The sequence below is a fragment of the Sebastes fasciatus genome, chromosome 2 (assembly GCF_043250625.1).
Source record: "Sebastes fasciatus isolate fSebFas1 chromosome 2, fSebFas1.pri, whole genome shotgun sequence".
In the NCBI taxonomy this organism is placed as follows: Eukaryota; Metazoa; Chordata; class Actinopteri; order Perciformes; family Sebastidae; genus Sebastes; species Sebastes fasciatus.
In genome coordinates this window covers 33,320,992-33,465,170 of record NC_133796.1, presented here as the reverse complement: position 1 = coordinate 33,465,170, position 144,179 = coordinate 33,320,992, and the positions used below count along the sequence as shown (strand labels likewise).

At 39.9% G+C, this 144,179-nt stretch overlaps 2 protein-coding genes across 5 annotated transcripts in view; both read right to left on the bottom strand.

The window, feature by feature from the left end:
• The window catches only part of map2k5 (mitogen-activated protein kinase kinase 5), a 76,497-nt gene extending 37,642 nt beyond the window's left edge, over positions 1-38,855 (bottom strand). For all 4 annotated transcript variants that reach the window (XR_012592088.1, XR_012592089.1, XR_012592090.1 and 1 more), the window contains exons 1-17: positions 38,468-38,855; positions 38,196-38,244; positions 36,079-36,146; positions 30,386-30,455; positions 29,623-29,663; positions 26,660-26,727; positions 26,478-26,526; positions 24,036-24,100; positions 14,435-14,474; positions 14,220-14,288; positions 12,717-12,798; positions 10,977-11,038; positions 7,492-7,540; positions 7,296-7,369; positions 6,179-6,229; positions 5,062-5,133; positions 3,445-3,474 (exon numbers count right to left, since the gene is read on the bottom strand). Coding sequence is in view for 1 of the 4 variants with exons in the window: in XM_074621250.1 (XP_074477351.1) it covers positions 3,445-3,474; positions 5,062-5,133; positions 6,179-6,229; positions 7,296-7,369; positions 7,492-7,540; positions 10,977-11,038; positions 12,717-12,798; positions 14,220-14,288; positions 14,435-14,474; positions 24,036-24,100; positions 26,478-26,526; positions 26,660-26,727; positions 29,623-29,663; positions 30,386-30,455; positions 36,079-36,146; positions 38,196-38,244; positions 38,468-38,599 (1,071 nt within the window). In the remaining 3 variants the exon portion in view is untranslated. The remainder of the gene's footprint in view (positions 1-3,444; positions 3,475-5,061; positions 5,134-6,178; positions 6,230-7,295; positions 7,370-7,491; positions 7,541-10,976; positions 11,039-12,716; positions 12,799-14,219; positions 14,289-14,434; positions 14,475-24,035; positions 24,101-26,477; positions 26,527-26,659; positions 26,728-29,622; positions 29,664-30,385; positions 30,456-36,078; positions 36,147-38,195; positions 38,245-38,467) is intronic.
• A 36,903-nt stretch (positions 38,856-75,758) lies between these two features.
• LOC141759091 (mothers against decapentaplegic homolog 3) lies at positions 75,759-114,222 on the bottom strand. Its single transcript, XM_074621024.1, has 8 exons — positions 113,752-114,222; positions 88,097-88,290; positions 87,582-87,716; positions 86,681-86,806; positions 85,537-85,749; positions 85,242-85,373; positions 82,797-82,947; positions 75,759-79,634 (listed from the first exon to the last, which is right to left on the bottom strand). The coding sequence occupies exons 1-8, from the start codon at positions 113,952-113,954 to the stop codon at positions 79,511-79,513; spliced, it is 1,278 nt and encodes a 425-aa protein (XP_074477125.1). The 5' UTR covers positions 113,955-114,222; the 3' UTR covers positions 75,759-79,510.
• Between the last annotated feature and the right edge of the window lie 29,957 nt (positions 114,223-144,179).

The following is a 144,179-nucleotide window of genomic DNA, read 5'->3' as shown; positions in this document are numbered from 1 at the left end:
TTAAAGGGGACATGTGACCAAGAAAAGTATAAAAGAGTTTGGAGCTGGCATAGGGTGCTGAAAAATTACTGACACAGTACAGAGCACTACGATACCATTTTCTTTCCAATTGAGAGGAAGAAAGAAAGTAAGACAGGGAAAGCGTCTGTGCTGTTTGATGGATGCAGTGATGTGTAATGGAAGCTCCTGAAACATGCGCACAAATAACTGACATGGTATTTCATCCAAATATTCATTCAAATTTGAGAAAATATGACAAAATACGGAGAAACAAAAACAACCACGGAGCAAACAAATCAATCAGAAGCAATAGCGCTGGCGGCTGTATACACATCACATCAGGTCTGGTGTCTTCAAAGACTTTCAGAGCGAGCCGTGCAAAAACTCCATTAACTCCTGACAAAGGACGCAAATGAATCCCGACATGTGGTGAAGTGGAATTAAAGAGACCATCTCTAATCATGACGAACATGAGGTGATGATTCCACTGTGCGTGCATACACAAAAGAATGAATGAGGGATAATGCATCAACCAACCACAAATGAAAAGCAACTGGCAAACACACACACTTCCTCAGAATGTAAGGCTGAATAAAAGACCCCAAACGATGCTAAAATTGGCTTAGCAAAAGTGCGAATCATGATCACCTCAGAGCCAAATTCAACTTTAACAACTCGCAACCTTCCACTAGTCTACAGTGGAAACTCACTGATTCTCTCTCTCTCTCTCAGCATCTCCAACTTCTCTCCCTCAGTATGCACTAAAATGTTCTCTGTGAAGTGTAGCAGGGGTTTCTGCACAGACAGCTGTGCCAGCGTCTGCAAAAATGACAGCTTAGGCCCGAGGACTTTGGCTGGCTGCGCCTGACGAGCTGGATCCGAGCGCTCTCGCCACACCGCTCTGCTACAGCCTGCAGGTGAACTGTCTGCAGTACCATATGGAGTTAGGGGAAAATTAACACTGAGAGGAGGAACGCTGCGTGACAGCGGAGAGCCTAAACTATAAACTGAGAGGGTGTTTCGAATATTTTGTCTACCCCGTTTCTATCGATGAGGGTAGATTAAAATGCCGTTCATTTGCAAAAATACACCAACAATTAACATGATAATGGAAGCATTAAATGAAGGAACAGCCCTCTAAAATCAGACATGCCCGAGGCTGTAGTCACACACACAATCCACACAAGTAGACACACAGATTGATCACTGTGTGACATTTACATCACTAAACAATTTAAGTGCCGTATAAACACACCTTTGCTCCCTTGCACAAAGGCTTGAATATGCTTTTCATCATGGCTCAAGAATTAATGATCAACACGGAAAACAAGTGAATAGCTGCATCACGACAGTAATCTGTCTCACAGACGGCTGTTCACTGTGGAAGTACGCAGCTACGTGCTGAATTAATCCTTGAAAAAACACATTTGGGTTTCTCTCAGCACATAATAAATAACATTTTCAAGCAGAGGTAACCGACACAAACACCCAAAACCCTTATGGCCCAAAAGAAATTTTAGTTAATTTTAATTAGGGCTGTCGATCGATTAAAATATTTAATCACGATTAATTGCAAATTAATCCCACATTTTTTAACTATTCAAAATGTACCTTAAAGGGAGATTTGTCAAGTATTTAATACTCTCATCAACATGGGAGTGGGCAAATATGCTGCTTTATGCAAATGTATGTACTGTATTTATTATTGGATATCAATTAACAACACAAAACAATGACAAATATTGTCCATAAACCCTCACAGGTACTGCATTTAGTATAAAAATATGCTTAAATCATAACATGTCAAACTGCAGCCCAACAGGCCACAACAGCTGTCAGTGTGTCAGTGTGCTGACTTGACTATGACTTGCCCCAAAGTGCATGTGATTATCACAAAGTGGACATGTCTGTAAAGGGGAGACTCGTGGGTACCCATAGAACCCATTTTCATTAACATATCTTGAGGTCAGAGGTCAAGGGACCCCTTTGAAAATGGCCATTTCAGTTTTTCCTCACCAAAACTTAGGGCAAGTTTGGAGTGTTATTTGGCCTCCTTCACGATAAGCTAGTATGACATGTTTGGTACTAATGAATTCCTCGGGTTTTCCAGTTACATATGATGTCAGTATCTTCACTCCAGCTTTAAAACTGAGCCCACTACAACCTAAAAATCACAATTTGCGTCAATGCGTTAAAGAAATTAGTGCCGTTAAAACAAATTTACGTTAACGCGTTATTAATTAAATTCAATTTAGTTCAATCTATTTTTATATAGCATCAAATCATATCATAAGTTATCTCAAGACGCTTTTCATATAGAGCAGGTCTAGACCATACTCTATTAATGCATTAACTTTGACAGCCCTAATTTTAATGCAAAGATGCTGAGATTTTAAGTTTCATATGACTTTCAACTCCTACGTTTAGTAAATTGTTTTACTCTTTCCCGGGAAGGAGAGTTGGCATAGTGAAAGGAAGCAGTCAATTAGGCAATCCCCAGGCAGATAGTGCAGTGGTGGTTACATCACACTCTGCTTCTTTAATCAACCACAATGAAGTTTCATTTGACTGACGGAGCGGTCCAAGTGTTGCATACATTAAGCCCGCAGGATGATTACACAGATAATGATCAAATGTGCCAACACGCAGAACATTGTCAAGACTTATTTTCCTTGTTAATCAAAAAAGTGAGTAAAAAAAAGTACTAGTAGTAGTAGAAAAAGTTGTAGCTAGTGTCCATATGTTAAAATAGAAATTAAAAACCACAATATTTCTGTTGTAAAAATAACATAATTTTCACACAATCAAACTGTAATTTTAAGGACAAACTCTTCATTAGATAAAACATGTCCCTTCACATTTCATGAAGGCAGGCGGCCAGGAGGTAACCATGTTTAGAGTGCTCTGCTAGGGATTAGTGAGATAAACCCATCTTAAAGGGCTAATTAAGACTTGATGGGATTGGGAAGTCACTACGGAGGTCGGCAATTACATTTGAGCAGGATTTTAACTTAGCGTAATGAGGGGGGGGGGGGGGGGGAGAACTGAACCTAAACAGTAGATTTATACATTTAAAGTCGTATATCAATACTGAACAACTAATCTAGAAATGAATATAGATCTTATTAAATCTTCTTTGAAAATCTAATAAAAAAAATAAAAAAAAGAATAATACAAAATGTGTTACAAATTCTGATCTTAAAAAAAAAGAAGCAAAATACCCCCCAAACAAACAAACAAACAAACAAACAAACAAACAAACAAACAAACAAACAAACAAACAGTAGTTTCACTACTGGGAACATTGTTACTACTGGAAACTAATAGTGATTTTCTTGCAACATGAATCCTCACAGTCAAATACCTTTTAAAAAATTTTGATATTTTTAGGTGGAGACTGATTAAAAATAATTAGCCTAAAATATAAATAAATGAATGACTCACCTGTGGATAGGGGAACATGCCAAGCGCCAACTGTGTAAAGAAGAGAGAAATAATAAGAGCTACAGGATATTCTTGGATTCTTCAAGAGACATTTGAAATAATAAAAACATACTTCAAGAGGTTCAAAATGTTGCGTAAGTTTAGAGCGTTATTTAGCCTCCTTCGCAAAAAGCTAATATGACATAGATGTACCAATGGATTCCTCGGGTTTTCTAGTTTCATATGATGTCAGTATCTTTACTCTAGCCTTAAAACCGAGCCCGCTACAACCTAAAAATCGCAAGGTAATGCATTAAAGAAATAAGTGGCGTTAAAAAACAAATTTTCTTTAACTCGTTATTATTGTATTAACTTTGACAGCCCTAAGATATATAATTATATATGGCATTAATGTATACATGCCTTTCCATTGCCAGTGTCTTAATGACATGGAATTGAAGACACAGAAGGAAAATGCTGCTAAAGCCACTGATGCGTGCAGAACTGGAGACTTTCTGTCTTTGAGGTAAGCTTAGTGCCCACCTGCTGATAACACTTCCTCATCAAACAACATCAGCTATTAGTTAATAACCCCCCCACGATTACCACCCGCAGAGAACAAGATAGAGGGATAAAGAGAAGCAGGACAGGATTGTGGGACGGTTGTATGTAATGTGCGTTATTTTGGCTGCTGGGGGGGTTGGGTGACAGCTCTCCCTGACATTTGGCAATTCACTTGGGGTGGGCATTTTTCATCTTGGTCAAGGGCGGCTTATTGGCAACATTACGTTATTAAAACGTCAAAATGCTCACGGTCTTTCCTTGAACATAAATAGACCAACTAGTAGGCTAAAGATCAATCCAAATTGAGTGGGACTGGAAGCCATTTCATTTAGCTTAATGCACACATCCACAGCTAGAGATGAAGAGAACAGGGCCAGCGGGGTCCACTGCTATTCAACTCCATCTTTATCACACAGAGATCATGTCAATAATTTTGACATGGCTCCTTCCCTCTGAGCTCATCTATTATTGTTATAATTGTAATGATATTAAACATTATTGACAAACAAAGGCGAGGCAGAAGCCCAAATCATTTGTAATGCTGCAGAGGGAGAGCTGTGGACAGAAACAGATGGAGAATCAATAGTGTCAGTGGGAGGACAAGAGACCAGGGAACGTGATGCTGAAATTAAAACGTTATCTTAAAACGAGGGGTGTCAGTCAAGCACTCAGATACTGATGCATCTTAGGCTAAATACATATAACGGTGTAATTACATAAAAATATAAATGAATAGGGCCCCCCTCTTAGTTGATTAGTTGACTAATCAGTTGTTTCGGTCTTAGTCGACTAAGATTTCTTTAGTGGATTAGTCGTTTTTTATGCCGAATGACTTATTTCCAAGAAACCTATGAGCACATCTCTGGTAAACACAAGATTTAAAGTGGTGCTTTTGTGAGATTCTTTGTGGAGAAATTCAGTTTTACAGATAAAATCAACAATCAATTTTTGTGGTCAAGGCCAGCCCTATAAATGAACCACTCTTGCTAGAATTTAGTGTCCCCTTAATAAGATTCCCACATTTCTGTGTACAAATGTCAGCTATAGTGTGAAGCCATTTATACATTGTCGCACCTCCATGAAAGAGATTCCCACACTCCAGACATCTGCGTGGATACCGTACTGTTCTCCTGATATCCTTTCTGGCTGTGGAGCAAAAACAAACATCAAAAACTGTAAAGACAAAGTTGGAGGCTAAATGTCTCTGCACACCAAGTCCATATTTTTCAAATGAGCTTTTTAAATTTGTCATCCGAAAAAAATCGGTACGCACAGAAACCTTGCACACCGAGTCCGATGCGTTTTTACTATTCTCTTCGTTATGAAAATTCGCAATACGAGACAAAACTGAATTAATTACGTGGGTGCAATGGATAGCGCTGGTCCCAAACGGGGCTAATGAATGAATGACATTAGCAAGAAGCTATCCTTTAGCTGCCTAGAGCACAATCACTACTGTCTGATCTTTCCTACATCCTTTGTTTTGCGACCATCCCCGATTCCAAGCTGTTCTGCAATCACCTGCCACAATCTATCTATAAATTCTGCATCTCTGTTCTCTTTCATTCCTTTATAGTAAAGTGCTTTGAGGTGGGAGACGATTGTTTATCATGCCACCTTGGATGATGACGTTTGGCCGAAGTTGCGGCTAACTTTGGGGCTAACGGGAACTTGGCTTGTGTCTTGAGGAGTTGTTGCATTTCTTCACTCACAGCCTAAACCGTACACACACTGCACTGCTACGCTCACAGTTATAATGTTATCTTCATACTCGCTGTCAGTCCATCACACACACATGCTCCCTCTCTCTCTCGACCGCAAACACAGACACTCGCTAAGCACACAACCTACGCTGTTATTCCTTAAAGGAGTTTGCTACTTGTACAACACATTTTAGTTTAAAAAACATCTTAAAAAGACATAATTCCGCAATGTTTAGGCCTGCTGGGGAGTCAACTTAGGCCCAGCGAGCCCCTAGGCTTGTAATACACTGGCAGAAAACCTGCTGTTCCAAAAATGAGTCAGTGTGTCAACGAGATTGAAGCAACTTGAGGTCGTATTTATTTTTAAACGTGCAACAATTTCTGACGAAAAATACAGACTTGGTGTGCAAAGGCCTTAACTCATATCTTCACTTGTTGTACATCTTTACAATTATTTAACATGAGACTGAATTTATGGGGTCACTCACCGCCATGTATGCGTTAGTTCCCACGTATGTTTTGGCGATAGAATTCACCAACTGCAAGAGAAATTAATTAACAGTGGGTAAGCAAATAATTATGCTGCATATCAACATAAATTCAGACTATTCAAATAACTGTCATAAGCTACCTTAACCCTTATAAATAACTTTTTTAGAGTAATTAATTAATTGTCCTATATTAGGGAATAAAAAAAGATAGCTGGACCTAACTTACATTATCTAAATCTATTGACATGGCAGGTTGATATGTTGGGCTGCTCTCAACCCTCGCACAAGGGAACAGGAGTAAGACAAGGAGACATTAGTGAGTCTGTGTGTGTGTGTGGATACAATGGCACATGCCATCAATGACAGGACTGTGATAATGAGTGTCTGTTCCCTTATGACTGTGTTTTTTTTGAGCATGCCCTACAGTGTGAGAGGAGGAGGGGGAGGGGGAGTGTGTATGTGTGAAAGAGAGATAAACAGAAAAATAGAGTTAAAAAAGACAGAGGACAAGTCAATGCTGCTAGGATGTAAAATTCACCTTGGAGCTTCCAAGGAAGTGGAGGTTAAAAATGAATAACAATTTGCCACAGAAAGGATGGTGTGTGTGTGTGTGTGTGTGTGTGTTGAAAAGGGAGACCGAGTCCTCAGGGTTGATGTTTTGGGGAACGTTGAAGGTCTGTCCCTGATGATTACATTGCAAACACACACACTGCCCCCCACGCACACACACAATGACGAGGCTATTGTCTGCCACCCACGCTTTCCCCACATCTACTGAATACATATCAATGAGGCTTTGGCGTTGTGTGTGCAGGTCATAATTATAACAAGTGATTTTTTTGGAGGCTGCAGAACAATGGAGGTGGGGGGGGAAAGTTAATGTGAGAGGAAGACCCTTGGGACGGAGCTGATGTTTTGAGTTGAAAATGAATGCAGTGATTGAAACGTTGACCATATGCGCACACACACACACACACACACACACACACACACACACACACACACACACACACAGATTGCACAGGACTGTGATGAAGCAGCTATAGACTATTGTTTTCCTTCTTCCATCCCCTCTCTCTCTCTCTCCCATGCTCACACAAACAAATCAGCGTACCTGTGTGCTGACACCAAAGTCACAGAGCTTGACTTGTCCTCGGGTGTTCACCAGCATATTGGAAGGCTTGACATCTGCGGAGACAAACTGCTTGATAGAACTGCAACATCAGCACTCTACAGCTTTATCAACTCTGTCCTTTTTTTTTTTTTTTTTTTTTTTTAATAACACGAAGCCCATGCACTGCCTTACTCACCTCTGTGAAGTATCTTCAGGCTCCACAGATATGTCAGGCCTTTGACTACCTACGTAGAGAGACAGACGAAACAGACGAAAGAAAAACAGATTAACATTCAACCTTTAACCGGCACATGGGGCTTAAAAAATGTCTTGGTTAATGTGGAGCGGTTACCTCCAGTTGAACTATACAAACTGAACTAATAGGTAGGGACAAAATAGGGGTGGGAATCAACAGAGGCCCCACGATACGATATTATCACAATACTTAAGACACGATACGATCTTATTGCGATTTAAACATTTTGCGATATGCTGAGTATTGCGATAAGATATATTGCGATTTATTACCTTTTTTCAACCGCAAATTATCCAAACTGTCAACATCTGTTTTATCTAATAAGATACCGTTTTCACTCTGTTCATCTCAGAGTTTTCATTCACATATCTTGAGGTCAGAGGTCAAGGAACCCATTTGAAAATGACATGACATGGTACAAATGGATTCCTTAGGTTTTCTAGGTTCATATGATACCAGTATCTTCATTTTAGCTTAAAACTGAGCCCGCTACAACCTAAAAATCGCAAGTTGTGTCAATGCGTTAAAGAAATTATGTTTCACAAAGGTAGAATTTCATGTAAGGCTGCTGGATTTGACTCCAATAGACTACACAGGAGCTCATGATAATGTATCCATCCCTTGTACATATCTACAGAATACTGTATGTGTAAAAGTTTACACTTGAACTGCAATTCTGTTATTTTTGAAGATTTTTGACCAAGTTGCTGGTGTATGATTTATTATCTTAATAATAAAGAACAATTCAGTAAATTTATATCTGTGTGTTTATTTGTTAGGAAATCAATGCTTAAGTCAAGCCTGATGTTGCCTTACACATAAAAGAATGATCCCAGTCACTTCCACACAGGGAGGCATACAGCTTATTAATTAAACTGTATCGGCCGTTACCCAAAGCCCAGGTATCGCAATCAGTATCGAGTCTGAAAAAGCGTCCGTGTATCGATACAATATTGCCACGCAAAATAACGCGATACTGTGCTGTAACGATTTTTCCCCCACCCCTAGGACAAAATGACAATGACCCAGTTTACACCTCACATCCTGGCTGTCATGACACTCATCACTGAAGAGTCAAAAGGGTTGGACAAGATTCACCCTGAAATGCTCAAAGGTTTGGATACTGCTGTGCTGTCATGGCTCACACACGTCTCTAATGTTGTATTGATGTTGCCCTTAGATTGGTAATCAGCAGCGGTGCTGCCCGTTTCACAAATGAGGACTAGAGGGTGTGTTGACACCGATTAGCCTTCCTGTGAAATCCTGTAGGCTGGAGAGGAGACAGGCCAATTTTTAAACCTCACTTTAAGGAGCAGCAGTGTGGATTTTGTCATTTTTACAGACTGGCAGACATTTGAGGATTCATAGAAATTCGCTACGTTGATGTGCTTTTTAGATCTGGAATACGGCTTAAAACTGTGTTTCCAGAGGACTTCTGAAGACGGTGCTGTGACAGACCGGGCTTTGGAGTGAGAGCTGTGGTGGTATTCTGGACAATAATGGTCAATCACATCCACTGTGGGCCTTGGATTCCAACATTGGTGCAACTTGTCTGCATTTCTGTGTCTGTCTTAGTTTTATGGACCATGGGTTCTACCCGAGTTTAGTCTTGCAACAATTGGAGATATCCGCCTACCTAAGTCTGGGGATTGGGAACTGCTTCTAACAAAGCTATGCCCCTCACATGTCCTGGATTCGGACAGGCCACTCACAATGGTTTATCTACATGTGTGTGGACGTATGAAGTGCCATGTGGGGAGCGCGCGCTGTTATTGGTCGACTCCAGACGGCTCCGGGGGAGAGAGGTGGGAGGGAGCAGGAGATTCTGGAGGAATTAAACCTACGACTGCAAGTCACATTCTGGAGCTGTTTACTGGTGGGAGGAGAGCTACGAGATTTTTTTTATTATTTAAACTTTGAACAGCAGCAACAGTGAGTGAACCATTCGTGTGTGTCTGTTAGCACACTAGCAGAGCAGCTGTAGCAACAACAGTTCTGTGCATGTGTTTCTGCTACGATCCAGTGTTTACATGCACACAACTTCTACATGTCATAGCCCGAATATTAAATGCCGACCTGAAAACTTTGGATTGTTCTGCTATGCAGGTTTTTTTTTTTTAAAACTCTAATTGTTTCCACCCAGTTATAGCAACGAAACCAGGGAGATTGTCTTCAGTCTCTAGTTGAGCAAAGCGTTACTACTCCTACTCACTCTCCCTAGGTGAGGGGGAGAATCTGCCCCAATTAGAGGAATTCAGCTATCTTTCAGTCTTAACAACAGGAATAAGGATCCTAAAATTGACTACAGTTTAGGTGTGTCAGCTGCACTACAGCAGACTTTGTATCAAACTGTGGTGGCAAAGGGAGAGCTGAGTTGCACATTCAAGCTCTCCAAAATCTTCGCTCCAGTCCTCCGGTGAGGTCACAAGCTTTGGGTAGACACTGAAGTAATAAGACTGCAGATACAAGCAACCAAGAAGATGTTTCTTCACAGGGTGATTTGCCTCTTTGGAGCTAAGCAATTAGGGAGCACCTCAGTAATGAGACATCGCTTCTTCACATTGAAAGAAATTCATTGAGTTTAGTAGAAAGGAGGCCTCCTTGCTGCCCCTCCTTGGAGGTGTAACATGCACAAATGACTTGCAGGAGACAACGAGGGTAAAACACAGAATGCAAAAAAATGTTGTAAAGAGGGTAGGAGAGGAAAGGCACTTATTTTTTTGTGCAGCCCTCGCACTCATACGACTCCACCCGCCTGGCTAGATTCATACAACAGCCTTCTAATCATTATATTTTTGTTTAAGTATTACTTGTTTCCAAATGTGTAATACTGCTTTTTGCATTTATGGGATGTGAGAGCTGATTCTAGCTTCTAGGCTCCTGTCATCCATCTCTGATGCGACAACCTCTGAGATAAATTGAGAAAGCACAAAAGCTCTCTGAAGTCCTGCTGCCTCAAAAGGTGGTGGTGTGAGTGCAACAACTGCAGCGTGCAGCTTCACTCACACCCTCTTGGGTGCTTTTCCTTCTGTGATAATTAACAACTGTGACAGTGGAAAGGAGGCAAAGCTGTGAATTAGAATTAACACTGACTAAATAGCTGTCATTGTTTGATTACGGACAAAGTTAAAGGGGGGCGGCGACAGAGAGGAGGAGGTTGAAAAAGGAGTAGGGTAATGAGTGTGGAAAAAGAGACATTTATCAACATCAAGGCCATTTCTATAGTTTTAACTGAGAGTAGAAAGGGAGGGACACAGGGAGAGAGGGGAGGATAAGAGGAAAATAACACTGACTTTGTCCATCACTTCACCAAATAGAAGCTAATTGAAAAATTCACACCTGTGGTTCACTTAAAATGCCTCTTGATTCAAATGCTTTTCGCTCAGTAATCAAACTACTAATGGGGAGATTTCATGAACACTTACTGCCACTGCGATCCTCCCCAGCACGTGCTCTGGAATTCTTTTGTACACGTCAAGAGAACCACCTGCAAAAGACAATTTATTCATTTAGGCGGTGACATAGTATGAACATATTTTGTACAATTTCTTAACCGATATCCCAATGGCCTTTTTGGCACATCACAAAGCCAAATTCATGTTGGCCATGCTGATTGCAACTGACAAAAAAGGGTTGCTTGCAATTTCATCTTGTCCAGATTTACAATAGGTCAACCAGCATTCCAAAATGTGACAACATGACAACACATTTGCTGACAGCAGAATAGCTGTCCACTGCACATAATATTTAAGATAGTTTAAATGCAGACGACACATTCCAGGTATGTTTCAAAATGTACTTGGAAATGAAAATGAGTCTACACATGCAGTTATATTAGATATATCCACTTTTGTTTTTCATAATTCCACTTCACATGACACTTTCATTGTATATGCTTAAAGGTATAATATCCAAGAATATCCAATACAATGTATAGACTGGTACAAAAATAATCCCTCTCAATCATCACCTATGACCCACTAGAAGTGCGTGCTGGTATCTGTATCTACAAAGACTCAGCCCTCTGCCTGTATTTTCTTATTATTTTGCTGTGTTCGGGACTCTTCTGGGCGTCTGCAAATAGCCTTTCGGTCCCACGTGGGGTTGTAACCCCCAGCCAATAACAGCGTGCAGGGTGTGCAGCCCGTTCAGGTCGTCATATAACGCTTCTTTGTCGTGCCCCTCGGCATCTGATACCGAGGCACAAGTCCCCTTTTAGCTCTGTCAGACAAAAAGTGGCCGTATATTGACGGATGAGAAAGGGTTGTAACATCGCTGTGAGTTTCCCCTGTTCCTCTCCTCTGCTGAGTGCAGAGTGGCTGGCATCGGTGTGCCGAGGCACACATACCAAGCATAGAGGACAAGATTCATTTATTCAAAATCCGGCAACGCGGCACCTTCCCGCAGGGTTGTGCGGAGGTGTTTGGAGTTGTGGTCGTGTTATTTGTGCTTTAGAATGAAAAAAATCTGAAAATAACTTTCTGATTCACTGCTTTGTTCTCAATAACGGCGCTCCCTCTCTTCATTCACTCTATAGCTCACTCCACCATTGTTGCTCTCTCTCTCCCTCGCTTGCACGTTGAGCCGAGGAGAAGTGGGCCAACTTTGAATGCGGCAACCGACAATGGTTACATAATATACCTTTAATATTTATTTGTCATATAAATAAAACAATTAACATGATGACAAATTCATTGATGTTTCCTTATGCAGTCAAATGTTTTCATAACACCGTAATATTTTGTTTGCAATAATCAACTGGAAATGACTGATGAAAGAAAAGTTTCATGAAGTAAAGAGTGCTGAGAGGTTAGACAGACTTTGTTGACAAGCTGGCAAATGTGTGAAACAGGGGAATCACTGCATTAACACACACTTGGACAAACACACACACCTAAAAACTGACAGTCCCCCATCTCACACCAATCTGGACACACACGTACAAACGCACCTACAAATGCACTTAAGTCAAGATTTATCACGCCCTTGTAGCTTTTAGCACACAGGCATGCTAAGCAGCTCCCAGCGATAAGACGTTCTGTTGATCTGCAGAAGTGTAAATGGATACACAGCAGAGAGACAGATCCCCAAAGTCTCTTCTACACAGCTGTGGCTAGCAGAGATAAAACACGTGATCTACTGGCTTAAGCCACCAAGAAACTCACCGTCCATAAACTCTGTGCATATGGATATCCTGTTCTCTACGAAAAAGGCACTGAAGAAAGTGATGATGTAGGGTGAATCACACTGCAATTAAGAAGAGAAAGAGACAATGTGAGCATTAAAGAGCATGCCAAAATATTTATCTGCAAGACCAATTCATTATGAAGTTGAGTGAAAAGTGATTATGTGATCAGGAATTTGAGGGCAAACGTGCAGCAGCGGCACTGAATTGTACAAAATGTACAGTTTCTAATGATCACTTATGCTTAAAGGGATACTTTGGGTGTTTTGAAGTGAGGTTGTATGAGGTACTTATCCATAGTCAGTGTATAACCTACAGTAGATGACGGTCAGCACGCCCCCAGCTTTGGAGAAGCAGACAGAAGTTACCGCACGGGAACAAAGCAATGTGCTGCTGTGGACGGGGCCGACAGCAAAACGCATTTTAGCCGTCTAAAAGAAAGACTAACCTAAAAAAAATCGATATCAGTGTACGCTATATTTAGAATATTTTCACTGCTTTACCTTGCCCTTTCGACGGGGAACTGAAGCCGTTATATCCATCTATACTCTTGCCAAAGCCACCAGACTCCATTGAAAAAAAGTTAAATTTTACCCTGCAGAACACGGGAGTTGCTGGTCTACAGCTGCCTCGATTGGTTAGTTTGTTTGTGCTATTCTGTGACTTTGGTGCATAGATAACGGCTTCAGTTCCCCCGTCGGATAGACTGTATACTTGTCTCTCGGCAAGGTAAACCGGCGAAAATATTCTAAATATAGCATACACTCAAACAGATTTTATTAGGTGGGCCTTTCTTTTACGTGGCTAAAATACATTTTGATGCCGTCCACAGCAGTACATTGCTTTACTCTTGCTGTAACTACTGTCTGCTTCTCCAAACTGGGGGCGTGCCGACCATTATCTACTGTAAGTAATACACCGGCTATGGGTAAGTACCTCATACAACCCCACTTCAAAACACCCAAACTATCCCCTTAGGTGATTGTAGTCAGTGCTCAAAACCATCACTCAACAGCATCAATTTGAAGTCCATCAACTGAAGAGAGAGAAACATCCATATACTGAGCACAGGTGAGTTGTTATTCCCTGTTTCAGGGTAAAATAAAATAACCTCCCGTGGTAGTGATAGCAGATCGCTACACCACAACTTCTTTCTTCACATTGTATGTTAATAACACACGATGCATTCATGCTCATTTTAAGTGAGTTTCCCATTTTAGGGCCAACAGAAAAAAAAACTCCTCCTATACATGGAAAGAAATCCACAGACGGTGATCAGTAAACTCACATGCCTAGTCCACGTGTATGTTGCGTGCGTTTCCATGTTTCACTGATCCCTGGCTTACATTGTAAGATCAGAGCCGATAAATGGCACTCCATTAGTTAGACTCGTGATTTATTAACAATGTAGATCTGGTAGGACAGAAACATTCAGTGGAGAAAAGAGACATTGTTTTTGTAAAGAGGAACAAGTCAAACTTACCTTGTAGAGAATTTCTAATTCTGACATGATCTGCTTCTGCAATTCCACTGTGATATCCAGGGGAATGACCTGTAATCAAACATGGGGGGAAAATAGGTACAGCTTTTAATAAACACTACATTAACAGGTTCCTTTGAGGTTCTGATGGGGTGGAATAGATTGAGGGTCACTTATTAAAGAGCAAGTACCATCATCAACATGGAAGGAGTTCTCACCTTGACAGCTAAAACCCGCTTGCCCAGAAGATGGTACGCTCTAGAGGGACAAAACAAAAGATAATATGAAACCAAACTGTAGAAAGCAGTTGCTTTAAAAGGGTGCATTTAAATGGCAAATGTTTGATTTTAGCTTTCTTCCAAGTGAGGAAGAAAGTGTCGTTCTGAAATCCGTGTTGCTGGAAGACATCCATGGTGGAAACGAGAACGCTAGTTGGGCAGAGTTTGTTGTGTTGGAGTACAGAAAGCGTAGCTTAGTGTTATCTTAAAAGATTTTCAATGTCATAGCTGAATATTTAGATGATTTTGACAATGTGGATGCCGCCCGTATTTATTTGAGCCAGAGTATACGGCTATTCAGATCTCACAACGAGACTTCTCCTTGAGCGGGACTTTGACGCAATAACAAACAGACTATTGTACTATACTATATTATACTATTATTTCTCTGTAGGGTCCTTTCCATAATGTTGTCAGACACTTCTAATAACAGTCTGAGCCTGTCAGTGGCAAAAACAAGCACTTTTAGTAGACGTAATGTTACACTGACACTGCTCACTTGCCCTGGCAGCCCGATTCAAAGCTATCAGTTACAGCGTTCTCCGTCAATACTGGACCAATTTCAAAAAGATTTCATCCCTATAAGTAGACTTGGACACAAAAACATGGCAAAATAGGGTCCAGGTTGAAAAATAGCGACGTTACCCTTTAAGGTACGGCCCCATTATACTTTGAATAAAGGATGCACTCTGCCCCCCAAGAAAAGATGTAATATTCTGATGTAGTTAATAAATTAATATTGATCAGAGTGATCACAAATTGTTAATGTAATGGACTAATAATGTACTACACATGGTGATCAAGTTCAAGTGATGGGTAATGAAATGACATGAATGACAAGGCAATAAAGACTCCACAGGTCTAGTTTCTGAGGAACAGAGAGTCTAAATTTGCATGACAAAACGACACTGTCATTTCTCCTAAAGGTCAGAGGTCACCACCCAAAACCAGATCCAGTCAGCCCTATCACTCGTTGTTCCAGACAGAGTTTTGAGTTGCAGGTAAAGCAGCAGCCACAGACCGTCCCCGTAATGATTTAATTATCAAACTCCTTAATGCCAAACATCGGCTTTAGTTACAGCCCTTGAAGGTTAGTTTACGGCACCAGCAGTGACAACACCTCAAGACCTCTCAACATACAATCCTCAAGGACACATACTGTCCAACAGCTGTCAGGTGATGTGGATGAGGTGGGGGCCGTGCACGTCACACGGGCCGGTTAGCTTACAAGCAGGCTTAGTGAATGTGATACCTGGCTACTCACCTGTCAGTGGGTATTCAGAGAGAATGTGTATGGCGCAAGGTGTGATTACTGTGTCTTAGATTGGAGTATCGCATTGCTCTTCGGCCAGACACCTAAAAACTGGCCCAGGCCTTTAATTAATGCCACCCATTAGTGCCATGTCAGGTATTTACCCACAGTTGGAACAAACACTGGTCTCCGGCTGCAGCTGTATGTGAGCTGCAGTTTACACATCTTTGATAACAGTCTCTTTGCTGCTGAAGTCAAAAACAAACTACAGACTTTTCAGGGATCGTTAAAAGAATAAAGTAGCTAGGGCCAAGAGTTTACACATAAACAATAAAAAATATGGAATAGCAAAGGATACAAATTCAGGTTTTAGTTATTAGAACAAACCACGAGCTTTCTTCTGACTCTAGTGGACAGTGTTATTTATTTTTGCCCAAAGAGTTTTAGTGACGTTTCTTTTGGAAAAGAGCTCTTTGCACATAAGGCTGACGGCCTTGTTTCCATTTTGATGTCTCCGTCTTCCTTTAAGCTACAATCAATATCAGTTAAGCATGAGTGCTGCCTCTTAATTAAGATAAAGATGTTAATTGAGGCAAGATCGCAGGGGTAGACATGTTAAATACTGGCTGGGCAGGTTGTGTGTGTGTGTGTGTGTGTGTGTGTGTGTAAGGCAGCTTGAAAAGAGATTAAACCAAGTCTTCGCCTTGCTAAACAACTTGTAGTTCTCGATGAGAAGTGTAGACATGCTGAAAGACATACCCAGCCTGTGGCTGAATGTGCTATACTACTAATTTAACACATGAGAACGTGTACGTGGGATACCATGTGCACAAGCATCATGTGGGAGTGCACGTTAATTGTTGTGTATGTACATTCATGCAAAGTATCACATCTGTTTATTAAAGCTAATGCTGTTTGTCTTTTTCTGATGTCTGCGATTCATTTTGGCCAGAGTGAGATCAAGGTAAACAGACATTAAAAAGCCATCCATATACAGCACCTTTTCACAGGGTGGTGTCTTAAATGTGCTTTACATATGACTGAAGGGAAATATAACCATAATATAATTTTAAAGGGATAGTTTGTATTTTTTTAAGTGGGGTTATATGTGGTACTTATCCAATCAGTGTATTACCTACTTGCTGTCAGACAGCCCTTTCTGACGGAGAACTGAAAGCCGCAAGACTCCTTTGACAAAAACAGTTATTTCACCTCGCAGAACGCGGGAGTTGCTGGACTACCGCTGCCTCGATTGGTTAGTTTGTTTGTGTTATTGTGTGCTTTTGCTAAATCCGATCCAACCCTTTAAAATACCGAAGTCACACAATAACAAAAACAAACTAACCGATCGAGGCAGTGGTAGACCAGCAACTCCTGTGTTCTGTGAGGTAAAATGACTGTTTTTGTCAATGGAGTCTGGTGGCTTTGAAGAGAGTATAGATGGATACAACGGCTTCAGTTCCCGCTCGGAAAGGGCTGTCTGACGGCAAGGTAAAGTGGTGAAAATATTCTAAATATAGCGTACACTTAAGCCGGATCGATTTTTTTAAGCTGGCTAAAATACGTCTTGCTGCGGCCCCCGTCCACAGCAGTACATTGCTAGCTTTCGTGCCGGAAACTCCTGCCTGCTTCTCCAAACTGGGTGTGCGTGCCAACCGCCATCTACTGTAGGTAATGCACTGACTATGAAGAAGTACCTCATACAAACCCACTTCAAAAACTCCAAACTATCCCTTTAAGAACAACAGGCCCAATATTACTGCGTGTTTACAAAGCAGCAGTTCATTTTTATACGGTAATAATGAAATGTGTGTCTAAGTTCGATATAAAAGAGTTTAGAAACCTCAAAGTTTTAACGGACGTGTTTTAAGGGCATGTTTTAGGGCTGGAGACATGGTGTGACTACTGCTTGGTTAAAGCTTTATTCTCAGACTGTCCTTGACCACCTCAGGGCCGAGCATCCCTGTATGAGTTACTGTGACAGGCTTGTGACAGCGGGAGACATGGGGACAAGGTTACATAGCCACCCCCCGCCACTTCCCCTGATCTGACCCCAGTAAACGTGCCCCATTGCCTGGATCTTATTTACACTCCAGCTTGCTCTGTAATAAAAGCTCCATCATGCAGTATTCATAGGGCCTCTCTCGATGTCTCTGAAGTTGGGGCTGTGGGTTAGAGACACTGGCCTCTTGGATCAGGGCTAACGTGGTACTTTTACACTGCCACATGGATGACGGGCCGCCTTTCTCTCTCCCTGACTCTCACCTGATACGGCTGTAATGAGTGTCCTCACTGACACGGAGAAGACAGAAACCTAAACACAGACATTCAGGCAGTAGTGCTGCCCTCGACTAAAGAAATATTCATTGTATTCGTCTAACACTCATACAATTTTGTCGACTAATAGATTAGTTGATTTAATCGAGTTTCTCCACAAAGAATCATGCAAAAGCAACACCTTAAATGTTGTGTTTACCAGAAATGTGCTCATAAGTTTCTTGGAAATAAGTCATTCAGCATGAAAAAAGCAGAAGACCAAAATGACCGATTAGTCGACTAATCGAGAGGCAGCCCTAATAGACAGACCTGCATGTACACACAAATATACACAAAAAGGCACTGGTGTTGAAAGGCTCGATAAATATCCAGCAGATTAGACGAAGCGCTGAGAAGCTCAAATAACAAAGTTTAAAGTTTTGTTTCGTTTATATCCTACCATGCTAAAAAAGTGAAAAAAACATTATTCCTTAATTCCATGAAAGGACTTTGGCATCACTTTTGACAGCAGGCCTCTTGTGTCTGACAAAGAAATTACAAAAACACAACTTTCATAAAGAAAAATATTGCTGTTGATTTTGTATTCTTTGAGGGTGTCCTAGAGCATTTGCTCTTTGTTCGACCAGTTCTACACATGCCACATTGTGCCTCCTCAAGGAAAGGAAAGTAACAGCTGCAGATGTAGACCATGTCAATGTCACCATCTACAGGCAAGGACAGTAAGAGCTGCTAAAACTGTACGTCTCGCAACACTAGTGCATTTAAATAAAACATTATAAATAAATAATAATAATTGGAACACCATTGTGTCAGACGAACTCAGTGGGCAACCTCCAGGTCTGAAAAGTGAAGCCAATACTAAAGTGCTTTAAACTTGAACTCTTCCTAACAGCCAGCAGGGGGCGACTCCTCTGGTTGCAACACGAAGTCTGATTGTATAGAAGTCTATGAGAAAATGAGCCTACTTCTCATTTGATTTATTACATCAGTAAACATTGTAAACATGAGTTTATGGTCTCAATCTCTAGTTTCAAGTCTTCTTCAATACAGCATGATGTTCATTTAGTAAATTATGGTCCCATTTAAAGTCAAATAGACCATAAAGCAGGGTATGCGTTAGGGCGTGGCTACCTTGTGACAGGTCACTACCACGGTGTTGTCCGGTCTGGGAGTTGTCCGTGTTTTCATCTTACAACTTTAACCCTTTCACAGTGTGTTATCAGTTCATCAAAGTTCATTTTCAGACCTTTTTGGTCACCTGAAAATGTCTTATTCAGCATTCAGTTGTACTTAGCTCCACCCTCTCGTGTCACTTCTGGTTGAAAAAAAACAACAATATGGCGACGGCCAAAATGCTGAACTCGAGGCTTCAAAACAGCAGTCCACAAACCCATGGGTGACGTCATGGTGACTACGTCCACTTCTTATATACAGTCTATGGACTAACCTCCAGCGGATACCAAATGCTCAAACAAACAATCATATCATAGCACAATCATTTCCTAATAAATCATTTAGCTTGAGGCTGTAAAGCACTAAATGTTGGCTTTTGATGATTTTGTCAGTGAATGTATTTGTAGATTTCACTTTGTCAGACTCTTAACCTTATATAATTTAGACTAATCAAAAAGTCTACCTAAACAAAAGATATACAAATTATTACACTCAAGTTTATAGTCTAAATATTTTGCACCAAAGACAAAACCTAGGCTGCACTGATGCGCGGTGTAAACTGTAATCCCATTCAGCTGGCTCTAGACACAATCTGAACAGATCTGCATACAATATACTAGGTTACCACCAATTAACCAAAGAGGTTTGGCCCCTCAATATACAGTCTAATCAATGAGGTGAAAAAAACTAAATCAATGGAGAAAATGGGCTGACAGTGTAAAGGAACAGCCGTGGGTGTCTAAGTAGATGTCACCACAGTCACAGTCAGGCAAATGCGCTTGTTTTAATTGCACTGCTGGATCCATGAGTCACGAAAATAGCCTGTGTGTCCTTGTTATTGTATTTATAAGCCATAGAGTAGGTGAGATTGCTGGACAAGATGGACCTCTGAGAGAGTGTGTAATAAAAAACAAAGGCCGACATTGATGGATGGCTAGGTCAACGCGTGGCTATGGAGAGCTGAGGTGTTGGTAACATCCAATTGAGTCTAAATGGCTCTGGGTCATAAATGGGCTAAGAGGTTAAAAGGTGGGGAGCCTTTGGTAGTGCTTTCACACGTGATAAGCCTAATATAAGCTGGACCAAAGGGTAGAGGCTGAAGAGGACAGAGAATTGGTTTCGAAGACAGCAGGAAACCTGTCCACGGCCTCAGTGAGTATGCATATAGTATATTTAAAAATGCCTAATTTCCTGCTTAATACGGCAACATGTGTTTGGTTTAGCTGGCCAATATAGCTAAAATACAAATTTATACATAACGCGTTTTACAAAAAGGTTTTGGCACATGTGCCCATAATATTGAAAACATAGTGTATCTGGCAACTTTTTTTAATTTCCAGCAAAATGATCATGAAAATATTGTAAATATTTGTCTGCTGAAATAAAACTGGCATATTTTATCAGCTGTTGCTATTTAACGTTAATTCTTAAAGTTGGCCAAAAGACAAAATTGAGGGTAATACACATTTGTGGAGAGCGACACGTCAAAGCAGTAAATTTTTCTCTATGCAAGCCCGCACACCGGTGGTGTTTGACAATCAATGCATCAGGATTTGACGTGGCTACAGAAACCTTATGGCTACTCCACCTTGACTACGTCTTCTGTCTGCATGGGGCGCTCGGTACATACTACAGGCATCAACTTTTAATGATGCTGCCTTGGTCCCAGATCTCAGCGATTACTTTGGCGAGTACAATGGATAAAAAACAACGGCCAGAGCTGCAGAAAATGTAACCCAAGCTGCACTAACCCGTAGTTTACTTTAAAGCATGCGTTAGCAGCTGACATTTTTGGTTTATTCAGCTGATGTTTGTAAATTAGATTGCTGTAGTGATACCCGACCAATGCATTCTTTTGATACACTCCCTCACTGCATCACCGTTTTTGACTTAAAATAAGCTAATTTACACTTGGCATTAAATATTTGAGAGAAGAGGGCTTTATATAAGTTGATTGGAATTGTTAAAGTGAAAAATCAAGCCAAACTGAATACAACACCCAGAGGTCAGCACTGACTAACAACTTGTCAATAACACATCACAGGTGACGCCAAGGGAAGAGTGGTATTAAATATTTAGAGCTTCTTCTGACTGTGACAAAAATAATTAAAATGAAAGAAACAGGGAAGCAATTAACAGTTATTGATGAACATTTCTAGGAGCTGATGTCAAGGCCACCAACACAATTAACACCAATTGTGATGTAAACTCATAATTTTGAGTTTCCTCTGGCTCTAATGACCAGTCCAGTTATATAGAGGCCTAGAACACTAGCTCATACTAGGCATTTTCTGCAACAACAGATTCTATTCATTCATTTTTCATAGGTGACGGTTCCACACAAACCTGTGGTCAAGCAGGGTGCTGCATTAAGTGCAGGTGTGTCTTCGATCTGGGCAGGCAGAGCGCAGGGTAGCCAGATCAGATCTGAACTGTGGTCTTCAATTACAGTAACTATGTTGCTGTATTAGCAAATAAATGCAGGAGACACTTGCTGGCAATACCTGAGCGGGGATTCTGAATGATTTTAACTTGTCAAGCATTGTCAAGCCAGCCTCTCCAGTGGCATGTTGGATATTTGGTATGTGGAGTCAGATTTGGACCTACTTTAAAACTATTGCAGAGGATGAAGCTGCCTCGAACACGTTGGTGCGTACTAAGTTACTGCTGACTCAGCAGAGAGGCACCGGCAGGCCAGGAAGGATGCAGCTGGGGTAGTTTGGGAAGCAAAAGCCCAGTTGTGGACTCATGAGAGGTTTGGACAATGACTTACAGATACCCTTGAAGTTTCTGAACATGCATTTTTATGCATAAAAGAAGAGGCCATCACCCTAGCTGTACTCAGCAGGGTGGGCAAATGTTGAGCTCAAGTGGGACATTACTGAACAGAAGCTTGTTGTACTGATACAAACATTGTCGATGAAACTCAATTTTGATTCATCTCAGATTTGATACAATTCATAATTTTCAAAATGTAAATACACTTAAGTGTATGAGCTTTTTATCTATTTATGTGTAATACCAAGACCAACAGAACAGAACCAGCCATCCTTATCAAAATTTGTTTCACCTGTGCTTTTCCAGCTATGACAAGTCAAAATGTCTGCAGTGAAAAAGGTCTAGTGTCCATCAATAGCACACTCAAAATCATTGTTTTTAGTATACATATTGACCGTTTTGAGTATATTTTGTCACGTTTACAGTGTGAACACACCACATACTCAAAACCTATTGAGAATTAGTGTGTGGTAGGAATTTGGAACACAACAGGCTCCTTTCCTATCTAACTAAATGAGGTATATCTTAAAGGTGCTCAATACAAAATTCAGAGCATTTCTATTGCCTCCACACAGCTCTCAACATGGTGACGGTTGAGCCGGCGGCTCGCAGCTAACGGTGCTAACAGTGCAGACTATAGCAACAGTGCTGACAGAGCTAACAGTGTTACCCTGGGGGGGGGAACCGGAGGGTGGGTGCTACGCTTCCGCAACAACGCCGTCGGTCGGGACGGCATTATCAGCTGTAACCGCCGTAGGAGCACCTAATGAGTGCAGTGCAGAGTCAGTGGGGCACACTCACATGCACTAAAAGGCACACGAAGCCGGCCCGGCTATGTCAACAAAGCACAGAGAAGATCGGATTACAACACACACAGAAGGAGAGAGACTTCTTTCTCTGCTCTGGTAGATATTACTCCTCTATATCTTTACATAGCAAACAGCTATTTGCTGTTATATTAATGCTCTGAATGTCGTATAAAATGGGCATGAAATAAAACAATCTGGATCATGAAAATAGCACAAACAACCAGGCTGGGTTGTTCTTTATCTTTATTTTTTTTTTTTATCTTCTCCTTCCAACCATAAAAATTTCAGCGCCAAAGCATATGGATTTTTTGCTGGGCTAAATTGACTGAGAAGTTGTTGGGCTTGCAATATTGGCCTTCCCCACTGCAGTGTAACCATTTTTGGTGCCAAACTGATCAGCAATCTTATTCCTCCTACAACTATGAGAGATTGGCTCTTAATGAAACTATCTCAAAGTCATAAAACAGTAAAAGGTGGTCGGAAAGAAAGGGGTGAAAATAAAAAAAAAGCTAGATAGGACATTTACTGGGTTTGCTGGGGACTGTGTGAAGCAGGCCACTCTGTCAAGTCAAGGTTAGTCTGAGCAGTGATCAATACTTCAATCTCAATAAAACAGCTCAATAGCTGAGGATTGATGGGAAGGAGAAAACAAGAGGTGGAAAAAGAACGATAGAGGGAGCGACACAAATGCCAACCTTGTCATAACGTTAGCAGGGCAGTAACACATTTGTCTGGCCAGAGAGGATGGAGCTCTCCTATCGTGGCAGGTAATGTGTGGAACTATAGACAGATTAAGTCAATTGCTGTCATACCTTACAGCCCCAAATCAATATCATATATGTTTGCAACCTTCAAACCAGAATAAATAAATGAAGGTAAAGACACAAACCAGCCTGATAGATGCCACACCAAACAGTGAGAGATAAATGGAGAGATGAAGGAACGGAGGGAGGGTGGTGAACAATGGGGAACCCTTCACAGAGCCCTATAGCAGAGTGATGCGTTTGCCATAAAAACTGAGCAGAAAAAATATGAAAAGACAAGAATCCTATCACACTCATCAGTCTAAAACTGGCCACTTATGAGACATTCTTCCTTTATATTTGCACTGTATAGAGGCTTCCACATCCCCGAATAAATCATTCAGACCATCTCACTTGCTTGGCCAACTATCTCTTCACTGTCACCATCTGTTATTGTGCTGTGGCCTTGTAATGTTGGTGCCTCAATGTGAGAGCCTGCAAAGACTTACTTGTAAACCGTGCCTCCGTTTCCATGGCCGAGCTGCTCTTGATAGTGGATATCTTGAGCATTTATCTGCAGACACAGGTATACAATAATGTCACTTAGATGTTATAACATGAGAAGACATGCAACCAGTGGATGATACGTGTAACTACACAGGTGAGGCGGAGAGGAGAGAGAGCGTAAGAGAGAGGGGATGACATTGTCACTGGAGGCTATAAACAAGACAAGCACTCAGGTCACTCCAAGTTCAGCAACATAAGGAGAGAAAACAGAGGGACAGAAGGAGCAGGAGATCAATACAACATTTGCTGTCCAATTTATAAAAGGACATTGTGCTTGGGTGAGTGGGGGAGTAACTGATGTAGAGTTTAATGATGATTTGTTTGCAGTCGTTGTTCCACTCGACGATAAAAAAGTGTCAGGTGGGTATTTAATGTCGGCCGCGCTAACATGACGGGTCTGAGCAAAACTTTCCTCCTCTCGCATATTTTGAAATTACCAGTCAAAATGTTCCTGTATGATAATGAAATTACTCTAAACTGTAGTTATGATTTAGTTATATAACAGCAACTACTAGCATTACACTGAGGAAAACATTGACTCCTCAAGTTCATCAGTTATAAAATTACACACTTTAAATCAGGGCTGGGCAATATGGCCAAAATCTTTCATCACGATATATATAGATATAGGTCATTTCATAACTTCATAATGATATATATCACAAAATAGCATGTTTCCGGTAATCCAATTATACATAGTCTACATGAAATAACCTCATGGTAAAACATGAATACATGTTTACTCCCCTGTGTGAATTAAATACTTGACAAAAGAAAAGTATTTTCTCATTTTAAGAACTTGAGTGCAAAATGAACATAACAGTTATAAGTGAAATTATTAAAAAAAAATTCAAAACACTCTTAGTGTAATAAATATATACTATAAACATTTTTATATCGAATTGATAATATATATCGTCATATTGCCCAGCCCTACTTTAAATAAAGTGTTACAGAATGTAAAAACTAAAAAACTTCCATATCATCATGTAAGTGTGGAATATTTTATAACTAATTCATGAATATATTTTGTATGTAATGTTATTCCTGGTCTGGATTTTAGAGAGAGACTTACTGTATTTCAACAGTAACAATGACCACTTTGTTTGAATCTCTTCTGTTAATACCGTAAATGGGAAAAAAAACAATCTAACATGCTAAGTGGCAAAAGCAAAATATGATCTAAATATATTTTGTTCCAAATTTAAATGCATAAAATTAAATAAATCTCATCTCTGCCAATGTTTTTACATTCACATAAACATTTTGAGTACTATGATACAAAACCGTAATTTTAAAATTGAAGAGCTATATCATTTACACTATTTTAGAGCTGCAACGATTAATCGATTAGCTTCTCTGATACCAGCTTCTTAAATGTGAATATTTTCTGTTTTCTATACTCCTCTATGACATAAAACTGAATATCGTTGAGTTGTGGACATTTTATAGACCAAACAACTAATTGATTAATCAAGAAAATAATCGACAGATTAATCAACAATGAAATTAATCATTAGTTGCAGCCCCGCAATATGTTATATGTCGTATCGATATAACAGGAAATGCAAAATTGCAAAATACTAGTGTCCTGAAAATCTAATATAAAAAATATTATAAGAAAATCACATAATTGTCTTTGCATCCAAAATGGCCAGAATTTACAATGTCTGGTGATTTTTTCTCTAACTGATTAGTCCATGCTGCATTGGAGCACTTCTTTCAACATGTGTATGGACCGTTTGTGTGTCTGGCTCTCAATGATTGATATTGATATGATGTCAATGTGGGGCGGCCAAAACTTAATTTGTACAGACAGAAAGGGGCAAGCGTCACAAAATACATGTGAGCATGCATGCACACAACACACACACACACACACACACACACACACACACACACACACACACATATATATATATATGTCCCCCCCCCCCCCCCCCCAGTCCACCTCAATTGATTTGATAAGGTGGTGAGAGGAGGGAGGTGAAGAGAATGAGACAAGATGGATGAAGGGATGGAGGAGAGGGGAGAGAACAGCTCTATTAGTTCACTGTGTTACAGCAGAAACCTGAGAGGACCCTGGCTTAATTGTCTCCCTGACATGTTAGCCACTGTGTGTGTGTGTGTGTGTGTGTGTGTGTGTGTGCGTGTATGAGAGAGTGTGTGTTTTATAAAAGAGAGAGACATGACTTTAGCAGGCTTGATCCTATATGAACCCACAGACCGCCTGCTCCCAGTGCGGTACAGTGAAGACACAATAGCCAAAAAAAGAGCCAACCACTAGAGAGAATGTGTTTCTGGTCAGTGGAAACTAGGTGCGAGAGCAGGAGCAGTGAGATAACAGCGGTCAAATTCTACTTAAACCCAAATCTCAGGCTCACCTGCCCATTTGTCAGGATCCTCTTCAGCTCAGCGGATGATTTTTTTAAGCTGGAGGAAGGAAACAGAGCACAGTTGACGCAGGTATCACAGACATCTTACTACTCATCTATCAACCAACCGACTGAAGTTTATTCCAGGTAGTGTAACATGCTCCCCGCGCCCCAGCAAGCTCACAGCTCACCTGTTGTTGGCCATGGAGTCTGGGACAACGTGAGTGCAGTCATTGGCTGGGTTAGGTCTTGTATTAACCTGAGGGTGTGCAAACACATACACAAAAATGTGAAAAGACACACACACACAGACACACACAGACACACACTTGGTGGTCAAGGCCAAAAGACAGACAGACATATGGCCAGACCCCCTAATGAACAAGAACAAAACACACGCTCTCAGTTCAGCCTGGAGGTTAATTGGCTTCAGTAGGAGAGAAGGGAGGCAGGCGAAGAAGAAAGGAAGAGGTGTCCACATCGAGAAGGGGAAAGGATGACAGACAGCAGAGGGAGGGAAAGTACAGCAACATGGCTTAAATCTGAAGGAAGTGAGACAGATAAAACAGATTTGGACAAAGACTGTAGGAAAATAAAGTTGTGTTGTTGTTTTTTTTAAGCATTTTTGCCTTTATTGGACAGATGACAGTGTAAAGGCAGACTGGAAATGGAGAGAGAGAGAGAGAAAGAGAGAGAGAGTGAGAGAGGTATGACATGCAACAAAGGTCCCACGGCTGGAATCGAACCGGGATGTTATGGTCATGTGGCATGACGCTGTAACAACGACTTGGCTACCAAAGCACTCCCAGAAAAATAAAGTTAAGACATTGAAAATGTCATGCCTCACTAGTATGGGGGGTTGGGGGGGCGGGGGGGGGGAATCACCAGAGGCCCTACGGCACAATATTATCACGATACTTTATTGCAATTTTTAAACATGTTGCGATATGCTGAGATTTAGAGATATATTGTGATACATTGTGATTTATTACCTTTTTTCAACTGCACATTATTCAGTTTGTCAATATCTGTTTCATTTAATAAGATACAGTTTTCACTCTGTTCATCTCAGAGTTTTCATTCACATATCTTGAGGTCAGAGGGCAAGGGACCCCTTTGAAAATAGCTATGCCAGTTTTTCCTCGCCAAATTTAGCGTAACTTTGGAGCTTTATTTTGCGTCCTTCCCAACAAGCTAACATGACATGTTACTGAAGCAATCAATTCCTTAGGTTTTCTAGATTCATACCAGTATCTTCAGTATCTTAAGTATCTGGAGGGCCATTGGATTATTAATAGGTTAATAGTTTATATTAGGGCTGTCAATCAATTCAAATATTTAATAGCAAATTAATCACAAATTGTGTATTTGTTCAAAATGTACCTTAAAGGGAGATTTGTCAAATAGGTAATACTATTATCAGCATGGGAGTGGGCAAATATGCTGCTTTATGTCAGTGTGCTGACTTGACTATGACTTGACCAAAAATAAATGTGATTATCATAAAGAATTGATTATCTGTAAAGGGGAGACTCGTGGGTACCCATAGAACACATTTTCAGGTCAAGGGACCCCTTTGAAAATGGCCATGCCAGTTTTTCCTCGCCAAAATTTAGCGTAGGTTTGGAGTGTTATTTAGCCTCCTTTGCGACAAGCTTGACATGGTTGATACCAATGGATTCCTTAGGTTATCTACTTATGATTTGATGCTAGTATCTTAAATCTAGCTTTAAAACTGAGCCCACTACAACCTCCAGTTGCGTTAATGCGTTAAAGAAATTAATTCTGTTAAAACGAATTTGCATAAACACATAATTATGGCGTTAATTTTGACAGCCCTAAAAAATATACACATATGTTTGCATAAAGCAGCATATTTGCCCACTCCCATGTCAGTAAGAGTATCATATACTTGACAAATCTCCCTTTAAGGTACATTTTGAACAGATAAAAAATGTGTGATTAATTTGTGATTAATCGCGATTACCTATGGACAATCATGCAATTAATTGTGATTAAATATTTGAATTTATTGACATTGATTGACAACATTGATTAATTGATTGCCCTTATAATAAAAGATCGATACTTGTGTATCGTGTTTCAATACAATATTGCCACACAAAAATATTGCGATACTTTGCTGTATCGATTTCCCCCCCCACGCCCCCTCACTAGGGACATTGCTCTTTACATTTATTCATCTGCATCTATGTTTACTCCAAAGACCTCTGTACTCAACCCAGAAGAGACAAGATCCTGTAAAGGGCATACTAAAAATAACTCATTTAATTGAGGTCAAAAGGCCGGTGTGTTGGGTCCACTAAAGCACAGGGATTCTCTCTTTAATTAGTGCCCAGGAAGACCTAATTTAAACAGACTCCCCTCAGCCAATTACTTTTGTATTAAAACAGGAGAAAAGAGGGGAAAGATTACCAAAGGACTTGAGGTTTTTGGAAAACATCATCTTATCAAAACAGACCCTTGACCTTAAAAAAACTGCCACAGTTCAGTAGTTGTTACCAAAGCTCCTCAGAGGATACATTAAATAAAGCACTTTCAGTATTTGGAGAGAGGGGGGTGATTTTATTATTGAAATGGAGATGGATATAATATGGATCATCTGGAGAGATGGAGGAGGTGTCAAGTCATTTAACCCATGGTAATTAGCAATGAGTTTCAATAGCAACATATGCGTAACATAAAATGGGAGGTCTGTGGAAGGCCATTTGTAAAAGACGGAGGGGGGCTTTGCAATGTCAATTTCATGGTTGAACAATAACATCTTCTTATTGACTTAGTTTTTGCTCTAACCAACGCTGATGCTCTTCTTATCGTATGGAATTAGAGGATCATAATACTCTGGAGGGGGTTCAGCATTGCTTTAAATGACTATCACGCCATAAGCACCAAGAATACAAAGAGACAAGAGGAGGAGAGAGGCGAGCCCCGCTGCAGCCACAGCCCGCCGTCCCCATACATAAACATAGACGAGGGGAGCAAGAGAATGAGTGAAAGAAAAGGAGAGCCTTGACTTCAATTGACATTTCAATAAGTGGAACACAGCGTTACCAATCCATTTGCCTCAACTTCCCTCCCTCCCCTCCCCTCGTTCTCCGTGTAAGGCAGCTGAAACAATTATTGAGATAGGTACCTTCAGGCCATGTATGTTCCGGATCCCTGGAGTCTTGCCGGCTGAAACAGTAATTGACTAGATTGTAGAACACATCACTGGGCCATTTACAAATGTGCTGAAAAGGAATCAGTTCTTTGTAAAAGAAAAAAAAAAAGAAAGATGAAATGAAATGAGGGTTACTCTGAAATTAGTTGTAGACAAGAGAGTGATTGAGATGTTGGGCTCTTGAGACAGCTGGTGGTAGGTGGGAAGGAAAAATAGAATCACACAGTAAGAGAAAGATAGAAAGAGAGAGACAGATATGGAGTAAAGGAGAGGGAGACAATAAATGTTGCCTTTGGGGCCTGTTAGCGATTATGTATGACTTTGAGTGGTGAGAAAACTATATAAAATATATAAAATATATATGTTAAAAAAGCAGGAAGAAACTATGCAATGCCAGAGATGTGGGCTATCCTGAACACAAGCTTTCAGTTTCAATGTCCTTGGAGAAAAAAGAAATGTAGATTTATAAATGACTGTCAACACAATAACAGAACGAGCCACTGAATTTGAATGTTTTCCAGAGGCTGCATTCTTACTTCGAGCCACCAAATGCTCCCATTTTCTTATTGTTTGAACAAGTGATTTACCCACATTTCGGTTTCCGACTAGGAAAGTGTGAATATTTTTATATATTTAAATTTTCCTTGTGATTAATTGTCAACACATTAATTACAAAGATGCATTGAGCCTTTCAGCGTTACCAATGCATGATAAACTGTAAGATGTCACTCCGTACCTCGAGGAAAAATCTGCAGAGGGTCCGGCAGCAGTCCGTTCATGCGTTGTTCATTCATCGTGTTGAAGTACTAAAGGGGAAAACAAAGTCACAAATAGTTGAGATACACAATAGTGGATTGAAGTGATTATAGTGGAACTTAAGTATACTGTGGTTCATTAATAATTAGGGCTGTCAATCGATTAAAATATTTCATTGCATGATTGTCCATAGTTAATCATGATTAATCGCAAAGTAATCACACATTTTTATCTCTTCAAAATGTACCTTAAAGGGAGATTTGACAAGTATTTAATACTCTTATCAACATGGAAGTGGGCAAATACGCTGCTTTATGCAAATGTATGTATATATATATTATTAGAAATCATTTAACACTGAACAATGACAAATATTGTCCAGAAACCCTAAAGCGTTATTTAGCCTCCTGAGCCCGCTACAACCTAAAGATCACAAGTTGTGTTAATGTCTTAAAGAAATTAGTGGCGTTAAAACAAATTTGCGTTAACGCGTTATTATCGCGTTAACTTTGACAGCCATATTAATAATGGATTACTTAAAAAAACAGATGAAGAAAAGCTTTGCACTGCACTGACAAATTTTAGAATATTCCATGTTTACACACACACAATGTTTATCTAAATGACGTCAGAATTAATCCACAGTGGTCCCAAAAATGTGAGCATGCTGTGCTGAAATCTGTTGCCGATGAGGACCAATGCCCTGTGGGCTTGTTCTGAAGGAGTGTAGCATTAACCCTTTTCTCCTCCAGGTCAACAGCTCACCAAACACTCGTATCCTACAGGACTAACATGTGCACACACACACACACACACATACACACATACACACACTGGAGCCTCTCAGACGCTTGCCAAGGCAATGCAATAATTGATGTTTCAGTTAACCAAACCATCTGTTAAACTGTGAGTGTGTGTGTGTGTGTGTTTATGCCTCCTCCTTTTTGAGGCTTCAAACCAACAAAAATGAACAGAAAGACCTTACCGAAAACACAGTTAGACACTTGTGAAGATGTCTTTATGTAGTCCACACATACATGTGTTCATTGTGTTTCATTTACAATCCAGTATGAACTACCAAGTCATCACTGCGATATGTAAATTTGCTCTCTCATTGTGGGGGAGGGAGGGAGGACGATGGGACCGGCTTGGATGGGAATGGATCAGAATGGCTACCCAAGTGGCACAGCTGTTATTAAAAGGCCTATTTATCACTGTCAGATCCCTCCTCGCTCCTAGCCCTCTGCTTTCGCCCTCCAGCGTTTTCACTAGGCCACATCTGAACAATGGGCCTAATACCAAAAAACATGTTGTGTGTGTTGAGGGTGTGCGTGCGGGAGGGGGGGGGGTCGGGCTTCACGTACCTTTAATTTTCCGCTCAGCTAGCTTATTGATTAAGGCTGCAATTACCACCTAATCTGTAGTAGGTGTGTTATTAAAAGACATTCTCCATTGTTGGCCAATAACTAAACAGTGTCCGATCCCAAATACCATCGCTCAGCCTTAAGGGACAAGTGGGAGAGCGAGAGCAGAGAGTGGGTCTCATCATCATTAGCAGACGAAGGGGAAATGGGAGTAAGAATGGTGGAATTAGAGCCACTACCTCCAGGGGGAGCTGAGCGAGGAACGGATGGGGTCACATGTTTTTTTTAGCACCTGACACAGGCCAGTCTTTAACTTTGAACAGGGGCGTCTGTCTTTCAAGGTGTCGAACAATGATTAGAGATGCCTGGAAGACTAGTGGGTCTCACAGGAGCATGTAGCAATCAATGTTCTCGGTGATGGGGGATACTTTTCACAATAAATGCCCTCTGCACACGGATGTTAATTAAGTGCTGAATTTGAGCATTAATTTTGCTCAGCAACAAGGAGCAGGAGTTTTTCGCAAGGCAATGTTAAAGCAGAGATCTTGAAGAAGAAAAAAGTGTGTAGTTTAGGTATATTTAAAAGTCTAAAATTATTAATTATCACAAACATCCGCACACACACACACACACACATGCACACACGAGGCAACCATGAGAGACTCTAATGAATTATCCCACCTTTCACCTAACATGCTGGTTTCCCTTAATTCCTATTAATTTCACATAATGGCTGTCTGCTCACCTGGAATTAACAACACTGAGGCAAAAACCCACTGGGGTCTCTACGGAGGCCAAATGGCAACCGCAGCAAACAACCACAACATGAAAAAAGGAAAATCCTCTGAATACAAATGCAAATGACTGCTGAAATGCATAACCCTTGCACAAGACATTTAAAGTACTCGGCTAGTGTAAATTATATTTTAGTGAGCCCAGTATTTTCCAGGTGATCAGCAGCTTGTCTGTCCCACGAGGAGGAGAAAGCCATTACATTCCTGGATTTGTTTGCCAAAAAAATTCATTGTGGCTTTTGAAATCTGTGGACGAAGCAGCGCAGTGTTGTGGATACTAAATATTTGTGCTGCAGGTCAGGGTCATAAATTAATATGCTGTTGTGACATGTGACATCATCTGAATAAAGAACGAAGAAGTGTTGGGACGATAAGCTGCCGTTATACATTACAAAATGAAATAATACTACATGTTTATTGTAGCCTGTTCTGCTAAATAAATGTACACATACAGGTACATAATAAAGTGATCAAGATCAAGGTCATTGATATTTTAATATAAAAATCTGACAAAATGAACTGATGTCAGCATGTCACATATAACATTTGACTACCAGGGACACTGATGGCTTCAATTCTAGCTTGTAGATCTTTTAGTTGTATTGCACATGCTTCTCTGCTATTTAAAATGCACATTTAGGTATACTGGTGACTATTGCTGATATATGGTTGATCATGTATCAAATTACTTTCAGGATAAAAGTACAATGGAATTTTCTTTTAAAACTATCTTAAATTATGCATTCATACATTTCCTGAAAGAATGGAACACTTTACCATAATGATCTAGTGTAGCAGCATATTTTACATCCAGGTTGTTACATGAATATAGAGAGGCGATGTCCCTCCCCTTCCGGTGGACCACCATGGGACAATCAAAAAAAGAAGCCGTTGACTACCGTTCATATTTTTTCCAAAATAAGGTCCCATGGTGGTCCACCGGAAGGAGAGGGACTTCGCCTCTCTATTAAAATGCAATTTTAGCCATTGATTTTAGCATAGAATACACACAATAATGGTGGTAATACCAAAACACCCAGGAGAGGAAATTCCTGAAATCTTAATGGTACATCAATATTGTGCTTTTCTCGAAAGCTACTCCCATTCAAACAGAACACACAGCACAGCAAAAGCAAAATTGCAAAAGATCCTCAAAACAAGTCAGCCGGATTTGTGAATAATAAAACAGGCTGAGGTCAATACTTTATCCATGCCTGTTTCACAACACTCATCGGCACAACAGCTGTCTCTTTTTGCTTAATCACTCTGCTACCCTATGCTACTTAATGATTAAAAAGCAACCACAAGTGAATGCATGATAAAAATGGACAAAAAACAAGGAGTGTAAATTGTGCCTGTGGCTCCAGCAGCATCATTGTGAGCTGATGGGGGGTAAAAGACATCCACAGATGAAAGTAGATTTTGAACAATTCTGCAGCCCAGGGGGCCTCGCTCTTTAATGAGGCAAAACTTTAAGTACTGAATAATAAATAATAAAAATTGACAGTTCATTTAGCTTTCAGTGTACCTCGTAGAGAAACCCATTACACGCCATTACTCTTACTGTCCGTGGCATGAACAGTAAGTATGGTGGAATATGAAAATGTACAGCACTAGGTGGGGGAGCTGAATGGGTAGTAGACATGTGTGCATGTGTGTGTGTGTGTTGCTGAAAACTACCAATAAACAGTTTTTTACCTGAGGATAAACACAACTGGATGAGGCTCTATGAGTCTTATAGGTTGCTGAGTTGCAGATTAATACAATGTCAGCGTAGAGGTGGAGGCAACATTGATCAATCCTATCTAGTCCTCAGCACCTCTCTCTTTTTAGATGGGTTTTTTACCAGACCAACGGTACCTCCTACACCACATTATAGTGAGTGCCTTCTTTTTAAAAATACAGTATCTGATAGATCTGACAACCCTGAACCTTTTGAACACCACTAAATAAGGCTTTGGTGACCACGGAGGGGATCCTATACTTCTGGGTTGAGTGTATGAAAAGATATAAAATAGGAGTAGAATGGACATTCCCATCCAAATCAACGTGGCAGGAAGGTCAAAGCGGCGGACATTTTTATGTATACTGTTGCCATTGCGACTGTTGTAGCGGGCCAACTTCTGTATAAACTAAACCGACTTACGGCACATCGCGGACTCACTGAGGTGAGGTTTTGCAGTAGCGACTAAAATGAGCAGTGGAGTAGGAACGTTATGAAGCATAGAGGGCCAGAGTAAATGAGTCAAATTTAACAACTCAATGCTTAATCCACACACTCTTGTCGCAGCGTAGGAAAACACATTGCTATCGACAGATGAGTGACAACTTTCTTTGGCTCATTTTCTGAAACCAGTGCAGCATTAAAGCATGGTGGAATTAGCAAGCTAGCTAGCTAGCTAGCTAACTAACTAACTAATTAACTAACAACTGGCCAGCTAGCAAGCTTGCTAATTCCGCCATGCTTGAATGCTACACTGCTTTACAGAAAATGAGCCGAACAGCAGGCTGGTGGCCAGCAGCAGCGCTGGGTCTAATGGACCTTTCAGACAGAGCGCGGTTTGCGCTGTTTTCACTGTTGAGTTCGGCGCACGTCACAGTGCATCACATTGGAGATGATGGGTTTCAGAGCACAGTGGTGCCATTGCTGCTAGAACGGTCCCTCCACCTCACTCCCTGCCGCTCTGGAGAAGAGCTGCGACCACACGCTTTACGGCCACACTTTCACTGACATGTGTTGTCACCATAAGAACTAACAATTACCATTTTCTTTTGTACTAGTCAAATGACCACGAAAAACAGTTCAATGTTTGTTCTACTCCTATTCTATTTCTATGGGTGTATGCTTGTGTATACTACTGTATTATTGTATTTCTGTTGTTTATGCTACCTATGTTATTATGTTTATGCCTCTATTAGGTCTTTAAATGCAAAGCACTTTGAGTTTACGTGTAATGAAATGTGCTATGTTCTAAGATTAGCTACTGCAGCAAAAACATATGCAGCATTAAAAGTTTTTCAAATAGTTCTCTAAGTGGTTTGATTTTTATATTTAAGCTGTTCTCATGCCAGCTAGAAAGGTAAACACTCAAGCTGAGAGTTTAAGTTTTATGTGCCAAAGTTTTGAGATGTCTGTCTCTAAGATTTTTGCCAAATTAAAAGGGAAGTGAGTGTTTATTTCATTGTGCTGCACAAAGCACATATAACACGCAATACTCTTAGGCCATTGATTTGGAATTCGAAAAGCTGCACAGAAAAAAACCTCAAATAAAAAGTTCAGATGTTCAGACATGCAGTGGATGTCTTATATACTCTACATTGTAGACAGAAACAGCAAAAGTGAGGTCTGACCTTAATGTGTACAGTTTTCATCAGAACTACTTTATAAAGAAGAAATAGCCCCTGTGAAAACTGCTACAACATAAAAATACAACCAAAAACACTATTCTGTTTTACAAGTTGTGGGATGGATGTGTGACATGATGAAACAATTACAAATCCATTTACATACTCACATATGACAACATGGCTTTGAGTTCTTCATCACTTCTTACAGTGATTCTGTCCCCCACCTCGTCTTCATCTAAAAAAACACAGAAGCATCTTAAAATTTGGATTGTAAAACTTTATAACAAAATAATACAATATAAACAGCTTTCAATATCATAGGCTACACTCAAAGCAAAACTCATTTTTGATATAAAACTGGATTGATTTAGGGATAAGAGATAAGATTATACTACTGTAGGTGTGCTATAGCAACTATACAGCAAACTGGAACACCAAATTAAACTGAATTTAGTAACATATCAGTGAGTAATACTTTAATGGTGAGCTGTTAACAAAATATTTGATGCAACTCATTGCATATGAAAACCGTAAAACCAAAGTCATCTTTGAAACTGTGCACATATAACAATACGGTTGCAACATTTTGGGTGTCATCAATGCAAAGGGATACGATCATTCATGCATTTTCAAAACAAAATAAGAAACTACATTAATTTTCCCATAACTGTGGTGACATGCCATGTGTATTTTACACAGTTTTAATAGAAACACAACCAACAGTGCATGCAATATATAAGTCAAATAAAAAAAGAAAGGCTTGAATACTTTTGCTATTAATAAGCTGTGTTTTACTGTTTTACTGTTTATATTGCTGCCTTGAAATGTCAGAAAAATTTTACTTTTGTCAGCATCTCTCAATATTAGAATAACCCAAAAGCCAAGCACAACTTACAGTATACTCACCTGTTTATCCACCCACTTGTTTACATAACAACTACTAAGACTGACCATAAGCATCACTACAAGCTCTTTAGCATTAATGCTGCTTGAAAAGTATTTTGTGTGTCAAAATTGCACGGAAAAATGAAAGAGCAAGTGAACAAAATAATATTCAACAAAGCTGTGTAATAAATGACAATAATAACCATATATAATTTCTTATCATGCTGGTATCGGATCAGTACTCGGTATCGGGTACTGATACCAGGTATCTGAATTTGTATCGGGAAGGAAAAAATGGTATCAGAACATCTCCAACAGATAATGCCTTATTAAGTGTAAAATTAAAGGGACTGCTTGTAACTTTTTACACGTATAAATCTACCGGTTCGGTTTCCCATGCACGCTCGCACATGCGCGCTCGTGTGAGGCTATGCTGGTCAGACTCCCTGTGGACACGTACCATCAGACTCCAACACAAACTACACGGAAGCACCAAAACCTCAAAGTAGAAGACGCGGGGGAGACCGTAGCTTTGGTCTCCAGGGCCGGAGTCTCTGCTGTACTCTGCTCCGCTGCTCCTCTGCCTGCCTGCCTTCACTCACACGCCGCGCTCGTTCTCACTCCACCTCACGTGCATGCGAGCTCACTCCACACTGCAGAAGACTTCGTAGCTCTGAGAATATCTAGTGAATGTACAGTCGACGTTTGTGCAGAAATAAATGCTGCAGCTCCTCCAGACCAACAGAGGTTTCCCGTGTCTTGTGAAGTGACGGGGCTCCACAGCGAGAAACATTATAGTCTCCGACCCGGTGCCGGTGTCTCCCTGCGGGCGCAGTCGGAGACGATAACGTTTCAGCCCCGGAGGCTGAAGCAGGAAAAGCCAACACTAGGATCAGCACTGATTCATGGAGAGACCTTCGTCTGGTCAGCTAACATTACTGCCAAGCAGCTGAAATATAGAGTGATATTGTGGTTTTAGCCGACGTGTGTCGCCTCACTGTTTTGAGCGATGCTCGTTCATGTCTATGTAGAGCGGGCAAGCGCGAGCAACAGGACGCTGACTTTTGCTGACTTAACGGCCACAGGTGTCGCTGTTAACAAGCATTTCTGAAAATTACAAACAGTCCCTTTAAGGGAATTGATAATGGTAATAATTAAAGAGCTCCCATACGGCAGTAGGGGGAGTTTTGTCAGCTAGTGAGTTATAGGACTATGGTTTTGTTGTACAAACTGTTGTTACCAACGAGAAACACAGTATAAGTCTCAGAGAGTTCACTACTGTAAACTTTGAGATTGTCAGGAGTTGACAAAGTGCTGTGATGTGTATAATAAACCTTGCTGTGGTGGTAGAGTCCCTGTTTCAGAGGCAGAGTAATACAAGTATGAAACACACACTTACACTCAAAGGCTGTGACAGTGGCTTCAGGCATCACATCTCTGATTGCAACCTGGAAATGTTGACATGAGTGAATTATAACAGGGACAATAATAAAACAGTGTAAAGTTAATCACATTCACAGTGTTTTAGTGTGTCTTCTGGGCTCAGACAGAGGAAACTGTATACATGTCGTTTCACCTTAACCTACTGCTAGTTCAGACAGAGCTGCCACATTAGATGACAGCTAGCTCACTAACTAACTCAGCTGTCTGTGTGTCCTGCTGGAGACTCACTAGCAGGTCGTTGAAGTTGAGCAGAGATGGACAGTCCACAGCAGAGTCCATGTCCCCCGCCGGAGACTTTATCCGGATCACTATAGCCTCGCTGTCCATGGCGGAGAGGTTATTCAGATCGAGTATGAGCATAAAGAGGAACAGTTCAGCCTCATAGTAACACTGGCTAAGCTAACGAGCTAGCATCACATGCTAACACCTCTCTCTAGTGATGAGGAGGTTTAACAACAACAACCCGTCAACCGTCACGTCATAACAGCACCGGGAGGTCCAGCTGTAGCTGTAAACATGTGTTCACCAGGTGTTACTCTGTGTTATCTGAGGTGTTTAGCCATGAAGCTAGTTTAGAGGAAACACAACTGCTCCAACTGCGGTTCAGAATCAACATCCGCTCAGGGAATTTCAAAATAAAAGACCTCCATCCCATGTATACAAGATAAGATAAGAAAAGATGAACCTTTATTAATCCCCTGGAGGGAAATTCAGGTGTCAAAGCAGCAACATCAGCAAACATCAGCAAACAGAGTGAAACACAGGAGAGCTAAAGGTATACAAAAATGATAAAAACAATAATTAGAGATATAAAAGATACAGAGTGAATGGGTGAACATAGTGTATACAGTCCGTCAATAAATAAATGTAGTATGTACAATAAATAAATGTAATATGTACACATGTGCAGTCTATAAAGTGATATATAGGATGTATAGTGTAAAGTAAGTGTAAAGTGTGCCAGTGGTTAGAGTCCAAGATGGTTGCAGATAGTGCATGTTTAAAGTTATTAAAGTCCTCATAGTTCTCATATGGGGGTCAGCCTTGGTTGTGGAGCCTGATGGCTACCAGTATAAAGGACTGACCCAGGCGCTTTGTGTTGTGCCGAGGGGGGATGAGTCTGTGAATATAAATCAACTAATAAATGATGATGCATTATTATGGTACATATGTAAAGTAGTTGAAATGAGCTCCACCTTTAGCTGCAACATTAGTAAAGACTTGAAACTTGACTTGGACTTGCAAAAAATGACTTGTGAGCATCTCTGCTTTTCAGTTCATGAAAGCATACTTTGTATACTTTAACTTATAGTACTTAGCCAATGATTTATGTATTACATAAAGATACTTATTTCTTTTGCTATTTGACTTGATGATTTGTGATGAGATTTGAAAAAATAAATCAAATGTGTTGTTCTCGCATGCCTTTACGATGAACGGATAATCCAAAAACTTGATGAATTGATGTAAATTCACATCAAAACATCCTTTTACAAACTCTCACACATTTTAATAGGCTACTCTATCAAAAAGTAAGCACAACTACAAGCCAAGTATTCTTTTCTGTAGGCCTATAAGGCAAGAATACTTAATTATACTTGTCTTAAGTATATCTAGATCAAAAGATGAAGTAAGTAGGCCTATAAGCCAAGTATACTCAGACTTTTCTGTATACTTGTCAGTGTGAGCCAAGTATACGTATAACTTTGTTAAGTATATCTCTGATAAGTACATAAGAAGTATACTAATAGCACACTTGAATAAACTTCATTTCGGTAAGGGTGCTTTCACAAAAATGCATCACTAATTATAATCCAGTGATTTTAGATATTATTCTGAAATAGGACTGCAAAATGAGTACTTTTACTTTTGGAACTTTAAGTATATTTTGATGCTAATACTTATGTACTTCTACTTTTCTATATATAACTTTATAAGAATTTGAATGCAGGACTTTTACTTATAACAGAGTATCTTTATACTGTGTTTTATTACTTTTACTTAAGTATTTTTATTATTATTATTATTTAACCTTTATTCTGACTTTTTTACTAGAGGGTGCTGCCCAAGATGGCAGCTTAAATGGTTCATAAAAAAACTCACAGAAAAACACAAATAACAAACTTAAAAACAGAACTGCCAAAGGTTTAAAACCAAATATGAAAACATAAAACATTTCACATAAAAGAGACAAAAGACTTAAAACTGCAGCAGGTTACATCAACCAAGATTAAGTAGCACTACAAATTGTATTACTGACTACTCAAAAAAAAACTAATAACAGCAGATGTAGGCTGTTGTTCCCACTTGACCAGCAGAACTGGTTTGCATTCAAATCTACTCTTACAAAAGCTCTCTGTCACATATTTGCATAAAATGTTAAAGAACTTTTAAAATTCCTATAATCTTAATGTCAGTCTGTGCTTCTGCCTCCCCATCAAAGGGAGAAATGGTCCAGGTTTCCAAATCAGTAAGGACCTGAATAGCAACTGCAGTTTTAAGCTAAACTTTTTTTATGCATGACTTTGTCTGACCAACAACCAACATGCTAAAAAGATTAAATAAGCAACTTGATTCAAAGCGTTTTCCAATGTTTAATTCAAACTTATTAGAAAGTAATATATATTGTGAATATTGGATTGTGAATAATGTGATTTGAAATACTTAAAATATTTTTTTTTGTGTTGATGTCATTATTCACTCCTGACAAAACCAGGATGTCTCCCTGGTTATAAATGTGTCTGGACGAGAAAGAGTTTGACTGAAAAGCTTTGCAAAGAAAAGTGACTGAAGGCAACACTGGGTGACACACTATGTAACTCAGCCTTTTATACTGAATTGAAATTATCATTCATCAAAAGAGATTATTGTCACCTTGGACTGCGAAGAGAGCACAATTGTGAGCATACAATAGCTTTCTGGGGATATAATGGCTGGGTATCTAATGGGTAAATATTCTTTTTATCATTTACCTTAGATCACCATTGTACATGTTCTATCTATATTTGAATATCGAATGAATGGTCCTCACTTTCACAGAAACTCGTGAAAAATGTACAAGGCTCCTCAGCCTGATTGACAATACACCTAAACTCATTTTAAAAAGTAGAAGGTGTACAAAAGAGAACGTGCCCTCGTGACCACGGCTTTTCAAGTATTCAAAGAGGTTTTTGCCTCTTTCACTCTACATTAACACAGCATTAGTATTTAAATGTTTCCACTAGGCATGAGTCATTAGTGTATAATTGAATGTAAAACAAAGGGGCACTTAAAACCGTTGATTACGGCCTTATGATTGAGGATCCGCATCAGTCTCCCTGCCCGCTCACCGAACAGCTCTGATTGCAGTTCCAAGAACAAGACATTGATCCCTGTGCAAAATGAAGTCTCTTTTTCTGTTAATTTACAGCGCTCTGCTCACAGAGCTGATACCCAAGTCTGTTGACCGGGGTGTTGTGTAATGATAAGAACTTGTTAAAGCTTGTTCTGTGTCCCCACGGCTCAGGTCTGCCTGGACATGTGGCACTTGAAAACAATATCAATGAGATGTGCGCTGTGCCAGACACTGCAGCAGGTTGGGTTTCACTGGCTGCTAAAACAAAAGTCTCCACCTCTGGTTGGCCTGAGGCTGAACTTCTTTATCTGCTGGTACCATCTCATTTAAAAGGTAAGGGAAGCATTCAAGAGGAAAAGGTATATCTATCCTTTACTTAAGTAAAAGTACTGATACTACAGTGTAAAAATACTCTAAAAAGAATCAAAAGTAGGAGATGCAGACTCATCCCTTTCAGAGGGTATATTATTATAGAATTGGATTATTTCTATTGATGCATTAATGTGTAAGCAGCTTTTTGATGTTGCAGCTTGTCGAGGTGTAGCCTAATTTTATCTACTTAAAGGTACAGTGTGTAGCATTTGGCGGCATCTAGTGTTGTGGTTGCAGATTGCAACCGACTGAGTACCCCTTCGCTCACTCCTCCCTTTCCAAGACTGCGGTAACGCCGTTTGCCTCACTCAGAGGCCGTCCTTACCATAATAACACTACTTTAGGAGCAACAGAAGTCAGACGGTTTTGCACTCTGCAGCTCACGTTACCGCAGTTTTACAAGCTTGTCGGAGAACTATGGTGGCCTTCAGGTAACGTAAAAATGTGAAAGGCTCTCTCTAGAGCCGATATTTGGTTTGTCCGTTCTGGGCTACTGTAGAAACATGGAGGAGCAACATGGCGGACTCTGTGAAGAGGACCCGCTCCGTATGTAGATATGAAGGGCTCATTCTAGGCTAATGAAAACACAACAATTTTCAGGTGATTATACACTAATGAAAACATATTTATGAATATCGTATTCCATTAATGCTAATAGATCCCCCAAAATGTTACACACTGTTCTTTTGATATTCTGTTGGGTAGCTTAATTTGTAAAATGCATCATAAAAATAAATCTTAATTTTCTTTAGAAAATTTACCTACAACAGCTCTAGAGAGGGACATTCACGTTTTCGCGTCGGCCACCGTAATTCTTCTAAACGCTTGACACACGGGAGAGGCTTTAGTCACCGCTAGATCGTACACAACGTTCTTTTAAATCTTAACCTGAAAAGGAACTAGTAATTAAAGTTGTCAAATGAATGTAGTGGAGTAAAAACTACAATATTTCCCTTTGAAATATATAAATATAAAGTAGCATTCGATGGAAATACTCAAGTAAAGTACCTCAAAACTGTGCTTAAGAACAGTACTTGAGTAAATATACTTTCCACCGCTGTCTATCTATCTCCTTGTCTGTCTGATGTCAACTGTCAAACACAATTGCACATACACACACAAAGGTTAGAAGTTCATGGCATCGACCTGCTCTGATCTAATCTCTTCCACCTGCACCAACAGCTGGGTTAAAGACCCATTGATTTCCATGTTATGCCTGAAATTATTAGTGCGCCTAATTGTTACAGGAGAGTAAAAGGGGAAAACAAAGCCTGGCTATCAAGCGTTCTGATTAATGCCTCCACCAGCACTGCCCTCTGATGAAAAGCAGAGGATCTATATGGCACTTTGTCAAACATACTCTCCCCGGACTTGACATTAGGTCCTTCTGCTTTAGGGGCAACCAGGATGAAGCCCAGTCAGCAATCCACATTATCAGAAATCAAACTCCTGACTTAGCTGGGAGGAGAAAGTGGAAAAGGAAGGCCAGCATTCACTGTCTGGTAATTAAAAGCCATTTTATCAGACCTCCTCTCTTGGCTGGCGCCTCTTTTCTCCCTATTGACAAGCTGCTTAGCGCAAAGTGAGCTCAGTTTGACTCTGAATGTATGAGGCACACTTATTTAACTTTCTCAGCAAAGACGGAAAAAAGCAAGTAAACAAGACAGCAACAAAATTACCCTGCAAGATTACTTATTTACTATGGTTTTAATTTTCATTTGGCTGTTTTTTTGTGCAGCAAAGCAGCCTGTGTTTGTTTCGTCTTCCTTCTCCTCTAATGATGATTATTATTTCATTAGTCTGTGTCAAATGTATTGGTTGGCTTGTTGTGTTTATTGATTAATGAGCCGAAGTCAGCACTGTCCTCCTCCACTGTAATGCTGATATAGAAGGTCTTGAAATACTATTTGTCTGCTGGTTAAGCATCGATCGTTCTCGCAGGTATTGACTGTTACTTGGTAGCTTTCTATTTACTATGCCCCTTAACATTAATGGTAATTATTCAAAGTAAAACTGTGGTGGTTTAAGGCCTTATTTACCTTGATATAAACCAACAGTGGGGAAGATATCACTGGCTTTGGTTTCACAAAAGGAGCCGGACCTGCTGTGAGAAAAAACGCATCCCACCATCTGTCCAGGGCCACGTCCCAACTCAGGTATCCAGATGCGAACCCTGCGGCTGAAATAGAGATGTGTCTCCTCAGCCTTGAAGCCTGAAGCCTGTTGTTTATTGATGCTGCCAGAGTCCCTGCTCAGATCGATACCATCGCCCTCAGATGGGCCTTCAACACGCAGACTCCAAATTGAGGTCAGGATATGTAGAGGGTTATGGCACTTCAGCTAGATATGAATTGCCTGAGAGGCCGCGATCATTTGTTACACCTTCCTTTAAAGTTCATCTCCAAGTTGACCTGTGATGAAGCACGGGGACTTTGTGAGTCACTGGTGTGAGAGTTATGAGGAAATGCACCATGGCAGGCTGGGAGAAATGGATTGTGTGACTACCTCTCAGCTCTCGGAGCAGCATGCTTTCACTGCCGTTCGCCGTGTTTCAGATTCACCTCTGAGCTCCCTTTTATGGCTGCATGTTGTTTCTGTTGTTTCTAATAAAGAGGAAATATTGGTGCCTTCCTGACCTGCTCATAGGGGCCATAGGAAAATTTATGGGGTGTGTCTCCTCCATAGAGGCTGCTGTTGAACTGAGCCTGACATAAATAACACATCACCAGTTCACCAGAGCTCTATTGGCTCCTCTTTCATGCTGTGGTCAAGTGACTTTATTGAATGCAAGATGTGACTACATGGTGTTGATTTTCACATGATACAGTGAAAACAAAAATGCTTACAGCCACAAAACATTTCCCTTTGCGTTGCTAATTTTAGGTTCCAACTGTACTGATGATTCCCAAATTATTCCAGAGGTATTTTCCTGATATCACAGATGTCTGTTTTCTGCATGGAATGATGACATTTTTGCCCGGGGTGAAGCCAACTTTTAAATCCAATACTTCTAGAGGCCGCGCCGATCCACTCTGCTCTTCTTCTTCACTGTGCAGGTCGCGGCAGTGGCTGGTGAAGTCTGTGGAAATATTGGATTTAAACCTTGGTATTGCCTTGAGCAGAAATGTTATTTTCATTCATTTTCTTTCTGGGCAGACAGTCCCATTGCTGGATGATGTAAAAAAAATAACATTTTGAGTTTTAGGCAACAAAACCACTTAGTTAGGTTTAGGAAAAAAACAACATGGTGGGGCTAAAAACTACTACATTGGTTCAGTGAAAATAACACTGAATGTTTTGAACAGGGGACACGAACGAATAGCTGATTGTAATGTGACGCACAGGCACGAACAGCCGTCTCCTTGATAAAAGCCTTGTGTTTGTTGGACCACCTGTGTTTCTCTTTCGCTCTTTAAACTATGTCGCCACAGCACTTTCCCTGAGCATTTAATATTGACGCCGATGGGTTTACATTGTAGTTAAAGATAGGGTCGACGATGTTGGAAAGCTAGCATCATTTGAAAGTAGCATCGCCTCAGGAGCTCCGTCTAAACCCCCCCCCTCCCCTCGGGGCTCCATCCAAGGCAACGCCCCTCACACACATGCATGAGCACCGCCGCATCGTAACTACTTCACAGACACAGAGCGGAGAGAGGACCTCAACTCAACAACGTTACTTCATGACAAGTAATCGCGGCAGTGCTACTTTTGGCTGAGTTTTCTCTTCCATTCTCCGGTAAACTTGCGGCGGCGGCGCGCTTTGAGTTCAGGCTGGTGCACGCCAAGAGTAGAGTACAAGCAGGGAGGCAGGGAGGCATCTGATTGGTTCTTTCCAAGCAGACCGTGAGGCAGTGATTGGTAGACGTTTTTACAGGATTACAGCAGCTACAGATGACGGCTCTTTTCCGGTCCTTTTTCAGAGCTCATAAGTAATGGATCGCTGTCGGGTGTAAAGACCATTTCAACCAATATAACAAATAGTGTATACTGGAGAACATCGTCAACCCTGCCTTTAAAGGAAAGCCCAGTGCGTCTCAATTCGTATCGAACGCTGACGGCCGTGACAAAGCCTCGGAATTTGACGCCCTTGGAATGAAATGGGCCGTCTAATGTACATAAATAGGTACCTAAATAAGTTTTGGTACATTATTCAGGACATTTTAAAGGCCTTTGTAAAAGGATTCATTATCAATGCATTCAAATCGATGCATTCAAAATCTTAAAGAAGTAAAAAGTAAAAGTAGAGAAGTGGTATACTGTACAGTTCTTAATTATACTTTCTAATAGTAATGTTGTAGCTGATGGAGGTAACTATCACTGTTGGGTAAATGTATCTATAACAATGAGTTGTATTTTAAATGATTGTGCAGGAACAATCTCAATCTGCAAAGTAAGTCATACCTACATATACTGTAGCTGCCAGATACATTTAGTGGAGTAAAAGGTACAATATTTCCATCTGAAATGTAGTGTAGAAGTATAAAGTAGCATAAAGTACTTAAGTACAAGTGCCTCAAAATTAAATCAAACATTGACAAGCACATGGTCCAGGGGGAAATCAATTTAAATAAACATTAAGTAAAACATTAAGGGCAGAATAGTAACAACAACAACACTGTAACTGTATATACATGTGCATGCATATGTGCATGGCTGCAGCCAACCACACATTGATTTGGTGCAGAGTGTCAGGTAACCTGTTTGTCAGCTGAAATATTCATCAAACAGATCAACGGAAAGTCTGGCCGGCTTTTCAACTGACAACTGCATGTCAATAATTGATAGGGAATGAGGTAAATGACTTAGTGAGTGTTTGGGGGGTCCTTCTCTTTCTGTAAGTGATGCCTCTGACCTTTGGTGTGTGAAAGAACTCATCATGGTCACTGCTCACATGTCATATAAAGCCCGACACAATGAACTGAGCAGTGAAAGTAATAAAGACAACAAACAATGAAAGAAAGAAAGAACTTAATCCATAAATTACATTCTTTCTGTGCCTTTATTTTCTATGAATCAGTATTTTAAATGGTGCATTTTTACGCTGCAGTTGTGAATTATAATGTGGTATTAAAAATTATTACTAAAACTGCAACAACAGCAAGTGTTCATGATGATGCTGAATGGCTAAATGTTTGGATACTGTGTGGAGACATTAGACTTTGAGCCCACAAAAGCACAGTGGATTTATTTAATTATGCAATAGCTTCAAAACCTAATTTAAATATCAAAGGCTACGTCAACAAAGCGAGGAGAAGCTCGGACACAGAGGGAGAGTGACTTCATTCTCTGCTCAGGTAGACATTACTCCACTATATCTTTACATAGCAAACAGTTGTTTGTTGCTATATTAATGCTCTGAATGCCGTATATAGAACCTTTAAATATCAAAGAAATTGTATAGGCTATTATCGAAGTGTAACACATGACGGAGTGACTGTTTATATTAGCATGCTAAAATGCTAAACAACCAAACAAGTTTTAAAAGAAAGTTAAAGTTTTATAATATTTTCTGCCAAGAAATTTATAGCATAATATGCTTATATCAGTACTTTCCTTAAAACCTGGCAATAAGTGTAGGCTATTCAAAGTAATCTCTTGATTAATTTGTTTTCCTAACACCATATAAAATGTACTTCCTCTTATATTTTCTTGATTTCCAGTTACAAGAAATAAAGCATCCATCATTCTAAAGGGTCCGTCAAATAGACACTAGCAGCTACAAGGAAACTATGCTGTCCATAGACTGTATGTAAGAAGTGGACGTAGTCACCGTGACGTCACCCATTGGTTTGTGGACTGCCGTTTTGAAGCCTCGAGTTCGGCATTTATGGCCGTCGCCATGTTGGTTTTTTGAAACCGAAGTACCACAAGAGGGTGGAGCTAAGTACAACCGAAAGCTGAATAAAATGTTTTCAAGCGACCAAAAAGGCTATAATTAACTTTCATGTATTGAAAACACACTGTGAAAGGGTTAAAGTTCTAAGACAAAAACACAGACAACTCCCAGACCAGACAACGCCGTGGTAGCGACATGTCAATCACGAGGTAGCCACGCCCTAAAGCATTCCCTGCTTTATGGTCTATTTGACTCTAAATGGGACCATCATTTACTAAATGAACATCATGCTGTACTGAAGAAGACTTGAAACTAGCGATTGAGACCATAAACTCATGTTTACAATGTTTACTGAGGTAATAAATCAAGTCAGAAGTAGGCTCATTTTCTCATAGACTTCTATACAATCAGACTTCATTTAGCAACCAGAGGAGTCGCCCCCTGCTGGCTGTTAGAAAGAATGCAAGTTTAAGTCACTTCAGCATTTGCTTCACTTCTCAGACCCGGAGGTTGCCCACTGGTCCTGTCACAAACTTGACCTCTGACCTCCCTGAAGGGGAAAACATTTCTTATTAAAATCGATAAAATTTCACATTACTATATTATTGTGATCAGTATGTGTGGCGTGGACAGCAAATTATTTACAGGTTGTAGTTAATCAAGTAGGCCATTAGCACCTAGCTTCCTTTGGTCTAATTTATGGCAGACTAACATACCTGATACTGTGGTGAGTCAGTGGAAAGTTGTAGTGGGGTTAGTGTGTGTTGGTCCTTCCTGTCAGATGAGATTCTCCTCACTGCCAACACACTAAAATCTTTATCCTTCTGCCTATTGTCTGACCTTCCGCTCACAATAACCAATAGTGGCTGCACAGCGTTTTTATGGGTCCAATTCCCTCTGTAGGAGAGTATTTAAGCAATACTGTCAGCATCAAGTGAGGTACTGCACTGGTCCGGGCGGACTTCAAAACTCAGATTCTTACAGTTTGTAATATTGGCAAATTATCAAAAGCTCTTTCATGTACATTCCCACATTATAAGCCAGAAGCAACACCAGTTACTGTATGTGTAACATTATTTGGGAAATACTGTTTATTGAGTACATTGTTTAGGTGTTATTAGCAAATATGTGTTCAGCAGACTGGAACACTAAAAGCCAACTGAATAATATACAATACAAAACAAAATATAACATAAAAAAATAAATGAAAATCTGCTCACCATAATTACCATATACTAGATATCAGAGGTGGGACTTGTTCTGCAAGACACAAGTAAGCCTCAAGTCTTTGCCTTGAAGTCCTAAACTTTGAGTTTTGAGTCATAATGTGCTCTTCACCAAATCTAATGCCATTTGCGTGTCCGTCTGTAATTTTCGACCTGCACGTTTTGCATGCTACAATTAGTTTTTTTGTTGACTATCGCATAGTTTTTGTATATGAACGAAATTATCTTTGGTATAATTTTTTCCAACTGGCGCTCAGTAATGTAACATTAGTTCTTCATGGTTCTCTCCTGTACCTGGATGCTGTCGGATTGGTTCAAACAAAGTGGATCTGGGGAGTTAAGTGACGACTTGCTGGGAATGAACAGCGTTAACGTTGAAGGGAAAATAATTGATTTGTGGCACACATACATAACAATAAATAACATGCTTTTTAATTATTGGGCTTGGGGGAAGGTATCAAGTCAAAATGCCGAGGTCCAAGTGAAGTCACGAGTCACTGGTGTTAAAGTCCAAGTCGAGTTGACAGTCTTTTTGGATTTTGTCAAGTCAAGTCTAAAGTCTACAAATTAGCTAGGTACTGTACACCTTTATATTTTAAATTAACAACAGCTGAAATTACTGATTTGTTAAATCACACTAATGATAATATTTGACCTTCATAAAAAGTAAATAATAAATACAGTAGAAAAAAGTTTAATCCTAAATGTGAAAAGCCATCAGACTATAAAGCTTTGCACAAAGAAGGATCAGATTATTTTGGGCAAAATGATCTCAGTGTAAATTATTATTATTATAAGACTAATTTTCAATGATTTCTGACAGATGGTGGTTTCTGAACTGCTGAGTGGACGCTCTTTGAAGCTGCATGTGTCAGCCGTCTCTTTAGTTTATCTTTGGTGTGCAGCGGTGAAAAACGTTTTCAGATCATATAGCACTGTAAAAATACTCACACCACCAAAGCTTTCTGATGAGATCCAGGTTTGTGTATTCAGCAGGGTTAAACAGCTGGTTGGAGACAAGAGTACAGATTTGAGCTTCATATTCATTATTTATTTGTTATAAAAACACAAGAGAGAGAACACAACTGCCAATAATTTGCAGTTTTGGGGATTTGAGCAGGTCATTTCTAGCTGCCAGCGTCGGTTGTCTTGTCAGTGTTTCTGAGTTGCTGAGGAAACTGTTTCAACCCGGGATGGTCAGCTGATCTGTTTTAAGATTTGCGGTGTGATTGGAAATTATTGGGTGACATGTTGTTGTCTAACAATAAGCCATGGTGTCTGTGAAAGGTGAGGCTTGTAGTGCAGCGTAGCTGAGTGTCTCTGGGACGCCACAGCTGACTGATGAGCCCTCTACAAAGATGCCCATTGGAAACTGTTAAAGATATACATACAGGGCTGCCTCCTCTTAGTTGACTAGTTGACTAATCGGTGGTTTTGGACTAAGATTTCATTAGTCGATTAGTTTTTTATGCTTTTTTCATGGTGGATGACTTATTTCCACGAAACTTATGAGCACATCTCTGGTAAACTCAAGATTTAAAGTGGTGCTTTTGTGTGATTCTTTGTGGAGAAACTCAGTTTCACAGATCTGTGGATTAAATTAATTAATCGATGAATCAATGACTTTCTTTGGTTGAGGACAGCCTGAATACCTTACATACCGTATAAACTCTTAGCCGTCCTGCTGCCCTGTCAACCAGCTCCTACATAACCAGATCCCTCCTCCCATTTATGATTAAATTGTTGTAATTTTTTGGGATCAATGTGTCACGTTAAATAAAAATTAACTCAGGTGTCAATTAAAAAAGGAGTAGGTGTAAGTTTTACAACAAGAATGAAGAAAACAGACTGGACTGTTTAAAATTCTGTTACATCTCTGTGCACAAACAAATTAAATACTTGACAAATCTCCCTTAAAAGGTATATTTTCAACAGATAAAAAATGTGCCATAAATTTACGATTAATCGCGATTAACTATGGACAATCATGTGTTTAAAAAAATATTTTAATCAGTCCTGGAGAAAATATAAGAAACATCTTTATACAAATAATAAACAATAAAAAATGTTTTATACATTACTAATAAATCCAAAAATCAGTTAGAAAATCTAGTGTGAGGGTAATCATCACTTTGCTGTATTGAAGGCTGTCTGATACAAAACTAGTTATAAATGAGGAGGAAAAAAAGACAGAAAGCATTACTTGGGTCAGAAAATTATTAAATTATGAAACAAGTCTGGCCTTGAACCCCACAATGAGCCCACAAAGAACTCTGTGAATATGTCTGGCTGTTTTACATTATTACCAAACAGGTTTTCTTCCATTTCCAAAGTAGCATTTGCCGATAATTTAATAACTGTTTCGTCATATACTTGATGGAAGTTTTGAGACATATAATATCCAACGCCTGTTTGAGATTCGTTCAGATTATCAAAGATACATTCGCTTTTTACAGGGAAATACATGTGTGCATTATCAGATGCTTCTCATCGTCTGGTTAAATCTGTGTGTTTGTGTGTGTATGTGTGTGTGTGTGTGTTTTTGTGTGTCCGCACGGCTTCATTGTGGGATATAACAAAGCCCTGGAAATACAACCTCCAGGGGTCTTACCTGGATGTGGCGGCCCCCAATTTTTCATTAAAAACTGCAATCCTGCAGCTGAGGCTCCGTTACACCACAATGTGGCAGAGCTATACAAGGGCAAACATATGCGACCTGGACCCAACCTTCAAATATGCCCCAATAGATGGATCTTTTGCTCTTCTCTATTTTACAACAAGTTTGAATTTAAATTGATGCAGACCATTTTCAAAGAGTATGTGTCGGCCATTGTTGTTGGCCTTGCTGGGCTGTTTTCTTCCCTTGTTTAAGTATTGAAAGATCTGCATATTGAAATGTTACAAGCCTGTTTATGGGGATGCATGAGGTTTTAATTTTGTCCCCCTGACAAGTAATGCCTGTTTTGAAATATGCAAATTGTATAATAAGAATGATACACACCCAGAAAAGATGAGGTTTAATCTATTTTGTTGTTTTCCTCTGTGTCTTTCTATTGGCAACATTTCCTGTGGCACAGTAGTAGTAAAATCTGAGTCCATTCCCTGGACTATCATTATGATTTTGCTGGTCATGTGAGAGCAACAGAGGTATTGAAGGGAGGTAATTGAAGTGTCCGAGACCAACCTGCTCCGGTGAGATGTGTGAGCAAAGTAGCAATGTAATTACAGGTCATAAGTTGACCACCTCGGAACCACAGCAGGCTGCAGGGAGAGAGCTCAGCCTGTCAACCGCTCTGACATGCACACACACACACACACACACACGCACACGCACGCACACGCACACACGCACACGCACGCACACACACACACACACACACACACACTCACATCCACATTCACAATCATACAAACAGCCATCATTTTCCCTCAGAATCAAGTGTCATTACATCGTAGCGCTGTATGAGCATCTGGGAAGTTGTGGATGTATTTGCCAAAAAACATATTTGATTATAACTGACAGGACTACTGTGCCAGGAAGTCAGAGTATCTCATTGAGAGCTCTCCTCATGTCCGTCCATATAACACTACCCCCTAGTGGTGAAATAAGCAACTACTAATGCTGTGAAATGCAGTAAATTGAAAGGAAGCTGTTGTTTAGTAAGACTTCACTCTAGAGTAGGGTATTCAAATGATTAAATAATTGTATTGCAATTAATTGCATGATTGTCCATAGTTATTGATTAATCACAAATTAATCACTTTTTTATCTGTTCAAAATGTACCTTAAAGGGAGATTTGTAAAGTATTTAATACTCTTATCAACATGGGAGTGGACAAATATGCTGCTTTATGCAAATGTATGTATATATTTATTACTGGAAGTCATTCTTTGTGGGCTCATTGTGGGGTTCAAGGCCAGACTTGTTTCAGAATTTAATAATTTTCTGACCTGAGTAATGCTTTTTGTCTTTTTTACCATCATTGTCCAGAAACCCTCACAGGTACTGTATTTAGCATAAAAAATATGCTCAAATTATAACATGGTAAACTGCAGCCCAACAGGCAACAACAGCTGTCAGTGTGTCAGTGTGCTGACTTGACTATGACTTGCCCCAAACTGCATGTGATTATCATAAAGTGGGCATGTCTGTAAAGGGGAGACTCGTGGGTACCCATAGAACCCATTTTCATTCACATATCTTGAGGTCAGAGGTCAAGGGACCCCTTTGAAAATGGTCATGCCTGTTTTTCCTCGCCAAAATTTAGTTAATTAAGTTTGGAGCGTTATTTAGCCTACAAGCTAGTATGACATGATCGGTACCAATGGATTCTTTAGGTTTTCTAGTTTCATATGATGAACCTTCACTCTAGCTTTAAAACTGAGCCCACTACAAGCTAAAAATTGCAAGTTGTGTTAATGAGTTAAAGAAATTATTAAATTATTAAACTGGTGTTAAAACATTTGCATTAACGTGTTATTATCGCGTTAACTTTGACAGCCCTACTCTAGAGAATTAAACATATGCATTTCTTTAATATTCAGATAAATGTTTGAATTTAATAATCAGTGAGTTTATAGAAATTATAATAAAACGTACTAATACTGGTACAAAGATAAACGATTGGTTGTGAAAGTGTGGGTTATTTATAATTGATTTGGACACATCCTTTACCTGGTGAAGTGGTGTAACTGGTCCAGGGTGAGTCCGCCGCGGCACCCTCCCCCCTCAGTTGAGTCATTTGTTATCACCTCATGGCTCCTGTGCAATTGGCCGAGCTCCTCTGGGGTGAAGGGTCAAGCCTTTAAAAGGGAATTACTTCATTGACACAATAAGAGATGACAGTTTATTTGACATCTTACCACCACTTCACTCCCCTCCTACATCCAGCCCTGCCCCGCATCCTAACTGCTCCCCAGGGAGCACTGGACCTGTGTGTGTGTGTGTGTGTGTGTGTGTGTAGGTGCATCCATGTGTGTGTGTGTCTGTCCTCATGTGCTTATCTGTGTCCAATGTTTTTCCAAAAGAGCTTCTCTTCATTGTTCCTGAACAAATTGTGACTTAATTCTAATCATATACTAATGAAATAATACAAATAAATTCTGACCAGCATAAATCAAGACTTCAAGAAATTATTGAAGATGTAAAAACATGCATTGAAATTATATGGAAGTGTATTTGTGTTTCTAAAGTATCAGTTTGTACTGTACCTGTGTATTCAGTGCTCACAATTAGGGATGCACAGTATTGGATATTTGCCGCTATATTTTCCAACTCATTTTGGCCGATTGCCGATATATGCACGTTTTTTCCCATCTAATTGCAGAGAACGTCAAGTCTCTCCTGTAGTGGAATTAACTAGAGCTGTCAAAGTTAATGCGATAATAACGTGTTAATAGAAAGCATTTACTAAACTTGCGATTTTTAGGTTATATCTCAACTTTAAAGCTGGAGTGAAGATACTGGTATCATATGAAACAATAAAACCTAATGAATCCTTTGGCCAACCATGTCATACTAGCTTTTCGTGAAGGAGGTTAAATAACGCTCCAAACTTATGCTATTATAAATATTACTAATAATTTGGGTGAGGAAAAACTGGCATGGCCATTTTCAAAGTGGTCCCTTGACCTCTGACCTCAAGATATGTGAATGAAAATGGGTTCTATGGGTACCCACGAGTCTCCCCTTTACAGACATGCCCACTTTATGATAATCACATACAGTTTTGGGACAAGTCATAGTCAAGTCAGCACACTGACACACTGACAGCTGTTGTTGTCTGTTGGGCTGCAGTTTGCCATGTTATGATTTGAGCATATTTGTTTTATGCTAAATGCAGTACCTGTGAGGGTTTCTGGACAATATCTGTCATTGTTTTGTGTTGTTAATTGATTTACAATAATAAATATATACATACATTTGCATAAAGCAAGCATATTTGCCCACTCCTACGTTGATAAGAGTATTAAATACTTGACAAATCTCACTTTAAGTTACATTTTGAACAGATAAAAAATGTGTGATTAATTTGCGATTAATCGTCATTAACTATGGACAATCATGCGATTAATTGCGATTGAATACATTATTTTAATGAATTGAAAGGTGTATAATTAACATATTATTATGCCTACTGTTATTGTGATGACAGATGCAGAAATAAAATACAATGCTTTTCAAAATGCAAACATTCACTGGGCAAAATAAGAAAGCTACTTGAACTTAGGCTACATGTAAAACATGCCATATTTATTTTTATGTGACATTTTCAAACAAAACGGAAGAATCCATTCTACTTTCACAGGCTTGGATGATACTATCTCTGAAACAATCTGGAAAAATAGGCACAACCAGGGAACATTTCAAAGTTGCAAAACGATGTACCTCCACACCACATACATATTTGTTTTTGCACCTGCTTCGTCAACGGTTTGCATCGCATGCGTATACGCATCATCTTATCGGCCTGTCATATCACAGGAAATGCTGATGCTGATATTTAATTTTAAAGCCTTTATCTTCCGTCACCGATGACGTGCCGATATCATTGTGCATCCTTACTCACAATGTATTCTGCACTGTGTGTTTATTACTGCATCTCTGTCAGGTGTATTTAGAACGAATATACTGCAGATGTTACTTAGGATTCAAGCGCAGTCATGGGGCCTCTCTGTGTGTGTGTGTGTGTGTGTGTGTGTGTGTGTGTGTGTGTGTGTGTGTGTGTGTGTGTGTGTGTGTGTGTGTGTGTGTGTGTTTGTCAGTGTGTGTGAAGGAGAGAGACGGAGAGTGAGTGAGTGATTGACACCAGACATGTGTGTCTCACCCAGGGGGATCGGGAGAGGCCATGCAGCCAGTCTGGCAGGTCATTATCAGTGTGTCACACAGCGGCGTGACGGCGTACTTCCTCTGAGACAAAACACACACACACATACATACACACACATACACACATGCACACATACAACTCCTCCACCGAGTCATTGAGGAATGCCTATCCAAGCCAATCAATTGGGCGATCAATTGGGGACCAACTGGCAATCCCCTGCAATCAATACGCCCCTTGTTGCATGGCTCTAGAAGTGCCACAATGGCTGTGGCACTTAATTAAGTTGTTAATTGCTGCGTTAAGCTTTCTCAGGTACCCTCCCTAGACGGTAATTGAGAGTGGCTGGACAATTCGGCTATCGGCAGCACTTTGCTAAATTTAATCACAAATCCAAGTAATGGCGAAGGCTGTAATACAACGAGGCGAACAACAGTGACAGTGTCAGTTTAGGTGGAGGAGAGACAGTGCAGACTGTTGCAGTCGGACTTCTGGAAAGTAGACATAATTCTGTTTATTGCACCATGCAGACATCTGGATGACATCATGCAGCTGTGCCAGCCAATCAAAGCACAGAATACTATCCAGCATTTTTCGGGATGATGAGGTTTGTTTTGGGAACAAATGTTTTACTTCAAAAATCCCCTCCAGGTTACTGTCGATGTTTGGAAACTCAACCGTGAACTTTATTAAAGGACCAGTGTGTAACAATTAGGGGATCTATTAGCAGAAATGGAATATAATATTAATAAAGATGTTTTCATAAGTGTACAATCACCTGATAATAAGAATGGTTGTGTTTTCGTTACCTTAGAATGAGCCGTTTATATCTACATAGGGAGCGTGTCCTCTTCACGGAGTCCGCCATGTTGCACCACCATGTTTCTACATAGTAGCCCAGAACAGCTTGGGCCGGAGTCGGTAACGTTACTCGCTCCCTTCGCCGACACTCTCTCTCTCTCTCTCTTGCTTCACCACTCACTTCCCTTGTACACAAACACTCTAAACGACCTACGCTACTCTTACAACAACTGGCTTTAGAGAGGGACATTCGCATTTTCGCGTCGGCCACCGTAGCTCTCCAACATGCTTGGCACACGTATGCATGATCTGGTTATAGTAAGACCGATGGTTCACACTCTGGGTAGTCACTTTATGTCTACTTGCATCTGAAAGCTCATTACAGGAGTAACAGCATCAAAACTAGTTATTAATAAATGTCCAGTCCATAGAGTTACAATAGTTATTTTGTGATGAAATTATTTTGTTGCATATCCACTTCCCCTCATTGTTTCAACTCTCCTAATTTAAAAAAAAAAAAACTTAATATAGTGGAAATGTCTCGGTGCAATGTCACATTATGTGTACTCTTTTATCCAAAGGAATGATAATAATAATGATAAAAACTAAAAATGCACCGTGTAATGTAAGGGTAGGCAACCTCAGTTAGGAGTGCCACCAATGGCCCACTTAACCATTGGTACACTAGCAATAAGTGTGCAAGAGAGTTTTTTGGATATGTTGAAGTGGCCTCTCATCCGCATGCCAAATTACCTCTTTGACAACCATTGGCATTGCGTTGCCCATTATTAGTATAGTTTGATTGATTTTTAACATTGACATCTGATTGAACTCAGACAGATGTGGATGGTGGATCTTGTAGAGTGCTCTGCTCTCATAATAATTACAATGTCCTGATTATGGGAGGTTTTTTAAATCCACTGGAAGATTTGAATTTTGATGTGATGTCATAATCAAATTTAATGTTAACCTTAATGTTGATAAGCACACAGATTAACAAGGAAATTTAAAAAATGCCACTTCTTATCAAATAGGTTGCCGACCCCTGGTGTATTACCAACAGCTTTGAAGTTTTACCTGTTTACATTAAACAGAAATCATGGGTTTACTTACATGATGAGGTCTCTCATGAGTCCATAAAGGCAGCACAAGACAGGGTCAGGGGAAGGGCAGTTGTCGATGCCCTATCTGGAGAAAAGAGGTAAAGTTTGGAAGTAAAGGACATAAAATCACTGATCAGTTGTGGTTTTCTGGATTCTAGTGTGCATCAGTGCAATCTCCGAAACCAATTCTATTGGTCTGACGACAGATAGAGATCGCTGGGGAGCTTTATTTCTGGGGTTGTGGTGTAGCCAGCCGATATCCTGGCAAAGACTTCCTCTTTGGTGCGCTGCTCATTGTTTACAGTCCGATTATCAACTTGAGATGTGAGACTGGAGTTGGATTTGAGAGACGATGTGTACGACCGGATTGTTTCACAAGTGGACCGTTTACAAGCTAACCAATAAAAAGCTAAATTATCGTCAGACGGTAGCCGGTGGATTCAAAGATTGCGTTCCGCCTCTTTTGCTCTCCACACGGACTGTTTACCTTACAACCCGTTCTCACTCCTAACTCCTCAAATACCGCTGTTTGGTAAGTGCCCCTTGGCATCGGAAAACGACGCACGGAGGCACGCTTTGGCAACAGTAGGCTCTGTGACGAACCGGGTTTTCAACTAACTGTAATGTAAACCCACCCGCGGCGTTATTCGACGGTTGGAGCAAGTGACATAGTACTAATAGCGTGAGAGTCTGCTAAGGGCTGGCGGGAGTGGTGGTTGAAGGGTCAAACAAACACAAGACTTTCAACCAAGCCCCCAGGAAGTGCACCGGGCTGTGAAGCAAATTTTCGTATTGGCCAAACGGTGGTACTACAACCTCTGTGTCCGTCACGTGATGCCATTGGGCCCAAAAATACATTTTCCCATAGACTTACATTGGGAAATAGACGTCTGTAATTTGGCGGATATTTTTTTTGAGGTAAATCAACTTCCCAGTACGAACACTTGAATAGCCCTTATTTAAATCATTAGGTCCTAAAAGTTGTAAAATGCACCAATAGCGACATCCAGAGTTATTTTCCTTCCTCCGTTCATGTGAATGAGACCCAGACCGAGGCTGGAGCGAGGGCTGGGAGGCGGAGTTAAAGGCAACATTCCTGTGCCTGCTCTATGGGCCCAATGGATGCGGACGATTTCCGGATGATCCGGTTACTTTATCACTCGGCAGTCGAGCCATTTTGGCTTCATGCGCCACTGAGCAACATTCATAGGAATGTATGGGAGCCCGCTTCCAATGCTCTCCATTGGAGATCAAACAAACACAAGACTTTCATCCAGGAGACTGTTCGTGTCCCGTGTGAAACTAAAAGTAACGTTGACTTATTTTGTTAGTTTTATTAGTCACATGACTTTTGGTATCGTCAGTCCGGCGAGTCATGTGAGTCGTTTAGTGTCGTCAGCCCCGTAAGTCACTTGAGGCACTAGTCAAGTGAAGTGAAAGTCAACCATGACCGTTTCCTTAGTAACGCAAGAGGGGTACCCTGTGCGTTGATCTCCGATGCCGAGGGGCACTGACCAAGCAGCGGTATGTGACGAGTTGGGAGTAAGAATGTTTGACATTCAACCAAAGCCTGCTCGAACATGATTGGTCAATACTACCAACTCTGACTACAAACAGAAACCAGAACGCTTCCGATGCCAAAATCTTACCTACAAATTCTTCATATGAATGCCTAATCTATTTATAGAAATGAAGTGTTGTGTGACCTAATTTATGCTCATGTATGGAGTTGCAGTAGATCAGTGCAAACATGAATTGGAGTTTGAATGGATTTGTCCTCTATAGTCATTACCTACCATCAGATGAAAGACCTACAGTGCAGCACTCCTCTGTGTGATTGCTGCTCCGTTACTACTTATCTAAGATGTTGCCCATAAAATTAAAACAGCAGGTCTTCCATCTCAAACAGGTAGCGTCACCTGTTTTGTGTGTTCTTTACAAAATGGGTCTAATTTAATGAAATATCGTTGCATGTGATGAAATCAAACACTCAGCCTCCCACACCGTAAAGGCCTCACTCCTCAACATGGTGCTGGGTCTGAGGGGGGTGATTACCAGAGCCGCCTCCAACCAGGGTGGGGTTACGAGGGAGTCAGACGACTGCTGGCTGGCACTTTTATGGCGCTATTAGCACGCGTCCCAGCGTCTCGGTGTTAACACGCCTTTTGTAGCCTAATCCCATTACTTTCAACACTCAAATGGAATTCAGATGGAATGGTGTCCTCCATTTTAAGAAACGACTCCACACACAGCGGGCGTCTACGTTCTTATCCCTGCTTTGTTGGGAAATTAGAAGAGCGCAGGCAGGAGCCAAAAGCGTATCAAATCATCATTACAAAATAGGAGCTTTTTTACCAGTCGCACAAACGTTTTCACCGCAGCACACCCACTTCTCCGGCTTCCGGAGAGGCCTGAAAGTGCTGCACAGCTCTTCAGAGATTTGGTGAGAAGTGTTGGGGTGTAGTGGAGCAGGAAAAGTGGAAGTAGCAGCGAGACAATGAGAAACAACCACTGCTGCTCTAGGCTCTGTGAACAGGCTTGCCATTGATTAAAACAGCAAGGTGTGCAATAAAGCGCAAGGCAAAGTGTTTCCTTCCATATGGACCCCCGGACCCTTAGGCTCTGGCCACCAATTGGGCCTTTCTGTCTGCCGCTGTTCCCCCTTTTCTCCTCTCTGCTTCCCCTTCGCTCTCCCTCGGTCCCCAGATGGTAAAAACAATTTTCCAGCCCTCTGTCTCTCTCTGCTGCTGCCCGCCACTCTGCAACCACAAAGGGCCCTGGCCGTGATTCAACCGTTTACTCCAGTAATTAACAGCACCCATACCACAACAATTACAGTCACTACACTCCAAATATACACTCAGACACACGCACACACACACACAGTGTTAACGGTGTCACAGTGTGAATTAGAAGGGAAGGTAACAGCCGGAAGCTGTAAAAATAAAATGAAAATAGTATTAACAAAAAGGTGAGAACAACATGCTGGCACCACAGCAATGATTACCTCATAATTAGACGAGACAAAGCTCTCTCCCTATCTAGTGGCAAAACACTGTAATTACTGCCGTGACAGAAAATCAAAGGCTACTTTGTAAGCAGCAGGAAAAATTAACATTTCAGGCCCTGAAGCTGTATGTCCTGATTAGAAACGTATTAAATCAATGCATTGCTAACTGCCGGGCATAAACATGTCCCCTCCTGAAGGGGCCTATAATTGCGAGAGCAAAAAAATAAATAAAAAAGTGGGTTTCAATTTCACAAGGAAGTGGCATTAATCGTAATGGCGGCATTATGTGGCAAACGTACACTGCTTTTGTTATAAGATGATGCACTTAAAGCAGCGCTCTTTTTCAAATGTGCTTTTGGTCAGTGAAGATCAAAGCGGGTTTTACATTAATTGTTGGAGGCCTCTGACCTGATGAGCCTCTCAGGATGTTGTAATGCACCAAAGCAACAGCATTTGTTGAAAACTAGTTAAACAGAACCATCAGTATAGAGAGAGACCGGGGTTGGTTGGAACAATGTTAAAATGCTATTGTTACATAAAATGAAGCAACCAATAGAAACAAATTGAACATTTAAGTCAAACAAGAACCAGAAAACATGAACATTTAATAGAATTGCTGCCCATTTTTTAAAGGGTACCTATTATTCTTTTGTGCTTTTTCTCTTTCCTTTAGTGTGCTATATAGTGTAAAAGGTTTGTAAAGTTATAAAGCCCAAAGTCCAGGCCAAAGGGAGTTACTCTCCCCCATAGAAACACTGCTCCTGAACTGCCTGAAACGCCTTGATTGAAGTCCTGCTTTTCTTCCGTAACGTGGTGATGTTACCAAGTAACACATTTGCATAACGGCTAGTTTGGCACGCCCTCAAACAAAGCTAGTTAGAGCGGAGCTGGAGTCTGAAGAGTTTGGTTCAGTTGACCAATCACAACAGAGTGGCCCAGCTGACCAATCAGAGCAGACTGGGCTTTAACAGATCATTTCACAGCCGATATGAGAAAAATAAAGAGTTTTTTTTAACATTAAAGCATATAAACATGTTCTAGTAGAAACCCAAAATACAAGTATGAACTTTAAAATTTTTTTGTAATCTCTCAAAATACCTCAACAGAATATACAGTAACAGTTACATTAATGGACATGTACCAACAAACCCCGCTCACATTTGACCCAACTTTGTTAGCCAGCTACCATCACTCATCTCAGACTTTCAAATCTTATATCAAAATATAGCAGATTCTTATTTCTACTAACTTGTTCCATTTTTGTTTCTGTGACCTTCAAAAGGACCATAAAATAGCTGTGTGCCAACCAACCCCGATCTCGAATTTAAGAAAAATGCTGCAGATGTGGTACGATTCCACGTGTTTCTGTTTGTGTCTGCTTTGTGCTTTGCTGTTTCTTATTATGTGTTTTTCTCCTTTCTGTCAGTTCCACTAATCAAGATTCCTTTTGCCGCGCAGGATGACATTGTAAATAACAATTTGCTCTCAGGTTAGTTGAATCAAGGTTAAATAAAAAAGAAAATGTATTGTGAAATACTACAAAAACAAAATGAGTAATTCAAAAAGCTGTTGTTGAACTGTCCCCGGTCGTAGCTAGGAACAATATAAAGCCCACAGAAGTGGTGCCTGAACTTCACTGACAGACTTACCTTGAATACATATTTTTGTTTAATTTCGCAAGTTGTTGACTTTCTGTGAAAGAAGAGGCCAGGTTTTTGTTAATCACAAAAGTCAGCTCCTATTTAAATGTTCAAGCATTGCAGACGTTTCACCTCCCAGGTTGGACATGTGACTCCTGCAGTGCCACATGGGTTGTGACCCACCTAGTTCACGCTCCTGTTTAAATTGATAAAAGCTGCTGGTGGGAGAGCCAGCTGATCCCTAGCATCTTTAACGTGCCCACAATAGGCTCCTTGGGAATACAACTAATTACTTCACATCTGTATTTATTTGATCCGCGTGGAATTCTCCCTTCTGTCAGTGCCGAGCGATGCCAGCTTGGACTAACAGTGATTCATCTAAGTGACACTTCTGGCGCAGATTCACATCAAAGCAGCGCCAAAATCAATGGGGGAAACATGGCGAAGACGGGGAGGAGGAGGAGGAACTTTTTTTTTTCCCCTCAGCAAAACTGTCATGCATAAAATCCAGCAGCATAAATAAAGCACGCCTGTGCTTGCAGGTTTGCTGAATCAGAGAGGGTGGAAATAAGATACAAGCTGTTTGTTAATGGTAGCTCAAAGAAAGACTTTCACAACTACAGCATTTTCTGGAAACTTTAATCTACAGCAGAGTGACCCACCAGGATGTGCCAGCTTCATGCAGGAGCAGCTTCTAGTGACCTCTGTTGTACATTCAGTAAACTGCACACTACTCACCCTGGTGTGGCCCGGTGCAGTGAACCATCAGCTGGGTTAAAGGAGGCTGAGCTGCATAACCCATAGAGAAGACACAAAACCACATTCATATCAGCTTCTGATCTCTACTTCACATATGCAAATTAAAGTGAAATTAAAGTTAAAAAAAAAGACCCGGCAGCCTGTTTTAAGTTAATGATTTGATAATTGTTCTCATTAATAGATTGAACACTGAAGTCTAAAGCCCACTAGCGGCCCCTAGAGGTTGCAACATTCATCACAATAGAGTGTTGGACTGATTAAAAAACATAATGATGATTTATTTATTGTTAGACCCTTGGAGCAAGAAGGCCCGAGGGTGGGGAAGAAAGGAAGGAAAGGTCACTTCACAAGTAAAATAAACAACATTAATGTTTCCAGTGAATTATAGTAATCTGTACAGATGATTTTGGAATAAATTTGGAAGACATTGTATGAGTTTGACGACAGGCAGGATAGATCAGAGTGGTGACGTAACACCAAACTGCCTCTGTGTAGTTGCTCAGCGGCCAACAGAGGACTGTGGTGGTACCAGCCAGGAGCGATGGTCTGGAACAGTGTGGAATTTCTGAAATAGAGAGGAAAATTACTCCGGTTTCAAAAAAGTAAAAGACAAAGGGCTAACAAAAATCATACAAATCTATCCTCTGGTGAACATGAATATCCACAATACATTTCATGACAATCCACTCAGTAAAAGTCTTGTGTAGGTCTCGCAAAGCTGACATTGGGGAGTTGCCAGAGGAAAGTTTCATGGAGTTTCCAAATGCAACAGGTTCATCCTCTGGAGACGCTCATCCAATACAGTATCAACATTGCATATCTCATGTGCAATAATAAATAATAAACTCAACTATTCACTCAGTCTGTCTACTACTATATTTTTACGATTATATTTTTTATATATTTTGCTTTTTACTTATTTATTATATCTTTATTGTTTACTTACTTATCTAATAGATCTTGTTTTCTTTTTTTTACTGATGCCTCTTGTTGTTTGAGCTGTCCCCCTTTGCTGCTGTAATACCGCAAATGTCCCCTCTGTGGGACTGGATAATCCTATGTCTTATCTTATCATATTCCTTTGCAGTCTGCCCAGTAAATTTAGATACTTGTGTTCAAGTGTTTTGTCCTGATCGGGATGCAAATGAGTCAGAAAAGTTATTCACATACATTCTATTGGAACCATGAATATGTGCAGCATATACTGTATATACTTGAACGTTACGTTTGTTCATGTTATATTAAACTATTTTACGTTCTTTGGGGAGCATGAATCAATATTTACTGTTAATTCCCAGTAATATAATCAATATTTAGCAGTCATAAATGCAAATTGCTCACTAAAAAAGGTTTTATGAAAAATATCTTTCTATGTTTTAAAGGACCAGTGTGCAGCATTTCGGGAGATCTATTGGCAGAAATGGAATATAATATTCATAACTATGTTTTCATTAGTGTATAATCACCTAAAACTAAGAATCAATGTGTTTTTTCATTAGCTTAGAATGAGCCCTTCATATCTACATAGGGAGCGGGTCCTCTTGACGGAGTCCGCCAGGTTTCTACAATAGCCCAGAACGGACAAACACTGGCTCTGGCCATTTGCATTTTTCCCGTTTTCACGTCAGCCACCGTAGTTCTCCTACATGCTTGGCACACGGGAGAAGTTTCAGTTGGTTGCAATCTGCAACCTCACCACTAGATGCCGCCAAATCCTACACACTGCACCCTTCAATTTCTTTTTTTTCTTAAAAGGTTTGTGACCCGCTGAAATGAAGCAATGTCACCTTATGACCCGCCATCACAGGTTATGGAGATAGTGTGGACATGAGTTGAGGAAAGTCAACTAGTAACTGTGAAAAAGAAATATAGATTTATGCCTCCACGCCGAGCCGGCCCATTCTTGTGAACGTGATCTCTTCTTCAAATTTGTCACAAACGTCCACTTTGATTCATCCACTCATTGATGAACTGATTGGATTTTGATGGTCAAAGGTCACTATGACCATAAGTCAATAATTCATATGCTAATTATGACAATTTCACACAAATGTCTAATAGGGCAAAATGATGAAGTGGTGACATTTCGGACAGACATGGATGTAAACTGTAACTTGACTGGTTTGCGGAGACATACAACCGCGAGGTGGTAATTCTAGTTTTATTTATCCCTTTCATAATCTTGTGACCCCTTTGGGAGACCTGACCCCGGGGTTGGGAATGACTTCTCTATATGGCAACTTGTTTATTTTCTTTAAGTCAAAGTACAATTGGTATCCTAAAGCAGAAAGTACTGTCCGACTCACTTGATTAGTCACCGTCCCAATGAGCCCTCGGGTATCATGAAACATCTCAGCATGAGGCATCGCAGCCATGACACGCCGCTTCCCTCCACAAAACAAACAAACTGAGGTCTCCATAAATTAATAAAAAAAGTCTCCATATCTTCTCAACCTCAGGGCTGGAAGGTGATGGCTGCTCCCGGCAAAGCATTCCTATAACTATATAGCTAATTTGAAACAAATTTACATCATAGTGTTGATTATTTAAACACAACTTGGAAAAAACAGGACTTTAACTTCTTAATTATTCTTGTTCACACTGCATTTCCCATGCACACAGTCGCCTTAAGTGCAAATAAAGCCTCCCATCTGTTTGTAATTACAACTACATAATTTCAGTCATTGTGGCTAATCATTTTGATTGCACATTCGATTAAAACTAGTGCAGCAATGATGCAACTTTGAATATCTGCGTTAAAGCTTTTGTGCGACGTACAGATGTGAGCAGAAAACAACAGTAACAGATTAACAAAGTGAGACTGAAAATGAATAAAAGCTCTTGTAGACCAACTGGCTCCATACCAAATCCTTTATAGCCCCATTCTCCACGAGCACGTAACATTACACCACTGCTAGAAAGCTCTTCCTGCTAGCTTGTGTGATGCTTTTTATTTGCCTAATCCCCAAATTAAATGATGTTTGACGCAAGAAATTTTAAACCTCATGTCATCAAGCCTGCGCTCTCATCATGTCTTATTTCCCTGTGGTGCCCATGGAATAGGACAAGCCGGCTGCATGGCAGGCTACTTCAATAAAAGGAGTTGAGAAACGTCATGTAACATCACTTTACTGCGACTCGATGTAAGCTAACGACATTATGAACCCCGGGGCAATGGTGAAAGCTAATGACGGGAGGATGATGGCAACGCCATGTTGCCATAGAAGCCAATTTCCAGTGGCTTGCCAGATGTTAAACCTCTAAATGTGCATTGATCAGTGACAGGATAGCCCATAGAGATTTCTTCATTTGCCCAAAAAGAAAACAAGGTTTGACTGCGTCCCTCCTCAGTTTAACAGGAACTGAGCGAAGCATAAATGATATGATTTAAATTAATTACATATGTAAAAACATCTAGTCCCAATTAATTCAGTTAGCCGGCTACATGAATCCACTGGCAAGGGGTAGATTAGATGGTGTAATTAACAGGAAATGCATCACAACATAACACACACACACACACACACACACACACACACACACACACACACACACACACACACACACACAGCAAACTCTAATTAAAAAGTGATCAGCATTCACAAACCGATGACAGTTTTGACTTAAAACTGCCTTGCATTAATAAAGACTAAGTTTACAGTATGTGTTGATTAATCAATTAGTCAATCAACAAGAAATTAAAAACACTTTTTGATATCTGATCATTTAAAGTCATCTTTACAGCTTCTCATGGGATATCAGTTTACTGTATATTGAACATATTTGGGTTTTGAAGTCTGAAGACTTCACCTTGGTACATTGTGATGGGTATTTTTCACTATTAATGGCATTATTAGGCTGCTATGGCATTTTATAAACCTGATCAATTAAAATAACTGGCAAATTAATAGAAAATCTAAATAATGTTAGGTGTAGTTCTAGTTTGAAAATCATATTCCCTTTCCTTTGGCCCAACATTAATACTGTATCATCAGTTGTGTGTGCCCGTAAGTAAGCTTTCCAATTAGCAGATATTTAACCCATCGACTAAAAACAGATTAATAAATCTGAGTAAAAGTAAATAGCTTTTAACACAGCAGCACACCGTAAGTTTTAACCTCATTTTTAGAAAGAAAAGTATTATAAAATCAATAATGTAAGACATGTCCTAACATGTTAGCTGTTATACAAATGAACCCAACTGATAACGGAGGTGGAAACGAACGGCGTTTCCTCTGCGGAGTTTATGTGACACCTCGAAATGTGCACTTATATAATACCACATTTTTTTTTCAAATCTGTTTGATTTTTAAGGCAGGTAGTGAGTACATTCAACACATTCTCACCCAAATGCAAATACCATAGCTTGGTCAGTGCTCCCCGGCTTCAAACTGTGACGCTCTATACGTAGTGTCAGTTTTGCACGTCAGGGACGGCGTGTCAATATATGCTTGTTACATGCATAGTGTCTTTTCAAACCACACCCAAATTTGTATTTCTATCTTTTGAGGACACTTAAAGATGCATTCCCTAGCCCCTTAAAGCCCCTTAACCTCAACCATTACAACTTAATGCCCGACCCCAACCTTTAATCTAACCTAAAACTCTCTGAACCCTCAAACAGGTCTTTGAAGGTCTGTCCCAAAGTGAAGACCGGCCAAGATATCTTCACTCTGAAGGTCTAAACCTCAAGTTGGTAATCACAAATTTGTAGTAGAAAACACAGCAAACAAAATGGAATAGTTTACGTGTTTTAAATTATTAAGGAAATAGAAGAAACAGAAAACTGAAAAAATAGCATTGGCAACAGTGATCCATAAAATATGTGAATGTGATAAACCATGATTTGGACCTTATCACATCCTGTCAAGCACATGAGGAAGGCTATAGGAGTCGGTTCACTTTCGCTGGGTTTTATATATACTGTATATATATATATATATACAGTATATATAATGCCAAGCGCCACTTACCAGAGGTAAAACAAAGAAAAACAAGCTGTGTTCAACTCATCAAACTTTTTAAAAGTCGAGGTCAGTTGAATTGTGTTATGTGTCGGAGGTCCATAGATGAGGCAGGAGGAGAACGCAGCGCGGTTTTATTTTATTGTCATTTCTTTGTAGATTTCCGTACATGTCTGGGTGTGTGTGGTTTAAGCTTTGCAAAGAGAAGAAAAGTATTAACATCAAATCAAATATCTCATCAGAAACCAGCAAACCAAATAATAAATAAGGAAACTGATTTACATGAGAAAAAAGAATAATACATCTACAGAGCTTTTAGAAAGGTGTAAAAGTATGTCTTTTCTTGAAAAAAATAAATATTCTGATTGTGAATTAATCATTTAAAAAATGTTGGCAGGTTAAAAATTTATGTTTTGTTTATCTCTGTGGAAGATATCTGACGTTTGGTTCACACTTCTAACAATCCTTACGAGCCAATAATCAAACAATGTTGGTATCACGTGGTATCTCGTAGTTCAGTTAGTGTTGAAAAAACAGATAAATGGCTGAGATTGATGGTAAGTGCCTGGCAACGACTTATTGTGAAGTAAATGCAACTGCACGGGGGAGGAAGAATGCAACATCTCGTGCCTGAAATCTTATCAATGTTATCAGTAGCACCTTTAAGCTTCCTACTAGTGAGATTTCAGTGCTCTCTTTTCCACTGCAGGATGAACTCCTACTCTCAGCCATCATGTGACATGGAGCAGAGTTTAACCAACGCCTGCTGTGCTCTGTTTATCTGTAGCTCCGATTCAGCAGCACTGATTTATATCAGAGAGAGACTGCTGAATCCTCCAACTCTGTGAAGTTGGCTGGTTCAGCAGCTTGTGATCAGTGCTGAGTCACACACTTAACGCTGCTCCTGACTCATCCAACATCTTGTATTCGTTTGGTTTGGTGGAGGAGGCTATACTTCCTGCGCCAGCTGACTTCCTGCTTTGAAGACACATGAGGACACATTTTCATGTCATCCTTTATCAACAATCAAACAACACGGTTACTCACAACGACAGCTCCCCTGCTGATCTTTTAAAAATGAATCAATAACATCATGTTTATCTACTCCCACCTGACTCCAGACCAGCCAGACTGATAACAGCAGCTCTGGTTACTGTCAAACTGATTTTCTAAGCGACACAAAAGATGACAACCAAGTGACAGGGCCTCGCCCAATAAACACGAAACAAGCAATTAACCCAACTATCACCCTATAATCACGAGTCAACTGTGGAGATAGCTGGTTCCCGCTTTGCTAGCGGTCGTCCCCATTTTGGCAGCAGAGCCTTTTGGAAGGAAAACATGGAACATCTGGTGGAAGCAGACAGGGGCTGGCGCTACACGATGGGAGAACAAGTGCCTGAAAGCTTCATTATGTCCCAGCTGTTGGGCTTGCTGTTGCCCTCAGCAAAAACAACCTCGGCAGGATGATGTTCCTGGCAAATGCGCTGCAGATTATTTCAAGCAAGACCTTTTTTTGTGGTGTTTTTGCAGGGAAACGTGAGCAGGAGCGAGTGGTGATTGTGTTGTGTTTTTTTCAGTAAGTTGACCCGTGTGCAGAGCTGAGCTTTCAAGGAAGCAATACCAACATGTAGCTCAACACGGACACTCAGACGAGGGGAATCTCTGAATTCTTTCTCCCAAGGATTCTTTCTTTCTTTCTGAGTTTTAAAGGAACAGTGTGTAACATTTCAGGGGATCTATTAGCAGAAATGGAATATAATATTCATAACTATGTTTTCATTAGTGTTTAATCACCAAATAAGAATTGTTGTGTTTTCGTCCGCCATGTTGCTCCACCATGTTTCTACAGTAGCCCAGAACAGACAAGCCAAACACTGGCTCCAGAGAGAGCCTTTCATGTTTTTATGTTACCTGAAGGCCACCGTAGTTCTCCAACACACTTTACCACAGAATGCAAAACCGTGGTACCGCCAGCCGCCGTCTGACTTCCATTGCTCCTAAAGTAGTGTTATTATGGTGAGGATGGCTTCTGAGTGAGGCAAACGACGTTACCACGATTTTGTACTCAGCGGCTCACGTTACCGCAGTCTTGGAAAGGGAGTAGTGAGCGGAGGAGTAGGCTATTCAGTTGGTTGCAATCTGCAACCACACCACTAGATGCCACCAAATCCTCCACACTGCCCCTTTAATGCCCATTGAAACTTTGTACCATGGCTATGTGATATTGTTGGGCTACACAGTACAAATAGTCCTGATTTGACTAGAAGAGCTCAAACTACTTTTTAAACTTCTAATCTTAATTCTTACTTAATCTCTTAATACAAAATATTTTAATAGTTCTGGTGCAAATTTCCTGACTGTTGGTAACCAATATCAGTATACTGTATATATAGTATACTGTAGTCATTCATGCTCCCCTCAGGACGAAAAATGTAATGACTTCCAATCAGGTTTCTCACCATCAAGTCAAAAATGTAACTTGTCCAGTACTTTGGTTGGTACACTTCCGCAAACACGCTGTCTGCTGTAACAGCCGTATGAACGTAGCCTACTGCAGAGCAATGGCTGTGAGCTAGCCAGTGGGACACGCTCACATGCACTAAAAGCACGCACAGCCGGCCCGGCCATCTGTCAACAAAGCACGGAGAAGCTTGGATTACAACACACAGAGGGAGAGCGACTTCATTCTCTGCTCAGGTAGACATTACTCCTCTATATCTTTACAGAGACAATAATTGTTTGATACTATATTAATGCTCTGGATATTGTATAAAGAACCTTAAAAAAAAACAGGGCCGTAGCCAGATTTTCAGAAATACTGAGCCAATGATCCAAATTCCAACAAACAGTGCTGAGGACATGTCCTCTTCTGTGTCCTCATCGGCCCTGAATCCCACAACGATTCACCTTTAAAGGACATGTCAGCTACAGTTGATTCACCTGAAATTTACTGCTCACTACTTGAGTCAACTATTGCGTGTGTATTATGTAGAGAATAATCAATGGAGTCAGGCCAGGTGTTCAAAGGTCAAAGGTTGCGATGTGAACCTTCTTTCCTAGTTTCTAACTTTTCTTATTTCCTCTTCTTTCCACTCTCTCAGGTTGGACAGCTTGTTCAAGTCGAATGCTATTAGTTCTAGGTCAGCGCCTGGGCTTTCTCTACACCCCAACAACACCTTTTCACCAGGCAGGGATTCCAACCACCATTAATCAGAGTGGTGACAGCCCATGGATGTCAGTAAATATGTTTCCCTCACTGCCTCTTTTTCCCACCACTTTCTCTTGGTCCTATGATTGTTCTTTTTCCCTGTTCTTTGGGGTTTAACGCTGACCTGTTCTTGCCTTGATCTTTATTATTAATATCAACAATGGACGCATTCCACTACACATTTAAGTTGGATAGTTTTAGGCGGTTTTGGTACGGAGAAAAACTGAAAAAAAAGCTGCACCAAGGAGCAGAAAATTGCTTCAAGGGGAAAAATTAAACTCTTTTGCTTGTCGCCTGCTGCACCAAACATTCTCTCTTACAACCAGCTTGCATTTGAACATCTTATATGCATGTTTTTTTTGCACTGAACATAAGTGTTGGCCAGGTGCTTATGAATGTTTGTCGGAACAAAACGTCTGCTCAGTTGAGACAGTGTGACAGTTTCCTCTCCTGCACGGGTGGTACAGCTGACAGGGGGGGGGGATGAGTGTTGGCTAGCGTAGTGTGTGTGTGTGTGTGTGTGGGGGGGGGTGTGTGGGTGTGTGGGTGACATGCAGGCAGAGGGCCAACGGCAGCCAGTTGGAGAAGTGGGTGCCCATCTCGGTTGGCATGCAGGGCCGTGTACCTGCTGCTGTCCAGAGACAGCTGTAACGTAGCCACCCGTGGCCGTGCAATCAGGTTGGTGGCTACTGAATGCTGATAATGCTGCAGTCTGCGTTTTTCTCCGCCTGGCAGACGGAGCGGCGACCAACCAATCACAGGCATTCCTCAGGAAAATAACTCCGGCCGGTGCCAGAGAAGTAAACAGAGAGCAGGAAAGAGCAGGAAGAGAGTGGAGATGTGACAAAGAGAGGATAAAGAGAGACAGAGTGAGGGAGAATGACATGAAGCAAATGGTGACCTTTTGCAAAGATGGATTTGTTTACCAACAAATGTTCTCGCTGTCAACACCTGCTCCAGAGTGACCTTCACGCAGAGACAGCGCTGACGGCGCTCATCTGTTCATCTTTGTGCCCACTCGCCAACGCTGAGTCGTGTCAATTCGACAGACAGCATGAGCCATGTTTTCTTCCGTCTGTGTCGATGCACGAAGATCTTTCATTCTTATACGCACACACTCATGATCATTTAATCACTATTAGCTGTAATCATGTGGGCTCAAACAGGACAACACTAACAGGCCATAATTATTCTCTTAATTTATGAGTTGGAGTGATAATTGCATATATAAATTAAGGCTGTCAAAGTTAAGGCGATAATAACGTGTTAACGCAAATTCATTTCCCACCAGCTCGCTGCAAAGGAGGTTAAATAACGCTCCAAAGTTAGGCTAAATTTTGGCGAGGAAAAACTGGCATGGCCATTTTCAAAGGGATCCCTTGACCTCTGACCTCAAGATATGTGAATGAAAATGGGTTCTATGGGTACCCACGAGTCTCCCCTTTACAGACAAGCACACTGACACACTGGCAGCTGTTGTTGCCTGCTGGGCTTGAGTTTGCCATGTTATGATTTGAGCATATTTTTATGCTAAATGCAGTACCTGTGAGGGTTTCCGGACAATATTTGTCATTGCTCTGTGTTGTTAATTGATTTCCAATAATAAATATATACATATATTTGCATAAAGCACCATGTTGATAAGTAAAGAGTAAATAAGTAAGTAAAGTAAATAAGTAAATAAGAGTTTGGACCCATTACAACATTAAACTTCCTTATGTTAAGAGTTGACTTTGGGTCTATCAGTAATCACTGCAGCCACCAGATGGCAGTGTTGAGCTAAAACAGTTCATTCACATCAGTTCATTTTAACAAGCCTGCTGCACCAACAAAATTAAAACAGTTTAAATTAGACCAAGAACAATGTTTTAATGAACTAAACAGACACCTAATTCATTTTGAGTTCACCTCCTCTGTGACATGAGCTGTGTGTGATATCACACCACCACACAGTTCAACCAAATAATAATGAAATCGTATGGTTCTATTCGTCGGAGAATGTGGGATTTTATGAAGGTTTGAGCTAAAGAAAATCAAAAATATGAATGAAAATATCTAAAAGTTAAAATGATTACAGAGCGTAATGCACATCACCTGAACCCTCCTACTCTTCAGTCATTTAAAAAAAGGCTTGAGTCTGGATCCTGTCTGTGTGGAATAAATCATGATTTATAAATGAGTTTCACTCAGACAGGACCACTCCCCTGTTTCGAAACAAAAAAACAACAGTGTCTGCTATCTGAATCTACTGCATGATTGGGATTTATTGTCCAAACCTTTGCTTCAAGATTCAAGAGCTTTTATTTAATGAAATGTTGCATGAACAGGATCCTTCCAGTTCTTGTTTTAGTTTAGTGCATTAACCTGAAACTAGTTTATATTTCCAGTCTTGAGGTATATTTCAGGAGAATATGACTTTCGAATTAGAAAGTTTAAGTGCGTTAAACTGTATTTCTGGTACAGGTATTTGTAAGTGTTGTCTTGTATACCTTGTTACTGTATGTTTTCATAGCATATACAACTCAGAAACTGCCTGATATAGGAAAGGGTACCCATATATTATATAAAGTCATAATTCAAACTGTTTGAAAATTGTGTTAAAAAACTATATTAAAGGTCCCATAATGTAACAAGTGAGATTTTCATGTCTTTTATATTATAAAGCAGGTTTAAGTGGTGTATAAATACTGTGAAAGTATCAAAACGCTCAATCCATGGAGAAATACACACAGCCCGTATTCAGAAACTGTGCCTTTAAACGAGCTGTCAGGATTTCTGTAATTTTGTGATGTCACAAATATACAATATAGAGACTATTTAAACATAAACATTAAAATGTGTCCCAGTTTATTTCTGGTTGCGTCTGAAATTCCATACTAACATGCTAAACCTTAGTATAAAACCAATAGTGCGCAAATTGCGTACTATTTCTGGTGAAATATTACAGTATGCAATGCTGGACCCAAACTGTTGCCTAGCAACGCAATTCCGTTGAAATACGCTAAAGCTGGGCGTTTCAGACAGAGGGTGAATACAGGCATATTCAAGCAGACAGTATGAAGAAAATAATGGGTTTTTTGAAGATTACAGCATGTAAACATGTTCTAGTAGAAACATAAAATACAAGTGTGAACCTGAGCATAATATGGGACCTTTAAGTTATTATTTTGCTGACTGTATAGGTCATGAACCTCTTGATAATAACTTAAGTATTGTCCTGATGCTTTGAGAAACAAATCCGCCTCCTATCCATTTTTGTTGGAGTAGCTCTAGATGTGGTGTGTGTGCACACGTACACATATACAGTCTCAATCTCTATGTGTGTGTTTAATTATTAAGTGTTTGTGTTGTCTGGAAGGAAGCTCGGCTCTAACAACAGGAGACTGAAGTGGACACGTGATGTAAAGCTGACTGAACAGAAGTTGCTGCTTCAGCTTTTGATGCCATCACACAGTAGTATGTTGTACAAAGATGTAAAAGTAAATCATCCCGATGAAGACTCTTGCTACTGCATCGACTGTTTTTAAGTGAATCCACATATTTCAAAGAGTCAACCAGCGGAATGACACCATGACTTCCTGCCACCCTCTCACCTCAACAGTTGATTTTCTCATGCACCCAGACTATTTGTCACCACGGTGACGTTGTGGTTTGTGAAGTGCCTCACCGGTTGTTCAGCTCTCTTCACCTTAAAGGCATCAGAACAAAGACTCACATTCATATTCAAAGCCATGTCGTGCGTCCGTGACAGCATAATGGTTACAGTTTGAATTAGCTTAAAACATAGAAGTGAAGAGCCAACAGAGTGTCTGCTGTAGGCCTGTAATTACAGTTTCTGTCTGCTTCTGATGACAGCGAGGAAATCCCCCAACTACAGAAGAAACCAGACAGAGGAGTCTAAAACCTGAGAGGGCTGTAATAACTGTAATAAACACATTTCACGCTAACAAAACTTGTTACGCTATAAAATCAAATGAACACAGTAATTAATCTGATTTCCAATGTTGAATCTGAGAAGCAGAATAACCGTGACGGTTACTGAAACACAGATGTTGTTTGACATTAAAGATTTGTAGGTAACACTTTATAATAACTTTTTTACTAATGTAATCCGAATGTAATTGTTAAAGTCTCCTATCAGCTAAGATACAATATATAATTTATAAACTAATTATTCATATTACACAAACTAATGATAGAATAACAAATTATAGCATTGCTAATAATTACTAAACATTATTAATTATCATTTTGTTGTTTGTTAACAGTAAAATAACTATCAACTAAGTTTAATTAACTATCAATTTACCATTTATTAATGATAGTTATTATAAAGTGTTACCGTTATTTGTAAAACCCAGCTTCACTTTCCTTGTTAATCGGCCCCATTATCACCACGAGATTATTATTAGACCAATAATAATAAACAAAAATATTAGGCATCACATCAACTCTTTATAGGCAGAGAAAAATAAAGGGTATAATTTTATACAAGACATCTAACAAGACCAATTCAGAGCACAAATACATAAATCACAACTAATAATAACGATTACAGTGAACAATTTAAACAAGGGGGGGGGAAAGCACAAGCACTATAACTTGAAGAGTGTATCAAAATTTGCTTGCAAAATATTCCCTACTGGGTACTTACATTGACCACGGGGGTTCAAGAGCCCATTAGGGTCAGGACTGCTGCGTTCAAGGACACTAGAAGCTCTACAGAGAGCTGTGTTGTCTCAGATTGGTAGATGCTACTGTCTCTGAAACAATCCCACATTATAGTTTGAAAAGTCATCATCATTTAATAGAAATCAAAAATCTACCGGCTTTAAAGGGGAACTACACCCATTTTCTAAATTCATACATGTTATTCATATGGTCTAAGACAGTCCAAAAAATGTTAGTAGATATGAACAACTCTCTCCCAAATCCAAAAACTAGAGGCTAAAACTCAAACTTGGGATGTCATAGGGTATAAAGTGTGGAGCTGCTCCATAGACAATGAATGGGGAAAGATGACACTGAGAGCACCCAGAGGGATGTTCTGAGTATACGGGACATTTTCTGTTTCACAAATGAGAACACTACGCTTCACGTCGGGGTGCTGCATCGCCCTGTCGAGGTTTAGTCCTAGGTCTTCCGGTTTCCCATTTTGAATGATGAATACAGACTACCACAAACCGCTGGTGTGGGGAGTTATTTCCTCTCACGCAGGCGCAGAAGATACGTGCTAACTGACTGTCAGCTGTAGTCTTTACGATGTGTTCAAGTGCAACTTTTTGGCCAAAACAAAGGAGACGTAACAGGCGGCCTTCATCGCTGGTAATTCTCTGATGTCGGATTGGTGTATCTGGGGCTTTACTTAAGGAATCAATAATTTGACACAAAAACTGTCCGCCAGAGACCGACATCAGAACTGCGCCCATAGCAACGGTCTGTTATAAAGACATAGTAGACCGTAGAACCCCATGATTGACCAATCAGAATCGAGTATTAAACAAAGCCGTGTAATAAAATAGAATAAAGCTCATTTGGGTATAAAAAAGAAAACAAACACTCTGTGGGTCCACATAACCAGTCTCTCATTCATTGTCTATGAAGCAGCTCCAGACTTTATACCCTATGACATCACAAGTTTGAGACTTACTTCTCTGGTTTCTAGCTTTGAGAGAGAGAGTAGCTCATATTCACAAATATTGATTGAACTTTCCAAGGCCATGGAAATAACATACTGGATTTCTTAATTTAGGTGGTGTTCCCCTTTAACAGTAAAATCTTATGGCTTTGCTCTTCTCTTGAGTCCCTAAATGTTAAAGATTAGCACCACTGGGCTGGCATTAACATCAAAAGCTGGGTTCATGTAAATAAGTACTGTAAAAGGATTCAGATATTGTCCGTGTTCACCCACTGTGTCTTTGTCTAGTGTTATAGAGCCAGAAGGAAATCAATCCACTTCCACCACAGTGGGTGGCTCAAAGGGAACGGGACCAAAGCTGAGACTTTTCTGTTTCAGCAAAAGCCACATTTTCTCTTTGAGCCTCTTTTTTTGTTCTCCGGTTTCCAAAACCATCAACAATATAAAGGTTAACGGTCACATTATAACACATGTATGTACTACATGTACATAGACCTAAAAATAAACAAAAAGGGGACATCAGATATTGAGAAGCTACTGTTATTTACATGCCTCTATCTGTCTAAACATTTCCCTTTGTAAAAAGCTGTGCTTTGTACTGAAACGTCGTCTTCACGGGTAGAAAAATACAAGGTTTGTATCTCCAGACCTGCTAGCAGTATTTTCTGTCATGTCATGCAAAACACTTGGAGCGGACAGAGCCGTCGACACATTACCGCCCTACAAAAATAATTGGTAGCAAAATAGACTTTACAGTCTCGAGAGTCATGCGTCTTTTCTTTTCTGTACATAGTTCAGCTGTTTTGTTTTTACGGTCCTGAGTGTGCAAAAAGTCAATATCACTGATGGCTAAAAATAAGACCAATGTTATGGACTGCTGAGAGAGAAAATTAAAAAAGCAAAGGCATCTTCCTGCTCTCTTTACATAGCCGTCTGCAGACTACTCATATCGCACACAACTACATTTTGTGTGGTCAATGTATAATTTAACTAAAAGTTTGCAGAATAGTACAGTATGTGAGATGTTTTCAAGTCCTGTGTAAATGCCTATCGTAATACTACACAATACAATGCTGCAAAATTATATTGCAAATTGGCAAAGCTTCCTGAATTTAACCCAGGATATATTTCATATAACCTTCTGACAAAACCTATTGCAGCTGTGGACTACAACTGCCATTTGCCAACATTGCTTTACTAGAATATTAACATTTTACAAAGTGCATCATCCTCCTGATGACATTTGATGACTGTCTTTAAGTACTCATATATGGGATTAAAGAGTTATAACTCCTGTCTGCTTAATCTGCAAGGACCAGTGTGTAACAATTAGGGGGATCTATTGGCAGAAATTGAATATAATATTGATAAGTATGTTTTCTTTAGTGTATAATCACCTGGTAATAAGAATCGTTGTGTTTTCGTTAGCTTAGAATGAGACGTTTATATCTACATAGGACGCAGGTCCTCTCCACGGAGTCCACCATGCTTCTACAGTAATCCAGAACAGACAAACCAAACACTGTTAACTTTTCCTACTTGGGCTGGAGTCGATAACGTTACGGCCCAAGCAGGAAAAGTTAACAGTGTTTGGTTTGTCCGTTCTGGGCTACTGTAGAAACATGGCGGTGTAACATGGCAGACTCTGTGAAGAGGACCCGCTCCCTATGTAGATATGAAGAACTCATTCTAAGCTAACAAAAACACAACGATTCTCAGTTTCAGGTGATTATACACTAAATAATACATAGTTATGAATATTATATTACAAATAGTTCCCTCGAAATATTACACACTGAACCTTTAAGTATAACGGAATTCTTGCTTTTTGTTCCTGTGTGAAACCCAAACATCTGTCCTGAAACACTGTGTTGTTTGCCTCGTCAGAGTAACATAGGCTGCATATGACAGTATGAAAACCTAAACAAATGTGCTTGTACTCGGCTTACACTATATTCCTTCACACAGTGTTTACAAATGGCGGTTTACATTATATTATTCATTTTCAATCTGTCTCACTGGGCCACATTTGTAAATGTCTTCATAACCTATCAAATGCCCTGATACAGAAACAAAGTCAAGTGAAATGCATTTAACATGATCTTTTACATGCTTTACAAAATTGTTATTAATGCTTAAAAAAGTTCATTTTTTTATATCCGCTGTTTACTTTAACATCTGTACAAAGAAAAAAAAGTAAAAATCATGAAATTTAAACAAAAGAGGAAAGAAATAAGAATCTCTTAATTGAAAAAAAACAAAAAAAACCTCCTCCCATTGCTACAGCCTTTCTGGCACTCTGCCATCATAATAATCCTGGACAAAATGCTGAGATCATACTAAAATGGTACTGCTTTAATGCACTTGTCCCCTTTTGCCACAAACAACATGTATATAAAAAGTGCTACTGACAGCTGGTGGGGAGGAAGGACTAAGTTACAGATTGGCTGAATGAGGGGGCTCGTCGTCTTTGTGTAGCCGTTCTTGCCTGCATGCAGTCTGTGTGTGTGTTTAGTCACTGACGGGAAGTGGGTGGATGAAGGGTTTCCCTAGGAGACGCTGGAGCAGCGGATGCTGGGGGAGCCCATTTGTGTGAGCACCTTGTCGAGCCACTGCAGGGGGCCGTTCAGGTGCAGCTCGATCCAGCAGGGGGTGCTGGTCACCGTCTGTCGCCTGAGAGAGACGCGAGGAGAGCAGAAACAGATGTTGAGTACACAGAGAGAGATGTTTAGAGCCAAGTCAAGTTTCAGCAACGTCAAACTACTCCAGTTTTCATTTTAGCTCCAATGTACGGCAAGAAGCTGCCTGCAGAAAGCACAAAAAACTGGAAGAATGCAGATTTCTGAGTTATACCTTTAATACATTTTAATGCCTGTTAAGACTGAATTTAAAACGATAACTTTGGTAGTTTGCGACATATCACAACAAGACTTCTTTGAGCGAGACGCACAATAACAAACAGATCGGATCAAGCGAAACGTAAGAAAAACGTTTCATTTCTCTGTAGGGTCCTTTCCATAATGTCAGACACTTATAACAGCAACAATCAGAGCCTGTCAGTGGCAAAAATAAGCACTTTTAGTGGACGTAAACTGTCGGTACCAGGTTGCCCCAAATGATTACATTACAGCTTGTTTAGCGGCTGCAGCGTTCTCCCTCAATACTGGACCAGTTTCAAAAAGTGTTGTCTCCATTAGTCACTTAGACACAAAAACATGGGGAAATAGGGTCTACGTTGGAAAATACCGAAGTCATCCTTTAAGCCTAGAGTGTGAAATGATAAAACAATCTTCTCTTTTCTATTTGTGGTGTCATCTTTTTCACTTGGGATTGAAATATCATATAGATATGATCTACTGTATATTTCACGTCTACAATAATTGTGTTTTATTTGGGTCTATCTTATCAATGCCTCACCTACATAGTGATGAGCTGAACCAGAATAAATATGATGACCTGAGCCTCTATGTCTCTCTAGAGTTTGAATATTGCTTAAGAAAATTATTTTATGCGTGTCATACTGAAACTGAAAACAGGAAGTTCTGTTTCATAAACATTTGTTAACTTTGTTCTATATACCTCTGAAAAACCTTAGGTAGTATAAAGTGGTGATAAGGTTTCTCCACTTACATGTCTTTTCTTTTGTTCTTGAAGAAGAAAAACTTTAGAAGAGGCAATATAAACAAAACTTTTCCAGACATCCAACCTCTTGATCTCCATATCCTTTACCGCTACCCTGATTCCCCACGGCCTTCATACAAAAACCCTTACTGCTTTTCACAGAGGAGAGGAGAGGTAAACGTGTTCAAAGTAATATAATGTATGAGTGGAGTTAAAGGTACAGTGTGTAGGATTTGGATCAAACTTTATTTATATAGCACCTTTTGAACAAATGAAATGCACTTGAAAGTGCTTTACAAGCAACTGACAAATGTCATAATGATCAACAGTTACTCAAAGTAGTAAAATGTTGATAAAAAAAGAGTAAAAAATTATAAAACACTAATAAAAGCCAGACTAAATAGATGGGTTTTTAGTTTATCTTTAAACTTCTGGTGTGGTTGCAGATTGCAACCAACTGAGAACCCCTCCGCTCATTCTTTCCTTTCCAAGACTGCGGTAACGTGAGCCGCCGAGTGCAAAGCGTGGGACGCTGTTCACCTCGCCCAGAGGCTATCCTTACCATAATAACACTACTTTAGGAGCAACGGATGTCAGACAGCAGCTGGCGGTACAGTACCACGGTTTTGCACTCTGCAGCTCAAAAGCAAGTCAGAGAACTACGGTGGCTTTCAGGTAACATAATTTTGAAAGTCTCTCTCTAGAGCCAGAGTTTGGTTTGTATGTTCTGGGCTACTGTAGAAACATAGTGGAGCAACATGGTGGACTGCGTGAAGAGGAACCGCTCCCTATGTAGATATGAAGGGCTCATTCTAAGCTAATGAAAACACGATTCTTAGTTTCAGGTGATTATACAGTGATGAAAACATAGTTATGAATATTATATTCAATTTTTGCTAATAGATCCCCCTAAATGTTACACTGGTCCTTTAAGTGACAGCTCTCATACCTAATGTGCCTGATGAAAGACCAACATTGGCTGCCGAAAACATTGCAGACACTGTATTACAAACAGCTGTTTGTATGGGCTTTAAAAAAAAAAAGGATTCGATTTCCAAAAGGATTGTGGTTTCAGTGTGCCTCCACCATTCAGTCATTTCTGCCACTGTGCTCTGCTATTGACACGTTTCTGTTGTTTTCTTCTTCTGACAAATCATGCAAAACTGAACATTTCATTTGGTTAAAAGTGATGAACTAAACCCCATGTTTTGAGGCGGCTTGAATGAGGTAAGTATCTAAAGCAACTAACACCATAATCTCTCAGTAAATGCCAAAAACAACAGCAGGCAAAATGTATCCTATATGTTGTTATACATCTAATTTATGCACTGATGAGCCAGATGAACAGAGACACCAGCTGCGTGATTTCCCTGTGGTTTATATGGTTGGTTTCATGATTGCTGGCACTAAAGCTGCAGTCTGAATAAATTAGGTACAGCAATTATATGTTTTTCCATTCATCTTTCCATTCGTCTGTTTATATTTTGTTGTCTATTTCTTTCAGTGGATTAAAAAAGGACAGGTAAAAGAGACAAAAGAGTTAAAAAAAAAACAGCCAAGAGTCAGCATGGGAAAAGACAGAGAGAGTGATGTGTGGGTGGAGGCCTGTCTGGTCCAGTAACCTGAATCCTGTTTTTAACTGTCTCCACATGTCAGCGTTTGGTCTGCACAGGACTGGTGAGCAGTCGCTCCCAGCACAAAGGTTTCCCCCTTGAGGAAACCTCCTGTGCAGAGCCAACTTTCAGCCAATCACCGGCTCCCCTTTTATTCCGTCGCCTCCTCTCTTACTATCAGTGAGTCAGACAGTATGGAAAACAGGGAGGGGATGGAAGTGGGAAAGTCTGACGTCTCTTTTTGACAAAGCACATGTGTGTTTGTTTAAAAATAGTCTGGCATGCCAACAGGGGCCTGTTTCTATTGATGAGGGCTCGGCGACGTCACACACCGGATCCACCAGAGTGTGAGCAGATGCCTGAGAGAAGGGGCGGCTGGATTGTGGGATGTGATTCACAGCCTGTTTGTTTATATTGTCTGTGTTTACATAAGGGCTTGCTAAGGACTTCATCTTTTGCACAACAGTGCTTAAAATGTTTCTGACAAGTTGGTTGTGGGTTTTATCATCTGTTACGCAGTTCAGCTCTGTAGCGGTTTACCGTTTGGGAAATGAGTGAGTGGTTATCAGCAACCCAAAGCTGATCTGTGACGGCAGCTTACCTGTACTCGGCTCCCCAGCCCTTGACGAAGCTCATGCGGATGGTGCACATCCTGGTGAGTTGGTACACAGCCTCAAACCCCTGGTTGACTGACTGGGCCAGCAGGGCAGCAAACTCCTGGTTGTTGAAGATCTTCAGGTTACATCCTGGAGGTAACAACCAACACACAACCAAAAGTTAGGGCACAACAACGGGTCACAATCACTTTGGTTTTACTGTATTTATGTACATAGGACTGGGGACAGCTTCAGGGGAGGTTTGGCTTAAGGCCCTGAGACACCAGTGAGCGTCTGTCGACCTAGTTTTTGCAGTGTTTCCCGCACTATTGGCTCGAGTCTGTGTTGTTGTTTTTTTGGCCGATTCAGCATTTTGAATCGGTGGTGGCAGCCATCGGTGAGAGAAATCACTCTGATTGGCTGTTCAGCTTGAGCGAATAAGTGCATGAGAAGAGAAACGGACGTGAGGAAAGCAAGCAAACGAGTAAAGTCAAGAGGAAAAACACAGAAGGCTCTTCTCATTTTTCATCTTCATCTCATCTGATCATTCCAATACATGGATATTTTCACAGCGACATGGCCATCTGGAATGAAACTAAGTGGTGAGTGAGAGTGGTGTGAAAATGGTCAGCAAACTCGGCTTTGTTTCATGTACGTACAGTATCATAACAACAGCTTGCAGTCTTTGGACTTCAGTTTTCCTGTTCTGAATAACGAATACAGACTACTGCCCCCTGCTGGTGTGGAGAGTTATTTCCTCTCACACAGGCGCAGAACGTACATGGTAGTTAGCTGTTCAAGTGCAACTTTTTGGCCAAGACACATGCTGTGTTCACACTACGAGCAACAACGCAACATTCTACAAGTCAGCTTCAAGTAAGCGCCAATAGAAGCCGGTGACATGATGCTATAAACTGACGCCCGACACTTGTCGCTGCATGATGGGTGTGAAGCGCTACAAACTGAGGTTGAGCTAGTCTTGAGCGCTTGAGCAACACTTCAAAGGCGTCTCTCCGACAATGTAGCTGTCCACGCTGGCCGTTTTGTTGCTCGTAGTGTGAATGTAACAACAGGCAACGTGAGGCGACTCAGCGGTAAGTATTCGTCGCCGCTAGTTCTCCGATGTCCGTTTGGTGGGTCTGGGCCTTTAAGGGGGAGCTCATTGTATGAAACTTTTTGTGGCTCCAGAGGGAGCTGAAATCTGATAAATTGCATCAGGTGATGTCACACTGCATCGTGGGTAATTGAGGCACCAGGTTTTGACAAGAATGCGGGAATAAAAAAGATTATGTTTCTGGTTCTGCTGAATCGATTTTAACTGTCCATCGTGTGTCCAACAATGTTATAGGAGTGCAACCGTTAAATCAGTGGAGCATTCTTTTAAACATGGTGAGAACTGTGGATGAAAGTTGAAAATATAAGAACGGAGACAGCTGGTCTGAATGTTACTGTGCTTCTACAATGGTCTTTTTTCACCCTCAATTTATTTATCCTAATCTGACAAACAAATCATGCTTTAATAAAGTGGTCTTATTTTCTTCGAGCATAGATGACACTTGCGCAAGAAATATAATACAGTGATCTTAATGAAGCAAAGAAGATATGCATGTGCATCCTCTATGATAATCTGACGGCATTCAATTCTGACTTGTGTTGAAAGTGTTACAAGACCTAATAAGATTGCAGTCATGACGTGACTTCAGACGTGAAACCAACATATAAAACTGCTATCACATTTAAGTAAAGAGGTGCCGGTCTGAAAGGGCCATTGGTGACAAAACAAAATGCAGCGGTGCTCGTGTAAACATCTTGCTTCTGTCAACAAACCTCTATTAAGACTTATAGATGTGTTGTGTTCAGGGAAAACTTGTAACACTCCTCACGCTTTTACAAGTCATGTGGTAAAAGTAAACAGACCACTGTGGAGTGGAAAAACATTTATATTTAACCTGACTACACTTTAGCCAGAGAGGACATTCCTGAACTGGTGGAGTAGGAAAAGTGAAGGGTTAGATGTTTCTATGATAAAAGAAATCTGCTCTGAATCATTCTTTTTAAAGAATTAACTTACAGTAACTTAGATTAATCCCAACTTGGCTACCAAAACAGTTCCTCCAATGACAGTTTTGCCACAGGCATTCAAAGTGCTTGAACTGGAGAATTTTTGGCAGCAGAAAGTCGCTGACAAACACACATAGTTGTCTCCAGAAGTTTATTACTTCCCCAACGGCTACACTCAGCTGTGAAAGTTACAGGGCTCCAAACTAACTTTTGGTTGTGTTGGTTGTGTTGGTTGTGTTGGTGCGCCTAACCTTTTCATTTAGGGTCACCAACAGTAAATTTAGATGCACCCAAAATCCAGAGTTAGGAACAACACAACTTCATACTGGACTTACTTTTATGAACACAATGAGAAAAGGCGTCTCCGTCAGCTTGATACATACCTGGAGGGATCTTGCAGACTGTGGCAGGGTGCCAGCCATAACGTTGGTTACAGTTGGGGCTTTGGACAAAGATGGCGCTGTCGCTGAGACACTCTGCGAACACTTCTCCTCCGATGTAATACAGCCGCACACCACGGCCTTGAAGAAAATAGAGACAGAATAAACTCCTCAGATATAACACCACAATGACATGATTAGTAATTATAAAATGTAGAGTAATGTCTTATTTGGAATTGGTATAAAAAATGAGCATTATATGATTATAAATGAATTATCATATGTGCACTAAATGAAGTCGTACCAATATGTCTGCGCGTTAACTCCACAGCTGCGTTGCGGTTGACGTTGGACAACAGGCCCAGGCAGAAACGCTCTGAGTTGGAGGGGTCCGTGAAGCCATCCACCGTCAGCGAGGGCTGTGAGGCGTGGAAGGTCTCTCCTACCCGCTGGTTCAACTCGTAGTAGGAAATAGAGCACCAGAAGGCCGGCTCGCAGTATGTCACTGGTTGAAGGTCTGACACAGAGAGACGGAGAAAGGTACAGTTTGCTTTCATCAAACTGACAGAGAGACTAGTGAATGGAGTACAACAACGTAGATAGCAGGGTGGCTGTGAATGGACGGAATTGTGCAGATCAATAAGAAATTCAATGCTTGAAATAATACAGGAAGAAAGAAATGGGTAACAGGAGACAGGAGTGAAGGTTAACAGGATAAGAAGTGGGTGTATCGGAGGAATAATGGCCAGAAAACAGAATAGATGGGAGAGAAAATGAAAACCAGAGCAACCGAAGCAAAGAAATGTGGGGAGAAAAGGGGCTGAGGTGGATATAGAGGGGGAAGAAAAACACAACCAGCGAAAACATTAGGCTGAGCTTGCGTCACAAAATGTCAAACCCATACACTGTTTCCCAGAAGCTTTCACCAGACAAAATGTGGAAACTCAACCCTCGCTGGTGAGATGCTGGAGCCAAAATGGCCAAATTACAGGCTTATCCCTGATAATTTTCAGAAACTTCAACTGGTTCTGGTAATTTAGTTTTTTCCCCTCAACATGGCCACTCTCTAACAACCTCAACATTTTGTTCTTGGCTTTGAAGTTCAGAACAGTGCAGGATGACGCTGCCAAATGAAACTGGTGTGATTTTGTTATTTCATCAGAGACTTTCCAGCCAAGCCCCCCCGACGTTTTTCCATCCTGATAGAATAAACGTAGGATATTGTCATTGAAGTTAGTGTGGGCTGAATGGTGTCTTGGCCTGTTCAACAGGGAAGACAAAGGCTTCTTTCATCACCTGGTTTCCTCTTACAAAAATGGAGTTGAATCAAACAGAGAATTCCCAGTGGGGAGACACACTACTGAAAACATTTGTCTGCAAGTGAAGCCAGACAGACAGATAAGTACACAAACACACACTTAACGCACACACACATAAACACAACTTACCTAAGTTGCTGTGTGTGGGTGAAACAGGGTTAGGTGACAGGTTTGGGGAGCTTGTGTCCATGCTGTGGGTCATCTGGTGATCGCTGGTCTCTCCATCCTCACTGAGGTAGCCTGGTGGTGGCGTTTCTGAGACACACACAAACACAGACAACAACTCATCATATTTGGCAAAGTTTCAATAGAGAAATCTGGTGGAAATCTCCGCTGTATATGTATAATAGCTAGCTGACACAACACAAGAAGAAAAGAAGTAAAACAATAAACACCGGCTATCTACAAATAATTAGTTACATAAAATAGATATTAAATACAGCAAAATGCCAGTTCCGACTGCACTATGTCACTGTGGACACCAACAATTTATATAAGGCAATCATTTTCTAACTCTGCACAGTGACAATGCAGGGCTGCTAATAAAGGAGATAAACAAAATAAATAAATAAATACAAATAATATAAAAAATAATATAACTAAATTAGATCAAAATAAATAACATCAACTATGTTGTAACTGTACTTCCACAAACTACTTAACATAAATATTTATTCAATATATATAATAATATATAAAAATAAATTAGATCAAATATGTCATTTTTAACCGCCACAATTTATTGAAAACTCCTAAGACATATATTTCACATTTTGGTAAACTATATTCAATATATTCCAGTCAGTAACTCAGCGAAAACGTTTTATCTCGATTATCTTGTTTTCATAATTGTTGGAAGCCAAAATCGTAATTGAAAATAAAATATGATTAATCACCCGGCCCTAACTGCTTGATCCACGCCCATGTATAATGTTAACAGCTTGACACTGGGTTACTGTGGATAATCGGACTTTGTGTAAAAGATTGTCATAAAAGTCCTGATGTAAAAGGGTAGAGAGCAGGCTGGTACCTGGTATATAGTTGCTCTGAGGCTCAATGCCAGCAGGGAAGTTGGTGTTTTCTGGGATTGAATGGCTGTAGTCATCCAAAGGTGGGAACTCGGTGGGGATTTCTGTGTGTCTGGGCACCAGCACTGGTGGGAGTACTGTATAATGGACATAAAGACAGACACACAAAACAAATAGTTCCTTAGAACATAGCAATAGTGATGGGTTTCATGTCTGGGTAATATAAATAAATATGTAATGCAATGCAATTCGATAACAACACAATAAAATCATGCAATAAAACAATAAAATAGGACAAAGTTACATGCAATAAATGACAGGACAAATATCAGGTTAGCCCTCTAGATAGAAACAAGTCTATAAAAGTGTGTCTTGGAAAAAGGATTATCATTCCACAGAAATTGGCCGGACAGCAAAGTGAAATAAATCTGGACAAACTGTCAAACTTCATCCGTTAAACTCCTGCGATAAACTCATGTTAGAACCGTGATAAAATCTGAAGAGATAAACACCGTACCTGGCGTCTCTACTCTCTGGTAGTGGTACGGGTTGACACACACTTCATCCTTCTTCGTGTGGAAAGCGTACTCGCACAGCTCCACCGCCCGCAGCTCATGGTGGGACTGCAGGTCGGGCCAGCGCCACAGACGGCAGTAGATGACGTGGGGCAAACCTTTTCTGTGGGAGACCTGAAGACGGCCATCCAGAGACCTGCGATGAGGAGAGGAAGAAGCAGAGAGGTTTGTCAATAACCTGAAACCGTTTGTTTCAGATACTGATTTATGTGTTTTCATGCATTTTCAATAGACGAATCCGGGGAAATGCAGGAAGTAAACGTTAGTGGGCTATAGACACTGTCTCGGGACTGCGGTGGTCCCACAAAATAAATTAACTCAATCAACTTACTGTGGCGTTATTGTGAAAAATAATATAACTAACCACGGCAACCTAATGACCACAAAGTAAACATCATTAATCAGTCGGCATCACAGACAGAACAGTTGGTCTATAAAATGTCAGAAAATTGTGAAAAATGTCGATCAATGTTTCCCAAAGCCCAAGATGACGTCCTCAAATGTCTTGTTTTGTCCATAACTCAAAGATATTCATTTTACTGTCATAGAGGTGTAAAGAAACCAGAAAATATTCACATTTAAGAAGCTGGAATCAGAGAATGTAGACTTTTTTTCTTTCTTAAAATGACTCAAACTGAATAATTGATTATTAAAATAGTTGGTTATTAATTTAATAGTTGACAACTAATTGATTAATCGTTGCAGCTCTAGAGGTTATTGTCTCAGGTGTTTGAGATGTTGCTACCCTTTGTTGATTGGTTGTTACAGGTGCTTTAGTATAAACATGTATTTTTTCAAATTGGAAACTGAAACCTGATGAAGGTCCATGACCAAAATGTAATAGTAATTAACTTGAATACAACCTTTTCTTTCACAATCACAGACAATTCTGTCCTCCACATCACATCAATCACCAAGTGTGGTGTTAACTATTGTTATTGTCTGGTCTCTGACCTCGTACTGATGAGGGTCCCAGCTATGTGCATCCTGGTTATGAGGTCTAATAATAAACAACCAGCAATGAGATTTCAGTATGCATAATAGGAATTTTTTTCATTGTGTTGTATAACATCTGCACTCATCTGGTATACAATATTCCTGGCAGGTTGATGATTTAGGCTGCCATATAGTAATGAGCGGTAGTTTGACGCTGCAGGTTGTCATAATGGGGATGCAGCCTGTAATCTCTGAGCACAATGACCCAAAAACACACTCATCACCTTATGCAAGAGGCAATGACCGCATATGTCCCCTCTATCTCTCTGTCTCGCCCACTCACTCTCACACACAAATACAGAGTGAGGGTCAAAGACACAAGCTAAAGCCCTTTAGAAGGACAAACGTCAGTCCACAAATAAAAACAAGGCTGGTTCAACTACTGAAAGCTCAGCAGTGCCCCATCTGGGTCAGCCATTGTACATCCAGCAAGCAGAGAATGCTGTTTTAATTTTTTATGGTAAAGGCTTTCATTCACTGTCACTGTACTTAAAATGGGCTGGAAAGTGTGTGTGTGTGTGTGTGTGTGTGTGTGTGTGTGTGTGTGTGTATGTTGGTGGGAGGGGGGAGGGTGTCTTGAATCTGTAAATGGTGTCTGAGTACTTTAAGTGCACAGAAGCATACAGTTGAAGAGACAGATTATCAAAAGAGGAAAGCTGAAAAACACATCCTTAAAGCCTGAAAGTGAGAGCTGGTGTGTTAATGCCCTCTAGGGCTGAAACTAACGATTATTTTCATTACTGATTAAACTGCCGATTATTTTCTAGATTAATCGATTAATCATTTTGTGCATAAAATGTCGTATGAAAATAGTGAAAAATGTCCATCTAAGTTTCTCAAAGTCCAAGGTGATGTCTTTAAATGTCTTGTTTTGCCAGTCCAAAACCAAAAGATATTCAGTTTAATATGCTATAAAACAGAGAAAAGCTATAATTGAGAGGCTGAAAACAGCATTTTCTGCCATCTTTTTGAATGAAACATTACTTTAACGATGAATCAATTATCAAAATAGTTGGTCATTATTTTTCGGTTGATCGACTTATCGATAAGTCGACTAATCGTTGCAGCCCTAACGCCCTAATCACAAATCTGCAGCCAAAAGCCTAATAAAGGACCACATTTTGTTATAATAAGTCAGTATAATTCAGAAGAACTGTCCTGCACCTTACAAACCTTATATGATAAGATTCCCCTTACAGTGGCAGTCAGGTAACACAGCGAGAGGTTAAGGGGGAGTCCCTTTATAGACGTCTAGTGATTGCTGAAAGCTGTAATTAAGTTGCCAAAGTTTTTCACGGTTTGTAAAAAAGCAGCCATTTCTTGGGGTTTTACACCTTAGTGGTCCAGTAGCCTCCGTTAGAGAAGTGAAAGCAGGGCTGTCCTCAACCATGAAATGCTATAATGGTCAATCAATAACACATAAAACAGCAGTTTTTTTCTCCATAAATGTCACGATATAAACAGAAATGGTGTCTCTGTTTTGTTAAGGGTGTACTGTACCGGCTCTGTTAAAGCTTGTCCTTATTAAAAAGTATTTTTTCAGAGTGAGCCATGGCAACATCATGCAGGTTATCACAGCTGACACATCAAAAAGGGAAGTGAGCAACATAATATTAATACTAATACAGCTATTATATCAAGTCTAAGAACATAATTAGGGATGTCTCATGATAACAAAGTGTCTGATCAAAGACCTCCCAGACGTCAGGCTTTTTAAAATCAAGGACAATCAACAGTGCTCGGCCCACTACTTTGCATTTGATCTCAGTGTTGAGAGAAAACATTCAACAATACGGAGAGATCTGGCTGCTCCCACAAATACAATCTGGATACTTACACAACGTAGACAAATAAACTTGGGTTATTATGCAATCAAGCACAACACCCTACAATAAATACTACCTTTGTAAATGTTAATTTTGTCAACATTTTTGAGTATTTTAACTTTTTGTTAAATGTCTTTGTGAGAGTCTACTTGTGACCGCTGTTCCTCTTTCCTATTGCAGTTTTCCTTTGTTTGGCAAATGTTGGCATTATTTATTGGTGCTGTTTCTGTTTAACACAATGCATCATTTTTTTAAGATTGTGAGTGATGCAAATGCTATTCAGGCTTTTTAGTGCCTCTGTAAGTTTCCTCAGAAGTCCCTGATAGATGTTATCAGACATCCATTAAAGCTAATTGGTATTTGACGATTGACTAATTTTGCAACCTTCTTTTACAGTGTTTGGACAAAATAAAAATAAATATAAAGACATAAAGACAGTAGTGTGGCTGAAACTCACGGTTATTGTCATAGTTGATTAATCTGAACGATTATTAGTTGGTCTATAAAATGTCGGAAAATGGTGACAAATGTCGATTAGTGTTTCCCAAAGCCCAAGATGACATCCTTAAATGTCTTGTTTTATCCATAACTCAAATATATTCAGTTTACTGTCATAGAGGAGTAAAGAAAACAGAAAATATTCAGATTTAAGAAGCTGGAATATGACAAGTTTTGACTGTTTTTCTTAAAAAATTACTCAAACTGATTAATCGATTATCAAAATATTTGGCGATTAATTTAATAGTTGAATACTAATCGATTCATCGTTGTAGCTCTAGTTAGTAGATTTGAAGCAACTCAATCACAGTTACATGAACAAAGGCAGCTACAAAAATGAATCATGGGAAATTGTCCAAAAGTCAGGATGACACGAGGGAAACACATGAAAGAGGCGAAGAGGAAGAGAGATCACATGCAGACTCTCACAACACTAATGGAAACAAGATTTACTTAATAACAGCACAAACGTTGGAACAATACCTCTCTGACAGAATCTACAAAAATGGTGCATTATAATCCTCAAAGAGGTAGTATTTAATGCAGGGTTATTGTGATTATACTGTAAGGTGTTCCATTACTCTTTTGCAGCAGTAAAACATCACTGTAGATGTGTTAAATGGTCAGACAGAGCTGATCTGATGTGAGTGGTATGTGTGTGTTCGGTCCCTGCAGCTGAGTGGGTGTTTGGTGGGGCTAGACGCTGCGTGGGCTGAGACAGACACATGCACAAACTGCAGTGGCATTACTGGCTACTTGGTGTCCTACAGTGCTGACTGTCCTTCTCTTTGTAAAGCCCCTTCCAGTCAGTGTTTTCAGAGAAAGGGCTTACAGTAAAGGAATGGTATGAGTGACTCACACTAATATGTTCAATAGCTGAACTGCACATGTGCAGTGCAATACAATACAGAGGATCTACACTCAACAATGAATATGACTTTATACAGCAGTAACAATGACCAACATCACCAATCCTGAGTAATGCTAGGAAACAGCACTTGGCCATTATTAATTGATTGAATGCATAGGGGTGGGGGAAAAAAATCGATACTGCATACTATCGAGATATTTGGCGTGACAATATTGTATAAATACACGGATGTCAAGTATCGATTTTTATTATATAAACTATTAACCCCTTAAAAATCCGACAGCCCGCCGGCAGGCCTGGCCACTCTTCTGTCTTTCAGAGGTTGTAGCGCGCTCAGTGAAGATACTGGTATCATGTGAAGATACTAGTATCATGTGAAACTAGAAAACCTAATGGTTATTTATTTTTTTGATTGGTACCAATCATGTCATGTTAGCTTGTCTGGAAGAACGCCAAATAAAGCTCCAAATTTATGCAAAATTTTCCATTTTCAAAGGGGTCCTTTGACCTCTGACCTCAAGATAAGTGAATGAAATCTCTGAGATGAAGTGAGTGAGTGAAAACTGTATCTTATTAGATAAAACACATGTTGACAAACTGCATAATTTGAAGTTGAAAAAGGCAATAAACCGCAATATATGGCAATATATCTTATCGCAATACTCAGCATATCGCAAAATGTTTAAAATCGTAATAATATAGTATTGTGATTGAAATATCGTTATAATATCATATTGTGGGGACTCTGGTGATTCCCACCCTTACAGGGGCACAAAAGCAACAGTTCACAAACCAGCCACAATTATCCAAGAAGACAAAGAAAAAGTACCCAAAAACTTACGGCATATGGAAAAAAATGGAAGAAACTTGGAGAGAGATTGATATCAATTTGAACTCAGTGAAACACAGGACAATAGCACAGTACAGATTATCTAGTGTGTGGAGGTTTACGATTAAAATCTCCAACCTCCCGACTGAGCCCCAGACATCACGTTTGATTTCCGTGACAGGAACCTCGACACATCATAAGTTTGAACTAATTTGATGTGTGACATCATGCGATGCAGAGTATTTTCAGTGAGGTCTTAAAAGTCTTGTATTTTGTCTCTGGGCTTTAAGGTCACCTGTGGTGTTCTCTTGTAAACAAACAAAATGTACAATGTATATTCAGTGTTTTTCTTAAAAACACACTGAGTATATCCAAACATGTTGAGTACATTTCCTTCCTCATCAAACATTCAGGAAAGACAGTTTTTTTTAAATACTTTAAATTGTGATTTAGAGCTGCAACTAGTGATGATTTCCATTAGCAATAAACCATGGCAGTTTACTCTCTTATGTAGTAGTTTTACTCAATTTAATTGTATATCTATGGGAAAAAAGAAAGGAAAACCAACAGCAACAGTCAAAGTACCGTGCACATGAAACACCTAGACAGGTTCAAACACTTACTATACCCTCCTCAATCTGAATGACTCATTTTATTGAAGACATTTATGACGGTAAATTGACTGAGACTTATGGGAAAAAACAGTAAAAACCACTCCTGCACCATCAAGCCTCAGCCTGTTTGAGGAAGAGCCAGGCAACCTCAGATCCTGCAAAACACTTGAAAATGATTTGGAGCTCAGAGTGCTTCAGCTATGTAGCGGGGGGGAGGCAGATGGGGGAGAACTATGACCCCAAATTCCCTGCTGGGTGGACATGGGTGGGATCTGAAGGTTTCCAAGAATCCGAGACAGCAGTTTTCAACCTTCAGCACTAGAAACTGGTAAACACAGATCAACACAGACGGATTTTGTTTACAAAGTTATAACTCGTACTAAAAAAAAATAGAAGAAGGAATAAATAAATGTCGTTTTGCTTAAGATATATTGTTTTTCAGTATTGCCTTTGTGTAAAATTGTTTTTCTGTGTGCCTCAAATTAAGCTTTTAAAAAAGCAAACCGAACATCAAAATGAATAGTGCATAGTTTGAGGTTGGATAAGGCCGATTTCAGCACGTGTTGCAAGATAACTGTTTATCAATCCGCAGATTATTTTCTAAATTGTGTCAGAAAACTGTTTCCCAGCATCCTTTGTGACGTCTTCAAATGTCTTGTTTTATCTGATTAACAATCCAAGACCTTTAGATATACAGTTTATATAAAAGATGATATAAAACAGAGAAAGGGAACAAATTCTCACATTGGAGAAGCTGGTAACAATTTTTTTTTTTCAATTTTAATTGTTTTCTTTTCTGTAGATCGACAACAAAACCCTAATAAATAGACTAGTTGTTTCAGTATTTTGCATCTCACAAAACTTATGTAACCTATATATTTGGATGTGATTTCAATTCTAGTTTTTATACCTAAATTTGCAAAGTTCTTCAACGTGATACATTACAATGATTTGAAGTTGAAAATAAAAAGCTAGTTCTAATCATTATTTTCATCATCAAATAACATGCCAATTATGTTCTCAATTAATCGATGAACCGATTGGTCTATAAAATTATTTTTAAAATTCCCATTGAAATTTGTCATCAAATTGATTCTGTTGTCAGACCAACACCCCAAAACCAAAAAAAGATATATAATTTAGTGTCACATAAGACAAATTAAAGCAGCAAATGTTCACAACCGAGAGGCTAGAACAAGGGAATGTTGTGAAAATCAAGATTAATCGATTACTTATCAAAATAATTGCCAATTATTTTTCTGTTGACAGACTAATACATTAATTGTCTAATCTTTTCAGAACTAGTTAATACAAACAAACACTTTCTTTTTTACGTTTACTGCAGGCATGAAAAAGATTACTTATTAACCCAAAGAATAAAAAATATCCAAACCCTCCACTTCTCTGTCTGCATTGATTTGTATTTCCTACTGTAGAGACAACATGTAAGGCTGGTTAAAACATGCTAGTGTCATCTTTAGGTCATCTTGGTTCCCTTTCTGATTGAGAACAAAGTGCCGGCGTGTCTGTCAAGAGACAGTCAGAGTGAAATTGATGTCCAAAAAGGAAAGCGACAAATTGGTATAGATTTTTTGCCAGGGGGGAAATCGTGTCAACATGATTGTGTTTTATGACCCGAAGCTGAGTCTGAACGTGACCTTTATGCCCAACCAGCTCTGTTTGTGTGAATGGTAGGGAGTGCAATACGTGCACACACAAATTCACATATTTAGTAATCATTTGTATAAAGGAGGGGTTTGAATGGAAAAGAGGGAGGACACATGGATGTGACGAATTTTGAAGAGGAGTAGATAAACACATTTTACATATGTGTGTGTGTGTATTTGGCTGACTCATAAAACAGACTCAGACAGAGCAGATTGAGCTTCACTGGGCTGGAGAGGGAGGGGGCAAAACAAACACTGCAGAGCTACGCTCAGAGACACAAACATATACACTGTGTGTGTGTTCAGGTTGGCCATGGTCCGGGCAGTGCTGAACGAACGAACAAACACACACACACACACACACACACAGACACACACACCCTCTCCCTGTGGGCTCAGACCTTTTGACATGGACTTTTTACAACTCTCTGCCAAGCTCCAAACTCAAATGAAAGTCTAAGCTCACTAAAAAGATGCCAGCAAACACTGTGAGGAGCTAAACGCCCTTTAGAGTCTACTTTATTATTTGTTGTTTTCCAGTGTTGGTCATTAGGCTGCTAAACTCTTATGTTTAATCCAAAAATTAAAAGATATTATGCCTGCAAGTGCATGTAAACATCAGGATCTCCAGTCACAATCTGTCCTTTGAGAGCACATGAGGGGGAGGACAAAGTGGATGATGGATAAAGAAAGGAGGGTGCTGCTGGACAATAGGGCTGGCAGACTGTCTCAACAGCTCAGGGCAGCTCAGAGTGTCTGTGACTGGGCCCCTAAACCCCCCCTCCATCTCCTCCGTCTGTCCCACTGTCCCACTATCCCGACCGCCCTGCCTCCGTCCCAGTACTGAGTGAGGGGTGAGGGCGGGAGTGTGGGGGTGTAGGGCTGAAATGGCCTTTGTGCCTTTCATAAAGTCTGCGGCCAGTCTGTCGAACCATGACCAACAGGGCTGCAGTCCAGTGACATCTAGCACAGGGCTGCTGTCCTCCAACAACAACAACATGTGAAGACACAAATCATTCACTAATTCTGGAGAAAGGGGCTGCAATAAAGTTTTGGTTTTGAAACCGGACGCACGGCTTGCTGGTGAACTAATTTTCCCTAAAACTGCTTCATCTGCTTCTACTGCAGCTATCCCCTTTTCCATGCAGGACACCTGTGTCGTACATTAATGAATGATTTTCAACCCACGTTGAACTTGTACTCGCATGGTTGTTGTCACATGTTAATCCCATGTTGTGCCACCATTCAAAGAATCTGCAACCGTAGAATTAATTACATTACATAACCATACAAATAAAAATAGAGCTCTGTAAGCTCTCTGTGTCTCCCACTTGAGTTGGTTTGAGGTCAACAATAACACTGAATTAAAGCCTACGATTGTGAGAATATATTGGCTATCGGCGATTGGCTGAGTACATCGACGTTTGTTTTTTGGGTGTTTGTCATTTTATTTTGCTAATTTAATGATCCACCTCCAACGTACAGGAGCCGCTCAGACGCTGCTCAACGGGCAGAGAGAGACAGCGGGGGAAAACAACCTGCAGAGTCGGCATATTTCCACACTGAACTTGTGAAATGAGGGTAGATTTCGAACAAACCAGAGTTGCCAGATTGTTGGAAAGACTAACCAAGATGGTTTTGTGGTGAGTTATATTTTGTTTCTGTTTCGCTAAAACAGTTGATCATCCAGCTGATGCACACACACAGACATGCACAGACACACACACCTACGCGAATATAACGGAAATCGCCGGTTGTTCAACCAACCCTTTTAAAGTCCCTTCTGGAAACACCAGTTCAGCAAAGCTGGGCAGCATCCTCATTCAGCCCTAGTCAGGAGGAGGACTGTGAAGCCAGACATGCACTGACCCTTCAGTTCTGTCACTGACGTGGGTTCAACCCATGTCACTGTGTTGGTCTGAATTACCTTGCGTACAGACCAAAAACAGAAATGCATTAAAACAACAAGGGGCTGCTGCGTTGGTGAGGGGGACGGGGGGGAGCGTGTTGTTTCAGATACCGGTGAGACAATTAAATGGAAGGCCAATTTAGAGTAACATCCATGAGTTATAAAGCCTTTAAGATGACAAAACCCTGCACAGCAGTTTATAGTAGTATGAGACTGGAGTTTAGAAAGTTATAATCATTTCATTTAGAATAAATACTGTTTGTTTCTGGCTCCAGGCCACTAAATACTTGAAAAGATGCAAAAATCAAATATTCCTATCAATGTTTTTTTCTTGTAATAATACGACCAGAAACATTAAATGTAAAACTATCTTAGTAGAAAAAGTATAGCAAAATCTGGTTGACAATTTTTTATCATCTCACTTTATATATCCTCATATTATCCCACTCTATTCTATAAAACATAGTTTTGTCTTGAGGTTGCATTGCACTCTCATCTGCTAGAGCCAAAGGTCAGTGGAGGAATTATTCTGTGATTTGTAAACATTTGTGCAAAACAGTAAGACTAAAAAGTAAAGCTAAAAAAATCCCAAGTAATCAATTACTTGGCTGGCAGAAAATTATTTGGCAACTATTTTAATAATTGATCAATCATTTCAGTCATTTTTCAAGCATCAAATATGAGCATTTGCTGCTTTTTTGTCTTATGTGATATTAAAATAATATCTTTGAGGTTTTGGACAAAAACAAGACATTTTATAGATCAAACGATTAATCGAGAAACAATGGAAAGTTATTTGTTGCAGTTCCAGAAAGAAGCCTGTGTCCTTTGACACTGAGGGACAGATGGTGAAACCTTAGACTTCAGTTGTATCTACTCAAGGACATTTTCTCAAAAATCTAACTGATTTAAAAACATTTTTTCGTTCTTATTTAGATTTTTTTTGTTTTACATAAATATATATATCATTGCGGGGCAGCAAAAATCAACTTGATCACAAAAGAAAAATGCTCAAAGTGCACAAATGTTGGCTCGTGAGTACATTCCAGCTGTGGTGAAACTCACACAGAGAAACGTATTCCACACACACACCTCCCACTCTCTCTGGAAAAGCCATCAGACTTCTCTTTTTCTAACAAAAGAAGGAGGGGGGGGAGGTGAAGGAAGAGAACCAAGAATAGGGTGTGAGAGAAAAGCCAGTGTGACTGTAACCCACAGGTGATATCATAGGACTGGAGTGTGCTGGGACCAGTGAAGGATGTGAAATAAGAAACCAGCAGACAGACGACCAGTCAGGCTAGACGACAAATAACCTAGTCTGGACTCAAAAGACCGGGGACACAATGGAGGACTGGGAACCATTAGTTTTACTGCTAATAGTCAATGAGCTGAGCAGCCCGTCTCCCTCTTTATACATCAAAATGATGAATGACTGAAAATATTCCACATGCAAGTCATCGATACATTTTTCTCCACAGTCCGGTTAAGGCTTTTTCCTACAGTAGGGCAGAGTGTCTACTAGTCCAGTGAAATTAATGCTTGTTCCTTCTTTAAAACAGATAGCTCAAAAAGTTAAATGTCTACAATAAAAAACACTCTAAATTTGCATTATGTTTGAGTGTTGAGTGTGATTTGATAAACAGCTGATATTAAAGTAATAATCTCAAAGATTTTCATTTAAATAAATGTCTGTTAAGTCACTATCTTTTGCCAAATGAGGTAACACAATTGTGATTGAGCCTATGGCCCACTGATGAAAGCATTGCACTATTTAGATATTTGCAGTATTACTGAAGTGTCTGTGGCGACATTCCCGGAAAAACGCTGTATAAAGTTACTGCTAATGCAAACTGAACATTTCCTACTGATGCAGCTTAACATTAGAAGCATTTAACTGGCAAAACATGAGTAGACTTTTATTATGAAGTACTCAGGAAATGCAACGTATTGCTGCTATCGTTAATAAAAATGTAACAAAAACGGCCATTTTTTGACAGTGGATCAGTTTAAAATATTGCAAGGAGTAATGGAACAAGAAGCAGCAGCCACAGTGAGCTGTTAGATGAAGATCTGCAGGCGACAGGATACACACCAACTACTTTCACTTTCGCTGTTAATAGGCTCATGCCGTGAGCAGCATAAAATCAGATCATGGTTGCTCAGAGGTTTTTGGAAAAAGGTCATTTCCTGCCTGACTTCTGTATTTAAAACGTTAATAGTTTCTTTGCTGCCCTATTCTGGGACTTGTAGTATTAAACCGTTTGTTGTTACCACCAGTAAACAGGGTGTCGCCAAATCAACCAGGACTGAAATCTTAAGGATTGCCACATCAACTTGACAAATTACAACGATTACATAAGACTAAAATCAACTGAGCTTTATTAATGACTTAAATTTAGGCACTGTTACATTAAGTACAAATTTCATTCAAATCAACCATCCCCTTTACCTTTGGAGCATTTAAGGTTACATGCTCAGTAACTTTGCCCAACAAATGTTAACCCCATAGTCAATCCCACAGCTTACGTCAGTCGTTGATAGTTGATTATTTTCTGTGCTGATGGTCAGAAATCTGGAATATAGCCTAAACAAAAGCTATGTGAGCTCAAATGTGGCTAGAGGTGAAAAAAAAAAAAAAGTGCATAATGTCTGATGTGTAAATAATAAAGCAGAAATGAGAACTTTCTCATACTGACAGACAAGTACACTGCTGTTGACTGATCAGCAAAAAATAACAGTTTTTCCCTTCCTTATCAAATTACTTTCTATGGACCAGCAAAGTTTATCTCAATTGCTACCCAAGACAGTTGAGTATATCCATCATCTATCTATCCATCCATCCATTGTCTAAACTGCTCATCTATTCAGCATTGTGGGGGCCTGAAGCATATCCCAACATGCACTGGAAGCGAGGTAGAGTACAAGGACTGGGTATGATTTAAAAGTTTTCGATCCTGATGCTGATATGAATTATTGAGCTTCTTTCATCTAAAACAAGAAGCCAAAGTTCTTAAATGTTGTCTAAACATGGGCAGAAATACAAGAACTAAAACAGCATTTAAATTTTCAAAATTTGGATTTAAATCAGAAACTATCTGATCATAGAATAAGTAAACAAGATTACGAATCTAATTACGATCTGATACCTAGCCCTACACACCTGAACAGCCTAGTACTGAGCTAACACACATCGACAAACACATTCACACCTTGCAAACAATTTTGAGTCTCCAATTCATTGCATGTTTCTGGACGGTTGGAGGAAACTGGAGCACCCAGGGTTCTCAGCAGTCCAGGAAAATAACGTATGTTGAATATCACTTCACAACCTAGAAGTTGGCATGTTAGGAGAATACCTAAGGCGTAATATTTTGATCAGAGGATACATTACAACAGTGACATACTAAACAAATCATGACGGATGAGGTCCCTGAGGTCAAAATGATTGATTTGGTTCCACAGTCTCTTGTGTTGCTATATTGGGTGTCTCTTAGTGAGACTTAAGTTTCTGGTTCTTCCACTTTGGCTGAAGTGGTGCTCTCATCTTAAGAGCAGATTCAAGGATGAATTTTTCAGTCTAAATAGCTAATAGAATAAATGATCAAAAGATGATTACTGCCAGAGTCCCACAAAGATTCTTGTCTATGTCCTTTTTAATGAGTCCTGGACCACTGTGGTATCTTTAGTGATGGACGCTGTTTATCTTCAACAATATCCAACAACTTTTACCAACCTTCTCAGCCATTTATTGCTCTCTTTCTGTATTTTAAGATGTTCACTTGTACTTGTGGCTTTAAAGTAATCTCCACCTCTCCTTTTAAACCCCTGCTTCTTCACGTCAATTTGTTTTCCCTATCATATCCAGCTCTAGTCCAGCACCCTGCAGCAGTAGCAGCAGTAGCAGCAGTGGTGGTGGTGGTGGTAGTGGCCAGAGGAGCACAAAGACAGGCTTGTTGTCTGGTGAACGTGTCTGTGTGTGTGTGTGTGTGCGTGTACAGTATGTGTATGTTTCTACGCTGTGCACGTGCACTCCCCCGCAGATAGTGAGAAGGCCAAGTCGAGGCAGAGCTGTCTGTCTAACCCCCTCCACCCCCGGAGCAAGCCGAAAACCAAACAGCAGCCGACGCCCTCCTCAAGGCCCCGGCAGGCAGAAATAGCATTCCTCTGAGCTGAGTAACCACACACACACACGCACGCACGCACGCACGCACGCACGCACACACACACACACACTGATACAACATGTATGATGAAATCCGTTTGATATTAGTAAGCGGCCTGAATGCGGTAATCACATTTCCTTTAAATAAATAATGACTTTAACTACATGACAGTTCATGCAGTTCAATGTGATTAAGTGTGATTTCAATTACTGTAAAACCTTTCTAATAACTGTTATTAGTGCTGACCCCCCTTAGACGGTTAGTCAACTAATTGGCTGTTTTGGTCTTAGTTGACTTTTTTCATGCTGAATGACTTATTTTCAAGTAACTGAGCACATCTCTGGTAAACACAAGATTTAAAGTGGTGCTTTTGTGTGATTCTTTGTGGAGAAACTCTGTTTCACAGATATGTCGATTAAATCAACTAATGATGTATCATTTCAATTGTTAGTTGAATAAGAATTTCTTTGGTCGAGGACCTATCTGTTATTAATTTAAACATCAGAAATATCAGCAATAAAAATGTCATATCACAATATCATGATACCCTCACTATATGAAACAGTAAACCATTAAATCAAATCATTACCCAGCAGCCAGGTGAAGCCACTGAGCTTTGACTTATTCAGTTTTTTTAGGTTAAAACTCTTTGGTTACAACAAGGTAAACACCATAACACAGGTACTGTAGTCTTCAAACACACACACAAACACACACACACACACACAGACACACACTTAGTGCAGCAGTATCCACTTTCTGTTGAGCAAATCAAACAATGACAGGAATCCTGAACCCAACTGTTGAGGGCAACGTATTACCTTCATTAGAGCAGCCAACCACACACAGACAGACAACACACATAAACTCTCGGTGACCTGTCTTGTATCGCGTCCCTGTCGAACAATGCTGTCTCGGATGACTCAGGTGTGATGCCTAAGTGAGTGGGAGAGAGAAAGACTGTGCCTGTGTGTGTGTGTGTGTGTGTGTGTGTGTGTGTGTGTGTGTGTGTGTGTGTGTGTGTGTGTGTGTGTGTGTGTGTATGTGCGCGCAAAAAGGAGATGGTAGACCTTTGACCACACCGAAGTATGATGAAGATAATGGCAAGAGAAAACAGCAAGGATTTCCCAAATCCGAAACTGTACTGATTCATCAGCTCAAGTGCTTTGATTATGTAATTTTTCAAATGTAATATTGCAATTATTTTTATCATTTATAAATATATAATATTTATTACACGGCTTTGTTGAATACTCGATTCTGTTTGGTCAATCACGGAATTCTACGGACTGTTATTTCTTTATAGCAGACCGTTGCTATGTATAACAAACTGTTGCTATGGACACAGTTCTGATGTCGGACTCTGGAGGACCGTTTTTGAGTATAATTATTGATTTCTTAACTAAGTAGCCGTGTAATAAGCAGGAAAATGTACAGAAAGTGGGTACATTATCCCTTACATATTATATTAGTCAAAGATATTCAATTACTTTAGGTAAGATGTTAAAAAAGATTAGTTTCTAAATAATCTACAGCTGCAACCTTTATCTATTACATTAATACATTTATGATAGATTACCATCTATTGGTCTATCGACAGAAATTTAATCAGAAACTTTTTGATAATCGATCAATCCTCAAGTCGTCTTTCAAACATTTGTTGGTTAAAGCTTGTGAAATTTGCTGCTTTTCCATGTCATAACTTTTAACTCTCATTTTTTATACACCACAGACAGAATTAATCAATCAAGAAAATAATAAGCAGATTAATAGATTATGAAAATAATCGTTAGTTGCAGCCCTAATATAGTTTAAATAGAATTCATAGAACTGTGTCAACAGTATGCTGGCTACGTCAACTGGTGTTAAGATAGATGCACCTACATGTCATGACAGTGTTCAACATCAGCTTTATAAAATTAAAAAATTAAAAAAATTAAAACCAAACCTGGATTTAACCTGGGCTGGTGTTGCTTAAAGTAAAATTTAGTGTGTCATCATCAATCACACTCCGTCTTTGGCTTCTCATTGACAAAAAAAAGTGAATTCGTTATTTCAGCATTTCATTTGCGACATCATTCTACCAACTTTCACCACAGCATGAAAACAGCATGTGTCAAATAAGATGACTAACAACCGATTCACAAGACATACCTGCAATATAAAAACCACTAACAATTCAGACAAACAATATGCACTGATAAAGACAGGACACACAGACATCTGCTATACCAAATAACAGGATGTGTAGAACTGGTGTAGAACACAGTCTGGTTTCCACAAAGAATTTCCTGGTAATTTTAGTTCCGGGACTACTTTTGAGGGACCAAAAATTGTCCACCAGGTCATCGTTGTGTGCGTTTCCTTAGCGGTCTAAAGACCTGCAAAGATTATGCAAATTATTCCGCTGACGTATGAAAATACAACATGACATGGGATGAGGGCTGCTGATGGTCACAGCAGTAAACACACTGCAGCCTGCAGTTCAGTGTGTCCGCCCGTTTCATCTAAAAATAACGTTGAAAAAAATTAACCGTAGGTTTTGTCTCACTGCGACGATATTTACTGCTGCGTAGTATTTACTGATGCACGTTGGATGAATGAAATGCAATGGAGGAAAATGAAACTAAGTGTGTCTGTCTCCACAGTAAATCATCTGTTTAGTGTTTGATGGTTATTTATATGTGCTTTAGAACGTAACCGCCGTGAAACAATATGAAAATAACTTATTTTTTCGCTCGCCGTCTAAGCTCACTCGTACAATCTCTCTCTCTCTTTGTCTTTCTGTCTTTTTTTAAATGAGTCGGAAAGCCAACAGCAAAGCCTAACTTTACATTTAATGTTATCAAACAAAGAGAAATGCTCTCCTCTCGTCCTAAGATTGTCCTAAATCTATCATAGAGTACTTCCTTGTTTTATGAATGAAGCGGTACAGTTGAAGCAGCGGCACTGTGTGCGTTTTACCAATCAGCAACGGTCATCCCTGCAAAGTCTTTTAAAGTTTTTTTTTGTTGTTTTTTTAAACTCCACCCCGGAAGTTCCTGTACTTTTTAGAAAGTAATACCCCCCCCCCGACCAGGGCCTTTTTTTGGTGGGTAAAAAAGGTCCTGGAAAAGGACCCCGGAACTTCATTTAGACCCTGGTCCCTGCAGTCAAAACACAATGAGTTCCTCAAAAGGTTCCTAGTTCCGGGGGAATTTCCTGCGGTCGAAACAGGGCTTATGTGAGATTCAAGCAGGTGGCGTATGAAGCAGTGCAGGTATAAACAATATCTTCTTGACACAGTAGCTGCAGTGTGTGTGTGTGTCTGTGTGCATTTGATGTAGTCTGTCATCCAGACACACACAGACACGCTTCTTTTGATGCTGAACTGCTGTCTAGCTGGAAAACAAACCAGTTCTATCTCAGCTGTTAGCGTGTTTCTTTTTTTTGCATGCCAAACACAGTAACCACAGTCTCCCTCTGATAAGCTCGAGAATCCAACACGCTGCCTCTTGCCAAATATTCTGTCTCCTTCTCTTCCTTCATTTAATCCCTTGGTTTTCTGGTTTACCTTTCTCTTTCACATCCTGATCCACCTCTAATTTCTCATCCCTGCCGCTTTCATTCTTTTTATTCTGACTTCTTCTGTCTATAATTTATGTGTCATCCTCCCTCATTAAATCCCAGGCCCTCCCCTGCAGCAGCAGCAGACACAACACTGGGAATCCCCAACTCCCCTTCATCCCTTTGCATTGCCCTTTCTCTCTTACATACTCTCTCAGTCTGTCCCTCTCTTGAGGTCAGAGGTCAAGGGACCCATTTGAAAATGTCTGTGCCAGTTTTTCCTTGCCAAAGTTTTGCGCAATTTTGGAGCGTTATTTAGCGTTCTTCCCGATAAGCTAACATGACATGGTTGGTACCAATCGATTCCTTAGGTTTTCTAGTTTCACTCTAGCTTTAAGACTGAACCCGCTACCACCCCTGAAAGACAGAATAGCGGCCGTCAGATTATTATATAATAAAATATCAATACTTGATGTCCGTTTATCGATACAATATTGCCACGCAAAATATCACGATACTATGCTGTATCGATTTTTTCCCCCACCCTAATAAACAGTGTATGAGACAGCCAGTTCAGTCATAAATTGTGCTATTCTAGATCACAAACACAACCTCTGTGTGATTGTGGAGCACCAGTTTTGGCACAAACGTTTTCATAGGCTGGCTAAATCAATAAAAGGAATCTTCTAAACTTATAAATTGTCTGCAACATCCTCTATGACTCTCAACAACTCCGTTAAGCAGTAACATGTATGGAAACACAGTTGTGGACCCGAGTCTTGACCAGTGAATGGCGACGTTAGTATGTGAAAAGGGGACTGATCTCTGTCCTCCTCACCCTCTTTCTCACGAATGCAGTCTCTCTCATTCCTAGTCCATATTCTTTTCCTGTCTATCTGGTTTTATCTCATCTTTTATTTCTGTGCTTGGGATTCCTTCACTCCCTCCTTCCTGCCCTGACATGCAGCAGTGTGAATCAGACTGCTGCCAGGAGGGATGTGTGTGGACAAGACGAAAGCACTCCCCAGCGCTGGCCAAAACCCAGACTAAGTTAAGGTAGGTAGGAATGAGGAATCCACTCCCCCAGGCTCTGAGAAAAGACATAACACACACACACACACACACACGCAACACACCTTGAATAATATACCATCAGTGTTCCCCCATTAAACTGCTATCCTACATAATTTTGCTGCTCTGCAAGCTCCTATGTTAACCTATTAACTCTTAAATTACTGCCTGTAACATTAACATGTGTATCTTTCTGTTAAGGATTGTTTGGCATCCATACATAGTTCTCTGTTAAAAAGTTGTCTCTGTTCAAACATGACAGGACCGTTACAGACAGGTAGACAACGTTTGTGTAATAATTTGCATTTGACACACAAGATTAGACAATGCAAGAAGTTACTGAGAGACTGAGTACTTGTTATCTCCTCCTAATTTCAACGACAGACTAATTTCTATCTATGTTACAAAACTAGAGTAGCTTGTGAAGGTCTCTCTTAGGGCTGCAACTAACGATTAATTTTCTTGTTTGGTCTAAAAAATGTCCGAAAATGGTGAAAAAATGTTGATCAGTGTTTCCCAAAGCCCAAGATGACGTCCTCAAATGTCTTGTTTTGTCCGCAACTCAAAGATATTCCATTTACTGTCATAGAGGAGTAAATAAACCAGAAAATATTCAATTTAAGAAGCTGGAATCAGAGAATTTTGAATTTATTAACTTAAAAAATTACTCTTGATTATCAAAATAGTTGGTGATTAATTTAATAGTTGACAACTAATCGATTATTTGAACAATCGTAACAGCTCTACTTCAGAGTCACGTCTGCCACAAGGTGCAGCATTTACAGAACGCTGCTTCCTAGTCACATGGGATGCACCGATACCACTTTTTTTCAGACCGAGTACAAGTACAAGTACTTACATTTGGGTACTCGCCGATACCGAGTACCGAGTACCGATACGAGTACTTCTCTGTGCCAAAAGACCCTCGTTAACAGCCAGCTGGAGGGTGTGAGCGACACACTGCAGGATGGGGATACTGGTATCGATATCGGTGCATCTCTACTAGTCACTCATGCTTAGTTTGCACAATATAAATGCCGAAACTATAGTTTAGTCGATTGCCAGGAAATTTATCGACAGCAACATTGAGAATCCATTATTGAAGTAATTTGTTGAGCAAAAATGACAAGCACATGTTGATTCCAGCTTCTCAAATATGACGATTTTCTGTTTTTATTTGACCAAGTATTTAAAAGGTGTCACCTCAAAAAAAAGAAGTTACAAATCACTTTTACAAAGATAAAACCGTGTTTTGATCTGACAAAAATTAGTTGGTTAGGGTTAAGGAAAGGTCATGTTTTCATAACGTATTGGTTAATGTTAAGGAAACACCGTGGTTTGGGTTAAATATCTACTTCCTTAAGGTTGCAGGACCTTCTTCGTGTTGATGAAGATTAGGGAACAATCACTGCCATCGCTAAAAGAAACTAAAAATGACTAATGGTAGAAAACAGGAACCAAATAGCAGCCTCTTGTGTCAAAGTCTGATGTTTTGTTGGCCCATCCACACATTTAACATATAAAACTGTTTTTAAGAAGATTTTAAAGAAATACCTGATGGCACAGAACACCAGCCCCTCTCCAAATATGACACGTTTTGATACATAATATCTGACTCTATGATCATAAATGAGGAAGTTTCTTGGTTTATTTAAATTACGGCAACTGTATACGCTGTTTTTTAATGTTGCTGCTGTTGATGAAATGTTTTTAAGGTGGGTACTTGTTTTGTTGTTAATGTCATTAGTAGTATAATTGGTGTTGATTTTTAGTGGGGTTTTGTAGTTTACTTGTTTTTTCATTTGTTTTTTGATCCCTTTTAGACTTGTGGTTATTTAGTTATTAGTCATTAGTAGTTTTATTGTTGTTGATTATTTTTTTGTTGTTGTTTTGGTTGAAGTTTGTTTTTCTTTTGTACCCCTTTTTTGCTTTGGATTTTAATTACATATTTATTTTTACATTATGATACAGTGTTTTTGTACGGACCCCAGGAAGAGTAGTTTCTACCATGGTAGGCTACTTATGCCAGGCACAACTAAATGAGAATCAAGCCTATTTTGGGCCCGATTCCCCCCTCTTGACAATGGTCAGCAAAGCCCCAATTTTTTGATGGTATTAAAGATTATCTTTCCAGATATTCTTGTGGTATGAGGTTTGTTAAGAGTGTTTTTTATATCCCCCCGATCGGCTCAGAAGTCCATCCTGGCCACACCAATTTCAAATCACAAATATTAAACATGTTCAGTATTTACTATCATACATCCTGTTGTGTGTGTGAGGAACCTTATGTCACAATTGGAAAAGAATTGTAGCCAATTGGGAACCAAGCTGACTGAAGAAGGAAGGACAACAACCGCAGTCATGGCAGCTAATGCAAACGCAAAGCATAAAGTAGTAGTAAGATGGACTCAGAAGTGGAGGATCAATTTGTTGATTAGTGGTAACAACACAAGTGTTTATTTAACATGTCTCCATGACTTCTTCCATATTTTGTTCTTTTTTCTTCGTGAATTTTCAATACAAAGTAGTGCAAAAACTAACATCGCTAATTCTTCCTGCCCGTCATCTGCCATGCTTGTTTACACTAAAGTCACGTTTGATCACGAGAGAGTTTTGCGAGATTTCCGGTGACGAGTGTCGGGACTCTGTTGTTCATGAATGGAATAGGTTAGTGTTTGTTGTGCTGTTTTGGCCAAATCGTTGCTCTCCACACACTATAGGAACAAAACTGTTAAATTTAACATAACATATTGTTATGTGTGGGGTATCTCATGTTTCCAACATCTACTAAAATTTGAAAAATCTGTTAGTGTGGGCCAGCCTTTAAACAACAGAGGTGAAGTCATTTGTTAGTCATCCTTACACGATCAAGCAGTGCAAGCTACCTCACTTCACATCCACCCCTTAAACCATGGGAAACTGGTCGATTTTCATGGCTTGACGCATTTTACACACCAAAGTTTGTGACTAACCCACGTTTACAGCTCATAGGAAGAGAGGGTTTTAAAAAGAGAGAGAGGGAGAAAAAGAGGGAGGGAGGGTAAGTCACCACAATGCCACAATTGCTCGTTGTTGAGTGACTAAGGCTTGAACTTGGACAGGAGCCCCAGCATTCACTTTGCTTACTGCTAAAAAAAAAAGTGAAAACAGCTCATTGTGAAAACCACAGAGACCTAAAAGGCAAAGCAGTAGCCCTGCCCAAGTGATAGGCAGAGCCCGATATACTGTAAAAGCCCTTTGTTTCCGACTTCAAATGGGAATTTAAATCAAAGTGACTGTGACTAATGTTTTTCATGCGACGCAGGCTTTATCCTCAGTGTAAATATGTTGGGACATACACACACACCGCCCACGTTAACCACCCACACCCAGAAATAACTGCGTGTGGACCAAACTCACCAAGTTGTGATACCATGGCTTCTAACCAGAGACAGTCATGTTATTTTAAATGTCATCAAGCAGATCACAGCCCTATAAAATCTGACAGCTAGCTTTCCCAAATCTTCTAAACATCTCATTTTTACCACTTGGCATCGTAGGTTTGACAGACAAAACTTTCAGGAAGGAGCTGCTTTGGACAAAACCTGCAAATGTCCTTAACTTTGTTTGACACAACTGGAAGACATTAGCCTTGAGATTTCAAAATCAGCTTCTGGTATTTGACCCTTTAAACCCAGGCATACACTGTACGTTTTTAGAAATGTTGTGTAACTCCTACTTTGAGAGTAGATCGTTTGCGATATAAAGCCAAAGCTCACGATTTATGTGCTCACACTGTACGGTCCGATCATCAACCACAACCTGAGTGCTCACACTGTACGTGTAAATAAAAAACACGGCCTGTCGGCCCCTGAGGGTCGTTCTGGCTGGTGACAGTTGTCAATAAAGATTTGTTTAAAAGCTCTGAGGCAGGTAAAGTTTGTTTGCTAGCAGAGGTCTGTTCAGGTCACAATGCTAACAAGGCAGAAACGTGCTGTTTTAATCATCTGTGTCATCCTGTCTGCTGAAACGTCTAAAAAAAGAGCCGCCGGCGTATATGGACTAGCACGTGGCGAGGAAGACGTGGACAGTATGGCTTGTCCATTTTACAGAGAGAATTGGAGGTAAGCTAGCTATATGTTTTACTATATCAATTGTGCATTGTTATCTTGATAGCTACGCTGTGATTACTGTAAAAAAAAAAAAAAAAAAAAAAGGCACCGACGTTGGGAAGTCGGCCCATGGCTCTGCTTCTACTGTGTGAGAGCCTGTGGACAGCCGACAAAAATTTCTGACATGTCAGAAATTCAGGAGTTAATCGGTCCTCGGTCCCCCCGTACACTGCACGGCAAACGACACCTGACGAAGCTGAAATTCGGTCCGACTCTAAAGTTAGTTGTGAGGCTCAAATTTGGGCCAGAAATGGGCTAAAATCATACCGTGTATGCCCAGCTTAAGATATGATATCTGAATCAGCTGCCTGTTTTCCCCCTTTTCAATAATCCAACCTCAAATTCCCCCAACAGATACTTGATCTGCTAATCCACCACCGGATGCCACTATTAACTCAATCAATGCACATTGCCTGCTTCCTTCAGCACTCAGCATCACGGCAAACCGTCATCAAGAGGGGTAGCGATGAGCCTCATTAGGGAGTACATGTGTCAGAGAGATAGGAGCTGACCTCCTCATGGACAGGCCTGAACACGCAGGCAGCTGCTGTCAGCGAGCCAGAACGTAGGGGAATTAATAGAAACAGCAGCTCTCCAGGGACACTGTTAGCCCACACTGACAGCCAGCTCTGATCTGGGGTCATCTTAATGCACTCCCCCTCTTCCCCTCTGCATTAGTGGTGGGAAATATGAAACCTGGATCATGACAAACATTATTTAACTTTCCGGGTAGGCTTAACTCTGAACGCTGGCCCAGGCCTGTGCAAGCTGTGATATGCACACTTGTGGCAATAAAGAATGTGGGAGTGCCCAGCAAACCGGGTTCAATTTTCATCTGACACACAGTATGCTATTAAATCTAAATTGCCCACACATGCAAGTGAGATTTTGTGGACACATGCAAAACTTTGAGGCCTTTATTTGTTACTTATAACTTGCAAAAATAGTAGTAGAGACTTAGAAATTAGCTGTGAACATACACTCTGTTGCCAGTTTATGAGTTACACCTGATTGAATACAGTCTAATATGACAACCCTGCAATAAATCCTACTTTCATGAAGGTTATAATGTTTAGTTTTTGTTGAAACTTTTTAAGAGAGGTGTTATATTATAATCATTTACAGACTGTATATTGTAGGGCTGTTGGATTCGTTTGCACTATAGTGAGAGGCCTTTTCTATAATTTAGACTACGCTCATTTAGGGCTACAACTAATGACTGTTTTCATTACTGATTCATCTGCTAATTATTTCCCCAATTAGTCAACTAATTGTATGGTCTAGACGCCAGAAATTTGTTAAATGCCTTTTACACACACAGTTGACACAGATGTATTCAAATGTCTTGTGTTCAAAACCAAAAGATATTTAGTGTCGTATCATACACTACAGTGTAGTGGGGCGGCTGTAGCTCAGTGGGTAGAGCGGGTCGTCCTTTTATCCCAGGGTCCTACATTTTGCATGACCAAGTCTCCTTGAGCAAGACATTGAACCCCAAGTTGCTCCCCATGAGCTTTACCGCAGCCCACTGCTCCTACAATGCTTAGGACGGGTTAAATACAAAGGTCAAATTTCATGTATGTACCTGTCTGTATATGACGGATCTAATAAAGTTTATATGACAAAGTAAAACATCAAAACCTCACATTTGAAAAGCTGGAACCAACCAGTGTTTGGTATTGAAAATTGACTCAAACAATTAACCGATTATTAAAATATTGGCAATTAATTTTCTGATCAACAATTTGATTTATAATCATCGCAGCTGATATACTGTACATGGGGTGGGCAAGATTTAGCAAGGTGTGCTGAAAAAACTGGTAACTGAGTGTATGTAACAGATGCTGTCCTGTTATATCTACAAAGGCAATTCATACATTAGAATTAGGGCTGTCAAAGTTAACACAATAACGTGTTAACGCAAATTAATTATAACGTCGCTAATTTCTTTAACGCATTAACGCAATCGATCTTTCGGAGGTTGTAGCGGGCTCATTATTAAAGCTCGAGTGAAGATAGATCATCTGAAATTAGAAAACCTAAGGAATCCATCGGTACCAACCATGTCATACTACCTTGTCGCGAAGGAGGTTAAATAACGCTCCAAACCTGTGCTAAATTTTGGAGAGGAAAAACTGGCATGGCCATTTTCAAAGGGGTCCCTTGACCTCTGACCTCAAGATATGTGAATGAAAATGTGTTCTATGTGTACCCACAAGTCTCGCCTTTACAGATATGCCCACTTTATGATAATCACATACAGTTTGGGGCAAGTCATAGTCAAGTCAGCACACTGACACACTGACAGCTGCTGTTGCCTGTTGGGCTGCAGTTTGCCATGTTATGATTTATGCATATTATTTTATGCTAAATGCAGTACCTGTGAGGGGTTCTGGACTATATTTGTCATTGTTTTGTGTTGTTAATTGATTTCCAATAATAAACATATAAATACATTGTCATAAAGCAAGCCTATTTGCCCACTCCCATGTTGATAAGCGTATTAAATAACTGACAAATTTCTCTTTAAGGTACATTTGAAAAGATAAAAGAAAATAATTAACTATGGACAATCATGCGATTGATCGCGATTAAATATTTTTTTGTAAGTTAAATCAGACAAAACTTAAATTCCACATTACTCCTACTAATGTGATGTTTAGAAAGTGACAGAAGTAAAAACTCAAGACTGCTGGCTGTCATAATCTGTGTTTACAAACACTACCTCACCAGCTCTTATACCTGCAACAACCTCACATCAAGGGAGGAGAGTGACTGCTTATTACTGACCTGAATAACTAAAACTACGAGCAGTAATGTGATGTTGATTATGTGATTAAAACCCTGTGTTGAGGAATGTCTTGGTGTAGATGCATTGTAAAGGAGCCCCAGCAGCTCCACAGACTCGCCTACGCACTAACACTAACCCACAGCGCTAGAAAGCGTCCCAGATTAAGGCCAAGTTATATAACTTGGGACTCCATTTGTGCTTTCTGCATTGCATGTGCTGCTGCTAACTGATCAATATCACACATTATATCAACCTCATGCAGTTACATGTCAAGTGCATCACAACAAGCTGCTAAAAGATGTTTCAGCTCACTCATAATGTACATATGATGATGACGATGATGATCTGCTAGCTCTCAGTATGGACCACTGTTAGCTCCTTAACATCAACCTACATTAGCAACAGTTACTGTATGATTAAGGGACAGCAGGTTGGACATATTTGAGACAGGAAGTGTCAACTTATCAGTCAAGTAAGGACGTGTGTGTGTGTGTACGTTAAAGGTGAGCAGTTAGCCGGGATAACATGAGAGTAACACAACTGTTTTAACGCCTTTAACGGTTTTAACGTCTGTTCTGAAGTGTCAGTTAGCTATAGGATGCTGCGTTCACGGTCACCATAGACACACAGCAGCAGCAGCAGCAGCAGCTCTCTCTCTCCTTTACCTCGGTATAGTGATGCATTTGGTGTTGATATTCTGGGTGGTGATGGCTTTCTCCAGTTCGTCCAGCTGTCCCGTCTTCTTCAGCTTCTTCACCAGACTTTTCACCGCCTTTTCACACCACTTCTCCTCCTGGCCGTTCTGCTCTCCCTTCTTCCAGCCCAGCAGTCTCTTGACGATGGGGGGAGTGAAAGGCAGGATTGACATCTTGAGTTCAGCTTTTAAGTCCCGTCCACAGTGTGTCTTACAAAGTCTCCACGGGAACAACTGCTCTCCAAAGCGGTCCAAAACAGTGACAGGTGAACGCGTTATTTAGTTAGAAACAACTAGTTGTTGTTTATTAGACGCCACGCAGATGCATCCCGGAGTTAAACCCTCCGGTGTGAGCGCACTCCGTCTGGCTGCAGCTCAGCGGTGAACTGTGCACCGGTAGTCTGTTGAGCGGTGGATTTACTGCTCATCCGCCGGGGAAAGTAGTCCCGTCTGCGCTGCTTTAAAGCCGGAGCTATTTTAAAATACACCCAACACGAGTCACACCAAAACTATAACCCGACACAAGGTGCAAACATCGAAGTGGAAGTACTTCACTTTCTGTTTTATTTTGCTGCTTGCTTTATAACCCGATCAGCAAAGTTTTGTTGAGTTCAGATTCATCCGCGGTGCTGGGTCCCCCTTTCGACTAAAGTCTGCAAGAAGTCTGCATCAAATGCAAATGCAGGAGCTGCTGCTGAGAGTCACCATTCAAGGCTGCACAGCAGACCAGTGAGAGGCCAGTACTCAGCAGCTGGCTCAATGTGCTGCGATGATATTGCACAATCCCTGCCTGCATTTTTTCACTGCTTTGGCTTGCTGATATAATTACATGTGGTCAATGTGCCTAAATAAGCTGTCCACAATCACATGCACATGCACATCACTTGATTTAGTTATGTAACACAGAGCAAAAAAAGTTAATTGCATGTGACTGCACTTTAAATTGATCCATAGATTTTATCCAGTGAAACATTTATTACAGAAACTAAAGCAGCAGTGGGTAGAATTGGAGCAAATATGATAAAAAAAAAAAAAAGTTAGTTTTATAAAACAGTCACTATATACTGACAGTAGTGCATGAGACAGGTAATCTGAAAAAAAAAATGTGCCTCTGTGTCCTCTGGTGTCCTCCAGTGCTCCTGAAAGCGTCTAAAAGAGTTCACAGACCGAAGGAAAACAACCAAGCAGAGCCGAGCTGGTGCTTTGCCATATCTGAGCAGCTGTAAATCACTTGCGAACTCCGATCATATGGTGAAACTAGGCAGCGCTGATCAAATATGAATCAATATTCTGTTACTGTAATGTCTATTTCTCATCTCAACAAAAACTATACAAAAAAATGTGACTGCACTTAGGAATTTGGATGTCCTTGTTCTCCTGGTGTTGATCTTTTTCCCCCATATGGGGTGCTATCTGAAAAAGATAAACGTAGGCTCTGCTTAAACTACATTTCCACGGACAAATATGCTGAATCGTCTTGAAAACTCCCCAAATGAAATCATCCATCTGTTTCAGTTTATGTAATTATAGTCTAAAGAAGGCCATGATGTTCTTACCTCCTCCGGGTAATAAAGCTTAGTTTTTTAACTTTAAGAGGAAAATACACTAACTTGTTTTCCTTTATATTTTTGGAAATCCACACACTCGTGAGTTGTGGGGTTTGAAATTCAGCATCTCCAACAGTAATTGCTACTGGGTTGTTTTTCTCCACATGGGTAAATCACATAGGAGCTGCTGTTAAGATGGAAGGTGCTAAAAGTCGTGCACACATGCACAAGCTGAGCCACCAAACTTGCCTCAGCTTGTCAGAGATATGAACACACGCAAGGACGCCTACTCAACAAGGTGGCAGTTTGGTTTGCAGCGTGGCTCAGCCCCTGAAACCACAAGTATAGCCTGACTTATGCACACACTTCCACATATGCATACACCCCCCTCCCTCACACACACACAGTGTCAAGGAGTCAAAGTGCCAGATGTACAATAGAGTGTGTAATGCAGCTGAGCTCACCACAGAGAGAGAGTGATAGTCGAACAATTTAGGGTGTGAGGCTGCCTTTGTTCTTCAAGCTTCAAAAGAAAGACTTTACTGTGTTCAAAAGCGGTTTCCAAACTTGGGAGCCCTATTTGCGAGCGCTTGAAAGAGTTGTAAAAGTGAACGCTCTGCACAAAGAAGCTGATGGACTTGCTGGGTTTCTCTCTACAAATTCCAATTTTTAAATTAGTGTAACACACAAAAGGTATCAGAGGCAAAAGCAGAATAACTTGCATACTGTGGGCCTCAAAATGGCTGCGAATAGCCCTGGAAAATATGCATTAAGAAATGTATTCATTCATTCTTTTACCACTGAGCTGAGCTCCTTAAATTTGAGCTCTGAACTCAAATTTAAGGAGGAAGTCAATGTTCCCATCCTCATATCTTATCTTTAAGAAGTGCAAACCTTTAACACACGCCTCCATTGACATTTCACACTCATACAAGAATAGTAGCATCGACCTGTGGTTATCATTTTGGTTTGTGTGTACAGGCGCGTTGACCTGCGTCCAGCAGCCCCCCCTCTCTGTGCACAGTGTGTCGTTTGTGCTAAAAATACAGCTGGCTTCAGGCTTAGCAGGACAGACCCTCTTTCCTTTTATCTATTTTGGTCACACAGCCATGTATATTTTTATACCTGCTAAAGGCACGTCAAGGTTCTACCCTCATGCTTAGGATGTCTGATAAATAGTTTCACACTGCACAGTAATGTGTTTAAATAAAAACTTTGTAAAAATCTTCATTAAGTAATTATGAAATATACACTTTTTTGACCAGTACTATCACAGCCTTTTTACATTACTGTCCCAGTGAGAAAGTTGTGTGTGTTTTTTTGTGCTATTAGCCATCAGCAGCTCCTCATCTGTGATAACAATCAAGTGTGCAGCTGTAAAACACACCACTCTCTCTCTCTCTCTCTCTCTCTCTCTCTCTGCTCTTCTTCTGTGGTGTGTTGGCAGGTTGGAGGAGAAGGCTGGAGGAGCGTGCTGCCATGTGTCACATGCTGAGGCCCCGGCGGCCCTCTCGGCACCTGTTTACGCCCCCGGGGGACACGACCGGCCAAGACAGCTGGTTTGTTTTGGAGAAGTGCAGGGTGAGACAGGGCGGATATGGGGGTGCAGGATGGGGGATGGGATTACAGATGGGCCGCAGTAGACGGGGGGGCAGTACGGGGTGGTTCGGGAGGGGGGGTGTCCTTCTGTGAGAAGAATTACTGAGCACAAAAGGCACGTCAGCAAGACTGAATGGGCAGCGACCACATACAATCCGATAGTTGATAATGACATTGTGCCGGCTGCGACCTCAGGGGACTTGGTCCAGAGTGTGTGTGTGTGTGTGTGTGTGTGTGTGTGTGTGTGTGTGTGTGTGTGTGATGTCAGCTGGTGTCCCAGAGGAGTAAAAGGGTCAGAAAGAATAGAAAGTGTGGGTGTCTGGATGGATGTGATAAGGACACAGATGACCAATGTTTGGCCAACTAAAAGAGGAAGTTCTAATTACGCTGATGAAATAACTATTTTAAAACTTATCTTCAATATAAATAAAAGATTTACTGTATTAATAAATTGTATTAAAGGTTTCCCTGACGTAGCTTCAAAATAAGATTAAAAATATCCCCACTGTTTGCCAACATCACATTTAACTCTTGTATCTGTATTTTACTTCTGTATCTATACTTTTATGCATCAAATATTATGTTATATTAAACTCCACAATAAAACTGAAAAGTGTAGATGGTTTGTGCATTATTTTATTCTCATTGCCATGTCATGACACACACTATTTGGCATCTTTGAAAAGTTCAGGATTTTGGAATATAAGATAGAAAGTTCTGTGTTTGACAGCGATTGAAGAAGTATTAAGATCATTCACTCAGGTAAAAGTAGCAATACCACAATAAAGAAATGTTTTATGTTTAATGCTGTTAGTGTCCCGTGCGTCATGTTACAATCAGCTGTTCATTTATGTCTTGTGTTCACAACATTCAGTGTCATTTTCACTGTAGAAACATAGTAGTTTTAAGCCCAACCATGTTGTTTTTTCCTAAACCTCACTGAGTGGTTTTGTTGCCCGAACCTAAGCAAATATATTTGTTTAATTCACAACATTAAGCACGTGTTTACTGCGACCGTAAAGTGACACTGAGGGGTTTGACAAAGCGTCAGTATGTGACGAGTATGGATGAGAACGTGTTGACATTTTATAATATGATTATATGTTTTTGTATGTATAGAAAAAGTTAACCTACAAAGTAAGCACGAACAATAGCTAATAGATACATTTAGTAAAAAGTAGTAATATTTCGCTTGGAAATGTATTACAGTACAAGTATATAAACACTCGAGTAAAGTACAGGTACCACAAGCCTGTACTTCAGTACAGTTGAGTAAATGTAAGTAGCTACATTTCACCACTATTATTAGAAAAATGCTAAATATAAGACTTTATTTAAGATTTTTTTTTTTGGGCATTTTGGCCTTTATTTGACAGAGGACAGTGCAGAATTGGGGGAGACAGAGAGAGGGGGGTATGACATGCAACTAAGTTCCCAAGGCCAGAATCAAACCTGGGACATTGTGGTTATATGACATAATGCGCCATAACCACTCGGCTACCAAAGCGCTCTGCTTAATATACGATTTTTACAGAGAAATGTTCAAAGTTTGTAAATATAGAGCCACAAATGTGTCCGTCACAACTCTCTCTCTCTCTTGTAACAACAGATTTCAAAAATCTCCTTACAGTTTAAAGCCAAGTCCAACATTAGTCACAATAGTACATCATGTATACAGTTTGTGTGTGTGTGTGTGTGTGTGTGTGTGTGTGTGTGTGTGTGTGTGTGTGTGTGTATGTGTGGAAACACATAAAAGTGTTTTCACTGATCTCCTTGGCAATAACATGATAACGTGACACTGTGCTTTCTGAGGACGCCATCAATCGTTCAACAGCTCCTGACAGCTCCTCCAGCGAGCACATGGTGTACCAGAGGCTCGACTGCATAACCCTCCCACACTAAAATACACAAACACACACACACGCACACACACACCCTTCCACATGCAGCCGGCCCCTCCTTTCTTTCTCCAGTACTCTATAGATGACACTTTGTCTTCCCTTCTCTCTCTCTTTCACTTTTGTTTGCACTCCCTTCACAAACACCCTTTTTTCTCATTTATATACACATTTATCCTGTAAAGGTGTATTTAGATGTGACCATTGTTTACATCTGATAATCCACTTCAGCAGAGGAAACACTTTGGCTCATATAAGTCCCCGCTAACAAAGGTTTTGAAACTTCAGACTGTTGCACAACTCACTGTTGTATGAATAACAGGAAGACAGCTATTTTTCCCCTCAGTGTAATTGCCTGTCACTTAGCAGAATCCTCAGTGGCAGCCTGCGTGAATGCAAACCACATATAAAGGTTGGCTTTATTGAAATAGCATACCATACGTGAGGCTTTGGATATAAGAGCTTCAGTTTTTTTCTTTGTTTTGGAGGAAATTTTACTATGATGGGCATTTTGTCTGTTTGTCAACTGATGAAAATTGAAAATATCGGGCTGTTTTCCTGATGTAAATGAGACTTAATAAGAGATTTAATAACTTGGAGTTGTTATCTGGTTGGGTTTGAGAAATTGAACAAGTTAACACACAGCACCCATCTAAGTGGGAGGATTAAAGCCTCAGATGTGTATTAAAGTCAGGTGTTATCTCGCCCTGGAGCCATATTTTGCTCACGTCTGTTCAAAATGTTCTCTGAAAAACTTTACTTTTGAGAAAAGAAAACATTGTTGTGTGTCATTATAGTGTTCTGAATTAAAATAAGCTCTTTGGCCGAGTATGTTGACACACACACAAGGAATGTGACTGCTCTCAATTAGACAACAAAACTAAATTTAGCTAAGCAGACAAACACATTATGCCAGATTATGCCACATTATCAGCAGGCACACACATTTTCTTCACTGGAAGTGACACTTTATCATGTTTCATCTACCATAGGGGCAGCCGAGGGGTCTGTCTATTGATGGATATCCTATATGTGCAGTGTATACAGTCAGATTAGATTTACAATGGAATGTAAAATAATATTGTGTACATGTTCTTTAAAAAAAATCAATTAATTCAATCAATTTAGTGATTCTACAAGGACAATAGGACAGAGTTCAAATAAATTCTGCTAATTGTAATAACTGAAAATTTCATATTAAAGTGCACAAACAAAGAAAAGACAAATTAGTGTTCCCATTAATGTTGAAATATTGTAAATGCTCTACATTTTTCTAGCTTTTGTTTGGTGTGTGTGTTTTCAGTTTCCATGTGACAATTCAAAATGCTGGTTAAAGTCTGGGACCGTAGCCAGGATTTTTAGAAACAATGCAATGTAAAATGTTTTCATGTGTCTGTTAATTTATTCACTTAAATGTTCAATTATAGTTGTGCTAAGTTTTATTTTCCAACATTCTCCAACAGGTCCACATACTGCCTCCTCTGTCTTCTTTGTTGGGCTTCAAGTAGATTAGATTTAATTTGAGATTTTCAGTGAAAAACTATCGGGATCTGCCAATGATTTAAAACCATGTGTTACTTTTCTATATTGTAGACTCCCCACAAGGAGTAAATGTCTGTTTTGTTGATTAAGAAGGGTTGAGAGGGCGACCCGCCTGCGATTGCTGCAACCTACACAGGGAAATGGGTCAGTATGTAACAGACTGGTACAGCAGAGTCATGGGTGTGTTGCTCATCGGCACTATGTGACTCTGCTGATGCGACTTCTCCCTGATACTATGTGAACACACACACGAGCAGATTATACACAAACACGCAATGACTCACAGCACAGGTAGCTCCACTCTCGTTCCTTATATAGTCACGGTGACCATAATCTGTGTCGCTGCAGAGAAGATTTCTGCTCCAGTTTCAAGGTGTGACTCATGCTGTGAAACGACAACTCCAGAGATAACCCGGTGTTCCTGCTATGACTGATTTATAAAACAAGAGTTTGTCTGAAGTGAGGCACCGCTGTCATGACTTTCCTCTGAGTCATGAGTCACTATAAATGGCTGCTGGTCAATCCCTGTGAGAGCAAATTTCCTGTTGTTAGCATGCCTGCATAATCTCATTGATAGCAGACAGGATATTGAGTTGAGGTCATGTCGTTTGAGATGGTGGGTTCAGGAGAGGAGCAGAGCATTGCACCACATATGAGACAGTCATAAGGTATCAGAGTACTTGGACTGAATTGCTGTGGATGTTGATTCAGCTGAAGTTATAAACCTGATGAGCATTAGAGTAACAAACATTTCAACTGCTGAATGTGTGTAATCTGTGATCCGACGAAATCCTTCCTACAAATGACTCAACGGCATGATGGTCTGGTTTAATGTACATGGATTTCATTAAAGTGAGACAATCAATGGAAGCTTCCTGTCTGTCATTTTTCATCATGTTAACATCTTTGACAGGAGGAGCAGCACACTCAAGCTTCTTTAAAGGTGCTCTTTGTAAGAATCAGAAACTTCTTGTCAACAGTGACACCTGTGGCCTTTAAGTTTACGCCCGTTAAGCATCCCATTGCTGGTGCTACGTATACGCAAGTGAGCATCGGTGAGGCGACACACACAAGACTGAACGTGATTGTAGCTTACAAAACAAAGGTCCCTCCATGAAAGGAAGGCCCGGCCAATTCTAGTTTCCCCACTCCCGACGTCGGTCACATTCCTGTTTTTGCAAGACGGGCTTCACTAGATATAACTTAGTTTTTTTGTGCTTCCGTGGAGTTTGTGTTGGAGTCCGAGTTGTGGTGGGGGCTGGTCGTTTGTTGGCGTTAGCGGACTCCATTTCTAACCAAACATTAGCCATTGTTGCACACTATTAGCCATGTAGCAGAGCTGAAAATAAAGGCACTCGTGAGCACGCATGAAGTCACATCTGTTGAATTTTCTTGGGAAAAAAACGGCCTGCATAGAGGAAACCCAGGAAGTCTCATTTTTGAGGTTAGGTTACAACCTGTTCACACATTAGCAAAAAACATTCATACATACAAAAACTTACATACAGTCACTTTAACTATAGTGACTGAAGTATAATATATGAATTTACATCTATTCATTGTCACTTCCTTTCACTAATGATTCCAAATTGACTTCTATGGTTGAGCTCTCCGCACAGTCATAATCATCAACGTACATGAGAGGAAGTCCGGCTTTTTTTGTTGTTGTTATAAACATCCTTCAATGAGGTTTATGGACATGAAACACAAAAGAAAGTAAGTGGCAGCAGCTTTAATTCAGTAATGAGTAAAAACACAAGAGTACAATAAAATCTTTATTGTCGAGCAGGGTGGAAATCACCAAACTGACTTAGATCTACTCAGTCACTCTGAGTTAAGAAAATTAATGGCACTTGGGATGAAGGACTACTTAAACACATTTTTAGTTTCCAGAGGTACTGTATAGCGCCTCCTAAAGCTCAAGAGCTCTAACTGGATGTAAAGATGGGAGCCATCTGTCAGGATACTCCTCGCTGTCTTCTTCGTCCTTTCTGTAAAAAGTGAGGTCACAGGCTTGCAATCCGAGAGATTTTATTCTTAGATTTTTAGTTTAGGTGACCGTACCATCAAGGAGAAAACGAGTGAATATACAAAAGCTTTGACACAATCTCGCCTGAGCTCTGCAGGCTGGTCCTTCGACCTCATGGTCTCTGCTCTGATAGCGTCGTCAGCTCTGAGGCCTTAGTCCAAATCATGTCCAATCAATTGAATTCATCAGGTGGACTCCAATCAATGTGTAGAAACATCTAAAAGATGTTTGAAAACATCCCGTGTCAAAGCAAACGGACTGAATATTTTTGTCAATATGATATGATACATTAATGTGATTAATGTATGGAGTGTATATTAATGGTGGGGGAATATATTTAAACAATTTCAGCATAAAGCTGCAACATAGCAAAATGTGAAAAAGGGGAAGGGGTCTGAATACTCTCTGAAGGCACTATAAGATGGTCATCTAAACAAATGAGGGCCTCTGAATTTCTTAAACACTTGCAGTAACTCCATATTGTTGTTTTCTTTTATAGCCAACTGTTGATTAGGAGGTCCAGAATGAAAAGTTGACCATTAGCATTGAAGCAGAATGCAAAGGAAAAGAGTTTTTCAATTTGAACAAAGTTTATTTTCTTCAAACTCAAGTAGTTGCATTCATGAATTTAAAGGAGTACAAGACACATGGGTTGGTGTATCTGGAACAAAATACAAGATTAGAGTTTACGAATCAAATTGGTCTCAAATGACCATCTTAAAAAACATTGAATAAAGTTCTCAGCTAAACTAACATGGACATAGGACAAGCACTAAAGAGTAAGATGAAAATGAGATAAACTCCTCTAAACCTGAATTGGCACCCCACATGAAGGTGAAAAAGAGTGAGTGAAAGGGAGTGCAGTCTTTAAATAAAGAGTGAGCCGGTGAAGTGAATCAGGTTAATAAAACAAGAGCCAATCAGTGATGACGGAAGGAGAGGAAAGGAAGTGGAAAAAAATTAAATCAAATATGTATCTTCACTACAGTAACCCAGGGGCTACTGTACCACAAGGTTGGTGGTTGGATCCGCGGCTCCTACCGTCTACTGTCTGCATGTCGAAGTGTCCATGAGCGAGACACTGAACCCCAAGTTGCTCCCCGGGAGCAGCAGCTCACTGCTCCTAAAACTCTTTGGGTGGGTTACATGCAGAGGTCAAATTTCATGTATGTATGTATATGATGAATGGAATGAAGTCTAAGTTTTTAAAGTCCCCTGATCATACATGTCTTTTTAGCATCATCATCTTTTTTCATGTTCACTCTGCTTGGCCTGGCGTTCCCAGCTGATCCAGGGATTTAAACTGGTAACCCCATGCAGCCTTCAGCCTCCCCCCTCTTAACTGCATTCCACATTATTTCAGAACTACTGTGAATAAACAACAACAACAACAAAATATCAAAACATACAGACATAAAAAAAACAAAAAACATTAAAACATCTACAGTGTATGGGTGCATCAAAAAACATGAGTACAATAAACAAGTTTATTCAAATAGAAAGTTATTATAAAAATACAACGATTCCTCCTGACATTAAGGTGTTTCAGTGACAACACACCTGATAATCCAGAAAATAAAATCTCTGGTTTCCTTTATTCTGCTGACTGTGAGCGTGTCATTTTTAATGTCTGTTTGAAAAACAAAACTGTTAAATTGCACCACCCAGTGGAGACATTGATTCATTACAAGCCTGAGCATTTCTCAGGTATTCCCTGTAGCTGAGACAGAAGGTAGTTCCAAAACCACATCATTTTTATTTTTTACTTTTAGTACCTAGTGCAGCTGCCCTTACATGTACATGTTGTTTCATGTAGTGTGCATACAACTGGGACATACTACTTCGTCATAACATTGCGCCTTGAACTTTGACCCTCTGTGCAGAAGATTGTGGGTCAGAATAGCCAGAAAAGCATGCTGGCTTGCATACTGCAAAATACGACCAGATGTAGTAGGACATCCTGGTATTTTTGGCATTTAACATACTGTGTATTGGGCCATACTACATATTTTTCTGGCATACTAAATAGTATGACATATGGATGTTGGAACACACAGGTAGTCTCAGTCTTCAACTGAACAAAAATAAATCTATCATCAAAACTATCAGTTTACCAGCCAAATAATTAGACTTTGTCAATTCTGTTCATCTAAATGTTTATCGTGTTTCTTCCGAAGAAGATGAGCCACCATCACTATCACTGATTACATGCTACGTTAAATGAATTATGTCTAAAATCCTACTACTGTGTGGGGTTTGTACGATACTGTCCACTGCACATCATACTTAACAGAACACTAAAGTGGATTAGATTGAGTGAAATTCCTATTTGAACCATAATTGCACATTATATCCCTGCATACCAGCTTTCCATTTGCATTTATATGACAACAAAACCCCTCGATCTCAGATAACATATGCATAGAAGATCAAGCATTTGGTCACAGACCATTGCTTTTCTTTGTGGCTGATACAATTTCTCATTCTCCTAAGCCCTATTCACACACCCCTTGACAATATGCAAATAATGTCCCTGGGCGACCATTGTGTTGCTGCACTTGAACAATATGAGTGAGAGGAAGACTATTGTTGCTGGAGTTGTTATCAGATTCCATGAGCCTTTAAAAATGGCTGCAGCTGATCATAATGTAGGAGCATAAACAAAGAGATCTAATGTTGTTGGGAAATGAGTCCTGTATTATCAACAACATGGAAATGAGATACTCACGTTTGTACAGCTCATCTCAATTTATTCCACCTTTTTTTCTATTCTCGATAATATTTTGGTCATTTTGAGATAGAGACATTAAACATGATTACTAGTGATAACAGAAACAAGTCATCTTATCATGACGACAATAATACCTCACACTAAGATCATATAATGTAATTTCACCTTTATTCACATTTATCAGTGTCATCTTCTTTTCATTACAAAACCTAATCTGATTGGTTTTGGATGCTCTAGCAGTTGTTTCTAATCTGTCTGGCTTGCAGAGGGGGAAAGTAACTAAGTACATTTACTCAAGTACTTGAGTATTTTCTTCTCATGCCACTTTATACTTCTATTCCACTATAATTCACAGGGAAATATTGTACTTTTTACTCCTCTACATTCATTTGACAACTTGTCAAACTAGTTACTTTACAAATTAAAGGACCAATATGTAATATATTTAATGTAATAAATCATAAAATGACCTTGATATGTCATCAGAGATTAAGGAAACATGCTGAATTGAAATGCTGGCTTCTCTGACAACAATGTTACAGTCAGTATGTTCTCCTTTGAAATTTCCATTCCCGTCCAGAACGTCTGTTTTTGTTTTGGCTGGTGTGATCCCTTCCACTGCCCATTTCGACACTCCGTTGCTACATATGAAACAAATTGGCACGCAAACAGCCTTCTGCAGCCGTGGAATCAAGCAAACCAACTGGATCAACAGAAATAACATAACATTAGATTCTACCCGACCTGAAAAGCCTCGGCACATCTCTCTGGTCCGTGTGCAGCTGGGTTATCAAGGCAGCGAGTATTTGAGACACACAGCCGCTAAAGTGATTCAGACTACTGCAGTAGCCGGAGGCTAACGCGGTCATGTCTAGAAGGTAACCCTCAAATTGTGAAAACGTGCTCTAACTGTTATCAGTCACATTGGAGGAGCGGACGGGCCATACCTGCAATGTTTTGAATTTGGACTGCAGTACCAATTTTAAACGCTAGCTGTCAGTGTCACATATTGTTCCTTTAAGATTTTTCCACTCAAAGCGATTAGTCGATTAATTAAGAAAATTAACTGGCAACTATTTTGATAATCGTTTGTCATTTTTTATGCAAAAACATGTCATAGTTCCAGCTTCCCAAATGTGATGATTTGCTGCTTTTTGTTTTTATTATTTTAATAATTTCAATTATTTTTAATTTGATTATTACGAGTATGTCACTTTAGGCAGCATCTGTCTCTATTTTCAGAATTTTTACGAACCAATCAATTAAAGGAGAAAATAATCATCAGATTAATCCATAATGAAAATAATCATTAGTTGTACACAAAATAGTTCAAAATGAGCTCCACCTCAACCACCTGCATCAGAAAAATCCTGCTTTTACATAAATACATTAATGTAATGGATATAATAGTATAATGGTCACAGGGGACATTTTTACTTTTAGTATAAATACATTTTCCAGATTATACTAATACTACATAATTTTGCTTAAGTACATTTTCAATGCAGGATTTTTACTTGCAACAGAATATTTTTACAGTGTGGTATTAGGACATTTACTCAAGTAAAGGATGATTCCTCAACAAAAGAATGATTTTTATTTCTCAGATTGTTCATTTGAGGAGTATTTCTCAACAATCTGACAAATGTCAGAGAAAAATCCTAAATATTAATATTTCTATCTTTATTTTGTGACCCCTCAAATCTATCTTGGGACCCCTTCCACTCACCACAAGAGTGGTTGTTTATTTCATGGTTAAGACTTTGTTTTAGGATTGAATTAGGACTCGGTGACAGCAAAATAAAGGGTTGAGTTAAGGATCAGTTTGCTCTTAGAAGTGTGTTTTTAACAGTCTCTTCTCTTATGTTTATACACCACGGAGCCTCCGTCATCTAATGTTGGTATCTTTTAATAGCACACATGAAAAAGACAGTCAGGACAAGACATTTCTCAACATCTCCTGCTCATTTTACTTCTTGAATGGAGCTCAAAAAACATGATATGACTTGTTCCACTTGTGCCAAAAGATGGCAGCAAAAACCCACTGAAACCCCACTGAACAAAGTCCATTCATAAATATAACCAGCACACAAAACACTCAGGAGATGAAGACAATTATTTACTCCACAGCACTCTCAGCGGAGGATTGTGTTTCTGAAGAGAAAGTAAAGACGTGGTACAAAGTCTGACTGTGTGTGTGTGTGTGTGTGTGTGTGTGTGTGTGTGTGTGTGTGTGCGTGCGTGTGTCCAGTCGTCCTTTGGAGCCAGACAGTCTAACTGTAACTGTCTGTGTGTGTGTGTGTGTGTGTGTGGTCAACAATGCCTTACAACTTCATAACAACAGGAAGAATCAGATGCTTTATTTCTGCCACAATGTCGTTCCTCATGTCAGCTGTGTTGTTGTTTTGTTTAACAGCTTTATAGTTCTGTTTACATGACGTTAAAAAATCATAATAAAATCCATTTTAAGGTTATGCAAGAGGATGGAAACCAGAAGAGAAGAGAGCGATGGTAATTTATTAGATTGGTCATGTAGGCATCCATTGCTGTTGAATGTTTAGCTTATTTCTATGAAAATATAACTCTCTTTGGTATACAGTACAGGGTTTATATACAAAATGGGATATTCTCAGGGCCGGCTCTAGCCCTTTTGGTGCCGTAGGCGTAATTTGGATTTGGAGCCACCTCCATCTACTACTCTACAACCTGTGTGGTTGAAAGTAACTAAGTAGGCTACATTTACTCCATTTACTAGTACAAGGGCTAGGGTTCAACCCCCAGAACCCTAACCCTAGCCCCAGTACTAGTACCTACTACTGTACTTGAGTAAATATTTAATTACTTTCCACCACACAGGTTATAGAGCAGTAGATAGTAGCCAATTACAAGCTAAATAAAACACGTAGAACTACCAGCAGCAGAGTAGGTCGGACAAACAACTGAAATCCATGTTTTTATAGATAAAGTTAGACATTATCACAATATTGGTCAGTCAAATTTACAGTACAATGCCCTATGCGTTCTAGAAAGAGCAGTAACAGCTATCCAGTTAGCTACTGGCCTGCCATTCAGATTCAGATTCATTGTATCTGAGTTTAACAGCTATCGTGGCATCATTAAACCTGCAGTAGACAGAATATTTTTGGCATCATTGTGCAAAAATTCCATAATAACCTTTCAGCATATTGTAATTCAAGTGTTCTAAGAGATAACTAGACTTCTGCACCTCATCATGTTTTCAGGCTTTTAAAAATCTCTCATGTGACGGGCTTCAGGAGAGACAATAACATCAGAAACTTTGATGGTTGTTTTTCTGCTGTTGAATTACAAATCTATTCTCGGATCATGTATTTAAGAGTTATATAATTAGGCTATTATCTTTACATAGCACCGCAGGGCGTAAAGTGTACCTATCATTTCCACGAATTAAATTATATCTGTCTGTCTGTGAACGCTCACACCTTTGTTTTATCAAACGATTGTTTGTATCTGGCAGACACACTGCCTAAAACTGTTCTGAACTACAGCGCACTGGGTGTTTGTTTGTCAAAAGTATATTTTTCTATGTAATGTTCAACCTTCATTTTATGAATATATCATATTATGTTTTTGATCATGTTAAGATGAATTCTGTAAAAAAAATCCTACTGTTAGGTGAGGGAAAAGTCAAGGTCATGGGCTGTCTATGGTGTCATTTAAACCACTGCCTAATGGTTTCAGCATATAACTGAACCTTATGATCATACACATTTCTACCAGTCTGAAATGGTAAGTAAAGCTGGTGAGTCATTTTTTGGCTCTGGCTCAGACATGAGTAGGTGTGGTGGTGACTGGACTGGTTGATTTGCATATACGCTGTAGTTCAAAACCGTTTTAGGCAATGTAACAATCGTAATAATCATATAAAAATAGATGTTATATGATTTGAGGAAATGCCAGATACATTTGACGCCCTGCAGTGCAATGTAAAGAGCCTAATTATATCAGAGAATAGGTTTGTAATTTAGCAGCGGAAAAACAACCAGCAGAGTTTCTGGTGTTATTCTCTCCCATGATTCATCTCTCCTGAAAGTCAAAGCTGTGAATTTATTCAGAATATCCCATTTTGTATTGTTATATAGTTATATTTTCATGGAATTAAAGGGACAGTGTGTAACATTTCAGGGGCTCTATTGGCAGAAATGGAATATAATATTCATAACTATGTTTTCATTAGTGTATAATCATCTGAAACTAAGAATCATTGTGTTATCGTTAGCTTAATGAGCCCTTCATATCTTCGTAGGGAGCGGGTCCTCTTCATGGATTCCACCATGTTGCTCCACCATGTTTCTACAGTGGTGCAGAACGGACAAACCAAACACTGGCTCTAGAGAGAGACTTTCATATTTTTACGTTACCTGAAGGCCACCGTAGTTCTCTGACACGCTTGTGAAACTGCGATACTGTGAGCCGCAGAGTGCAAAACCGCGGTACCGTCAGCCGCCGTCTGACTTCCGTTGCTCCTAAAGTAGTTTTATTATGGTAAGGATGACCTCTGAGCGAGAAGAACAGCGTTACCACAGTTTTGCACTTACCACAGTCTTGTAAAGGGAGGAGTGAGTGGAGGGGTACTCAGTTGGTTACAATCTGCAACCACACCACTAGATACCGCCAAATCCTACACACTGTACCTTTAAGCTAAACATTCAACAGCAATGTCTGCCTACCTGACCAACCTAATAAATTTACATAAATTACAAACTGAGAAATTGACAACTTATATTGAGGAATCAATCAATATTCTTGAAACACCTGAATCACACTGTAAATCGGGTTGTCATGTCTCAATTAACCTAAAAGATTCTACTTCAAAAGTCAGATGTTTGATAAAAAAAAAAGCATTTCCACTGTATCTACTGTATACAAAAGACTATTTTATTTTGATATTATTATTTATCCATCTTCAGTATATACCAGGGGCGGAGCCAGATGCTGTAAACATTAGGGACTCAGCCCAAACCTAGGGGGGTCTAGGGGCATTTTATTCCCATTTACAAAAAGTCATTTGACATAATTGAATGCCTAAAAATGCCTAAAAATTTGTCATCATTTGGGAAAAACCAGCTCGTTCTCATTCCCAGGGCGTCAAATACCGAAGCTTTGTCACGGCAATCGGCGTGTGATACCACCGAACAAGGCACCCTTTAGCACCTGTATGAGACGCACCGGGCTTTTCATGAACTACAATGTAAACCCATCTGTGACAACAGTAAAGGCTCAGGGAAAGTGTGCCGGGAGTGACTGGTGACGCAGTTTAAAGAGAGAAAAGACACACAGGGCGGATGGGTCCAACAAACACAAGGCTTTCACCCAGGAGACCGCTACTCGTGTCCCGTGCGTTACGTTTCACTTTCCCATGTTCACAACGTTCAGTGTCATTTTCTCTTTACAAACGAAGTAGTTTTAAGCCAATCCATTTATTTCTTACAGTATATTTCTTACATATACAGTACTGTCTATGGCCTTGTCTTTTCTGAGTGAATATTTTCACTTTTATGGACATTTTTATTTGCTAAAGCATGATGTTTGCATAGTTCAAACATTCTTTTTTGAGGTAAGGTTTTATTACTTTTACTGCAGATGATGTCTACTTTAAACTAGGGATATCCGTTCTCCAGTGCATACTGCAGTGTTTTAGATTTCTGCAGATTCACGTCTCCACAAATGGATTTCCTTACTGTAATGAAACAAATGGAACCCAATGTCTGCCCGGAGGATAGGAAAAAGACAACACATTCAAGCTCAAACACTAAATTGACCAAAGCACGCAAAGACTCTGGTTTGATCTCTCAAGTGACTATAACGGAAAAAATTAGAAGGTTCTTCTTCTTTGAATGCATGATTCTGGATGTGGTGTAAGAGACATGTCTTTGTGTGAAATTACACCACAATCCTTCAGATTCTTTTAGTAGAGTGTGAATGTCAATGTTCATGTATGTCTTTCCAAATAATGTCCTTGAATTTTAAATATAAACATTTTGTTTAAGATAAAATGTGCACAAAACACTAACCCTATTAGACATATATTTAATGTGCATTCAACGTAACATTGCATTGTGGGATATGAGTACTTTAAACGTGGGGGTGCGCTTATGTTAAATATTTACAGGTTTTTACTCAGGCTGTTAAAGTTAACGTGATAATAAAAAAATTGTTTTAATGCAGCAAATTTCTTTAATGCATTAACACAATCAATCTTTTGGAAATTGGAGCGGGCTCAGTTTTAAAGCTAGAGTGATGATACTGGTATCATATGAAACTAGAAAACTTAAGGAATCCATTAGTATGTCATATTAGCCATGCCATACCATGTCATACAAGCATGTCGCGAAGGAGGTTAAATAACGCTCCAATTTTGGCAAGGTAAAACTGGTATGGCCATTTTCAAAGGGGTCCCTTGACCTCTGACCTCAAGATATGTGAATGAAAATGGGTTCTATGGGTACCCACGAGTCTCCCCTTTACAGACATGCCCACTTTATGATAATCACATGCAGTTTGGGGCAAGTCATAGTCAAGTCAGCACACTGACACACTGACAGCTGTTGTTGCCTGTTGGGCTGCAGTTTGCCATGTCATGATTTGAGCTATTTTTTAATCTTTTGAACAGATTAAATATGTGTGATTAATTTGCGATTAATTGCAATAAATTATGGACAATCACGTGATTAAATATTTTAATTGATTGACAGCCTTAGTTTTTATGCATTTTTAAAACATGTAATGATGTTTTTAATATATGGTCTAAAACGAGGCTATATGTATAAATCCTGGTCTATATCAGAGCTAATGCACAGAGGCTATGTTGAAATGACATCTGTTGCTCAGTGGGAAGGATAACTGGCATGTAGAGTACAAACTGTCATTTGTACAGTACTTCATTTGAAGATTTGATTTGAAGGTGCGGACAAACCCTAGTGCAACATTTCTGTGGTTATTTCTGCGGGAACGTTGGTACTTTTTAGGTTTTGAGGAAGTCTTCATGTTTAGGACTTTCCAGCATACCAAAAATAACATTGAACAGAACGAAACATTGTGCAAAGAGAACAAAAAAACAAACAGGATTTTAATGCAGCAGCGAAGGCCAACTGTAGCACTGCGAGGCACGATGTCGACAACTCCTCCCGACAATCTTAAGAACATCAGTAGACGTGGTAATGTTGCCTTCAGGGCTCAGGCTAGTACCTGCAACACTAGCACACTGACAGCTCGACAGATAGCTTTCTCACCTCCGCCTCACTTTGATTGGCAGCTTCATACAAAAAGCCGAGAGAATCCCCATTAATACTCTTCAACGGCGCAGACATGAACACAAGCGCACAGACTTGATGCCTCGCTCTCGTTCGACGCCCAAACGCTCCTTTTGAAAGACTATCTGGTTACTGCTGCAGGAAAACAAGGCAGTTTTATCTCCTCTTGTCAATATGATGAGCTGAAAGTGAGAACCTCTCAGTTCCACCCTTTTATTTCTGTTTTTAACACCTTGCTTGAGACAAAGGGTGAGAGATGAAACATGGCTGTATACATCTGACCGGTTCAAGAGGAGGTCAGACAATAAGGCTTTGTGGCTTCAGCGAGCCGCCACGGTTCAATAAAACGCTTTGATATGAGGAATAATGTCTGTGTGTGTCAAAGAGCGAGAGAAAAGAAGAAAGGAGAAGAGATGAAAGAGTCACGTTTAATGTCTCCAACAGTTTAGGGGTTGTCTGATGTAGACCTGCACGGGGTTTTTTTAAGGTTGAAGTACAGTTTAGTCTTGGTCACAAATAACGCTGATGCCACAGATGACATGCTGGTTAGAGCAGTAGTAATTATACCTACAAAGATGAAAGGCTTCAGAGCAGCTCCATTACTTTTCCAATGTATAATTAATGGTTTTTAATGATTTTATGAAAAGGTAGACCGATTACAGTGAGGACAGTTTAAAGGAACAGTTCAAAAATTTGATTATTTAGAATTTACTCCTCAGGACGGCTGATTAATGCAGAAAAGTATAGAACTTGGCTTGTCGAACAAAAGCTCTGGAACAACTTAAAACTAATTGATGTTTATTTTGGTGTTTTCTGCAGGTAGATGGAAAACAACAGGTTTTATAGCGTTTTAACACTTTTTTCATTTCTAGCCACACTCAGCGTTGTGGCTCTGGGGATGGCGATGATGGTCTGTCAGTTGGTCTGCCACTTCAGTCCAGACAGATATATTTAAACACACATTGAATGGGTTGCTATACATATACTGTATGTTTGCTTTAATGTATAATCGTTGTGTTTTCGTTACTTTAGAATTAGCCGTTTATATCTCCATACAGAGGGAATCATGTTGCTACAGTAGCCCAGAACGAACACAAACACAAAACAAACACTGGCTGTAGATAGGGACATTCATGTTTTTGTGTTTTTGGGTCGGCCACCGTCGTAGTTCTTCATCCACGCTTGGCACACGGGAGAAGTTTTTGACGGTTGCAATCTGCAACCTCACCGCCAGATGCTGCCAAATCCTACAAATTCTAATCCGAAGCCAACACTGCACCTTTAAATTTGGTCCAAACATCCATGTTCCCCTCTGGATGAGTTGTTATAACTTTGATGACCCACTAACCTTTCATCTAACGCCATCATCAGGTCCAAATTTTAATTAGTCTATATTTGGTTTATGACCAAATACCTGCAGAACTAATGACATTCCCATCAGCCTCAGCTGTACCTATTGTGTTTAGTGATACTTAGCAAATGTAAACAATAACAACACACAAAACTAGATGGTTTGCATTATAACATATCTGCGAAACATCAGCATGTTAGCATTGTCATTGTGAGCATGTTAGCATGCTGACGTTAGCATTTAGCTCAAACTAAGCACCACCGTACAGCCTCACAGAGACGCTGGTATGGCTGTAGACGCATGTTGAAAAGTATATTCTCCTGTTGTCAGGGTTTACAAAAAGTAGCTTTCTAAAATACATTCACATCTGCCTGGGAATATATTTAATAAAGGGGACATATCATCTTTTTTAGTGCTTGTGTACATACATTTGGGTTTCTGGAGCGCCTAGTTTCAAGTTTCAAGTTTATTTTTCATATGCGTTTAAAAGTACAGTGTACAGTGAAATGCAATGAAATGCATTTTACCCTGGCTCTCTCTCAGCCCTTAAAATCTACCAACCCACAAACTGTGAAATAAGACAACCCAGTCAGTTTTTTGTGGGCTGCCTAAATCAGAAAATATGTGATTCAACAATCCTTTCAGATTTGGCTCCCCTTCCTATGTCACATGCAGGCTCGTTAGGATATATTCTATATTTTGGGCTTTTTCAGGAGGGGGGCTTGAAGAGACATTAAAGCATGTAAACATGTTCTAGTAGAAACCCAAAATACAAGTATGAACTTGAAAATTAACATGATATGTCCCCTTTAAAATCATGTTTCTGTGTTTTATATTTAAATACTATTATTGCTTCTTTTACTAGTTCCCTCTTGTGCAATGTTCCCATTTTTTTCCCCTCACTGTGTTTAATAGGGAGACCAGCAGCCTCTAGATGAACAGACAAGTTTATCAACTTATAATGTTGCCAGGTTCATTAGGGTGTAGCCATAGGCTCATTCCTTACACTGATTCCTGTCAGTTTTAAACGCTGTTTATGTGATTTCCAACACCTCTGACAGGCCCAACCCAGTTCTGTACATGCTGCCAGAATGCAGAATAATGTCACCAGGCAGTCTGGCTGAAACATGCTCGATCTGCACGGTTTCTTTTTATTCTTCATCTTGTTATGTTCACATCTCTTTCCTGGTTTCTGTTTCTCAAGACAGTGCTTTTATTTGTGCTTTCCTTGCAGCTCCACTTCAGTTTATTTACTTCCAGCTAAAACATTGTCAATAATATGCATGTTCATCTGGTTTGCAGCAGGGAAAACTGGGCTTGGGCAGTTAAAGGATGCCTTTGGGTCAGTTTAGTAGCATGCATTGCCCAGAAGGAAACATCAAGACTGTCCTCAAGTCAAGCAAACACATTTCCACGAGATCTGAAAAGAGCTGAATGGACAGCAAGGGGGAGAAATACTGTGTTCTTCTGAATCAAGCGAGGGTGGAGACTCCTGGAGTCTCTCTCCCAGCGAGAGGAAACCTGAGCAGGGTCGGTACTGCGCTGGAATCTACCGCACTGGCATCTGCCAGAGCCAAAACCTCATTCTGGAAGTTTGGAAAGCAGAGCGGAGTGACAGCATTTCCTGCATCCATTTAGAGACCCACAATATGGAAAACATTTAGACCTCTTGAAGAAGAAGAAAAGTCAAGTCATACGTTTGTTGCATTGTGATTTTATTCCTGGTGGTATTTTGGGTAAATGCTAAGTTTTGAAAAGGAAACCTTTTATCTGCGAACAATAACAAATTGGAAACAGAAGGGGAGTTGGTTTGATTGTGTGGTCTCGGGGCAGAATTGTTCTTTGTTTTGGATTTGTAAACTGAATGCTATCAGAATTTCTATGAAAATAGTCAAATATCATGTGTGTCCCTGGAAATGTGCTGCAGCTATTGTCTGGGTGGTGTGGCTGTGTGCCAGGATAACCAGGCATGATATTTACACTAACCACTGTTGGACCACTATTTAACCACCATATGTTGTATACATTTTCACTGTTGGGAACACAAACATGTCTTGTCGGTCTCGAACACAGAGAGAAAAGCTTTCTGTTGGTTACTTTTAGGGCTGTCAATCGATTAAATATTTAATCGCGGTTAATCCCAAATTAATCAAACATATTTTATCTGTTCAAAATGAACCTTAAAGGGAAATTTGTCAAGTATTTAATACGCTTATCAACATGGGAGTGGACAAACATGTTTGCTTTATACAAATGTATGTATATATGTGTTATTGGAAATCAATTAACAACACAAAACAAAGACAAATATTGTCCAGAAACCCTCACAGGTACTGCATTTAGCATAAAACAATATGCTCAAATCATAACATGGTAAACTGCAACCCAACACGCAACAAAAGCTGTCAGTGAGTCAGTGTGCTGACTTGACTATGACTTGCCCCAAACTGCATGTGATTATCATAAAGTGTGCATGTCTGTAAAGAGGAGACTCGTGGGTACCCATAGAACCCATTTTCATCCTCATATCTTGAGGTCAGAGGTCAAGGGACCCCTTTGAAAATGGCCATGCCAGTTTTTCCTCGCCAACATTAAGCCTGAGTTTGAAGCATTATTTAGCCTGTAAGCTAGTATGATATGGTTGGTACCAATGGATTCCTTAGGTTTTATAGTTTCATCTTCACTCTCGTTTTAAAACTCCGCTACAACATAAAAAATCGCAAGTTGTGTTAAAGAAATAGTTTTTTTTTAATTTAATGTGTTATTTTTATTTGCTGACTGTGTTCTTGTATCCGATTGCTCCTGCTTTCTTTTATTTGTCCTTGTTTGTAAAGGACTTTGTACGGGTTGTTTTTTGAAAGGTGCTGTATAAATAAAATTATTATTATTATTAAGTTGTATAAACCCCTAATGTATGGTACATTTTATTAAATTTATACTGTAATTATGTATTTGAGCATATAACCAACTTTTTTGTTTTCTTTGGTTTCGGCAACAATTTTCAGTTATATTATCTTTGTTTACATCCTCTCTTTGTGCTGAAATATTCACTCAAATGTCATGTCATTACGACTGTTGCAACAAGCTGTACCACTGTAATCAGTTCTCAGGATTATCTCAGGACTATCAAGAATCATAGTTTTAGTATTTGACAAAGCTAATTAGCAGCATATAATCATATTTTGTAGACAGAACATGCACCCATACTTTCTGTAAATGCCCGACTTCACGGCGCTGGTGTTACGTCAAGGTTTGGAAGACAGAATCTTCCCTCTTGTTTCACTAATGAAAGATCACCAGTACAGGCCATTATAGGGACTATGTTATGCAATAAATATGTTTCCAAAAAGTTATATTTGAACTTTAAAGTTGGGAGGAAATTTGTGGATTTGAGGGAGACACTGGGTTATCTTCAAGGCATAAGAAGATGACATGCTGTATATTTACAATATACAGAATTTTTTTTAATTGTAAACAAAAAAAAAAAATAATAATAATAATAATAACTAATAAATACCACCATGAAACTTCCCCTGTTGGCAATTATTTTTTGTATTACAAGTTTTCTGAAATTTTATATTTAAATATGCAGATGATGCATTAGCTTATCAAATATGTGCTAATTTACATACATTTCCAGAACAGACATCTGAACACTAGATAAAGTCAGGTTCAAAATCCTTGTTTCATTTTGTTGACATATTAGAGTCAAAGGTTTTTACAGAGGAAATTTTAGATAACTTATTATCACTCCATAAATCAGACAATACTGACAACAGCCATAAAAAAAATCTATTTTCACCATGTTTTTAGAAATAAAATGTTCTATAAATCAGGTGATGAATGATATACAGTATGAACAAACCCCTCTATAGGAATGAAACTGCGAAGTTTGGTGTAAGTGCTGCTGAAGTGGAGATTTCTGGCTCAGAGTCTGAGAAAAAAAACTAATATAGAAGAAAACGGACTTTAGAGATATGGATTGTAAAATTCACTACATTTTAAAGACATTACAGATGAATAAGGTCAAACATTTAAAGTAATAGATATCATCATGAAACGTCCCCAGTTGATTACTTACATTCAGACAATTGTTTTTTGTTTTCTGAAATGTTATCTTTAAATATGCAAATGAGGCATTACGTAATGCTAACTTTTGATGAATTTAGGAGAAATCTACACACCCAAAGAGATAAAGTAGTAAAATAAACACCTAAATGTGTATTTTGGATGTTTTCTTTCTGATAGTCTGAAATAAGACATGTTATAGAAGCAAAATAGCTAAAAATCTCAACATTGACCAGTGCATGAAAAACAACGTTTTTGCCTGTATAGTGTTTCAGCCTTAAAACAAAAAGACTCTAATTTCATTCAAAAAGCTCAGTAATATGCTTTGTTTATGCAATGTGGTTGTAATTGCTCCAATGACTGCAAAATATGAAATAAAATCTTGCGACTGAGGAACGAGTACATTTAACAGTCATCTTAGCTTCAAGCAGCAAACCGATTAAATAAGTTTATTTGACATGTGTGTAAATGTGTCAAGACTAATTAAAAAGTTCAGAGATGTTTGAGACATGACAGAAAATAATTATGACTGCTTAGTTCATAAAAACCATCCCATAAAGTGTCCGTCAGTCACTTTCCGTGACCTTTTCCTCTCAGATTAGAACTATTTAGACGAGAGCGTCAGGTGAAGTGGGAGAAAGAGCTCTTTGGGTGATCTAAGGGGTTAAACGGGAGTCGAAGAGTCTCTTGGCTGCTATTCAAGAGGCGAGCAGCTTCAGGCGGTACTGGTCGCGGCTCACAGCAGCTGAAAGAGAAGGCTGTCTCCAACGCCTCCCCCCCTCCTGTGTCTCTGTCTCCATATAATTACACTATGGCTGACAGACATGGTGCTTAAAGTAACAAAACAAAGACGGACTGGAAAATAAACAGCACCTCAGTCATTCAATGGGAGGGCGAGCCTGAGATGTGTACACTGCTGAGTTTTATACTAATAGTTTAGCAGAGCAGGGAAATAGTTCACAGTGAAAGCAAAGAGATGACAGTCAGTCATCCTATTACTCATTTCCATGTATTAATGAGGTAACAAGAAGCTCAACCACAACTCTTATTATTGTTTCATTTCCACAAGTGAGTCATGTCTTTTCAGCTTATAATTAGCTGACGGTGATTTCATGCTTTAAATTTCAGAAATAAAACTGACAAAACCCTTTGGGTGGATGTGTGTGTGTGAACAGATGAATAAAAAGTTGTTTGTGTGTGGATAGGGTTAGAAAAAGACAATATAAACAGATAAAACAGTTGTAGAGATGAAGGAGTGCAACTTGACAATTTTTGCACAGAGATATCTTGAACATTCAAATTGGGTAATGACCAAAAAAAAACCCATCTCTGGCTCTAAAGAGAAACTCACTGTCATTTTATTATACTTGACAATTTAAATAGCCTAAATGCAATTAAAGTAAGACATCAGCCAAGATATTGCATATTTTCAATTTATAGATATGTGTTCATGACACAATAATGGGGCATGTTTGGTTAAAGGTGCTAAATGCAAGATTGAGAGTGTCAGCCCGATCCGTCCCAGTTGCTCAATCCGTTCTGCACATGTGCAAGCGCGCCCACTCAGTATACCTTGCTGGAAGACCCGCCCCTACTCTGCCATTGGCAACAGGCTTCTAAACCTAAACACTAACGGTAGGTAGCCATGATGCTAACCGGAGCTTTGGAGCTTCCGTGGCTGAGGAGAGCAACTCAACCACGGCAACTACCTGGTCCGAACACCGAACCGTTCTTTTCATTATTAAATTCACTTCTGAGAATTTTTGAGGCGAGAAATCAGCTGTGTAGATTTCAAATATTAGCAATTTTAAGAAAATTATAACCTTTTTGGAGTTGAGAAGCTCCATAAACTGGTCCGACAGTGAGCTCGTGCCTGTGGGGATTGTCAGCCAGAACCCGCTCACGGAACCCGCTATGAGCTGGCTGGATCTCTCTCTAGAGACCGGTCTCGTATACGCGCCTGCAGGGATCGCTGTCTAGTGAGCTGACCAGTCACACTCACAGAACCCGCTGTGAACCCGGGGGAACCAGGGGGTGGGTGCTACGCTTCCGCAACGTTCCCTTCGGTCGGAATCGCGTTGTCAGCTGTAACCTCCGTATGAGAGCAGTGCAGAGCAGCGCCTGTGAGGTAGCCAGTGGGCACGCTCACATACACGAACATGCACTAAAAAGCATGCGCGCCCGGTCCAGCAATGTCAACAAAGTACAAAGAAACTGGGATTACAACACACACAGAGAGGGAGAGAGACTTCATTCTCTGCTCAGGTAGACATTACTCCTCTATATCTTTACATAGCAAATAGTTGTTTGCTGCTATATTAATGCTCTGAATATCGTACAGAGCACTTTTAATTAATCAGTTGGTTGATCTACAGAAGAATTTGCAGTATAGTTACTGTTAAAACAATTTAGTCATTTAACAAGTAAAATGACAATTTATTCCCCGGTTCCAGGTCCAGGATTATTTTACCATTTACTCTCTCATATCAAAACAAAATAAACATTTTGGCAACTGATTAGAAAGATAAATGATCTTGCAAATTTTGGGGATTCATTTCTTTACATTTATAGTGTAACGGCTCAGAATAAAGACAAGCTTGAACCCAAAAGCACACCTCACAGACAGGCAGGTAAGATGTAAATACAAATGTAAATGTAAATGTAGATATGTAAATGTACTGTAGATAAAGATAAACATCTACTTACTAAGTCAGGCAGAGTGTGGGTGCACGCTAGTAGACAATCTGTCACAGACAGAGTGGAAATGGGCCGGTCTATATGCTGCAAGACTAATCAGGGAAATGAGGGGCAGGTGAGGTGATGGGCGGAGGAGGTCAGGTGTTACTGCAGCCAGGAGGGCGCGGCTGGATCTGGTTGAAGTCCTGACATATAGAATGACTCATTTAGTTAATCAAACCAATAGAAAAATCTAAGTTAAACTAATTATTCGTGCTGTATGGAGATGTAGGTCCAGATATCTTTGTTCAAAAACTCTGGAAAAATGCATATCAGCCTTTTCCAAAAAGGACATTTTTACTTGTCACAGTCAGAAATGCACAGGTGTAATTAATACAATTTAAAATGGCTGAATTCCATTTAGCTGCTTCAGTTTCAGGTTCCTGGTATTGTGTATGCACCAGAGCCATTGTTAATGTTATTAGTAACACCTGCTTTTCCTACTATGACAAGTCAAAATGTCTGCCGTTAAAAAGGGGCATCTGTAGACCAAAGTTTTATTCCAAAATTGACTGCAGATTGACATTAAATTTACTGACCACAATCATCCAGAATATTAACCATTACCTCATGAAATATTTATAAATAAATAAGAAAAACTTGGCTGACAAACATCAGAAATATGTGTATATGCCTTTGTTTAATAAACACCTAATGGCTTTGTAGATTTTAACAGTTCATTTATATGTTTATTGACTACTTGGGAGCTTCATCAGTCATCATTGTTCTCTGGTTATGAGGACATTAATAAACACTGATGTGCAATCAGCAATGAGACGTCTGAGCTGTCTGTGGTTTCACACAAGAGGGCTCGCTAACAGCCGAGGTATCGATCCACGTGCACTCTGAGCAGCAAAGTGACAAAACACCCGTCAAGATGATGATGATGATGATGATGATGAGGGAAGAAGAGTGTGGATTTTGAGGTTGGAGTGTTTTTCCTCTGGTGATCACTTGTACTGCTTCAGATGTCTGCACTCATGGGATCATTCAGAGATGAATAACATTTCTTTATGGATGATTTAGTTGGTGTCAAATTAGACTTAATGTTGAATAACTTAATCATACAATTGTCTCTAAGAACTCAAATACTATTGACCGATGTTATTTGTTGTGCTTACTTAAAGCTTACTCAGCTGTTGCAAAAAGCAGTGAGTAAGCTAATCGAAGATAATCAATAAGGTTATGAATAATGTGAACGTTAGCACTAGCTGAGTCAAAGATAGCTGTGCTAAGTTTGGAAATAACTGAAAGGGCTAGTTCAGATTTTTTGAAGTGAGGTAAAATTACTGCTTTTGTGAATTGAGTCTGGTGGCTTTGAAGAGAGCGATATAACAGCTTCAGTTCCCCGTCGGAAAGGGCTGTCTGACGGCGAGATAAAGCGGCTGTGGACGGGAGCAACAGAAAAACATATTTTAGCCACCTGAAAAAATCAATACCAGTTTAAGTGTACGCTATATTTAGAATATTTTCAACACTTTACCTCGTCGTCAGACAGCCCTTTCCGACGGGGAACTGAAGCCGTTATATCGCTGTCTTTAAAGCCACCAGACTCCATTCACAAAAACAGTAAATTTACTTCACAGAACACAGAGGTTGTTGTTGTACCGCTGCATCGATCGGCTAGTTTGTTTGCGTTATTATGTGACTTTTGGATCCGAACTAACAAGGTGTCAACAAAGCAGTACATTGCTTAGCTTGCTTTAATCGGTTTCCTGTTCAAAGAAGAACTTAACACCCCCTTTGCTGACCTCAAGTACTGTAACTGCAGTGATGTACAGGTGTACTCCATGACATCACTTGACATGTCATTTAACTTGCAGCCCTTTAACCCATAGTCTGGGAAACACTGCTCTATAGACCATGCATTTGAAAATGATCAATAAAAATATAAAGCACACATGATTTGCAGTCGAGGAGCTAAAACTTGTAAACTCTCCGGTATGTTCCTTTAAAGGATCACTCATCTTGTTTGTAGCAAAAACAGAAAAATGTCTTCCATTAATTACCCGTCCCTGATGTATTCATTAACATAATTATAACATCATAATCTGGACGGGGATAATTATACGGTGAAGGGGTGGAGCTGGAGAGCCAGCGGCAGAATTAGCCCATTTTGCTTCAGTTCACAGTGAGGTCAGCACACACCGCAGCCCTGAAGACGAGGGCCAGAAACCCTCCTCCGCCGCTCGCTGCCCGGGATCCGCTTCATCGTCTCCATGACTCTGAGTCCTGACAAAGGAAAACAATTAAGACAGGAGACGAGGCAGGGGTGTTTTCAGATGAGAAAACACAAAAAGAGAAACATGGTAAGTTTGTTGGACTGGTTCTGCCAGCAGCAACTCTCCCACCCCGATCCCTCCTCTGAATCCTTCCATTGTATCCTGACCACAAATCCCACACTTTGCCTGGAAAAGCAGAGAGAGACTTGATTTAAATATACACTGGAATTTTTGGGGTGTGTGTGTGTGTATGAGAACGAGCTTTTATAAAAGGTTTTATCCAGTTCTGGTTGTTGTTACATACAAATAAAAGTTTAAAACAAAGATACTCTTCTTCTTCTTCTTCTTATTCTTGATACTGCAACACTGGAGAGCTTTTTGAATGCTGCAGTGCTTCATTTTTCCTCCGGAGTGCTGCGACTTTGTAATCAACCCCTCTTTACTTTTACAGCTAAAGTTAATTACAGGTTTCATGGAGCAGCCTCCAGAGGTTCAGGGTCAAAACAAAAATGCCGGAGTGCCTGAGCTGAGCGAGCTGCTGCTTCTTAAACACACGTCTCCAGATAGAAAGGTTTTTAGCTTTTTAACTGCTCGCGTTGCTTTTTCATTTCAATTTTCTTGCTCTTCGGCCCAAATATGAGTTTCCATAAATAATTGTGTTGTTGAAAGAGTCAAACAGGATGCCGTTACGCTATAAACACAGAACTTTCTCCTACCAGAGTCGGTTTGGGCCCGAGTGCCCTGCTGTGGTTTGTTGTGTAATCTCTCAGTTATGCACTTTATTCTCTTACCACTGGCACTGTGACGCCTTTCACTGCTTTCCATTGCCACTGCTCCCTTTTAATGCCAAGAAGATAGCTAAAACTTGATAGGATTTATGCAGTTTGAACACATTTTTAAAAAGTATATTCGTAATGAAACATTTTGCAGACATACAGACACAAACGACAAAACATTTGAGCGTAAAAGTTATTTCTTTACCTTTGGGATAAGCATGATCAAAATGAAACAAAGCTCAAATGTCCACTTATGTGCTTTTCAGAGCTTTGCATCACATGGTCTTCCTCAGGAACAGCTGTCTCAGGTGTTATCACGTGACCTAGAGCTAGGTTTACACTGCTGCTCTGGTGTGAATTTGTCATTAGTTGACAAAGGGGGGGTCGGATTTTACCATTTGATAGTACCACCGTCCACCACAACAGCAGATGTAGGAGGCTGTGTGGTGCTTTAATCATATTCCACAAAGTAACTGTGTTTACATTCTTTCATTTACTTTGTGATAGGAGTAAGGGTGAGCATATTTTAAGAACTGGAGTTTCACCAGATAACTTCCATGTTGCCTGGTCTCATTACTGAAGAGAAGATTAATGTCAGGCAATCACCA

Bases quoted from the DNA above. Each gene is read 5' to 3' on its own strand.
- LOC141759091 (XM_074621024.1), bottom strand. From the start codon at position 113,954: ATGTCAATCCTGCCTTTCACTCCCCCCATCGTCAAGAGACTGCTGGGC. The intron at 82,948-85,241 runs CTCCAGGTATGT...GTTGGTTGTTAC, and splicing joins TGCCACAGTCTGCAAGATCC to CTCCAGGATGTAACCTGAAG. The intron at 79,635-82,796 runs GTAAGCTGCCGT...CGTCTCTCTCAG, and splicing joins GGCTGGGGAGCCGAGTACAG to GCGACAGACGGTGACCAGCA.